This window comes from Pholis gunnellus (assembly GCF_910591455.1).
Source record: "Pholis gunnellus genome assembly, chromosome: 6".
NCBI classification, from domain to species: Eukaryota; Metazoa; Chordata; class Actinopteri; order Perciformes; family Pholidae; genus Pholis; species Pholis gunnellus.
The window spans coordinates 2,861,485-2,973,741 of NC_136532.1; the positions used below are offsets into that span (position 1 = coordinate 2,861,485).

The 112,257-nt window shown below is 42.2% G+C and overlaps 1 protein-coding gene and 1 long non-coding RNA gene across 3 annotated transcripts; one reads left to right on the forward strand and one right to left on the reverse strand.

Moving 5' to 3' along the window:
* Nucleotides 1-30,154: 30,154 nt before the first annotated feature.
* nr6a1a (nuclear receptor subfamily 6, group A, member 1a) lies at nucleotides 30,155-110,666 on the reverse strand (the record flags this gene model as incomplete). Of its 2 annotated transcripts, XM_079161626.1 has the most annotated exons (11): nucleotides 30,155-30,291; nucleotides 32,046-32,198; nucleotides 32,294-32,415; nucleotides 34,109-34,363; nucleotides 35,138-35,368; nucleotides 36,151-36,311; nucleotides 37,009-37,064; nucleotides 38,228-38,458; nucleotides 65,696-65,719; nucleotides 92,450-92,497; nucleotides 110,600-110,666. In XM_079161626.1, 11 exons carry the CDS (start codon nucleotides 110,664-110,666, stop codon nucleotides 30,161-30,163), a joined length of 1,479 nt encoding a protein of 492 aa, XP_079017752.1. In that variant the 3' UTR covers nucleotides 30,155-30,160. The 2 variants fall into 2 exon arrangements, with proteins under 2 accessions (XP_079017752.1, XP_079017753.1); XM_079161627.1 differs by lacking the exon at nucleotides 65,696-65,719.
* On the forward strand, nucleotides 45,903-47,372 carry LOC306697621. The gene is made up of 3 exons (XR_013767130.1): nucleotides 45,903-45,960; nucleotides 47,042-47,152; nucleotides 47,239-47,372. It is a non-coding gene; the product is annotated as an uncharacterized lncRNA (long non-coding RNA).
* Nucleotides 110,667-112,257: the final 1,591 nt, after the last annotated feature.

Genomic DNA, 112,257 nt, shown 5'->3' on the forward strand with positions numbered 1-112,257 from the left:
TCAGTGCCTATAAGACGCAGTCAATAAATGCTCTCAATCTCTATTGTACCTTTAATTACTCACCCTCGTAATTGTGGACGTAACTTCTTGATATGACATTAAATTACATTACAGTCACATTACGCTTTTATCCAAAGCGACTTACAATAAGTATATTCAACACAGGTATTCAAGAGAACTAGGAGTCACCAGAAGTCATAAGTGCATCTCCTTTGTTAAACAAGCATCTAAGAGCATAAACCAGAGCAAACGTACAGTGCAGAAACAAACCAATACAATAAGTGCAACGAACTAATACGAATACAATAAGTGCTAAGTGGAAGGCTCAGGGTAGCACTACCTCATATGTACACCTTGAACCTTTCTCCCGTTTGCTGTTGGGTGCAGGTGAAAGTAATAAACAACTATGTGTGTATGTCGTTGATATTTATCAGTGGTAAATCTTGAAGGCATTGCGAAAAACAAAGAAAAATGCCTTTGTTGATAGCCAGACTGAAAGAAGAAGGCTCGCCCTCCTGGCTCTGTGATTGGACAGTGAAACTGAATTCCTGATTGGAAATTATTTGTTAGTCTAAGCATCCCCATTGGATATTCAGAAGGAAGCGTCAAAATAAGGTCAAAAATACAGTATATTCTGGCTGTGGCTCAGAGGAGAGGTTGAATGTGTAATGTTGTAAAAGCTGTATATGTAACTAATGTATCATATATACGAGTATGTTATATGTTCTGTATTTATATGTATACATACATTTAATAATTACGTCAGTCGTCTTAGTATATGTTTGGCAGTTAGTTTACAAAAATCCAATAGGAAGAGCGTCGATCTGATCCCCGATTGCTGAAATAGTGTATGAATGGGTGTGAATGTGAATACGTTGAGTCCTGATGGGCAGGTGGCACCTTACATGGAAGCCCCTGTCATCAGTGTGTGAATGGGTGAACATGTAGTGTTAAAGATTAAATCTTTTTCAGTGGTCGGAACACTAGAAAGGCGCTACGCAAATATAAGTCCATTTACCATTTACCATGGTGTTTTCACAGGAATAGATGCAAGTGCACCAATGCATGTCATCAAAACTGTAACTTTGGAATGTCACCACCAACAGACATCAATAGGAGCGTAATAGATCATTTGTTTTGCTCCATTAGACTCTTACACAATGGTTTCAGATGTTCTTCACGTCCAGTCTGGTTTATTGGACGGAGTAGCAGAGGGGGGCGGGGCTTAGCGAAGCGTCAATTACTACATACATTTTTTCTGCTGTGAGCTGCTCCTTAATTTACTTTGTGCATTGCATTGTGGGAGAAAAGTGTACATCGTCTGGTTTTAGTATACTTGATTTTCTACTTTTTTGTGAACACACTATATATGCGAAACCAGAGGTGTATCAGTGTGGATCTACTGTGATGGGACGCAGAATTCTAGAAACCCTTTGACACAGTTGTGATTTGTTCTATGGTGAGCTCATAATGAAAAAGATTAGCATATTCTGTGCTCAGTTAAACACATTTCAGAATCCTAAACACTTAAGACTCCCACAAGTTACAAGTGTTGGTTGGCTCTTTACTAATCCTGTAATAGTAATCGTGTTTACATCTAGTTCAACATTCATATATTGTGATAGTGAGTTCAGAACTGAATGGTAATAACTGAATGGAGAATGGTAATGGAGGAGAGAAGTCATGGGAAAAGCTGCAGTACATGAAGTACTCAGATTCTTTACATGAGTAAAAAGTAGAAACATCACAGGGAAAAAATACTCATGTTCAAAATGTTACTTTCAGTAAAGATAAAGAATAATCAGCTAAATGTACTTTATTGTCAAAAGTAGAAATACTCATTATATTATAGATACTATTTATGTGTTATATCAATAGATCTTTTGTCAGATTATTATTAAAATATCTAATTTGTACACAGCATTTCCAGTTTGTTGCTGGTTGAGGTGGAGTTCATTTTATTTTATGATTTAACATACAAAACATATGATCAGCTTAAAAAACGATTGTTACACTACCCAACAATTTAGTAGTTCAAATCAGCTCCACCTTAAGCAGATGCAACATTTAGATGCTGCTTACATGTAAAGGATTCAGTAATAAGAAAAGTATTATATGATGTAGCCTACATACAAATATCATAAAAACATATAAATAATATGAAAATACTGATTCTATCAGAGTATTGTTTTTACTTTAAATAGTTTAAGTACATGTTGTTAATAATCATTCTGAAATGTTGCAAGTATCTTTACTCGTAAAGGAATATTTTTACATACTTTACTGAAGTAAAGGATCTCAGTATTTCTTTTACCACTGTATATGATAATAATGCAACATATTATGAGATCAACATACTTTATGTGAAAATCTTGAAACTAACTAGTCTAAGATTGTCCCATAAATGAAGTAGACTTGCAGTATGAAGTATAAAATGGAAATTCTGAAGTAAAGAACCCCAAAATGACTTGAGTGGAGTATATTAGTAAACCTGGATTTTTCTCATTTATAGAAAGTAACAGGAGCAGCACAGAGACCAGTGATGCAAAATTGCCAGGACGTGTTACACCTGTGTCTGGCAGTAGATCCTCAGCAGCGTTCCTCTCTGGCTCACATAAGACCCTCTGGACCCCCTTGTACCACCCAAAACCTCTCTCCCCACACCACCAACCCAAATCACCCCTGGTGACTGGGCCGTCAGTCAGAGAACATGTGTTTACAGTACGTTGTTTCGGAAGCCATATTTTGTTGCTTAATGTTTTTATTTTGTATTTAAACAGGCAGCATAATTTAAAATGATACGAGTTAAGTATATAAATAAATTACTCATCAAATACATTGATTCAAAGAAGGTAGACAGATCTAGCCCTATTTTTAGGCCTCTACTCGATAATTGCATACCCATACTAAAAAGAGTGTATTTCTCTAACTACAAGTTCTATTTTAATAATTTTGAGTTTTGTTCAGATGTGTAAATATCAGTGTATATGTTACTGGTTAAGAGTAAATGAAGATCGCACGAAGATGGAATGATGCATCTGCAAGTCTAAAACCTCTCCCAAATCATAGCACCTGTCAACAGTCTCTCTGCAAATTTTGACTTTGATAAAGTGAAGCAGAACAAAATTAGAGAGGTTTTAGTACAGAGGTCAGACGAGGTCACCAAAATGGTGATTTTGGAACCAGCTGTTCCATTGTAATTTTATATACTATATAACTATATATTTCACTTATTTTATCACTAATAGTGTTCAATCTATCCAAATACAGCAGTTTGGCTTCATTTTGAGAGCCTGAATTCTCTCTGAGCCCTGTTTATGTCTGTGATCCATGGAGCTTTCTCGTCTGCCTGCAGTTTCTCTGTGTCTATGTAGACGTAAGTCAGCAGCCCATTGGTCGTATTCAGTGAATGAATCCTCCTTCGTCGCGTTAGAGCCTATAGAATTGAGCTGGGATAACGTGGGAAAGATTGACAGCATCGCTAGCCAGTCAGAATCAAAACCGCGCTGTCTCTCGTGAAGCGTAAAATCTGATACACCGAAAGTAAAATCCCTACCCCCAGCTCCCCCGGGCTCAAAATCAACCCCTGTCCTCACGGAAGCAGATTCTACATCCGTAGAACAGATATTTGCAACAATACCCGCGGATTTTATCCTTTGTCTGCACGAAAACAGCGAAAAGGTGAGCTGCGTTTGTGATTATTATCGCTAAAGCGGTTTGTGGTTCTGGTGCTTGTTGGCTGTATCTCTGTAATGGTTTCACGAAGAGACATATTGAAGATATCTTTGGAATCTGTGTCGAATTCTCTTGCTGGCTTGGTAGCTTTGTCCGGAGTGCGTAGCCGGCGGTCTCATGGCGAAAAATACATGATATTGTGGTAATTCTTTTAGTTGGTTGTTTTAGTTGTGTAGAATTGTGTTTGGAGTGTGTAAAAATGGCTTACATGATCTTGTAGCCCAGACTTCATTCTTTAACTGGGTATATAATATGTGTGTAATATTTCATTCCTTAAAAGTGCATTATACGACACTGTACGCTAAACTTTCTTGATGAAACTCCAAATGGTCCGCGGTCGGGTTAAAGGATTTATTTAGATAAGCAGAGGTACATATATGAATACAAAAGTAATCACACCAGCAAATGAATAAATAATACGATACTTCTTTAGTTTTATTATATGCAATGGTTTAATACAATTTCTACAGTAAAATTTTTAGGCAGAGATTTCACTATAATTTGAATGTGATGTATTTATCTGGGAGGAATTCACAAACCTAAAAATAGCCAGTCTTTTATAAATTGATTATGAACAGCATTTTAAAAGGTATTTTTCAATATTCTGTGAAAAAGTCATTATCAGGACAGAAAATGCAAATTGAATAACACAAAGCAAAAAACATCATCTTAGCAGGGCACTTGTAAGAACTGCACAGCATTGAAGCAGAGGGTGGGGGCTGGGGTACATAACAAATCACCACCGCTTCTTGTCCTTGACAAGGTTCCTGATTTTGAACATTCTATTCTCGACAGCGCTCCTCTTATAACTTGCCTTTTGTGTTTCGTTTAACAATAGGACAACATTGTTAGTTAAGGCTAAACTTAATTGCAGCCTTGCTCGCTCTCAAATATATCTCCTGTGTCGTAATCCATCACAGTGGGCAGCAGCTCTTGAATGAACCCCTCGGTTTGCATAAATTCACGTGTTCTTGCTTAAAAGACATATGGATTATACATTAACTAATGACTAAATTAATGTACTCTTATTGACTAGAATCTTCAATTCTTTAACTCGGTGTTAATGCAGAGCTGTTTTTCACTAAACCCTGCTTATTTGTTGCAGCAGAGGCAGATAAACAACATAGGTTTCAAAACATTTTAAAACAGACTTACAATGAATTAGATCTAATACAGAAATAACTAACATTCACAAAGCACATCAGTTTGAGGAGCCGTACAAGACATTATTCAAAATTACCTTGCACGTTGTTGTTGAACAAGCAGTCAAGGCACAAGGAAACAGGCTTTAAATTCAAAAGTGTGTTTATTTTCCCAAAAGTTATTCAATAACAATCAGCTACAAATGAATTCATTAACAGAGTTATAGGGCCCCTATAAAAGAAGTCAACGAAACATAACTCTATTAAAGAATAAGGTTAACAAAACAAGACGTTAACTCCATTGACAAAAACCCTCTAGAATGAAACTGAGGGAAACCTATTTACTGGCTGACAAAACCAACAAAAGCATAAAGGGGAGGACAAGCGAGAGTGGTAATCTGCTGTGCAGTTGTCCTTTCCTGGCGGATAATGAACCGGAATGGCTGCAATGCCAGGTACCATCGGAGAGCCACTGGAGAGTCTTGTGGTCTCTCTCCAGGGTGAACTCGCATCCCAGGAGGTAGTATTTGAAAGAGTCCAGACCCACTTGATTGCTAGTGCCTTCTCTACCGTTGAGTACCGGACCTCCCTCTGGAACAGCTTGTGGCTTATAAAGGCCACTGGGTGTCGTCCCTCTGCAGGTCCCTGTAGGAGAACAGCCCCAAGACCCCTCTCCGAAGCATCAGTTTGAAGGATGAACTGTTTTTGAAAGTCGGGAATGTACAAGACTGGCCTGTTACCAAGTGACTGTTGGATGTCCTGAAAGGCTGCCTCTGCCACCTGTTTCCACTGGACCTGGTTTGGACATCTGGATCTAGTCAAATCAGGTGAGCTGCATTCTTACCGATGGTAAATTCCTGCCATGCCCAGAAAGGACCGGAGTTGCTTCCTTGTCTCTGGCAGTGGACAGGACTCGATGGCATGGATTTTATTCACCTGTGATTTTATCACGCCATTCCCTATAACAAAACCTGGGTACTCTGTTTCAGCCTTGGCAAAGACACATTTTGATGAATTAATGGTCAGCACGGCAGACTGGAGACACTCCAGCACCCTCCCCAGATGTTTAAGATGCTCCACCCAGGTGGTGCTGTAAATGACAATGTCATCAAGGTATGCTGCAGCAAAGTCTGACAGGTCACACAGTACTTGATCCATCAGCCTCTGGAACGTTGCTGGAGCACCATGCAGTCCGAAGAGCAGAACTGTGAATTGGAACAAACCCCATGTTGTCTGGAAGGGTGTCAGCTCTCTGGAGCGTTGACTGAGTGGTACCTGCCAATAGCCTTTGCAAAGATCTATGGCGGTTAGATACCTTGCCTTTCCCAGGTGCTCGATCAGGTCATCAATCCAGTGAATAGGATATGAATCAAATTGTGAGATGGAATTTAGATACTTGAAGTCAATACAAAACTGTATGCTGCCATTTTTTGGAACCAAGAACACTGGGTTGCACCACTCACTCTTTGATGACTCAATGATCCCCAGAGACAGCATCAGGTGGACTTCCCCCTTCAGCAAGGTCAGCAGACATTCAGGTATTCTGTAACTCAAGCGTCTCACACTCCCTCTTTCAACACAATGTCATGCTTAACATGGTTTGTCCTTCCAGGAAGTTCTCACCTGGAGTTGCTTTCTTCAGGGAGGTGGCCATGATCCAAGGTCTACGGAAAAAGCTTTGGACAAGTACTGCTCCTCCACTTCTTCATCCTCTGGAACCCTCTTGATCACCAACACCTCTGCTTTCTTCTCAGGTCTCTCCACCCACTCCTTAAGTAGGTTCACATGTAGTACTCTACTGGAGCTAAGGTTCTGTGTTTTCCAAGATGGCCAGCCCACGGAACAGAGTGCCCCAAAGTCAGCACAGTTTCCCTAGCAGTTCTGGGCACCACCAACTGTATGTCTGATCCCTGCCGACGATAAAGGATACCACTTTTCAAGAAGAAGTCCTCACCACTGCAGGAGTCTTGGTCTGTTCCTTGTCCCTTCTCCCTAGCTCTCTGCAAAAGACGTGCTAATTTGGGGTCATTCTGTTCAATGACATTGTTAGGGTTTCTGAAATCCAAGGGCAGTTCAGGCTCAGGGCTAGAAGGTGGGGTTCCAACAGTATGGTGAAATTTCTCTTGCCTTCTCTCTCGGCGTGACTTACAAGACTTCCCGGGTGCGGTCTCCAGATCTGCATCATAGAAAGTTAGGGCACTGAGTGTCTGAAAGGGATCCTCCACCTTCTTAGCTTGAGTTATGGTCACTGCCACGTTACATCTGTGGCTGGAATTCAATAAATCAAACAACACAGGCCTTTCCTCCATGCTGCCACGTACACATCAGCCAGTTTATCGGCTTCAGCAGCAAAACCTGGGTTACGCTCTTTAATCCAGACCTGCAGCTCAGGAGAAAGCATTCTCAAGTACTGCTCCAAGATTAGGATTTCACCAATTTACTGAACCGTTTTACCTTTTGGGTTAATCCACTCCTTCAACTGTGCATACAACTCATTTGGGTTCTCCTCAGGCCTTATTTAAAGGGAGCGGAATCTCAGCCAATATGTCTCAGGGTTAATATCATATTTATGGAGAATGGCTCTTTTGACTTTATCGTAATCAAGAGAATCATCAATATCCATGTGTACATATGCACCCCTAGCTTTGCCAGAAAGTAATGGTATGAGATGAAAGCCAGTGCAATACGTTCAAAAGTGATTAAGAAATGTTCAACATCATATAGTAAAGCAGTTTAGTGGATTCCTGTTCTATAAACCCATTGTACCTTGTTTAGTTCAGAAGGACTTTCCATAGTGAGCAACAATATCTGTTGCTTGTCATTTTCTCATTTTTGGTCTCACCTGCCAAGTAAGTTTTGTTTTGGATATTTCTTGATTAAAATCCCCATTTATCATCCTTCTGCTCCCCGTGTCTACCTGTATTTGGATCCATCCTCAGTTGTCTTTTTGCCTCACCGTAACAGAATGAACCAACCTAAATATAGATTTAAGATCTGAGTTATCTGAGTTGTCTTTGTGTCTGTATATTTATAAATTGTGTATGTATTTATAAAACTATAAACCTGTTATAAATTAAGCAAAGTTTTCCAAAAAAAAGAAAAGAAATGGAGGTAAAGGACTCTGTAAAGGAGGCGCTAAATGTCACCATAAATTCCTCCATGATAAAAAAAAAGAAGAAGAAATTAGCTCAAAATAGGGAAATTAAAGAGGCTGCTCTGGTAATAAAACACATAGTCACTGACCTCAGAAGGAGAACTCTTGATAAAAACCAGACCCTCCCATGGCATTTACTAAACTTTTGATCCAGGCACACAGCACTTTCATGTATCTGTGTTTGTGTATTATGTCTATATATTTATACAGTAAATTGTGTATGTATTTATAAAACTGTAAACCTGTTGTAAATTAAATAAAGTTTTAAACAAAAAAAAGAAAAGGAGGTAAAGGACTCGGTAGAGGAGGCGCTAAGCGTCACCATAAAGTCCTGAAGATTAAAGAGGCTGCTCCGAGGTTGGCAGGGAGGCATTATCTATGCCATGGCTGTTGAGTTCTTTACCTGACTGGGCTAAAGACGTCTCGGGTCAGTGGTCCGAGCCGACATCTCTCCAGTTTCTGCGTCGGTGGTCCGAGAGGCAACACAGAACTCACAATGAACGAATCAAAGGCCCCCGTATCTGTCAGTATTTTCACCAGTACCTTAACAGCACTCCCTGCCAGGGACATATGGCTGTCAGACAGAAAAGCTGAAATATCTGACTGCTATCCACTCCAGGTTCCACCTGCTCACTGGGAGAAAAAACACAGGGAGAACTGACAGGACTGATTTTTCGGACAGTAACAGCCAGTGTGACAGGTTTGACGTACTCACTGCTGAACCTACTGTTGGCACTGGACTTGACAGGGCATTCAGCCTTCCAATGTCCTCTGCCCTTACAGTCGCCTCAACCTGCTGCTGACTCCATGCAGCCCATTCTGGTCTACCACGGCGAGGACTGTGCCCCACCCCCCACCGTTTACTTGCTGGGCGAAAGTTACTGCCACCCTCCCTGTAGTCAGCATCATCCTGAGACCCGTACTCTCGGCCACCACGGTGCGTCAACACGTCTGCCAGAGTAGCAGCTTCCGACACCGTCCTCACTTTCTGTTAATTTATGTAAGTAGCAATGTGACTGGGAACAGAATTTTTAAACTGCTCTAAGACAATCAAATCATACAGGGCCTCATAAAAATGAATCCCCAATGAAGTACACCAATGACTGAAATGAGTATTTAACTCCCTGGCAAACTCCATGTGTGTCTGCCTACCAGACTTCTCCCAAGACCTGAACCTCTGGCGGTATGCCTCAGGCACCAACTCATAGGCTCTTAAAACTGCAGCCTTGACAGACAAAAAACGTTACTATCAGCCACACTAAGGGTGGCTTACGCTTGCTGTGCCTTACCAGTGAAAATGCAATGCTAGAGTAGTGTGCGGTCAACATCCGACCATTCAAAAAGTGAGAAAAAAGTATCCGGGTCTTGTTCACAAAACGAAGGAACCAATCTCAGATTAATAGCTACATAACAAGCACGTGAGGGCCTAGAACAACCAACAGAGACCTGCCCCAGGCCACCATCACTTAAACGCAACCTGCGCTCTTCCAATTCAAGTCTTTTAATTTCCAAAGAAGGCCAACCAGACTGACACAAAATCACCAGCATAAAAGCTTGGCGACACAAACACAAAATAAATCAGCTTACTTAACAGATTAAAATGTTTCCCAATCAAGCAGATTTCACAAACTGATTCAAAACAAGGCGCACATCCTACCATGCTACACAGCTGCTACTGATATTACAGCTGATCTCTGACGCCAATGCCAACACCGGGTCAACCAGGAATGGACGAGCCCCCATATGTCACAGCCAGGCTCAGAGACTGCCACAAAACAGGAAGCCAAGCAAGCTGGCTGCTAAGAAAAGCATTTTATTTTTCCACAAACAAATGAAACAATACAAAGGGTAGGTATCAGTTGTCATGTATGGATGTGTGTGGCAGATAAACAGAATAGAAACCCAAAAGAACAGTGTAATGCTGGTGGTTGAAAGGGTCTCCTCTACCAGAGAGCCAGGCTGCCAAATGAAGAAGGCCTTCAAGGGGAGAGCCACATCCAGCAGATGACAACCAAAAGACACAGGGACACCTAGTGTATGGGAGAAGGAGGGTCGCCACACATGATTCTTATGGGATGTTCAACTGTTGTTGAAACTTCTCATTTAGTTGTTTGTTGAGTCAATAATATGGACATCTTTAAGAACATTCTTTGTTGTTGGTCGTGTTTTCGAGGACCGTGTAGGTGAACAGGTGGTTATGATATACTATATAACTTGGGGTCAAAAGTCCAGGATCTTTTTTCAATTCCAGTTCTAATTATCGATACTGATGTTGGATATCTGGCAAATACTGACTGCAATAACTGGATCGGATATCAGTGTTGGGAACGAAAAGGAGCGTGTTTGAGTTATCAGCATATAAGAAAATGCTCTAAACGGTTTGTACGCTGGTCGTTTCCCGCCGTAAAACCGGAAGTCCCGCCTCGGCATCCCTGGTCTCGTCCAATGAGAGCAGCGGCACGTTCTCTCAACCAAACTACCTCAGAATTTCACAAGGATGTGTGAAATTGTTTTATTGGGGGTTTGGTCCTTATCAACCCCAAATCAGGCTCCAGGTTGCTCTCCAAAATAGGAAGGCCTGATTCCTTTGTCTCAAAGCACATGGCGAGGCACATGGTCAGATCCCAACATCAGTGACAATCAGGGGGCAATCTATGTAGTTGAATTATTTATATATACTACATATACATTACATACTGGAATTTTAATTCCTTTATAAGTTCTGGTTATTTCATTGTTGCATTAAAAAGGTTTACACTTGAATTGTAATTCCTGCTAATTTTGAAGAATTGTTACCAAGTAACGAGGGCAGAAATACAAATTTGATAACAAATAACAATTTGGTAAATGTCTGTATATTAATTGTTAATATTTTTATACATTTTTTGATGTCAGTAATTTCCTATTCACTGTAGTTTATATGAAGCGTTGCTCAAATGAAAGGTACAAATGTTTGGGACTATTCTGCCGAGGATTCATCTGCAGTTAATCAAGACACTTAACCCCAAACTGGGAATGTTATAGTCTGATGGGCATGTGCTTGCATGGTAGCACATTCCATGAATGGGTGAATGATGACAAGTAGTGTGGTGGTCGGAAAGATTAGAAAAGTGCTATACAAGTACAGTCCATTTACCATTTACCATTTACTGATCTAGTATTTCAGATCTAGTATGTCACCTATTTAGAGCAGCAGGACGGTGGATGTGGGATTGAGTCTGAATCTTGTGTGTGTTCATCGTAATGAAGGAACATGTCACCCAGAGGTACAGTGTGTCTCATCAATGAGTTTTTATTAATTTTTGAATGACAATGGACCTCGAAGGCACAGAGACAGAAGATATATCAGACTTTGAAACACACAATAATTGTTCGTATCATTGATGGTTTTGGTCTTTTCATGGGATTTGTTGTCAATAAGAAAATTACAGAATATCACACAGATTTTTGTAAATTATCAATTGAAATAAGATCTGATATGGGTTCATTGAGAGTTGCACATCAGCAGTAAATCCACTTTATAATAAAGTTTGCAGACATTTTACAGTGCAAATATGGCTATAAACCATGTCAAACACCCTATCTAAATCCCCTTCAAATAATCCTTGACCCACACTCCCCTCTGAGAATTTGGAGAGACATCTTAAAAGTGTTTGCATGCATTTCATAACAACTGAAAATGGGGAAAGTAAACTGACTTCTTTTGGTTTCTTCAAATCTCTTTTCCTCACCAGATGATTGCCGGTCTTATCAATATTGATGTAGAACATGGATTTATTGCATTATGAGCGTGGTGCTGAGAGATTTTATTATCTGAACACCAGATGTTGAAGTGTAGATTCATGCCAGAGTCACATTCACTTTCAAGGCCACAGCAGGCTGGTTGGTAATTAGTTGTCATAAAAGAAAAAAGAAAAAAAAAGACTGAAGAACGAGCAAAAGCACTGAGGAGAGAATTCTGAATGCATATATTTACAAAACACAGCGGCAAAGTGAGAACGAAATCAAAATCAAATGAGTCTGTTTCCTTGCTGTCAGGGGGTATGTTTATTTATTTATTTATTTATTTTTTATTTATTTATACATTTAAAAGAAACCTCATTAGTTGATGCTTAATGACTAATCTTCTACTTTATACAACATCACGTTTGACTTTGAATTAGCCTCAAGAGCCATCATCAGGCACCACGAACACAACATTGTACATGACAAACATTGGATTATTGATAAGATACTTAGGTAATGCCTTCTTAAATGGTATTTGAACAAGGATTTGCTATTGGACTGACATATGTAAAGCTATTCCAATGACTGATGGCACAATACATGACATGGTCTTTTTTAAGGTGTTAGATTTAGGGCGAGCTAACATGAATTGGATCACCTGCTGGTCTAGAGAAATTACATTTGGTCATTTGACTTGACTGTCTTTAAAAAAGCTGTTGCTAACAAATGACTAAACCTCCTTCACAACCTCATTGAGTTTACTCACGCTCATGTGACCGTGGTGTAGTTCCTTCATTGCCTAACGTTTCTTTTTACTTCTGGCAGGCGCATTCAGGCTTAACAAATGTGTGAAGAATATCTTGCTGAACAAAAGTAACAGACATGTTTTAACACAGAGCATATTTTCTGCAATAATCCAAACTCCAATGGAAAAATTCCATTGGATTTGTCGAGAGAACCAAGTCGATGCAGACTTCCTGTTGGCCTACAAAAAAACCTCATCCCTGCAGCACTTTTAGATCCTTTTACAGCCGACGACATCAGAAATAGGCGTGCACATGTTGGCAACAGAAGTGCTGTTGTGCCCTGGCCATCAACACAAGTTAAATAAAAGAATGTAATTAAAACGGTCACCAGCATCAAAACGTCTAATTGTTCTATGTTAGGTTGTCAGAATCAATATTCCAACAGCAGACTCAAGTTGTACAGAATGCTGACAGTAACACCACCATTTCAGAGCTACAGGTGTTTCACTTTAACTGGTGACCGTGTTAACTGGTAACTTTCAGCCGAATGCGTCCGTGTTTGTCGTAGATAAAAAACACAGATGACTGTGTATTTCAAATTGATTGAAGGCTTTTATGAAGACACTTTCATGTTCCGTTTGTGGTTTCAACAGCTGTCGTCGCTACGAGCAACCACGGACACATTCGGCTGAGAGTCACCAGTTAACACGGTCACTCATTACACCGAAGCACCGGCGACGTCAATGGCTGCAGGCTATTAAACGTGTTGACTACCACTGGGCGGGTAAAAATGCTTGTGTTTGTAGCGCCCATTTTAAAACTTTTTATAAAGTCAGACCTTTGAGTTTATGTCATGTTGTTTAATGTTCTGTAAATGAAATCTGTGTTGGAAGCACATTAATGCTGTTTCATAGCTGTACAAGCTATTGCACTCTGCCGTACTTCCGTTGCTTAACTGCATTTGGAAACATTATTGTTTAAAAACTGTAAAAGCTAACACTGAATTAGCACTGAATACTCCTGCGCTCACCTTAGACTGCACAGATAATGTACAAAGCACATTATATTTAGATTCCCAGCTGAATTCAGGGGTTGTTTGAAATCCAAAAGAGAAAGTAGGAATTAAGAGGAATAGGGGTGTTTAAAAAACAAGTGGAAAGAGAAAAATAAAGAACAGATCTATTTCTGAAAAAGAATATATATATATTCATGAGGTAAGATTATTATTTGTTTTTGTTTTACATAAACCGAGTAGTGACTGAGCTGCTGATTAGAATATAACAGTGGCGGGCCGTGCATTTTATACCTGGGCCTTCACTGCTGTTGGCAACACTGGCACCGACTAAACGTGTCCCCAGAGCAACATAGGACGTAACAATGGTTCCTATCGCATACAAAACCAAACAAAAATCCATCTTCATAAAAACAAGTTTTACAAATAATAATATATAAACAGGCATATTAAAGCTACTGCAGATGTAAAAACAAACGCAGTTCACTTACCAGAGCTGCTGTTCACTATTTAAAGACAAAGTCCATCCTGCTTTCTTTGTTAACAAAGAGTTTAATCTCAGTTGTTCAGTACATCCGTGTGTTTTAGTTCCAGTCAGAAGTCCTTCTGGATTCATGGACGCCAGTGAAGACAGTCGAGCCTCCCCAGTTGTATTTCCTGAATACGTTCTAATGCGTTTGAGGCTGAAAATGTCCGCTCCACAGAGGCAGCAGATATTGGGATCGTCACCGCCAAACATGTCACACTAGCTCACTGACCAATCACGTATGGCTAGGCCAGCTAGCAGCTCTGACACGTCAAAGAATACGCCCAACATGTCAAACTAAAGATCTGATTGGTTGAACACTATGACAATCAACAATATCGTCCCCATTCACTTAAACTGCACATGGAGGCACTGGTGAGTCTGCAGGCCTCGGGCCTCTCTTCTACCTAGAGACACAGAGGTGAAATCTGATTGGATAAAAGCTCTACTTAAAACAAGCTGCACTGAAGCAGAGCAACTGAGGAACACAGTAGCTGTGCAATGAGAAAATAAGATAATGGGAAAAATATTTGTATAAACTAATACATGTAGTGTATTTATGAAAAATTATAAAATAGCTATAACTTTGTCATTCTGTCAGGGCCAGCAGAGAAGGCCTTGCTGGCCCTGACGGCCCACCACTGGAATATAATAAGTGAAAGGGTGGGTGTAATAACCTTAAGCTTCAGCCTAAATCTTATTGTTTCAACATTTATTTGTATGTTGTTTAGTCTTTGTTTTTTCCATTTAATTGGATGCCTTGTAGTTATTTATTCTTTATTATGTGCATTATTTTTGGAAAGTTGGACAAAGGACAAAAAATGAATACTACACCTTCTTTGCATCTCCGGCTGCAGGATTCCGTCACTGTGAGACGAGAACACATGGTTGGCAAGTTGCTGCCAAATTTTCCAACAAAAGACCCACGACAAGGCTTTTTGTACCACTTCCAATGACTGTTTCACAAAGTGAAATATTGGTGCAGAAATATCACATTTGCTCTACCTCTGTATTTTTCTGACCCAAATGTAATGCAGAGCCCACCACATTATTTGCCGGGATGTAGAACCTTCTTATACCAAAATAAATCGCTGGTCAAAAAGCAGATGGAGATTCTTAGTGATTAAAATATTAAAAGCTGATCACCATTTTATTTCAACTGGTGATAATTGCACAGTGGTCATTTATTGTCGTGAAATGGTCATTAAATTATAGTGGAAGGAGACATAAAGAGAGAGCACACTCAGGAGCACAGAGGAGCATCAGAGAAATGTGAGGGAACAAGGTTATCCCCCTCTGGAAGTGTGTCAATTGGCGAGGGGTGAGGAATGGGGGGGTTGTTCTCCCTTTATCAGCGTCTAGGTCGCAGTGGATCAGGGTCAAGGGGAACGAGATGAGAGGGCGGAGGGGAGGACTGTGGAGGAAGGAGGACCACACCTGGTGAAGGCACGCTTCAGGAGAGTGGTGGAGCGCACGCTCCGCCAACACGAGCCAGGAGAAGCCAAAGTGGAAGAGTTTTGGCAGCACTGCACAGCCAGTTTTAGCCTTGACATGTGTCCTGTCTGACGTAAATACAGTAGGCCATAACCAAACTAATGTGTGTTTGCAGAATGCGGAGGGGAAGGGGGGGGGGGGGGGGGGGGGGGGGGGTGAGATGAAGTCTTGAAGCATCTTACATTTGATTTTTCTTAAATGTGATAGGGTAATAGCACATACCGGATTCAAACCAAGGAGGACAAAATAAAAGCATTTCACCTACTACACCGCATTTCTTATGCCCATTGGATTTGGGTCTAGCATTGACTGACTGAATCCCATTGTTGAAGCTCATTCTCATTACCAAATTTGATTTATTTGCTGAAGCTTCTGAATGTGGCGAGTGGTTAAAGATAAAAAGGGAGGACTGCTAATCACATTTAACATCTGCAGTACTTTAATCTCTGTAAAAGAAGAATAAAAAAGGTAATACAGTGTAAGCACAATTTTTTAATCTGGTATATTATCCTTGTTGCTGCCTGTTTTACTTCATGTCAACAACTCTCCTTGGACACTTACAGGTTAGGAACTATGTGAAATCTTTCCTCGCAGATGTTGCCACAGCTAAACCTGATGGACTTGATCAGTGTCTTTGATTGAGTAAGAAATCCCATTTCCCACTGTTTCAATGCCTGTCAACATCTAAAAGGATATAGAGAAGGCATGTGAAGAGGTGTCCATGCCACATCTGTTCTATTAATGCCAAACACTTTTAATCCAAGTTAACATGGTACACAGATTGAATTTTTCAAAAGTCAACGTTCAGGAATTCTTTCCAGATATCTCACTCATGTGTGATTCATGTCGGTCTTTCATATAGTTAGCACGCTGCCCCAAACTACCTTTCTGGAGAGATTTATTTGATGTAATCTCAAACATTAATAGGCACTTAGAACCAAAACAAACCCTGATTGTCAATCGGCGGCCACTCAAGGCCTGCCTAAGCTTTCCATCAGGCCCTCAGAATAGTTTAGAGGAGTTTAGAAAATGTGAGGAGAAAAATATGCATTTTTGTATTTAGGATATCTAACATTCTTTTTCTTTTCGAAATTGAAACAACCCCCAAAACAATTGAGATGGAAATAATTTGATTAGGAATGATTTTCCACGATCAGGACACTGCATAACAGCTTCAAAAACAGTTCAAGTTTATTCATATTTTCTGCTCATCAGGACTGCATTCTGCAATGTTTCTGTGATTACAGATTTGAACTATTACTTAATAAGTATCTGGTTATCATTGTGGATTCACATGTTTGTTTAGGTGTCTGTTCACACCTATAGGCTAATGAAAATAACATTCATTTTGTAAGAAAGTATTTCACAACAGAAAATATTTCACAATGATCAGAGTCAAAATACATTATATTTGTATAATTTCTCATGGACTAACTGCAGATAATTACTGCCTCTGGTTTGCAAAATTAATCAATACTGTACATTACATTTGGAAAAAGGATACACAAGGGAGACTTTACTGCAACAATCCCTTTCCTTCTTACTTAAAGTGATATACGTACTCTTTACAGGTATTGTTCGGATGTATTCATTTCTAAGGGGATTTGAGGGTTTTCCTTTGTAATAACACAAGGTGACAAGGGTCATGTATTGTCATTGTACAACAGGGTTGCGCAACAAAATGTATGTATTCCAAATCAAGAGAAACAGACACAAAAAATGAGAAGAATATATCATATGTTTTGTTTTGGTGGAGTTTACCTGGATTTAATGTCCGTCACATACAATATATTGAGATGCTTGTTTTGATGGTTATGCTTGTGCAAACTCATCCCATATGTGTTGACATGCCTCTTTATTGATACATAATGATCATTTTTTATTTAATGCACATGGTCATATAGAACTATATGTACTCAGAAATGTATCTTCAGTTCAACTGGTAGTCCTTCAACATCACACAGTTACACATAACAGCGATGCATGATAGAAGTCATGCACAGGCACACTGTGGTGTATTTCCATCATGCAGTACAAAATATTCCTCAAACAACTCCCCTGGCTAAATCAGCTCTCTGTGTTTTTGGACACAGATTTGATGTCAGAACGGTTCCATTAGTGAGACACAAGTGACGCAGAACATTTCCTTAAGTGAACCAAGGTCATTCATTGAAATAACAAGCAATACTATTGACACAGAACTTCTCAGAATGTATGCTAAGCAGAGATGAAGGAAAACAAAACATTATAATAGAAACGTTAGTTAAACCAGCACATGGCGATGTTTTGCTTCTTTGATACAATGCAGTGATGTCGTGTAAAACCATACTGTACACAGTTATGTAAAGCCGGGATAAATCACACAAAAGACTTCAAATGCTATTTTTATGGAATCTTTAATTAATGTCGTCACAGTTTTTATCATGTCATTTTTAGAATAAAAGTAAATTAAAGCTTGGCTTCCACAGAAGGAAATGGTCTTCAGTTTATCAAAATAAAGGTACTGTTCAAATGAAAATAAATCTTGCACTATTTCAGCACCAACATCATGCACATGAGGCAGCGGCCCCTCTGTGGGAGGAGAAAACACTGCTTCAATCATGATGTAGTATTTGTAATAATTTATCAAACTTAGAAGCTAATAGACTTTACAAAGGAAACACAATGTGTCCATAACACCAAATACATCAGACAAACAAAAATACAGAACATGAAATCAGAAATGATCATCGCTGTCCTGTAGCTCACCTCAGTACTTGTGGTAATACTATAATTCTAAAACATAGGAATATTCATTCATCTCATGTCGGCAACAGCCAGCCAGCTCAGTATTTGCCAGCACTATTTGACCTCTCAACAGGTGCACTGCTGTTAAAGACGGTGAACCTTTGCCTCCTGCTGTCCAAAGTCAATATCCACAGCAGGACTGCTGCAGCGCAGAATGTGAGGGGTTAATGAAACATAACCAACACTCGCTAACATGAAAGAACTATTAAAAATCGTGGTAACACTTTATAATCACTACACACTATGAAGCATTAGTTCAATATGAGTAAACACTTAATTCATCATTTGTAAAGCATTGTTCCTACATTAACACTCATTAGTATACAATTTATAACAACAATTATAAATGTTTTATTCTTTATTAATAAGCTTGTCTATTATTTGTTTCATTATTGTGTTTTCATACTTTATAAATGATGGATTCCCCGTTTGTAAATTAAGTATTATATATATATAACAAACCAATTATTAAGGAGTTGTAGATGATTAATAACATCATTTATAAAGTGTAAGTAAATGATTAAGAACTTATTTAGATGTACGTTATTCATGCATTTTTATATATATATATATATATATATATATATATATATATATAATGATTTAGATATGCACTAATGGTAAGGGACTATGTTAATATATGCTTTATAAACGCGTATTAATACTGCAATTCATGATTCATTCAGTAGTTACTAGTCGTTAGTAAAGTATTTTGTGACCTCATCTAAAGTGAGACTATCGTTGCTTTACAAAGCATTTATAAATGACGTTGAAAGGCCAGCAGTGCCTCACAACCCACAAAAGTCTCAGTTATCTTCTCAACAGAAAAGGCAAAAACAGAAAACACAAAGTGATAAGAACATTCAATATTTATTGCAAGATGCAAACAATATACTTTTAAATGCATACCTCTCAGCCATTCATTCATGTGAAAAAAATAAATAAAACCATTATTGGAGGCCCGTCAGCAGTCATTCTTTCTGGCCCGGGTTCATCTTAAGTCTGAGTTTTCCAGAGCGTAAGTACACTTCTGTCCCAGTTCCTTAGCAAAAAGTTTGTCCCACATTGATGACGTATGAAAGCTGAATCTCTCATTTCGCGGTTGCAAACAATGAGCAGATTCGGCCGGCTGCGATCGGGACATGCAACTGAAGAAAAGTGTGAACAGTGGAGATCGATATGCTCGGTATGAAATTAATAATTAAATAAGTAAATGTAAACTAATATGCAAAGCTCCTGGCTAGCTCCAGTTACAATTGTTTTATATCCAGACAGTTTGTTTTGTTTTTTTACACAAATGAATGGCTGAGAGGTTTGTATTTACGAGTACATTGTTTGCATCTTGTAAAACCTGAATTAATCATGAATTGCAGCATTAATACGCATTTACAAAGCATGTATTAACATAGTCCCTAACATTAGTGCATATCTAAATCATTATATATACAAAATGCATGAATAATGTACATCTAAATAAGTTCTTAATTATTTACTAACACTTTATAAATGATGTTATTAATCATCTACAACTCCTTAATTATTGGTTTGTAATATATATATACTTCATTTACAAATGAGGAATCCATCATTTATAAAGTATGAAAACACAATAATGAAACACATTATAGACGAGCTTATTAATCAAGAATAAAACATGTATAACTGTTATAAATTGTACACTGAGTGTTAATGTAGGAACAATGCTTTACAAATGAGGAATTAAGTGTTTATTCATACTCAACTAATGCTTCATATGATACATACAATACAAATATGGTACAGTAGAAATCTTCAAAAGTGGACCTTGAATTGAGATTATTTTGTCAAACCATTCCTGTGTCAAGAATGAACCTCCCAGCTCAGCTATTAGCTCCAATGGAACGTGAGTCTGGTTGGATGCTGATGTGGTCCTTACGTATTCAGGCTACAGACGTTTCTTTACTTTGTCTCTTGTTCCCTATGGTGTATCCTCAGCACTCGGAGTCTGCAAGCTGCTGTCAACCAATCACATCCACTGACACGTCCCTCCAGCCGACTGAGATAAAAGGAGCATTTCTGATCTATGGAAATGTCAGCTGGGCTGAGCTAATTGATCAAAGTCATTAATACTGATTACAGATTTTATTATTTTTAGTCACATTGCTATTACCAACAACATTACTGCTTTTATTTGAATTATTAATCTATTATATCCACTGCTGCTGTTCAACTGTACTAACAGCAGCAGTGGATATAATAACCAATAACGTAACCAAGCGAATGAGCATCAATAGTCTCGATTGGTTACGTTTTGTAAGCACAATGAATTGCTGATGAATGTGTCAATCATGCTCCACCTGTCCCTCGTCCCGCCCCCAGCTCTCAGGAACCAATGGTAGGCTGGCATACTGACACAAAGTTCAATTGTCTTCGAGAAAAAACAAAACTAATGCAATGTGAGGGTAAGGAAATACTGCAGCATGTCTGAATAAGCCAAATGATATCAATTATCTGAATTGAAAAAGAGGAGACTATTGAAGGGTTGAAAACAGAGGGATTCGTTGTTAAGACACATTGATCCTGGGAGTGCTAGCGGCGCGCCCTTACGTTTGATATAGCCGCTAGCCCCGCACAACTTAACACTGCTAACGTTACTGCTGTCGCTCCAAAAGAGAAGAGGCAGCAGGTCATTTGTATATGGATCAGTAAAATGCCTGCATACTATAATATTCTTGATACTGTGAGCACACTAGCATTGCTATTTGCGTTACGTGTATGGAATGTTGGCGTTTGTGTGCTGCTGGTAGTGTCAGTTGAAAATAGAGCGGCAGAAGTGCATGCAGTGGTCCTGGGTCCAAGTGTGAGTTTGAGGTCCAGCTCTGGTCTTATCACTGCGTGGGACATCTATGTGTTTTATCAAAGAGAAAGAGGATGTTTGGCTTTAGGTACAGATAACACAATCGCGGTGGTTGGCATTTGTGAAGGGCAGCGTCTGATGCTTTGTGCCAAGGTGAGACCAGAAACACCAACACATCAGGCAAATAAACACCCTTCACACTGATACTCATTGCAGGTCCTGCCCTTTTGTATAATCATGTACGAAATCCATCCTCCAAGCCCCCACCCACACGCCGCGCCCTTCAGTGGTGTTGTTGTGCCCAGGGGGATCCGTAGCCTTGACTGGCTCTGATCTGATTCGAGGCTCGTTAGGGGGGTGGAAGGGTTAGGACAGCCTGTCAAAATCCCCTCTGTCAGCCTTGAGGAGATGAAGTGATGCCTCCTGGACCTTTGGCCTGCTCCGCACTCATGATGCAATCAGCAGCCCGCTGACAACCATCACTCACTGACAAGATAATCTGTCTGTACCAGTATGTGAGGGTGTGCAGGGAGGGTGACTGGGTGTTTCGGCTTAATGTATAATGTATATGATGTATAATTTTAGCAATGAACAGGGTGGATATTGACATTATATTGAAAGAACTCTTCAACGTTTTAGGAAACAAGCAACTTTGCTGTCTGCCTGACGAAAAAAAAAAAATGGAAATGGCAGTGGCTCGCTGCGCAACAGTGCTAAAGATGGCAACAGTGCTGACAGTGTTAACCTGGGGAGGACTGGAGGGTCTGCTTCTATGACAAACAGTGTTGCGCTTCTATGACAAACAGAGTTGCGCTTCTATGACAAACAGTTGCGTTATCACCTGTAACTGCCATATGAGCACCGCTGTCCCATGCACACCCAGCCAGGTCAGGCTGATCTCCTCATAGCATTTGTAGCTATACCTACAAAAAATAATCTGCCTTAGTTTGTTCAACCAAAATATTTTGTGTGTTTTACACGTAATCATGAACAAGGAAAGTATGAAGACCGCAAAAGCCAACACAGGGTGGTCTGGAGGTGAGGTGAGGTGGATGGGTCAAACAACCTGCGATCTTTCAGCCAGGAGACCGCTGTTTGTTCCCTGTGGGAAACAAGGAGTCAACGGTGTCACGTAACTTTCATACTTTTTCCCCAGAGTAGTTTGTTACCTAAAGCTTTCCTGTGAAGATGGAAGTTTATTTTGAAAAGACTGCATACGTGTAACCGGCAGAGATTGACAGATTTTGCTGGCTTTTGTAGGAAACGCATGAAAAAAGTTGGAGTGACTTTTTGTAAGAAATTGTACAAACTGTTGTCTGAGGAAACATTGCCCGGGTAGTGCGCAGTGCAGAGCGGCAGTGATTAGCTAGCCAGAGGAACTTGAACACAAAGGGAGGGAGGGGGGCTACAGTTTCAAAGAGAGGGACTCGACCCGGCTTACAAACACTCAGAGGGAGAGGGACTCATTCTCTGCTCAGGTCCACATTAGATCTTTAAATAGCAAATAGGTGTTTGCTGCTACATTAATGCTATGAATGTTGTAAAGAACATTTAATAACAGTCTTTTTAACTTCATTTACTACATTAAAAAGTCTGTTTTGTGATTCGTTATAAAGTCCTAATGTCCTGTAGCTTCACATACCGCACAACACCACAGGGAAACAAAACCTTTACACTAAACAGCTGGCATAGAGCGTCAAAGTGGCTCATTCACAATAATCAGTTCATCTATCTATATTAAGAAATGGTGCTGTGAAAGTCTGACCTTTACAATCCAATTTATTTGCAATAATAGTGTGTGTGTGTGTGCGCGTGCGTGCGTGCAGTGTCTTTAAGTAGGGCCTGAACAGAAGTCTGCACCGGGGCCATCATTACTCTGTCTGTCAAGTGATCTTAGCCCAGAACAGCACAAAAAGTGAAAGCAGGAGGAAACAGCTGGCTCCATTAAAATTGAAGAAATACACCTTTCAACCAAGAGATAGTCGATCGCTTGTCATAAAATGTATAGAAAAAAGAAAATAGATGCGCCCTCTAGTCAGAATAGCGTGAGGCAATTCCTACAAAATTGAGTCTCAATACTTTTGCTGTATTTCAGTTTTGTGTTTAAATATTTCTCGACTCCTATGTTTAATCAAATGATAGTAACCGCAAACTTGGGGTCAGACACAAAAACTGAACCCATTGCACAGAACAGTGAGTTAAAGGAATAGTTTGTCACTGTGGGAAATATGCTTATTGACTTTCCTCCCGAGAGTTAGATAAGGAGGTCGACGCCACCCTTATACATTTATAAATATTAAGCTACAGCGTTAATTCATTTAGCATTAAAGGCTTTTACACACCCAGGGCGTTTTTTGTGCAATAAATCGACATCCTTATCTTTTGGGGGAGTTTTCGAAGCACAAATTAAGGTATCAACCAATCACGTTGTGAGGAACGGACATATTCAATATGTACACCAAAGTTAACAGCAGCTCAGGCTGTACAGCAGTTGAGCTCAGACAGGCTGACAGAAGCTTCTCTGTTTCAATAGGAATCTGCTAGTTAGTCCTCTACCTGCACCGATCTATTGTACCTTTTATTCAATCTTTTATTGAAATAAAGTGCTGCAAATGTCATCAGTTCACTTTTGATGCGTAATACTCGCAGCAGAGTATTTCACATTTCCGTGATGTTTATCACTCCCCCGGTTTGTAAAGGCCTTGAAGTTCACTAATTGAATTAACACATTATATCTCGTTTCATACGACCACAGTGTAAAAATGACTGTGGTTTTACTGAAGGACAGGCAGCTACTTCTTGGACACTGAAAGTCACTGCGTCCAAATCTTGTGTTGAAAGAGTCTCCAATCCATCCAGAATGCATGTGTGCAGTCACTGTGTTGTTGGTCGAGTGATGTCTATTGTCATCATTAGTCACTTTGAATAAATAGTCTAATCTGAACGCAAAGACAGTGATAATAATTGAATCCCGTTTATCTATTGAGTGTCTTTAAAGGTAGCTTTAATATAGCCTTGATCCTGGACTGTGAATGAAAACCATCTGACGCACTGCAGGTTTACTTTCAATCCGCAGTGTTAACACCGCCTGTTTGATACCATTTCTAGATGTTCTGTTCATGTGAGTGATATCTTTCACATCTTTCACCAGTTCTGTTGCATTCAGTGAAATAGTGGAGCTCTATGGCCCAGACGAGGAAGATATATCAGACTTTGAAAAACACGTCCACTGTTAGTTTTGGTCTTTTAATGAGATTTGTTGACGCTATATATGCAGCATAGAATGCATTTTAATAATGTGAATATTTCTTTAGCGACAAGATGGCCCATGAAATTGGAATTTCAAAGGATAAAAATCTAGTAAATTTAGATCAAATTAAGATAGGTTATGGTTAAATATATAGTATCAGGAATATCAGGAAATACTGCAGATTATTTGACGAAAACAGCTCAAGATTCCTTTTCCTGTATTAAATGTGTAATATGTATTTGAGTAATGTTTGCATTTGATGAAATAACAGCAACTGGTTATTCTTGTTGCCACGACAGAGTAAATGAGTTCATTTGGCAGGTTAAAACAGATCACCGGCCAACAGGCGGAAACACACTTTTTGTGTTCATTTTAATGATCTTGAATGCATCTTCCTCATTGGAGTGCCCTGAGAAACAGGTCAGGGACGAACACGTCTAAAGTCCGCTCCACTCAGCTTGAAGCTTGACACCCTCTGCCTGCTTATCCACCAATGAGCTCAGCATCACTGGCTGAATGGACTCATCACATCAGTTTCTATGAGCACCAAATCTCTGTGTAAAAAATGGAGGACGGTCCGTGTACACTTGCATAACGTTCACATTTATTTGGTTTCAAGTCCTAACACATTCTAAACATGCTTTTAACACGCAATGATCACATTCTTCACAGGTAGTTAAACAAGAGCAGACAAGAGATTTCTGAAGAGAAACATTTCAGCATTTCAAGTGTCTGTTCATGGCTGACGGCAGTGAGTAAATCTATTTCTTCCCTGAGATATGTCAAGATTTTTCTACTCTTTTACCTTTTCTCATCTTGTGCTCCTGTACTGCAAGGTTCCATTAATGGTGAATGCATCAGCCAATTTAAAGCTCAAGCTTCTACAGACAGGACAGCTGTGGCAGGATGTGCAGCACACGGTTATAGTAAGAGTGTTTGATTATAAGCATAAACTAAATAGTTGTTGCTCTGTATTACAAGCTCTTTCCATAACTGTGGGCTCCAGTTCTCATCTTTCCAGGGTACTAACAGTGTTACAGTCCTAGGGCTAGACACATATGTTGGTTTGCCTGTACTGGCCTTTTATTGGAGAGATGGATGATGGTTCCTCACAGAATGCAGCTTCACTGCTAAACTTTTAAAATGATGCTTTTTTTACAACCTGGATCTTGTTTTTGCAAGCATGCAAATAAGACCCAGGGAGTTCGTTCAAAGGCAGAGCTGTTTTTAAGATTTCCCCCTATTGTTGGGTGTCATGCCGTTCCATATCAGTAAGTAAGGCTGGCAGCTTCTATTCAAATGCCATCCGAGTCCAACCCCAGTGATAACACTGCAGTAGTCTGTCTGTAGTCGCGTGCCACAGCGTCAGGGTCACATGAGTGAGCAAAAAGCATGTAAACACAAGGAGATGTCACTTTGACCACAATTACATTCTCTGGTTGATAATCGATCACGAGATGCATTGACTGAGTCCGATATGATGAGTTCCACTGTTCCCTTCAACCGATAAACAATCAGGGGCACAACGGATAAAAACAGAGTCATATTATGATGTGGTGAATATAGTGTACACGGCAAACAGCCAGTCACAAGACAACAACACGTACTTCAAAAAGGTCAACACAGGAAAATAAAGCACTGGTTAACTGCAGCAAGAATGCATCATGCGAATGCTTAATCAGTACTCTGTCATTGACATTCTTTCACAGTTGGTATTGGATTCATGATAATGGGGCAGAAGTGAAATAAAAGATGACTAGTTTAACATGAAATGAAGCAAAACAAAAAGGAGATAGAGGATCCTTCGAAGGAGAGAGTAAGGTTGTTCAGTGTGTAACATACTTTACCGCCAGATGTCAGAGAAAATACAAACGGCTGACAGCCGGTGAGTCTGAGGTAGAGAGGATTATGAGGTAACACGTTTACTCCATTTCAAAAAAAGATGAAGAAAACAGGTAAAGTGTATATAAATCTGAGAGGTCACCGAGTGAAATAAGAGACAAAATAACAGAACATTGGTGCAATGAAACCAATAAATAAGACAAAAAAAAAATCATCTATTGAAAGAAAGCAACATGACAAATAAAAAGGTAGTTTCAGTACAGAAATTGCAAATGTTTAACATATCCCTCGTCTGCAAAAGAAATACAAATGCAGAAAATAAAAAACACTTTCTTCAGCATCTGTATCAAAATACGACAGGAAATCGCAGTAAGGATGTATTTTATGTTGATGAGCAGAGGCCCGTATTGATCATCATTTGCTGCTACATTAAAAGAAAAGAAAAACTTCAGATCCTCTTCCACTGTCAGATCTCAGCAGTCTGTGATGTTCAGTGCATTCCTGGAGTTACTTTGAGATGAAGTGACTTTGTTGTTGGCCACCCTGAACCTCTCTCTTCTACTTCTGCTACAGTTCAAAGTATCAGACAGTTTGCATAATCCGATAATTATTTCTGAAAAATCTTCTATGAAACTCAATTGCAGCTGTTCCTCCGCAGTGGTAAAGGATTTTAGGTGTTTTTTTCTTTTTCTTTCAACGATGCATCACATCACTCAGACTTTTGTTGCATAAAAGTACATATCCCTGAGATTATGTGGTTTTAAGCGTGCGTTCTGCAAGATGTCCAAAAAACACATTTTCTCACTTACCTGTAGTTCTGTCTGGCTGCTCGACAGTTGTGGTTTTATCTGCTTAGGTTTTGAGGTCCACCCCAAAACAAGGGTTGCAGGAATATTAAAACCTGGACAAATAAAACCAAAAGCTTAACTGCTTGATAAGTGAGAAACTACTGTATGTTCTTTGTAATTTAGCTGAATTTCCCCTTAAACCTCAGAAGCCTGTGTGATGAATGATGCATACTCTACGAGATGGAGACACACAATATTCTCCCCACATGCATCTTAGCTGCTCTCAGAATCCTGGTGGAAGAAAATGAGAAATTTCATTTGGCTTTGGAACCAGAAATGGCTCCAAAGCATCACATTTGCATTGTAAAATGATTCAAATACATAAAAGGCTCTGAATTGTCAGTATTGTCCATATAAAACGTGGCTGACATCACCTGAATAATACTTTTTTCCATAAAATACGGTGGACAAGGGAATGAGTTAATAAAAATCAAGTCCAAAAAAAAGTCTAGAATTCATTCAAAGCTTAGAGAAATGATCGGGGTCCTCTTCACTCACTCCACCCCACCCCCCCCAAAAAAGACTATGGATACATGAAAAACAACAAAAAACTAAAACATTCACATCATAACTACAAAGGAACATGAAAATGTATAAAAACTCAAAAGCTGAAAAGAGGCCAAGTGAAACATTTGAAAGAAGAACACTGCATTGGACTGGTGGTGTTAAGGCTGCACACAGAGCTGGATGGAACAGGACAGAGAACCGCGACATTCTGAAGATGCCACAGCCTCTCGCTCCGTCTGTCACCAAATGCCAAGAAAAGAATCCACTCTGCATGTCTCATCTTCAAACTACATCCACTTTCACTAAATGAAGGGGGGGGAATAAAGTAGAAAAAGAAAAACACTTCTACAAAGGACCTACAATGTCCTGGAACCTATGTCTACTAATACTACAAGTACATCAGCATGGTCACTGAGGAACTCCTGAATGCAATACATAACACTCACTTTACCCTGTTTAGATTCAGGTCGGTAGGGACCTGAGAGAGGAACACACTGGGTGGGCAGTGGCCGAGGTCTCCGAACCTCACCGTTGTGTGCAAAAGAGAGTCGTTGCGAGGACTGCATTTTCTCTGCATTTCAAATTGTTCGTACATCATGAAACGGCAAAAATCTTGAGGAATCCAAGAAGACACTTCAAGCGGTTTGAAATGATCATCTCATACTTCAAAAATAAAGACCATTTTCTATGGCTTCTTTTAAACAATGTGCATATCTATCATAGAGGGTACACAAACCGGAGGTAAGTCACCTAAATTCTCTATACCTAGCCTGGATTCATTGAGACATGGCCCGGATCAATCACACTGAATCCATCCCTAAAAGTAATAATCCGCAAACTTTCTGAACATTAGCTAGTTCAGAAAAGAAATAATTGTTTGGTCAGTTAAGCCAGAGGACTAGACCTGAACCAAGTCTCAAGTCCACACTTTCTAAAGTCCTTTGGATCTGGAACAGGTCGCACTCAAACTGCTACTGGTCTCGGGTCTGTGCAAAATTTTGATTGGACCTGACAAGACCTGAAAACAGTGTAAATTCCTCTAATACTGGCATGAACTGGCCAATGAAACGTTTGAAAGGGCCAAATGGTTATAATCTGGGGTTTTCCCAAACCGCTTTGAAGCTGGATAAGCTAACAGAAGCTAGCACTTGCTAGCATGGAAGCTAGCACTTGCTAGCTTCTGTTAGCTTATCCAGCTTCAAAGCTGGATAAGCTAACCAATGCTAACCGAAGCTGTCCAGTGAACCGGAGGCAGCAAACACTGAGTGTTGAGCCCCGTTTGTCGATTCAGGTTTATTTGGCTCCTGTTCAGACTTGAATCCGGTTGTGGTCAGTTCCACTTCTATATATCTTTTTGAGCCATTAAAATCTCTCGCACCAGGCAATGTCTTTTTATAGTTCTTGGTTAGTTCTAAATAAATTGAAAAATGCCAGATTTCATGCCTCATCTTAAATTAAACAGACCGTATGGTGGACCTTAAAGTTAGCTGATAGTGTGCTGAGAGTAGGCCAACACTGCATCAAGGTCCTGGCACTGAAGGCGGCAGAGCCCAAACAAACAAGCCATCTGACAAGAAGCAGAGGGAATATCAATCATCACATCTGCTCTATGCATATACGTGTGCACAAGACTGTGTCCATGTTTAGCAGCATTTACAATGAAACCCAGCAACGTACTTGTCTGTCCAGCAGAGGGTACTCCCCTCGGACACAGATTGATTCATTTCTTATCCTGATCCTTCATTAATAAGAAACGTTTTGGGGGGGGGAGCTATCAGCCCCCTACCCATCAATGGGTGTTTGAAAAAAAGCATTGCATAACACTTTGGTCAAAAAAAGAAAAACACTAAAACTAAACACCAAACCTAGCTATTCTCCCCTTCCCCTGCAATAAAGCCTTACATCCCCAGTCTATGATTGTAAAAAATACCCGTAAGCTCCTTTTTTTAATGAAGATCCCACAAATCCAACAACTGTCACCTTAACCCATGGAATGTTAAATTGACAAGACTGCCTCCCATTAGCAGGATGTCTGAGAGTCCATGCCGATAACGTAGCTAAATTTAGCTAATCACCGTTGCATTTTCAGTGCAATAAAACACTGTTTAAATTTTTGATTTTTGAACATTCAGTCTGTGATTGAGGTGCCAAAGCATCCGCAGGGATTTGGTTTTATACTGGGAAACTCTTCATTTAACAGAAAGAAAAGGTACCTGAAAATAGCAACAACATTTTCCTGAGGTAGTCTCAAAACACTCGTCACATGTGTCTATCCGCCAACGTCTGAATAAAATAAACTCTTTTAAAGTCTAGCTCTAACAATAGCAACACTGACACATTGAGCAAACTGGATACACACTTGTAAACTCCAAAGACCAATGCATCTACGAGCATTTGTTTTGTACAGAAGCATGTGCACAGTGTAAATCAGCATACATTCAGCTCTGTCGTGTAATAAATATATAAAGAAAAAAGTTACAAAAAACAAACTAGCTGCTTGTCACATTCACAAGAGGGGAGACCAGTCCCTCGACTCGGGGGGTCGGGGCGGGGGTCTAGTTTCCGGCGGAGGTGGTCACGCATGGTGACGTGCCGGTCCTGTAGCTGGTCAGGCTGGATTTGCAGGAGTGCAAGACTGCTTTGAACAAGAGGGGGAGCTGCTCCAGAGGGACATTCACCAGCTTCCCTGCAAACAAGTTAGGGTTAGCTTAGCTTGGACTCAGGGTTAGCTTAGCTTAGTCTCTCTAAAGGACATTTACACATCGACTCCCTTAGTATTGATGCAGTGATTCATATCATACTCTCTTTTTACCAGAAATACTGTTTTCATTCACTAATTAGTTACAATTGAGGTTTTTTCAGCGTAATGTTAAAGAGTTGAAACTCAATCCTGCAGATATGTAAAATCAAAAGCCAATCAGCACAGGGAGGGATCAAGCCCTTTGAGCTGTTGGAAGGTTTTCAGTGGGAAACATGGAAGTGTTGAGTTTCATAGACAGTAACTTAACAAACCCCCCAAAAAAAGGAATTCGAGGAAGTGAAATGAAGTGAGAGGGTCCTTTAAAGCAGCAAACTCAGAGCGGTGAATGTGAATCAAGGACCCAGGAAGAGCACCAGGCTTTGAAGTACATTTTACATTACAGTCATTTAGCAGACGCTTTTATCCAAAGCGACTTACAATATGGCCAAACGTTGGAATTAGAACTTCCGGGTCCGTCACGGGAAGCCATGGGGCCCATAAAGACTTTCCCCCCATGGACTTCCATAGGGAAGGAGACATCTGTTCATTTGCATTGTATTTTTAATAAAATGTAATTCTGTAATTGTATCCAGTTCTCTTTATACATCCAGGTATGACTCTTATACTGAATTGATCCTGATCACAGGTAAACACGGTGAAAGTATAGCGCTCGCATTAACAGCAAACAACAGCAGCAAATTAAATGGGAAAATAAATGGTCTCATTAATTAATGGACACAAATTATGAACACAAGTTGCAGTAGGTTTTTTCCATTGGTTATTGGCTGACCGATGGAGCCATATAGCCACCATTATTTGATGATGTAACACTGGACAAAAGCCACAAAAAAAGGATGTGGTCGGAGAGGCAGGATTTAGGATGGGTAAAATGCAATCCTATTTAATTTATGTACCTGCATGTATATGACAATTCTAATAACATCAAGGTTGGGTTGCACCAACAAGGATTTATTTTTTAAAGCAAATCATGGTTTCAAATTATCTTAAAGATTGCATTTAAATCTCTTTAAACTTTAGTTTAGTTGTTGCTCTAAACTTACTTTCAATTTGATTCCATTGCACCAAACTTTAAACTGTAATTTTAAATGTGACCCAGTATTAACTTTAAACTTACACTGAAGGAGGTTGAACGTTTAAAATGGACTGAGCAAAGTAATGAAGTTCCTTGAAGAGAGTTTAAGGAAGAACTCATGAAACGGAGTTTTGTGATGCTGCTGCTGAATTTCTCTCCTGATATTATATATTTTTTTTCCTGACTGTGAAAAAGGTGGTTTCCTCACTGCGCTGTTGTTCGGTTTTTATTTTATATTATTTAGCCATATTGCTCCTTTTTTTTTTTTAAAGAAACATGGAGCAGCCCCCCTCTTTTATAGGTACATTTCTTTTAATTTGGGTAAGCAACAATCTCCATATTGAGCTTTCATTTTGATTTAAACTCGGATTTAATAAACAGATTAGTTTTCAATTGTGTAACAGAGCTCTGCTTAATTTAGAATCAGGATTTACTCATTTTTAACGCAGTTTTGCTAAACTAGGATTGGAACTAATCCTAGATTAGATGAATCCTTGTTGAACTGTAGTATTCTTAGAATTCGAACAAGAATACCTTTCTTAAGTTAGCAGCATCATTACACCATGAACTACAGACCATTGGATTATACAGAACTTCCAGATCTTACCTGCGATGCAGCGGATCTCCGGGAGACACATCATGATTTCAGGGAAGCGTTTGGGCTGGTGCGGGTACTTGTACTCAGTGTAGTCCTGACACACATACCAGTAGCGCTTGTTGAGCTGCTCCAGCTGGGAGGTGTTGGACAGTCCTCGGATATCTGCAGAGATACAAATGAAAGTATAGAGACGTGAGGGGAATACGAGAGGGCTGAGAAAGGCTTTAGCTCAGCAATAGCAGAGCTGGAGTTGTTACCTTGGTTGAGGAAGTTGATGGCTTTCATGCAGGCATACTCCTCATTACTGATCTTCAACTGGTGGAACTTGCGAAACAGATATATCAACCGCTCCATAACCTCCATGCCATCCTCGCTGAAGCTGAGGAATCAGACACAGACATGTCAATAATACTGGAAAGATGATGTGGTGAAAACCATATACAATAATATAATGTCTTCAGAGGGTTAGGGTTTATACCATCTGAAGCGTTTGTCCAAATAAAGCAGAGTTTTAGTAGGTTTACTGTCCACATGTTCACATCGAAATCCACTGTCAAAAAAGAAAAAGAAACCTCTAGCCCCATTATCTTAAGCTGCTACGCTTCAATGAACAAGGCAAACATTCAGGAGGGAATACGTCACATCTAAAAAGTGCTCAACAAACGGCTTGCTAATCCCACAGCTTTCTCAAGGAGTTAGAAATATTCACACATTTTAATTACACTTATCAAAGCTCAATTCCCTTTCTCCCTGGCTCTCACAGTTCCAATCTCTCTCACAAACGTCAGTGCTGTCACTGTAAATCAGACGTTCTCTCCTAAACTACAGGCAAATTGACCGAAGCAGCAGCATACGGCACCGTATATTAGCAGAATGTGTGTCATGAGGTCAGATAATTCCCGTCTGATTTACACAGATCCAAACCCCCACACATCCGTTTCTACAAAGCGTGGGACACGCATGTATTTCACATGCCAGACGGTGCTAGCCACAGTGCTGTCCTGAGGAGTCCTCCTGTTCACGGACCGCTTCACTGGCCCTCATCCAACAACAATACTTTCACTGCTGCTGCGAGGAAAACTATCAAACTCACAAAGTTTAACGTCTCGTACTTCCAGAGGATTGTTGTTGCAGTGAGGAACATTTAACTCCTGATATCAAGGAATCATATATTGGCGAGGCTCCCCGAGCCAAATCTTGCATTTAGTATCTTGTGGATGTTAATGGTACGAAAAAAGGGATCGGAGGCAATATGAGTCACTGTAGGTGAGATACTACCAACACATGAATGAGGGTCCTCTCTTCAGTCCTGCTTCCAAAATGCAAATGCAGGTGTCAGACATAACTATGTGGCTAGCTACCACAGTGTTGTGCTAATGTCTGGTGGATTATGTTTGTCCGCTCACAAACATCTCGTTTAAAGCAGTATTCACTTTTTTTCCTGATCAGACAGAAAATTGTTTTCAATGAGCAACTTGCGTCTTTCCTTTCTATGCACCTTATGTTTGTTTTTTTATTATTTTAAAAGAGCAAATTAGCATTAGTTTGGGTTTAACCTCTATTTTGGCCTCCAGATTTCACCTGAAACATTCGCTTGATAGATACATTTACAACATCATAATACAAAGTTCTTTGAGTATAATTATTGTGACCCTACTTTCACGCTTGTTTTGTTTTATGCATGCATTATATTAAGTTCTCAACATCACCCTGTTTCTCTCGGTCTATTCTTGTGTAGTTTATCTGAGGTTCTATCATTGTTGCATCTTGGGGCAGAAAACCAAACGCTGAGCCGATGATGCTTAAACACTGAGCTGAACTACAGAGATGGTGATCATCTTCTGTGGGTTTCTAAGTACAAGTGACTCCTTTCTCATTTTGTTTGTACCAAATACTGATCAGTGTAGCTAAGTATTAACCTCCAGTAAAGTCATACTGTACCTGTGTTCTTTGTTTGATGATTACAAACTAAATGTCGAGGGTTACGTCTCACAATTTACTTGGGCAATAAAACAACAAACAACAACTCTACTTCCAAACAAACTCTGACCCCCCAAGTCTTTGCCACCTACCCCTGCAGCTCGTCGTCGGACGGCGTGTACTTAGCGGTGACATCAGCCAGGTCTCCGAAAATCTGGGCACTGTAGATGGTGAGGCAGGAGAGGAGGATGAGCTCCTGCCAGGTGGAGCTCAGCAGGCAGGTGTAGTCCTCTATGGAGAGTTCACAGAAGAACGGCAGCTTCTTGATCCACGAGATCTGGCGGAAGAGCAGCTCGTCTGCCAGACGACACAGCAGGGCAAACAGCTCCACCTGTGTCACTTTGTACCTGGGGCACACAGAGAACTCAGGTAAGAAGTGATATATGAGCAGATTATTGGCGTGTCGTGTAAAACCACATGTGGTGTGTTCACTCTGGATCACATCTAACATGATGCAATTTCATTGATTACGTATTCAATGTTGAAGCCGCCATGCCTACATGGTTAGTCCCCCACACTGATACTTAAGGCTTGATATAATACCTGCCAATCAGTCAGATAAGGGTAAAACAAACTGTGACATGATCTCTTGTCATGAGTTCTGTAAGTATTATGAATGTAGGTCCTTTTACAGGAGGAGCAATAGAAAGCATCCTGACTGGAAACATCACAAACTGTTGTGAGATGTGCACGGTCCAGGACAGGAGGCTCTACAGAGGGTGATTACAACCGCCCAGAACATCATCGGTACCATCTACTGAGCATCAGTGATATTGGTGACAAGAGGGGCCTGAGAAGAGCACAAAGGATAATAAAAGACAAAACCTGCTGCTGTCTGGGAAGAGATACAGAAGAATCAGCTGCTGAACCACCAGACTTCAGAGCAGTTTCTTTCCTCTGGCTGAGAGACTCAGTGACTTAATTCATCCACCACCATAACATTCCCGTATGTAGCTAAATGGGACTACATCTGCATTTTAATGAGCAACCCTGTGTTGTACAAGGGCAATAAATGAACTTTAAACCCAATGAAAGGAAAGCCCAAAGCTTCCTAGAAGCATATACTGTATTTACTAGGGAGGTGCACTGTTCTACAGTAGCTAGTGTATGGATTGACTCACCCGTCTTCTATAAGCATCGGGGTTGCCAGGGGGGCCAGGTCTTCAGCAGCCACCAGCTGCAGCACCAGTGGGTGGGACTGTGGGTAGAGGCTGCGGGGCTGGGGGGCCAGCAGGCCAGACTGGGCAGCGTAGCTGAACAGGTGAGGCAGGATCTGGTAGTGTGTGGACATGGAGGTGTTGATGTACTGGTCCCTGAGGGCCGCCGTGTAGCCATTCATTTCCACAGAGCGACTGGAAGAACACAGAGGTCAACGGTTACACAGAGTAGGCCATGAAGGGGCCATTTTTTTTATACTTAATACTTTTTAGAGTAAAATGACTAATCTTGGGACACTTGTTTACCATCTTACCCCCGAGTCAGATGAGAAGATTGATACCTTTCATATCCGCGTGTCCAGTGCAAAGCAAGTAGTTTCCCCCTGCTTCCAGTGTTTGTTCTCAACCACGCTAAACACATCGTAGACCTGCTAAACCCTGTAGTGGACATAGCCTATAGACTATTCCTTTACATGTTCTAACCGTTAACCTTTTGTTGGAGCTCTACTCTATTTAAAATTAACAATATTTGCAATTTTTTTAGTCTAAACTGTGGTTCATTCTGGACCTGCATACCAAAGCCCACGCTGCTCAGGCATCCTGTTATTGCTCAGATTTTATTTGATAAAACAAGAATTCCTCTGAATAGCTATCAGGCTGTGTGGCTGCGGTGATAATGAGACTAAAATAAATAGTCATGCGAGGAGCTAGACAATATTTGTCCTTGATGAGTGCAGATAGACAATGCACTTGTCTCCATAGAAGAACAGCAGATAGCGCAGCGCGTTCTTTGTGTTTGTCATCATCAGCGAGCCTGAGGAGCGGCATATTCATGCATTCTTCTGCTGATGAATACCTTAACTAAAGTCTGGGTGAGATGGGAACGAGGTGTTAGACTGTCAGGGCCGGCTCATTATCTCGATGATGGGGCGAGTGCTGGCGCTTAAGCGGCTGAGCGGATGAGATGAACAACTCACTTGGATGACAGAGTGGAGGCGGGCGACGGCTGGTTGCCCTCCGAGGCGCCGTTGCTTGGAGAGCTGTGGTCGCTGTCGCCGTTGTTGCCCCAGGTGTGCTCCGGGGCGTCCTCCTTGAACTCCTGCCCTGACATGATCCGCTCTATCTCCTCCTCTGTGATCTAAACACACACACACACACACACACACACACACACACACACACACACAGGAAGTGGGCATGTTTTGGAGCTTACAGCACATCCTCATGCGTGTCTCAGTTCAATTGATTAGCATTGACTAGCACCCCACTGCTTTTCACTAAAATGTAGAGGGGCAAGGACGCAATCACACAGTAATGCAGTAATACAGGGAACTAGAAGTGAAAGAAAGAAAGAAGGCAAACAGTTATGTGTGTGGTGTGTGTGTGTGTGTGTGTGTGTGTGTGTGTGTGTGTGTGTGTGTGTATTTAGCAGATATGCACACACCTAAAATAATAGAATCCTTGCTGGTCCGTGAAGTGAGAAAACACAGATAAAAGTCATTTTGAAAAGCATTAGCATGCAAGAAAGTGTGGTGCCTTGTATCTGTGGCTGGGGGTCAATTCACTTTCATTTCCATCAATTCACCACACATACTGAAATAGCAATCCATTCCCTATTAATGACAGAGAGGTCCTCCTTTCATTAGTGTTTAGAAATAAAGCAGTCTTTTAATGGAAGCAGACATTTTCTGAATGCATTCACGGTCAGCGAGCTAACTCTGGAACTGAGCCGTAATAATATGTATAGAGGGGCTCTGAGCTGGCAGAGGGTCGGCAAATGTCACGAAAACAACATTTCTGCTATTCTGGTATTCAACATGTAGTCAGTGATTTACCTGAACAGGCCCGATGCTTTTGTTCCTCCCACCTGGCATGCCATCCTCCCTGATTGCTACATGGCAAAAAAAAAAGAAAGAACAGGAATCTAAATCTACATGTGGTCATAAACACAACATGATTCAGGGTTAGTAGCAGAGCTCTACCTAGCGGCTGAAACACATCAGGTTTTTTCCATGTGAGGATTTTTCTTACTGGTTCCGACAATCTTTCCCGTTTCTGTTGGCAGGCAAAGATGTGTTTTTTCCTATTTCCTGGGAGTAATTTGTTAACATCTCGGAGTTAATTAAATCAACCTGATGTGTAAGGACAGGTTTGCTGTAATCACAGCATTTGGAGATTGTATCAACTAAAATGAGCCCGTCAGGCTGAAGGAGCACTGAGGGGTCATTTACATTGATCCTCCACTGGGAGGCAGCATTGTACTTCACTAACCTGTAGTGCTCACTGAGGTAAATCAGGCCAAAGAAAGCCACTGGTTAGGGTGCAGGAGGCTTCCTGAACAGCAGATAAAGCGTCAGTCTCTGGCATGTGACTTATAGGAAGTCTGACGGGTTAGTAATTGTTTTTCAAAAACTATTACTAACCAACAAAGACAGATTTACTCACAATTTTTCAACATTGACAGAGTTCACTCTGATCACTGAGGCCGGTGGCCCAACGAGTGCTTCAGAAATACAAGCCGGCCAGGTACCACACAGACGAGTCTGATCTGGTTCTACTGGACTGGACTGCATTTTTTGGTGTCGTTTTCTTTGACTGTTTTTTAATTTAGTCATCAGTCAGTATTATATGGAAATAAGTTTGACACATTGCTCTTGTTAAGGGGAAACACAAAACAAACAAAAACATTACTTTTCATGCACTGGTCAATTAAGAGATCTCGGTCTATTGTACTTCATGTCTTCTGTCAGACGAGTGGAAAGAAAACCTCCAAAATGCCCATGTAGGTGTTTATTTCACTAGTTTTTGCTTCTGTAAATTTCAGAAAATGTAAAAGGTGATGGTCTTCATACAGGTAATTAACGGTGATATCTATAACTACATGTATTTGTACCCTACACCTTAAAAGGAGAACATTTCATACAGATGGCTGAAAATATACTTGCTGTAAATAGACGTCTCATAATGAAAAAAGATGTTATTTTTCAGGGTGTAACAATTACAGGGTTGAAATGAGAACAGAAACAATGTCCCTGTGATGTGGCCACACTTCACCTTTGCGGTTCATCCCCATTTGCAGACACTTGAGCAGGCGGCAGTACTGGCAGCGGTTGCGCTGCTTGCGCGACATCTCGCAGTTCTTGTCGCGGCTGCAGCGGTACACGCGCTTGTTGCAGATGCTGCGCTTGAAGAAGCCCTTGCAGCCCTCACAGGAGATGATGCCATAGTGCAGGCCTGTGGCGCGATCTCCACAGATAAGGCAAGTACGCTGGTCAGCCGGATCATCTGCAGAGGGACAGGAACAAATTTGAGAAGGGGGGCATTTAGAACTATTTCCACCCACTTCTTTACACTAACTCATCCATATCGTGGAGAAAAAAAAAGTGGGTGCAAAAACCTTGCTGGAGGCACAAATTTTAATTGAGATCACGGGGGCGGGTGGAGATTAAGCACTAGCCAGGCGCTGGCTAATCCAAAAGGATCCTTAAGCCCCAACTCATTTTGTGAAAGTGGAGGTGTAACAAGCAGCAGGACAGGGAGCGGAGACGTCTTGTTTTATTCAGCAGCTCTGATGAGGAGGCAGCAAGCTAAAACCACACGACTGATTTGTTTACAGTCTCTCCTTTCTCTTCCTCCAACAGCAGCAGTATCACATGAAGAGGCCTCCTCCTGGGAAGACCTCAGACCTTTACTCTGATACAGCATATTTTGACATTTTTAGACAATCCGTTTGTGACGTACAATTCAGGGTGCTTAAATACTGATCTATCAAGCTCCTAAATGTGTCATCTTGTAACTTGATCTCAATGTCGGTGGATCATTTTCTGACCAAGTGCCTTGAAACCCACCAGGCCCAGTCTATAGCAGCCTCTCTGTTCCACAGTCTCAACCATTAGCCTTCGCCTTCTGTTTCCTAAACAAGCACACACTTTCTGTTGATCACCCCAAACTGTGAAAAGTTGGTAGAACAGGAATAAATGAGGGCCGTGATTTGGAACACATGTGAGGGGATATTTAGGGGCTCGAGGTAGGAGGGAGCACCGTGTGGAACGTGATTAAAAGTAGTAGTAGAAAGACACTGGATGTGATGCGGGTTCATTATGCCGACCATGAACGAATGAGTCATTAAGACGGCGACAAAAGAAAAAGAAAAAAAGTCTCAGAAAATGATTCCAAATGACGTTTGGTAGAACAGACGGATGGGACAGAGTGGAGAGAGGATCAAAGAGAGACGGGCCCAGCTGAGGACCTTCTTCTTGAAGCTGCTTTAGTAATCATGAAGGTGCTCTCAAACTGTTAAGACAGAAAACTGAGAAAGCTGCAGAAAATCTTCTCTTAATCCCCCATGGACCTCCAGGCTACGTAATGCACGTAATCAAACTCACTGAGGAAGCTGAGAATTAAGTCGGAGCACATATTCTCTGCTTACCACAGTCTCCAGATCTGGAGCACGCACAAGCGCACACACAGGCACGCACACCCCCGCTCACAGCCGCAGAGAGCAGATGGGTTGGACTCCATGGTTACAGAGAATAGCCTTGCTGTGCAAAGCCTGGCTGCAGCAGGAATGCGGCCTGCTGCTGATCTGTGTCCAGGCCTGACTGGGATGGAACATATCAGGACCAGATAACGGATTAGACTGACGCAACATGTTGATGCTTCTGATAAGATAGGTCTGTTATCAGGGTGAGAGAAGCATGTCTCTGAGCAGACACTGAGGATTTATAATGTTGGCTGCGTGAAATAGGAATTGTAAAAGAAGGAATAGCATCAAATCAGTGCTAAAGGCGGCTTTACAAAGTATCTCTTGGAAACAGCCGTCCCAGTAAAGTGACACGTTTTTCTAATGATAATATCAGCGAGTAGGATTTATTTTTAATTTCTGTTGGTCGATGAAGAGCTACATCTGGGCGATGTGATGCCATAGCTGTGTCACTGGAGGGGTGGGGGGGCTTTGTGGTGCAGGGTTCATTTAACAAAGAGAAGGTTATCAAGGTAGGTACGCGATAGGACACGCAGACTGCTACAGATTCAGATGCTTCAGTTCATTTCTGAAGTTTTTTTTTTTTTATTTAACTTTAGCTTACTTTATCAGTAGCATTTCACAGCCAGATCACTGGCCCATTTTCAAATAAAACAAGGAGAAAACCTTTTGCTTGAACTGGTCACAACACGTGAACATATGCGATGACATGGGGAGCTCAAGTAGACATGGCTGAAGGCTCAGAAGCCACCGATGTCCAGTGTGAGGAAGCTCCGTAACGGCTTCATTTAGAACAGACTCCTCTTCAACAGTCCATCTTAATTTCAACAATATCTCCTCATTACTTCAGATCAGCAAGAAAAGTCACACAATATAGCTTGTAAGCTGCCACATTTTTCCTTGCATAGGAACTAGAATTATTTAAAAGTTTGAGCAGTTTCTTCTCACAGAGCAGCTTTTAAGTTCTTGTGTTTGAGCAGCAGGTAGAATCCTCCTGCAGGACCAGCAGGTCGGTGGATGGAACAATGGAAAGTGAAGCTGTGGTCATGATGAACACTAGAATGCACGTGTGCTTTCATAGAGAGAATGAAGTAGACATAAGAGGCCTGAGGCTGCTGTCCAGCAGGTTAATGCTGCCTGCTGAGCCCGGAGATTAACCTGGACGTCTGCTTAATGTAAGACTCTTGTGTAATGCAACAAACTGCTCCACACACAGGCCGGACCTTTGCCCTGCTACGGGATTCTGTGGTCGGGAAGTCAATAGTGGAGGCAGACAAGCAGCTTTCCTGGTCCAGTGAGTAGAGCAAGGCTGTACGTAGCGGTGCTAACTGACTCCAACCATCAGTGTGAGGTCATTAGTACTACTTCTATATCATGCTGCTTCTCAAACAGTCAATACAAGAAGTTAAAGCTTCAATGAAGGCATTGTATGTGTGTTAGATTGTGGAGCTGCTTGGATGATCTTCATCCATTTGTTGAATATATTATCAGTGGATTTATCATTAACCTAAACAATGTTTGACTACAGTGAAAAATGCTTGGTAGAGCTTTCTTTGCTCAAATACTGACGTTCACAGTCAGCTGTGCTTCACTGGAGTCACTTCGCTGAGGGCAGCATGCACTCAACTCACCCTTGAGAAACCTGTGGCCGGTGTCACAGATGCTACATCCATGCTTGTCCATCTAAGTGTGATTGTGTTACAGAGTGTGTCTGTTGAACCCGTTGAAGTGTGTAGATGAAGCAGCTGAGATGATACCGTTCACCTCACAGGACATGAAGAAACCTGATATCCTGCCTGTGGTCAGTGGTTGACCCAGTCTTCTCTGATTTAAAAGGCACACTGTTTTGACAATAAACAGGCCAAAGTTACATCATCTTGAATATTCAAATGAGCAGGATTAGGGTTTTTGTGTCTGATTTAAAGGGCCAGCTCATCAGAGGCATGTGACTGAGCTAAGAGCTAAGCCTCCCAGAGAGAGGGGGCTTCATACTGGACTGCAGGTTTCATGTACTAAAGGTAATTAGAAGGAGGTGGGGGTGTTCATGGCATAAAGCCTCTCCCAGATCATCAATGGTGAATTGAAGACTTCTAAAGCCCAAAGACAGATTACCATTTAAATAGTGTGAGGTTTAAATGTGCTGCCTGCAGAAGACTGCAGGGCAGCCATAGTGTACAGAGACAATGGGGCGTCACACAGTGAGCCCATCCTGGGATTAGACTTTAACTATTTTGGTGATTAACTCTATACAGCACAGAGGTTACGTACTCTGAGAGGAAGCTCCACCAGTCAGAGACATATCTTTGCTGCTGCTCCTCTTTTTTTTTTTTTTTTAAGAGCACACAGTGTGACCTGAACTAAACGCTTTGCAGAGATAAGTAACGTTCTATCGTTACAAAAGTAATGATATAAGATATAATTAGAGCTACAACTGGATTTTTTTATTACCAATTTATCTGCAGATTATTTTCTTGTTGGGTCTAAAAAGATGGAGATGGCCATCATAATGTTGTAAAACCTTGTTCTATTAACAAGATATAATGATGAAATGATCAGAACAGTGACTGTATAGTCCATCAATCTACAGTATCTAAATAAAAAGAGTTCATCCATGAAGGGGCACAAGATCACAAGAAATATGTGAATTCATAGTCATAGAAGAAGAATTCATCTCCAAAGTGTTTTGATTTTTTAGAAAATCTTAAAGTGTGTTTTTTTACCCTACATTTTAAGGTTTATGGAAAATGTTAAAACCCCACTGGGTCATCTCAGACATGTTTCGTCTGAAAGATGAAAACAAGGATGCTTTTCTTGTCAGACATTTATAATCTTACTTTCCATTATCAGTGAGTGATGACCAGCAGATCTTTGGAGCATGTTGGATCACTTTACTTTTGAAAATCGGTTTATGGCTTTAAAAGATGGTTGTCCTCCAAATAATAAAACAAATGGACCATATTTAATGATACATTTGGCCTTTTTGATCAACCGTTTGACAGCCTGGTAGGTCAGCAACAACTGTACAGTTACTGCTTCAGTTGTTGCTGCTGTGCGGGGCAGCTGGCTCATTCTTACAGCAGGGCTTTCTTTTTGAAAATGACCAAGAAGATAAAAGCGTGAGCTGCTGATTCACCATTTATTGCCGTATATCGCTGGCGAACGTTCGACAGTGCTGTCTAGGGCTGGGTATCATTTTAACATGTTTGATACCTTAAATATGAGGACTCATGTGAGTTCAGTACAGTTATAACAATAACTCTGAAACCATTATTTTTTGTATCAGTGTTTGTAGACCAGCTATGTTCTATTAATGACTACAGCTCATTTCTCTACTACATGGTAAATAGTTTATTATGTAAATATTCAATTCCGTATCAATATGCAAACAGTCTGTCTTTGAGAATGACAAGACATATTAGTTATGGAAAATAACCTCCTTAAACACTTCTACTACCTACCACACATCCAAATCCTGTTCTCAGATTTAACACTTTTAAACTTTCAATATTTATCAGTCACTTTTCAGAATCCACATGTACCACTCAACATCGGACTAAATGAGATCCACGGCACAGCAGGACTTAAAGGCTGGGTTGGTAATGTTGAGAAACTAACAAGAGTACGCTAGATTTAAAAAGGATCCAACCTAAAACCAGCCCAGTGTTGACAACTCCTCTCCAATCAAAGTGGCTAGCAGCACTAGCGCCAACAGTCGCTGAATCGATCAAGAAAGTCGGCATCACTGACCGTCTGTCCCTTGGCTACCGTTAGTACTCACAGCTGTTAATAAAGTAGCAGCTTGTGGAAGATTCTGGTGACGAACAATGAGAGCACAAGCAGAATACGAGCAGGTAGGCAGGCAGCTCGTCCAATCATCCTGCGACAGCCACAGATACCTTACTTCTTTCTTTTATTGCCGTAACATTTGATTGATTGCTGTTAAAATGTAATGAACAGTTCAATAAAAATATAAAAAAATGTTTTACATTTACAGGTTTGCACCTATTTGAAAACGGTACCACCAACGTTATCCTTACTGTGTGTGTGTGTGTGTGTGTGTGTGTGTGTGTGTGTGTGTGTGTGTGTGTGTGTGTGTGTGTGTGTGTGTGTGTGTGTGTGTGTGTGTGTGTGTGTGTGTGTGTGTGTGTGCACTCTCTGAAACACGAGATCAGAGGATATTTTTGATTACGTGAAATGTTAGCAGTGGCAAATAGATCGCATAGAAACATTTCAGATGTTCCTTGCAGGTGAAGGCAGGTCTCATTTCACTGCTTCTAAGGCAAAAGCACAATTACCATAAAGCATCAAGCAGTTACAAATATATGGAGAGGTTGGGGAGTGCCCTGTATTCATTTCCAGGAGTAGTCTATGTGTTAGCTCTGAATGAACTTCAGGCTTGTTTACATCGTCTAAATAAAAGGTTTTCAGCTGCTAAGCTTCAGAGAGACACCTCCATGAAGCCTGAGAAAAAAAGACCCAACCAACTTCTCACCATCCTCCTCTCACAGCTAAAGAGCTCTTTCAGCAGAAAACCCTGCCCTTGCTTCATAGTGATCCCCTCTGCACATGTTACTGTAAGTAGAACTTAGCATGAGGTCATGTAAAGGACCCTGGTATCATAAAACATGAAGATCAAATAAATGACAGTCACATCCTCAGCCAGCCATTTGTCAGCTCATTCAGGGAACACAAAACCATATATTCCACTGGCCACCCTACGTGAAACGCCTGACTTCCTTCATTGTGGAAAAACACAATGGCTATTAGTTGCCTTCACTCAGGCTTATTTGCCAAATCTATCACCCTGTCTTTCAAGTGCATGGCCACCATATAAACGGGCTGATTCACACCTTCACACACTTGATCTCAGATCGTCACGTCCTATAACTCCTCCTCCTCCTGCCTGTAGATGACAATTAAATATTCATGGAATTTACTGAAGGATTTCACTTGTTAAAGCTTCCGTCTGCAGCGTGTTTGACCCGGAGTCTGTTGCAATCTGGTAACAATAACATGTTACCAGACTGCAGCGTGTAAGCTAACCTTTCAGACAAAGCAGCCGGACTTCAATGCAGGGACAGAGATACGAAACATGAATGAAGAAGAAAAAAATGCCTTCAAAAATAAAAGCATGACATAAAAATAGTATTTAAGAGCTGAAATTTAAAACCAACATCACGTAACTTCTTTACAAGGTCAGTTCACCCAAAGCACTGCAAGACACTCACTCACCACATCAGGAAATCAAACTATCAATAATATTATATTATTTATTTGTGGAGTTTGCAAGACGGGGGGTGATTACCATGCAGGAAAGGTCTAATAAAGGACGCATGTATTAGTTGCATTATGGGAAACTGGGACCATTGGATGGAAGATTGGAGCATTCTGTAATTTTGGATTAATCTTTCTCATTTACAGAGAATCTGTAACAAGATAGAGAGTTAAGCAGTGCTTCATCTTGAACTCCACCCTCTGTTGCTCTCTCTAAGCTTTGGGTCAGAAACCCTGATGCTCTCTATCACCCCTCCACACACACGCTCGCTCACCCCCCCCCCCAGGCCCATTAAAGGCTGCATTGTTTCCCAGGGTTCAGCCTGGGTTTCATTCCTAACTTTAACGCAAACCAGGAAATGCAGGTCGAGCATTTTAAGCCCGTCAAAGACAAACTGCATTCTTGTTTCCCACTGCTCCCGATGTGTCCCAACACTGGAGCCCAGCGGATACAAGTGAGATGTGCATCACTTGTCATGTGGAACTGACTTTTTATTTTACACAGAAAAACAGGGGTTGAATGCTCAAGAGCAGCATGATTTTTTTAGGCTGAAATCAGTCTTGTGCTGTGGGAAACAGGGCCCAGGGTCCACCATCTCTTTGACCCCATGTGATCTGCATCATGCTGAGAACAGAGATGTGTCGTGGCAAAATCTCCTTATTGTCCACACCCTGCACACACAAAGGCTGATGTATAGTGTAAAGCAGCCTTTTGAGTGGCTGACAGAGCAACAAGGATTGCTGCTGAAGGGGTTCTCTCTTCAGGTTTTGTCTCAGGCTTTCCATCACAATCATGCCCAGCTGAGACCGGGAGCGGGGGTGGGAGGAATCTGCTGTACTTTTCCGCTGCCGGCAGCCTCCCTCCCTCCCTCTCTCCCTCCCTCCCCCCTCCTCCTCCTCCTCCTCCTCCTCCTCTCTCTGCCTTTCTTCTACGCTTCCCCTCATATCTCTTCTTCTCGTCCCGTCTAACTTATCTCTCCTACCTGCGGGTGGAGGATGGGAGCACCCCCCTCCTCCCGGAGTATGACTGGTATGTACATGGACACCACATATCTAACACATTCACAAAGGGTTACAGGCATCTTAAGACCCTCCATGACTCAGACCCAGCATTCCTGGCAGGCCACACTGTGATGCTAATCTTTAAAGTTACGTGCATGGAGTTGCAGATTGGGCTCATCCACGAGACAATGGCGACCTGTTGACATTGCCGTCTTGATAATATACACCCAGGCTTGGAGGCTAAATCATTAGCATTGAGTCATACCACACCAAAGATAGGCTACATGTTAATGTTATGCTAATATGAGCCACATCTGATGCTACTTTGCTAAATAAAGTAGGAAGGCCTCAACTGTGTGAGTCTGGCTCACTGTCTCAGCTTTATTTGCATTTGAAAAGATTATTTACATCTTTAATATCAAAGACCATATTATTAATAGGGCTGAGCATCTCTTACTAATGTTAACGCAATAATCAGTCTTCATGACCAATACTAATACCCTGTTTTGTACCTCACTTTGAGTAATATATGTTTTTTGTACTTTTTCATTTAACAAAAGAAGCGTCTAGTTAAAATCTCAAAGATCTCCCGATTGTCTTTGTCACCGATGGCAATAAGCATGATGCATGTGTTTTCCTGTGACGCCTTTCTGGGGAATGTAGCCACATCCATCCACTTGGTAATGTTGCTAATGCCAGGGCTCTCAGCAGCAGGCTATAGGCTCAATCACCAGTCTGTTAAGCAGACTGAGATTTTTTCTTAAGTGAATCACAAAAATAATAACATCTTTTGGAATGCTTCATCTTTCCCCGAGAGAAAGGTTACCAAATCTACCGAAAACAGGAACAAGTGTTTTACATCTGTCATTTACAACCTATTTACTCAACAGTAGCAACTAAACTTCATCGCGAGCTGGTGAACAGTTCTCTCAGAAAACGGAGATTGAAATTCAGTTTGGTGCGTTGAACCAGATAAATAATCATGAAAGACTAAACAATTGTTCACCTCAGTTAGAGTTCTACTTTTAACTAGTTTCTTAAGTTCCTCTTGTTTATATTGTGTTGTAACATTTTGTGTAATATGTGTTCTTTTTTCTATACTAACAAAGAAGGAGATACCACTGTTGAAATGACAGTTGCCTCAAAAGACAGCAGAAACAGCTTTTGGCCCTGAGCTTGGTTTTAAAGTCGGTTCAGCAGAAGTGGATATGCACCATGTGGTGAGTTTTACAGCCCAGACTTTGTGATACACACTCAAATAAAAGTACTTTTAATGAATGCATAGTCTCCCCTTCATTATTGGTAGGGGGAATTCCCAGAGGCCTCGGGGCCAGCAGGATAATCTCCCGCTGATATTTCCCATGCAGGACCGACCAAAGTACTGAAACATGTCCAACATTTAAAATGTGGCGCTTGTTGTGCCCAAGCAGACCATCTGAGACAGACCTGTTCTTCCTTGAATAAATAAACAAGAAGAAAGAAAGAAAATCCTATGTGTAAGTGTGAGTGTTTGTGTGCTGGGGGGAGGGGGGAGGGCTAACACACCCTTAAAAGACAAAGATCTGCAACATGATGGACTTCTGTGTGGGGTTTGGTTTGACAAGGCTTTGGCTGGGGAGATGGATATGTTTCAGTGAAATTAGGAAAACGAAGCATGCGTGGCTGGAATGAGTAGCCCGTGTCATTGGCTATTTATAGGCGAGCGTTACAGAGTCACAGGAGTCCCTGACCTCCCCCACTGTTACTATTGATCTTCACACAGCTTCTGTACCCTGCACATACATCCACATACACAACCTCTTTCCTCTGTATTACTAAGCCCTTTCCAAAACGCAGAACAATTTTCAAAACAGAGGCTTCCTGCAAAATGAAGGGGATCTAGTGTTCTAGCAGTACAAGTGTGGAGTTTACCCTCCTTCAGCTGGAGCACAACCAACATGGCTGCTAGCTGAGGGATTAACATGAGGGGGAGGGGGACCAATACAGTAGCATGGTTCCTCCACATGCTACACTGAAGTCCTTGACTGAAAATATCAAATGAAGGAAGTGCTAGCAGAAATTCTTTCATCGTCTTTAAACTCCCTGAGCAGTGATTTCAAGGGGAACTGTAAAATCATATTAAAAGGACATGTAGCAGTGATGAGCAGTCCAGGACACTTTGCTTTGCCATGTGGACTATACACATTCCAAATGACTGCAATACAGTGAGAGGAAGGGGGGTGGTTGGTTTGGTGGGGGCCTGGGCTGGGATATAGTGTGAACACTGGAAGGAAGGTTATTCTATTCTAGCACTTAAGATAATTCATGTTAACCGCAGAATAAAGCTACAAAAGAATTAGGAGCTGAAAGTGATTTGGGGAGAGCATCATCAAAACAGTTCAAGGAAAGATCGCCCACTTAGCAGTCACACAGCCCAAAAGGGATCTTTGTGTGAAACTACATCATGGCTCAAAAGAGCATGAAAGTAAAAAAAAATTAAAAAAAGAAAGAAAGAAAGAAGCAAAGAAAGCAAAACTAGCTAAATGTGAAGGTACTCTGAGTTTTAGGCTAGTGATCTCCCATCACATCAACACTGTACAAACACACAGGCACATACCAAAGATCAATACATATGGAGGCGTACTGTGCAAATCACCACCACACTGGCATACGTCATAGCACACACATAAACAAAGCACTTGAAGGCAGCGTTGCTGTGAAAAGCTAGAATGTGTCTCAGCTCATTATCCTGGCCTGAGAATCATTAACTCCTCTCAGTATAAAGGACTAAACCTTTCAAACAGAGCACAAATCTAAAAGCAATGTCACATTTGTTTGCCCACGACTGCACAGAGGATCTTAAGAGCAGCATATACAGGATCTAAATGGGCTTTTTTAAAATAACTATTGTATTCATTAATAGTAATTCCAAGACATATCCTCAAAAAAACATACTGCAGAAATTGGTTGAATAGGAATCTGTGTTTGACTGTTCGCAACATAATCTAAAATATAGAAAAAGAAACGCCTCCTCAATCTAATCAAAAGGTATACGAAAGAAATGAAGTTACCAGAATACGTTCTCTGCATAATCCCAATCCGTCCTCTTCTTCCATTCACACATAGCCTGATTATGATGAATTAAGTATGGCCTCCCTTACCTTCCCATGTATCCATTTCATGCTTCTCCCAGTCTGCCTGGACCCCATTCAAGCAAGGACTTGGCTGAAATAAAAAGCCACTGGGCCCGGCTGCCTCATGACTCTTCTCTTTCTCTGCCTCTCTGTTCTTTCTCCCAGCAACCTCTTTCCTCGACAGCCTGTCCCTCTCTGACCACAGCCAGAGCCCAGCAACGCCACTGGTCACTTTACTGCCTGGTCACATGACCACAGAGTTCAAGCCCTGGGGTCACGGCTTGGCTTGAGGTCCAATGACAGCTAGGGGTTATCTGAGTGGAACTGATAGTCCTATTTTTGCTGCCGTTCAACAATACTACTCCCCTCCCAGCCCTCACCCAAATTAGCCTCCCCTCCCCTTAACCATGCCTCTGGCACTTCTGAGGCGGACCAAAGTGCATGTCCAAACATAAACACAGGTTCAAGCTGACAAAACACACAGACATTAGCAAATTGAAGCACTTAGTGCAACAGGGACGAATGGTAAAGTTGAAGTTTCAAATCTTGACGGGTTACAAACTGAGCAGAGTGAGCAAAAGGAGCCAAGGGCCAATGAGACGGAGACCAAGTGGGACGCTAAGGTGGGTCCCCTTCCTCGTCTGGTCCAATACATTCCTCATGTGGGACGAACACTGCATTCAAAAGTGGATGTCAGCTGTGGTCAAAATGGCAAACGTCACAACTGCATTGTCCCTGGTTGGATTCCGGCTGGGACGTTCTTTGCATGTCGCCCCTATCCCCCATGTTTTGTGTCAATTTCCTTATTCTAAATAATTAATTTAAGTCTTAAAAAGTCTAATAAATAATGTAAAGAAATGTAATAAATGAAAAGAAGCAATGTTAATTTTTTTATAAGTAAAAATGTCAAACATTTGCTGGATAAGAGTTCTCTGGTGTCAGGATTTGCTGCTTTTTCCCAGTTTTGCATCTCATTACTTTTATTTTTCTACTTTTGAAAATATCACTGTTAAGTGAATTTAAGAAAATGATTGTTAGTTTATCCAATAATGAGAATAAATACTTCTATATACCAAAGATACATTTAGTCACTCCAACACCATATTCTGAACATGGATATAAACAATGAATCAATACTGTTAAAAGTTAAAGAACTAGTAATGAACCCAGGTACTTTGATGCTGACATGTCTATTGCACAGAGTACTGAAGACTGTCAAGTACTGAATGCTAACATTAAATGTTTGGTAAGCTTCATAATGCAGCAGACTTATTCTTTGATCAATCATAATTCACATCCAATCAAGATGTTGCCAATTTTAGACTGGATACTTTCGTGGCTGCGTCCTTTGGCATTTTGTTTGCCTACATTGCCCTGAGTAAGAGAACAAGCTATGGAACAAACTCATCCCAACTCTTACAAACACAAGGTTGTAGAACCCTACTTGTACCTTTGACCTGAATGGCCATCCAATTGAAATTCACCTTGTAGGAAAGCTGAATTTCACATTTTCTGAGATGATTCTGTTCCATATGTTGGTGCCGTGGTAAGCAGCCTTAAAACCTGCGAGAGCTACAGAGGTGTCTTACCATCCAGTGAGTTCTCTTCCTTCATCCCCTCCAGTGGCCTGGTCAGGGGGCCATAGCGAGAAGCATCCAGTGTTTCACCGGTGTGCCTCACTCTAAACTCTACTGCCCAACCTGATGCTGTGTGAACACAGCAGCCTCTTCTCTACCTGATCCTCACACTACAGTGGACAAGCCGGTCTTGATCATCCAGCCAGTCTCCCAGCCCGCCCTCTCCACAGCTCCACCCTACTAATACCACTTGTTCACTCTCACAGCAGCAGCACCCCACCCCAAGCTCTCCGGGACCCAACCCCCCATGAGAATGCTAATGACCCGGCCGCATTAAGTCACATATAAGAAGCTTTTCACATTCAAACGCAACATAGAGAGAGATAGCTCATGTGAATGCATACAGGCTGAGGGAGGATTCACAGAAACAGCAGATGAGCCTTCATGTCAGGCAGGTTGGTAAGCAGGTAGAAATATATGAGGACATGTGGAACCTGTTGGTGTGATCAAAGACAGCCTCGCCGTCTCCCAGGTTACTTTACTCTACATAAGCGTTTACTACCATATGTCACCGTGTCAAAGGCAGGGCGTATAGGACGGACCTGGCTAAGGTGTTGTAATTGGATACGTGTTTACATGCAGATTTGAGCATTAATATACTTTATAGTTCACCAAGAGTTAACGGCTGGGGAGTAAAAGAGAGTAAACCCAACTAAACCTACGATATACATGCAGATTTCAAAATCGTAAACAGAACTTCTCATAGTTTGACCAGGTTTCCTGGTTGAAGATATTTTTCAGAGGTCATTGTGAGATACTTTCTCAAAGAATAATAACCCCAATGTTTGCTCCATACCAACATATATAAGAGTTGTTGACATAATTCCAGTCTGAATGGCATAACCGTGCTTGTTGATGGAAATAGGAAGTCAAACCTGAGCTGTGAAGGGGGGGGGGCTGCCATATGTCACCCTTGACCTTAGCACCTTTCCTCCCATGTGGCGAAGATGAACAGCATAATCAGCCATGTTGCCTTTAACCTTGAAGTCAATTGGAGCTGAGCTTTGCTGGTTATCCGCAGTCGTGTGGCGAGAGGCGCTCCCTGAGACTGGGGGCCCCTCGTCAGGACGCGTAGGATAGCATGCTGCCATACCCATCAGACACAATGCTAAAATACCACATCTTTGGATCTCCACTGACGCACGTTTATACACATATATAGCATGGAATGATGCATGCACATGCAACAATTGAGTGCACGCTATTTAATAGGGTCAGTTAATACAGAATGTATGTGGTTTTTCCAATTTCAAATCTACACCACATTACAACAGTTGGAGTTCAACATGAAATTGACTTTAGAAAGCTGCTTCTGTTAAAAGACCAAATAGTAAAGTTGAGCCGTCTACGCTGCTTTGGACGAACAAAAAAACAAAACTCCATTTGACACTGATATTAAGAGAATAAAAGCATGTTGTTGTATCTCTCAGACGGCCAAAGTGTATTTAAAGTGAAACTGTGATCTTAAATTAGCCTCAGGCAGTCTGAGCATTTCTGATGCTATGTTTGTCCTTGTGTTCTGGGCTTTCCTGCTTCTAACAAACATGTGGCCGTGCCCTTTAAAACAAGCCCAAGTTGTTAGCTAAAATGCTAATTTGATTCAATGTCACTTCGGATGAGCCATTTTGTGTGGCTTGTTTTCGGCATTTCCCTAAACAGAGTAACAAAGGGCATTTCTTTTGTTTAAGCTCCCCTCCCCCTCTGCCACAGAGGCCAAACCTCTCCACTCTTCAAACAAAGAGCTTCAAGAAAAACAGGAACAGGCCCAACGGTTTGTTCCCCTCCAAATATACATACATACATACATACAGATTCACAAAGCCAGTTACAGCATCAATCCATTCCTTTGAGTATCAATATAGAACAACCATTTTCTTGTTGAAAGAGGGATCCGAAGCGTTTCCAAAACACTTCCAGACCTTCACCGACTCTCTGCAAGTGCTGCTGCCTGTACTGAATACACTGTTTATTACAGAGCCAGAAAAACTGAATCCCAATGGACACCTTTTACATTTCAGATAGGAGTTAATAGAGGGCCCTCCTTTTCTGTTTCTTCAGGAGCTTTGGGGTGTCAGTCTGTAGGTCAACCAACTGCCTCATCCTGCCTGAAAGCCAGCCAAACCACTTTCAAGAATTTCTCCGACCTTAAAAGTTGCTCTCAATGATGAGTCCTTAGAAGACCAAAGAGGAGGAGCAAAAGTTCCTCACAAATCCTTTTCTCTGCCAAAACATTTGAAATCCCGTTACTGATAAATAAGACCACATGAAGTGCATGGTTTAGTGGAGGAAGAATTAGATTTATGCATGTGTCACATGTCATTTCTATGGTGTACCCACGGACCAAGTAGAAATGATGCTGCTTTGGTCTTATGCCCTCCTTTCAAAATGACAGAATAGTTCCATTTGCTAATGACTCCTAAAAACCACATAACTGACCATTGAACCAGAGACGGCACACGCTGTGAAACGGTCGCAGTTTTAAACGCATGGTCTAAAACGTGAACGGAAACAAAACCATGTGGTTAGGTTTAGGAAAAGTTTACTCTTTTGGGGAAACATATATACATTTGTTATGCAATGTTGGTAGATAACAGGCAGTCTCCTGGGGGAAAGTCCTGGTTGTTTGACCCAAACATCCATCCCGACCTCATCCTTACAGACTTTGACCCTCAACAAACAAACGGAAATATGGGTCGCAATAAACTGCTTGTAAAAGCGACCTATATGGCTGTTTTGCAGTTGTTTACTTGATGTATTCATAAAAATAAAAACTCTGACAAAAATGTCTGTCAGTAAGGGAAAAAAACATGATGGAGGGATGCTCAATAAAAAGTCAGGGATTACAGTATACAGTTTCTATGCTGCTATTCATTAGGCTTTCTTCAAAGAGGACAATAACTCATTTTCTTAGAAATGTCTCAGAGGGAAATAAACTAATGAAAGAACAGACATATTGGTATTGTTTTTTATTAGTTAGATTTATTTATCAATCCATTTTCTGATCGATTAACTCATTGGTTCCAAACCTGGGCTATTGGACTGCTCAGTTTTATGTCTAATCCTTATAAATAGTGGTTTTACTGCCAGTGGACATTCCCTCTGTAGGCCACGGGCTCCTGTACGTGGTCTGTCATTACACATGAGGTTCAGTTGGTCCCTGTTCTGCTGTCAGGACTCTTTGTGACGCGTCACCTCAGAGGCTGCTGCTTCTGTTTGTTGGAGGTGATCGTAGCTGTGTGGGAGCTGACCTCAGCGTTTCGGTCTTTTCCACTCCTGCAGATTAGATTTACAATGATCCACCTCACATTCCCCGGATGCATTTGCTTTTTGGAACCCAGATGACCAGCAGATCAATGCAGCCGTTCCCTGCCTGAACTTCCAAAGGGCATAAAAAACTGAGGTGACCTGGCCACCATCTTAAGAGTTAATGACCACTAAAACAGCCACTCATATGAGCCATCCTCCACAGCCATTCATCATGCTATTAATTGTCCCGACGGAGGAATTACCAATATATTCTACTCTTCAGTTTCTAATTCTTTGAGTTTATTAAATATAAGGCATTGGTGTTAATGTCTGAAAAGGTGCCTCCATCTGTTCTCACACAATCTACATCAATGATGAAACTTCTGTTAATATTAAAACTGTAATTGCTGACGCTGACCTTTTCTCACTATTATGTAATTATGTATGTATCAATTGTATAATATACAGACTGTATGTGAAGTCGAAACCTTGCTGTTGACCACCTGCTGAGAAATATGCTAATTCCTTTCCGAGGGTTAGAGGGGACTATTTTTTTTCAGTGCACATACATGTGCCTCGCACTGATGGCAAGATAAACATGTTAAATGTATAATGTTGTGCTGCTGTAGCCTTTCCATAATGTGACCGCATTCAATTCTGACATGCGCCGTGACCTTTACGGAAAAGTGACTTGTGAGATTATTCAAACCCGAGAGCGACATAAAAATGGAGTTAAATGATGTCGTGCATGTTTACGAATGTACTGCCGCCGGTAACATCACGAAGACATTCTATGACTTTAACACATGTTGACATGTCACAGTAGGAAGAGCGCAGGTGGAAGGAATAACGATAATAAATAAATCAGAAGAACGATGGCTGAATTCCATGTCGTCGCTTCAGTTTCAGGGTTCTAGTGTTAGCTCTTTGTCACACTATCACAGTCCTGCTGTGACTAAAGGACTGTAGCTCTAAACACCAAGACACACCAAACAGACATCAAAGGACTAGCAGCGATGAAGGCAGACGGTTTCATCGCCTCAAGTTGCCTGTGTCTTGGGCAAAAAATTGCACTTCAAACTTCAGCCAACGACCAACTAGCACATACGTTCTGCACCTGCATGAAAGGACGCAACTCTCCGTACCAGCAGTGGTGCTCTCACCACTTAGCTTCATACCAAATGGCCATGTCGGTGTGAGTTTTCTGTGTGTGGCCTTTTGACTTTACTTGTTTGTTTGCTTCCCTCATTTCTGTTTCTCTTCTCTGGCACTGAATTGCTTAAACTGAACAGTCATTCAGAGAGATTTCTCTCACCGACGGGGGCTCCGCCGACGATAAACCACCGACACAGAGCGACTAGCACTAGATTGTCTGTGTCGGCACACCGCGTAAACTAAGTGGACAGACACTCGCCAACCATCCGCCTGGTGTGTCAGGGCCTGAACATACAGTATTTCCTTCAAGGCGGATGTAAAAGGACACATTTTCTCTAACACTCACCAGACTTTTATGTTCCCTGCACTTATTTTGGCATGAACAGATCTAATTTACTGGTTTTAATACCCACTCTCCCTCAACCTGCTGCATCCAACTGCCGTTTATCCAGGAAGAAAAAAATATATGCCATCCAAAAACTACACATGGATTAGCTGTAACAAAAATTCCTGATTGAAAAACGGACTAATTTTGAGACTTTCTGACAATTTGCATTTGTGGAATTGACCTAACCTGAGTGATTGTGAATCAGTGAGAACAGTGGGCCAAGCAAGGCGGTGGGGTCAAAGGTTAAACCACGCCTTTGTCACAAGGCTGAAGAAAGGAGGGACTTCTCCTGCTTTACAGTTAGTTTTTTACAATGGGTTTCCAGCATTTAGAAACATAAAAATGGCCAATGGCAAACAGCTGATTTTGCCAACGTTTGGTGGATTGGATGATTGAAGTCTGAAGAAAAGACATATTGGCAATTTAACAATGAATTTGTTTAACAAACAAGAGCCTCAGTAGTGTGTGGAAGAAGCATACACAGCCACAACAGCCTGGCTCTTCCTCCTCATGCTGGTCACCTGTCTGCTCTCACACTGCGGTGGGATGGCATCACATTCTTCAAAAAGCATTTGTCGCAAGTCAGCCAACGTGGTTGTGTTGGTCACTCTGGCACGAACAGCACGCCCAAGCTGATCCCACAAGTGTTCAATGGGGTTGAGGTCAGGACATTCCATCCTCTCCACTCCTAAATTCTGGAGGTAGTCTCTGATAAATCGCTCTGTTAGCATTGGCAGAGAAGATTTGGCACATTTTTCATGGGCGCAACCCACATACTGAGCTCTGCTGCTCATCCCACAAATGCATGTTCCTTACAAATGTGGCTCCATTTCAAAGGGAAATAAACAGGCTTTCCAACGGTATAAGATTTATTACCAAGAAGCATCGTTACAACAGAGAAATAATCTACCAAACACAAATTTCCTTACTTTTTGTGCTATGTTTACATACCGACCTCACCGTTTGAGAACTAGCAGCAACATGCTGTTTGACCAAAAGAACAAAATGCAACCGAGCTTTAAAACACTGAAGATGCCTTCAAACTGTATGCCTCCGTCATCAGTTATGTGCTGAAATCTTATAAATATAAGAATTAATTACTTTTACATGCATTACAATTATGTTAACCCAAATGTGTTTACATAAGAAAGTACATCAAATAGTATGTTTAACAGCAGGGCTGCACGAATCACCACGGTTACCAAATGTATTTAGGAATCTGGAGCATGTGAGCACAATACGAACATGAATAATAGAGTCCTTAAAACTAGACTCTTCTTGATCTGGTAATAACCTTCGGGCCCCCTAAGGCTCCGGAGTCAAGGGGAGGTTGCCAACTTTGAATCATGCCACATGTAACAACGGTTGGCACAATGTCAAGATGCGCTGGTTTTAATTGTATAGTTGATTTTTTTTTGGGAGTGTAATATTTCAAATTTTGAAATTGAAGAGAAAATGAAATTATTGAAGACTTCAGTGCAGCCAGAAAACGTAATATTTTCTTATTGTTTAGTTGCATTCAAGGACCGTGGGAGAGAAAGTAGACAAATATTTTCAGCATTCTGAATGACTAAAAAATACCAAATTTAAAGAAGACAATTGTAGAGTCTTCAAGGCTTTAAACAAGTTTGAATTTCAAGCCATCGTTCATAGATTCACTTGTGACAAGGTGTCATGAATGCAGCACCATCACATGTTAGAAGGTGGTGGGGGTTACTCTTCCCCAGCAGAGGGCGGTATCATACAGACATGGAGCCCCGGTGAGCTTCTGTCAGCAGACAAAGAGAGAGAGCAGTCAGCAGCATGAGCTGACTTGGACACTCACGATTACAACGGGCTGATCAAAGAGGAGCAACGTGAGAGTTATAATCTATACATGTGGGCCAGCAGCTTTCATGACGGCTCCTACGCGTCTCATCGGCTGCCAAATAACCAACACCACCTTTGATGTTGTCGGGTTTCTGGTGACTTTCAGTGGTGACCGACTGTTCTGGATCAAGCTGCAGCTTCTGCTCCAACTCCCAAAAAGCTGTATGGCTTGTGTTACAAAACATTCTACGTCCATTTTGAAAACAGGAAATGATGGTCACAGCTCTTGTGACTTTATTTTGGAAGAGAAGTCTAGCTTTGTGCCAACAATTCTTCAAAAACTGCTCAAAAGGGATCAAACAAAATGCAGGCAAGCCCAAACAAAAACCACATCGGTCAGGTTTAAGACCCCAAACCTCATGACCTGAAGCCTCCACACAGCATCTGGTGGAGCTTCGTCAGTGCCCCTCAGTCTCATTGCAAATGAAAGTTAACAGTTATGATAAGTGACCGGTATTAATAGGTGAGATTTAGAAGTTAGTGACAGTTACAATTCTGGAGCCTCAAATTCTGATTGTGGATGAGCCCGGCGGTGATAAAGAAGCTATCGTTTAATACTAGAAATATTCCTCACAGTTGCTAAACGTTTAGCTACAGCTGCTAAATGAAACACTATTGAGCGTCATCTGTATTTTTGCACTACTTAAAAAAAGGCCCAGTGTGGAGCATTCTGGGATTCTTAGCAGGAATGTAATACAATATCCTTAACCATGTTGTCATTATTAATCACGTGAAACTAAGAATCATTGTGTTTTCGTTAGCTTACAGTGAGCCCTTCATATCGACATGGGGAGAGTCCACCGTGATGCACCTCCATGTTTCTACAGTAGCCCAGAATGGACAAACCATCACTGGCTTGAGACAGACTTTCACATTTTTATGTTCCGTGAAGGCCACCGTAGTCGTCCGACACACTTGTGAAACTGTATTAATGAGAGCAGCCACCCTTTGATGTCTGTTGCTCCTTACTAAAGTGGTGTTATTACGGTATGGATGACCTCTGAACGAGACGAACAGCGTTGCACTCAGCGGCTCATTCTATGGATTCTAAAGAAGTTTTGGTTTTAGACATATCCATGTTCATTTTTATACATTTGCACATTTTCATACTTTCCATCTGTTTCGATGTGTTAGAATCAACTGATCTGAGGACAATTTTACCTCCAAGTACCATGAAGCCACAATCAGACAAATCTTGAGTCTCCGAATGTGCGACGTGAAGGAGGACGAGACATCACGACGTGGAATCTCTGTCTTTCTACCACGTCGGTAATGACAGGTTAGGCAGGCAGCAGGGTGTCTGCTACGCCTCCTTCAAGAAGCTGCTGCTGAAGCCCCGAGTTGGACTGGAGCCTGTCAAATTACAGTGAGATCCTACCATACCTCCCACTCCCTCTTCCCTCCATCTGTCTGCCGTCTATCTCTTCACTGCCATTCCTCCTTTGCCATTTTCTGTCTGTCGGTTAGTGTTAAAGTAGCACAACTCATTTCACGACTCGGAGACACACTAAAGGGAAATATTCTTATATCAACATGTCCGGCCCTGCCCGAGCTCCCACAAATCTCAGAGAGACATTGGACAGAAATGTGTCTGATGCTTCGAGAGAATTTCTGGAATTCCCTCAAGGCATATTTTCAAAATGGCGGATGACTTAATCTGTCCCACAGTGCGAACACACAGGGGAGTCTGCATGTGCTGCACTCTGAGAAGTATTTCATAGAATATCTCGGACTAAAAAGACTACCGACCATCAGCGCCTGCTTTAGAGGTGCAGACTTCATTTGCATATTTTGAGAAAACGTTGGACTTTTAATATGACACACTGATAAAAAGCGATGGTTCTCAGAGGCCATTTTCTACAGCGGGTAACAATAGAGGTCCCTACAGTATCGCCGCTTTAGCCCTTCCCCTCCCATATCCCTCATCCCTGCTTTGTCCATATCTAGCTCATCCCCTATTTCTCTCTCATCCAACACCCCCCCTCATATATTCCCACCCCCTCTATCTCTTAACCCCCCCCCCCCACTCTCTTCTCCCTCTCCTTTTCTGTCCAGCCCTCCTCTTCTTGCTCCAGAACTGTCAGATGGCATTAGCTCCGTTCACGCTCATGGCCTGTAGGAATAACAGCCGTGAACCTCGCCGAACAGCGCCATTCTCCTGCTCCAGTTAGCTCTCCACTCAGCACAGGCTGTTGCGCAAATACCAATGTTATTCACGTCGTGCCCCTTCACTTACACAACATGCCCCACTAAAGGGCAAAGTAAGGCAGGCGCAAATCTCAGCGGAGAAGGTCATGGCACTGAGTAAAGATGCGCGTGTATTGTATAACATGGTCACGCTCGCTCATAATTATCAGCTCGTCCCCTCGACTCAAGGATCGACCCACAGCTTTGCTAAGATCTGGCTCACGTGGATCAAAAACGGATCCACTTCTTATCTTCTTATGGAGCCACAGGCCTGAAAATGTGTTAAATATATGGTGCTCAGCTTATTTTCCATGAAGATTCCGCTGCAGGGCAAGTTGTGGTTGGTATTAAAAGCCCACTGTGACCAATAAGCTGTAAAATGAGCAGAACTTTTTATTGTGCGGAGAAACAGGGTAAAATGATTCTCATATGGCATACATACATGTAACTGATGCTTCATACAGGCTGCTGATTTGCATGCCAAAGCCTGACCAGTAGTAACTGTATTCCACTCTGATAAGATGTCACTGTATATTTCAGATTTCATGGGTAGAGCACCACAAAGTAGAACAGCCAGAAGCAGCCAGGCCAGGCCAGCATCCTGAAACTAATCTAACCCAGTCGGAGAGATTTCTCCTTGTAGCTGTTGTCACTGTGTCCAGACTGATTATCTCTACATTGCATCTAATAGTGTTGTGGGTTGAAAATGTGTAGCATGGATAATTACTTTGATTTAGTTTGAAGGTCAGCTTGTAGGGGTGTGAATATTTTGGTGTTTCATGATTTAAATTTCATTTAGATTCTTGGGGTCACGATTCCAAATCAACTCTCGATAATAAGCAGAGTACAGCATCAGGGAAGTTTAAGTTATACAAAAATAAAAATGCTGTTACATGAATACACTTGGTAGCTAGCTGCCTTTTTATTTCTCAGAAAAAAATATTTTTCAAAATATCACACACACACTAATGCTTGACATGCTTTGACTTGGTCTGTAGGATTACCTTCCATCAGAAGCAATATCTAGGTTCAATTTAAAAAACGTTTTTTTTGGAAGTATAGAATCGATTCAGAATCTTAGAAGATAAGATACACGAATGGATTATAACATGCTACCCTTTGACGTGGGACTATGGACCCTTATGAAGGTCCTCACAAATGTAAGAGGTGTAAGCTGTGGTTTGAGAGGAAATAACTCCAATAATTGATTATTACATTGTAATAATACAGACCAGTGTGAAGGAATGTTTGTGTGCGGTTAGAAAAACACTGAAAATATTGTTCTGAGGGGGTGACGCAGTTATCAGCTTGACAAGTAAGCAGAGATAGATTAATACAAATATGAAAAGTATAATTTCTCATCACTCTGTACTCGACAAGCCCAGCATGGAAGGAAGGCTTAGAGGCTAATGATCAAAGCAGATTAGCCCAAGCTCTGATAGATGCTACGCAAGCCTGCTAATCATCAGAGTGATAACCATGAATCATCCAATCGCAGTCAGAAATGAGCAGCGTGTTTCAAATTACAGTTTTGATGGAATGGTCTCTGTATCAGCGACCCATCAAAGTGCCTCTCTTTGGCTTCCATTTGCCTCCTCTAGCCCGTGTAGCAATAATTCCTCCGTGTTAATAGCATGTGTAAGTCGGTGCATATTAAGTGCGGTGAGGAAGGGTGGGTGGAAACACTGGAGCTTCAGAGCACCGGTGTGACTGATCTCCGGCCTGCCTGCACTGTGATTTAGCGTGGAAATGACAGACCTGCCCCTCATTGGGCTTTGGGTGGAGAGCTAATGACATGCTGCGCGGGCTAGCATGACTATTAGCCCACTCTGAGCAGCAGGAACTGACAGGAACACAATTCTGTCATTACGCCCTGAGGAGACCTCTAATCAGGGAGGCAGGGACACCAGGACAGGCCAGTCGCACTGCTTTCAGTGTGGAGACAAAGAGGGAACGGACTAGATTTGTCTTACTTCACCTTTAGCAGAGCATGCTAAACATTTATGATTTAAACCATATAGCTATTTTTAACCACCTCTTTGCTGTTACTGCCTCGCTTGGTCTGGTATGACCAGTAGCTTGAATCTAGATAAATATTGCTGTGTAACTGACATTACCGAGTCAGTTCACTGACTTATGACTCTTCTCTAGTAAGACATAGTCACAGTTGTCTGATGTAGCGCATCACATTATCCTGGAGCAAATAGCGGTGTCCTTAAATGTCTTGTTTTGTCTGACCAAGAGTCCAAAGCTCTAAAATATTCAATTTACTAGATACATAGACTGCATAAAAGCAGTGGATGTAGTCACCATGACGTCACTCATAGCTTTGTAGAATGCCGTTTGGAAGCGTCGAGTAGGGCATTTTGACGGTCGCCATCTTGGTTTTAGGCAGTCACCATCTTGTTTTTTTGCAACTAGAAGTGACACAAGAGAGTCGGGCTAAGTACAACCCAGCGCTGAATACACATTTTAAGACTGGCAAAATGACAATTAACTCATGTACGGAAAACACACTGTGAAAGAATTATAGTTCTAAGACTCCCAGACTGAACAACGCCATAGTCAACCTGTCAATCACTGTGTAGCCCCGCCCTAAAGCATCCCCTGCTTTATGGTCTGTTTGACTCTAAATGGACCATCGTCTACTAAATGAACCTCATGCTGTATTGAAGAAGACTTGAAACTAGAGATTGAGACCATAAACTCATGTTTACTTCTCTCTTGATTTATTACCTCAGTAAACATTGTAGAGTCATTTTCTCAGACTTCTTTACAATCGAAGCAGTGAAGCGGTGAAGGGTCACATTTAGGAACCTGAAGGCATGAAATGGTTCTCAAATGGATTGTTATTTCGTGAAAAACTATCAATTATCAAAATAGTTTCCAATAATCTTTTTTCAATATAAAATTAATGAATAATTGACAAATTCAACTAACCACCACTTTGCATTGTCTTTGTGAGACTGGTGTATTGCTACTCACAATCAGATTGCCAAGTTGTGTATTACTAAGTGTCCTGCTGGCCTTGTGTGATGCTTCTTCTTACAATGCTCCCTCTTAAGATGTAAATACTACATGCTGTACCGGCTGCTTTAAAGGTCCTGCCTGCTCCACATTGTATAATGTTTGATACCATGTTCAGTTTAACTTGCAATGACGTCACACCCGTTTTGACCGTGTTCCAGTACAACTAGTCAGAAAACTTAATGGTTGTTCCATGATAGCCATTGACAACACCACAAGTTGATAATGCATTACTCTGGTACTTTTCACACACAAACACTGTTGCAACATGTCCACAGATGGAAGTTGGACAGTGCCGTGTGTACAACGTAATGCAAATAAACTGTTTATTACTAGAGCAGCTTTTATTGTTGATGCACATCTAGGATTTTTAGATAGTTTGTGAGGTTTTTCTGAGTTGGAAATCCAACTTCTGGTGTTGTTCCAGCTGAAATGATCTGTTCAAAGGTTACAACTTCCAACATCTGTGGATTTGCTTCACTTGGCTCACATTTATGGTAAAAATGTATATTTAACAACAAAACTAAAAGTGTTCCGAGCTAGTTATATGGCGTTCTAAGAAAAACCAATATGGTTTGTAGCAATAGCCGAATGAAAGTATCAAATTAAAGGTTTACTAACAAATATGTGAAAACCATTACTCTCCAACTGATTTATGAGCATCAACACAATTTCACCACATACCTGACACTGTGTGGAATTTCCTGATTGCTGTTAACTTCACTTATCACATACTTCAAGAGGATTAAAGCAAACACTGGGAAACATGAGGACACAGTGCTGAAACAGGTTTGTCTACGAACATAACTTCCTACGGGTGGAACGCAGGAATGTGACAAGACCCCATTTTGTAACCCACAGCCTAGTCAGTACAGGCACATGCCTATCTATTTGGGTACTAGGTTGTGACCATATAGAAGGAGCCTGAGAAATGACCTGGATTTCACTCATGTAAACCACAACTCTCTGCTCAGACCCGAGCCTGAAGCGTTCCAAATCAAACCAGACACAGGGTACAGACAAAGTAGGGCTGCAACTAACAATTATTTTAATAATCGATTAATCTGTCGATTAACCCGGGCAGCAGTATTTTAGCCACCTCAAAGAAACATTACATTTAGAATATTTTCTCTGCTTCACCTTGCCATCAGATAACCCTTTCCGACTGGGAACTGAAGCAGTTATATTGCTGTCTTTAAAGCCACCAGACTGCATTCACAAAAACAGTAGTTTTACCTTGCAGAAGAGTTGCTGGTCTACCGCTGCATTGATCGGTTAGGTGGTTTATGTTATTGTCACTATTGGATCCGAACTTAGTACACAGTACAAATCCACAGTACATGGCTTAGCTTCCATGCCAGTGCTCCTGTCTGCTTCTCCAAACTGGGAGCATGCCCACCGCCATGTCAGTGACACACAGACTAAGGACAAGGACATATGGATGTATGTATGCATGTATATGTAGCAACATCATCATGCAGAAAACTAAAACATACTTCGGTCAAAATTTGAAAATAAAGGAACACCACTGGGAAGTAACAGGAGTATTTAAAAAAAATGTCCTTTAGTTTAATAATGAGTTATCGGCCCTTGGCTAAGCCCCGCCCCAGCTGCTACTCTGTCAAGCTGTTAGAGCTACGATGGAGCCACACTTAGTGCACTCCCTGCAAAGATATTGTAAAATTAATAAAAAATAAAGCTGTTTCAGAGAGAGGCAGACCTGTATCACAGATAAATGGCAAATAAGCCCGCCAGCAAGCAGTGAAAAATCCATAGAGATGGCGGGTGCATCAGCAGTCTGAACCAAGCTAATGTCACAACGTGTCACCATGACCAACTGAGTTACGGAGGACAAGGAGCATGATCTGGTTAATGTGTCACTGGGCAGGTCACAATGCCAAAGGGTGGAACTGAGTGTACTACACATTTTGACAACTTTCTTGGATTTTTTTCTGCTCCACATATCTGGAACAAAGTCCCAGAAAGCTGCAGGTCTGCTGAGTCCCTCAGCTCCTTTAAATCAAGACTTTTCTGTTTGCTGCTGCCTTTAATTGAACCAGATTCAAGGATATTAATCAATTTCCTGCATTTCACTACTGTATTTATTTCTTACATTGCTTTTTTGTGTTTTAATGAATGTTTTTAATGTTTCAAAGAATGTTCTTAATTGTTTTTTAAATCTCCTTTTCTTTTGCCTTACGTTTTGATGCTTTTAATGGTTTTATGTGAAGCACTTTGAATTACCTTGTTGAAATGTGCTATACAAATAAACTTGCCTTGCCTAAATATTATTCAGGATATCTGCAAGGTTCTTAATCATGTATGCTCTATAATTAGAAGGGAAACTAGGACCAATTAGGTCATTTAAAAGAAGGCAACAAAGACTGAAAGCGATACGCTCACAAACGGTTTACCCACTACTAGACTAGCCCACTAGTATTAGCAGTTATAGCTGCAGTAGCATTAAAGCTTAGTTTATACTCACCGTAGTGAAGCCAGCACCAGAAAATGACACAATCATGAGTGGTTGCGGCGCTTGGTCGTGCATCTCTGAATTTGTGTGTCTTGGCGTGCGATCATGTGACACAAATAGTTCCCTGATAAAAGCACTATCTACATGTCTTGGGATTATACAAAGAAGGCCGATTCGCTTTTAAATGCTTTATAATTAGGTCTTAAAAATCTACATTTGAGTAAATATTTTAGATATTCAAGCTTTAAAATGCCTGGAACACTTGACTTCTTTCTTTACAGGGCTCTACAGTAGTCCATGAATAGGAGATACGAGTTTACAGAGAACTACAACCCCTCCTCGGCATTGTGGAGGTTGCTTTATGGCGTTTTTGACAGTCTATGGGTCACACTTGTTGTCTTTTGGATTTTTCATTTTGTTTGTACGCCCTCTGGTGTTTGGGAGAATAATGCAGCGCACAGCACAGAGTAGAAACGCCTCCGTACACACTCGCCCGTCTGCGGAGGCTCGTGCTACGGCGCCAAGCGAGAGTATAAACTAAGCTGAACGCTGGACGTCGTAGTAAAAAAAAAAACCATCAAACTACAGCATTTCAATCTAGTGACCATTTAGTTGTTCTCTTGAAAGATAACCTTCATTAAACAGAACTGTATCAGTATTCCACTTACCTAGATTACTTTCATTGATTGCAACTGTGAAAACCGAAAACAGAGCCCTTATCAATACACATGATCAACAGAGATGGAATGTCAGGACACATCTTCACTGCTAATGTTGTGTGTGTGTGCTATGTCGAGGCACTCGGCCTGACTTGCTGAGGCTTGTCCTGCAGGGAGGAACAAGTAGTGGTGTGAGGAGATCTGTCAGGCAAGTGCTTCTAGTGTAACAATGTTCAGAGTTAATTTACAACATTCTGAAATATTTGTACAACTATCAGGTTTTTGTCTTGTCTGGAGAGTGACCATGTACTAATTCACAACTAACAAGATTCAGTTCAGCTGAGTTTCTGGGAGTAGATTAGTGTGGATGGATGAGACACGTCTACTGATGCTCTCAACCACATTTCAGTCTTCCTCAGTGATGGCCTTAACTAGGAAAAAGAACTTTTTGCTTTCCTTTTTTTTGATGACAAACATGTTTGATGTACCATGGTTTTGATTTTATGCGTCCAAGTGCTCATAGCATTAAAATGTGCGTTCAAAAAGTCAAAAGCATAATTTCCCCCCAAAAAGGTCCCAGTTACTCAGAACAACCTACACACTGTCAACAGCTTTCATATTTCTTGATGAAAACACATTAAGCAGGCAACTAAAACCAGATACCACTGAGGGAAGTGAGAAAACGTGTCTTTGTAACATTTTAGAATCGGTTATAATAGACAAGGTGAAGACAACGAGGGGCAATAGTAATTATTCTGCAATAGAGACAATGTAGTACTACCCCACCCCCAAAAGATCACCATACAACGCTCGTTAAAATATTATTCATTATGTAAAAAAGTCATGTCAAATACAACAACAGGGCGTGTATGAATATTTAACACTGGTTAATAGAGGTCTTGAAAACTGCACATAACAGCCTCGGTTGACTTATCAGATTATTCTGAAGGCTACACAACCCCTGCCCTCCTCATCAGCAGCTTAGCGAAATGCTCCTGACATCCTCACACCGAGTGCCCAGAGCGAGGCAGCCTTACGAGGCAGAAATGGTGACATCACCCGAAAAACAGCTAAACAAAATAGGCCACAGCTGTTGGGTTCTTTAGGCTACAAATTAGACTCAATATGTCACACAGCATCAGATCACACGGACTGCAGTAGAAATAAGCACCGAGCTGTCTCCATTGGACTGAGCTGCTGCTATCTCTCTGGTTGCTTACTTTCTCTGTTCTCAGACATACAGACACAGCGCTCATGCTAATTTGCACTAGATGAGGAATGAGCAACGGAGGGTGTATTGGTGGGGAATAGATGAATTATAGAAGGATTTAAATAATAAATAGGCCCTCTTCAACCAGACGAGAGACTTGAAAGAGGGGGGTATTCTGGGAGGTAGTGGGACACTTTGTGAAAGCCATCGACTCTCGACAGAGATCTGGGGCATATGAATTATACCTTACTAGCTCCATTATTGCTTATCAAAGCATCATATGAATTATTCTGTGCGGCCCTTGAGAGTGTGCATACAGCGCTGCTGTAGTTCCACTTCAACAAGAAAACAGAAGGATGGAGCAATGCTTCCATATGCACATAAGGAAGCCGAGAGAGAGAAACACCTGGGAGGAATCCGTTAGCGGTCAGCATGAAGACATTAAACCGTCCAGTTCACGAAGCATTCAATGATGCACACACTGTATTTTGGCCACATGACTGAGGAAGCAAAAAACATAATTCTTATATGTATCCTCTGAGAACGTTGAGCAATCCTTGAAGGGATCGGACGAGCCAACCCGGATGAGAGAAATGGGGAGAAGGGAAAGGGTGGAGGACCAGTAGTGAACAGGGAGTGTCCCCCCCACCATACGTGTGGTTTCTCAGACCTCCACTTTGAGACTGTAGTCTAAAAATATGCCAGCCAAGCTCTGTGGGAAGGCTTCCCCAAAAACCAACTCAATATTTCACCAGCAGCATGTTGGGAGTATCCGACCGAAGAACCAATGAGCGAGTCACTGACAGCCTCCTGCTACACTAGGCAGACCAATATACAAAGTCTCCTCATAAAATCCAATTATGTTGAAGGCCACTGCTGAATGCCACTCAAAACACAAACAATAGAGTGTTCAGGTGACCAGTTCACCAAGGAACTATATTATCTGAAAGCATCGTTTGGCCCTGCTCACTCTTCTGTTGGTTTGAGTTCTGAGAGACAGCGGTTCCACTTGGTGTGTCATTGTACTGTAGATTTATTCTCAGCAACATGTTTCTTCAGAAATTCTGTTCACATGTGTTCACTGCTGCTACAAGGTAAGGAGGAACAATTTAATTCTCAGTACGTCTGCTGGAGAGTCAACATTCACAAAACTGACCAAATTGTTGGTTGAATTTCTTATTTGCTCAAACAACATTTGACATAAAATCTCTAGACAGAGGTTACAGGATTTCACCAGCAAGACTACCGTTGTCTGGTTGTTATAGTTCAGGTTCAAGTTGATGCTAATCAGAGTTCTTTTGGGTTCCACTACTTTCTGAATCCATCCGGCACAGAGGGCCGATGGCTCTTTAAACAGTATTCAACAGTGAAAGAGACTGCTAGCAATCCTCACTGAGCTACAGAAATATTACAATTATAAACAGTGACCATAGCTAATGGAACCTATATTTTCTAAGCAGGTAATGTTTTTCATACTGGCCCTTTATTTACAGTACATATAGGGCCCTATGAAATAGCGTCCCCCCCCCCCCCCCCCCCCCCCGAGTCTGTCATTTCTATTCCTCATAAAGGATGGTAGTGATCCGAGGGTATCTGAGCCTCTCGTGCTGGTCTGGTGTATCCAGTACCTTCTTCTCCAACAGGGAGAAAAGGTCGTTGTCTGGGTGGTTGGGATGTTTAAGGATTGTACCAGCCTTATTCTAGCAGCGCTTGCTGTAAGAAAGGTATTCTTCCCTTAAGATGGGCTTAAAAATGAGAAAGTCAGCCCGGACAAACATCTCTCACCAACAAAGATGGACGTTGACGTTTGTTCAATTAATTGATGAAGTACCAACTTAAATGGGCTTCATTTATTTAGCGAATGCAAAATCCTTGAGTCAGGCAGTTGTCTCCTGTAAGGAGACAACGTCCCACTGTTCGTCCTACTTTAGTCTTTAGAGAGCAACAACTTCACTGATGACTTCCATTATATGGGCAGTAAATAGTTAATGGCATGCTAAGCATGCACTGAACTGTTTTTATCAATGGCATGATTTGTCTCACCATTACAGGAATGGAAATTGATGATTAGTTCAAAACATCTAGGTGCCAATATGATATCAACACTTTCCTTTTTTGATGCAGACAGCAAACCAGTTTCTAGGATATAAATATTTGGAATACAAAGATGCAGTCCATCTACACGGCTGTCAAAGCACTACTTCATTCACATGCACCCAAACAAGCCTCATAAGAAGTCAAACAGACATCTGGCCAGGATATGAGCTGAAATCTAGCTGTGTTGCAAATGCTTTACTAACAGAAAGGTTGTTCCTTTTTTACACCGATATTTTAAAAAAAATCCATTTACTGCAGAAAGCACATAAGTGTGTGAATGTAGTCGGTGTAGCTTTTTTCTGAGCTAACCTACAGATTTAAAGCTACTACATCGTAATTACAAATACAAAGAACAATAAGACAAAGTGGACCAACTGCAGAAGCAGTATGTGTCACACAGTGTGTTGAGACCCCTCCAGCAGGTCTGCACGGTTTGTGTTGGGTCTGATGCTGCAACAGGATCTGTGGCCCAGGATGTCACTCCTCAGCTGGGTCCCTTGGGATGTCCTCCCACCCTGCAGCTCACCAGCCCATGAGGAGTCCAGAGGAGGGGGCTGGGAGTGGTGGGGTCATTTCAGTGACATTCCTGCTCACCCTCACATTACCCATTTTGGCCCCGTCCTGACACCCAACCCGAGGAGCCACAGCACTCAAAGTGAAGGTCAAAGAGCTGAGGAGGACTCGGCGAGACGGCCTGATCAAAGACCAGTAGCACCTTTGTGTCTGCTTGGGAAATCTGATTCCTAATAATGTTTTCAACTCAATTCTCTGGAAAAGAAAACCCTGTGTCTTCCAGGTCAAACCTAAGTTGTTAATGATTTCTATGGATAAGATTCTGAGAAAGAGAAAAGTCTCAAACAATGGAAAGCATTTGATTCAGAGCTGAATTAAATGATGTTGATTGGGAGAATAAATGTGAAAAGCAGAGAAATTGGCTGTGAATCCTGTATTCAAAAGGTCAATACCCCATTCATTACATCAAGTACAATGCATATTCCTGATATTTTGACATATTTATCTAAGCCAACAAATGCACCTTGTTATTTTAGTATTTGTGTCTTTTCCACAACACGTTTGTGAATGACAGTGCTGAAATGAGGGGAAATATTTTTCATTTAGCTGGAGTTTGGGAGTGTTTCATCTTCGTGCTCAAATGAAGGCTTTTAATGCCGCAGCATTCATAACCCGTGCTTCTTATCACGGCTCCCTCCAACACTTGATGGAATTTGCCATCACACAATGGTTGGAAAATCACTTCAAAGGCAAGACGCATCTAATCTCCTCCACTCTGCACATTGCAAATTTGCTGTGATAATAAGATCCTGCCATCCCAAGCGTTCTTAGGGATCTGAACCAAGGATGAAAATTTCATCTCTCTCTTCCTATCTCGCTCTCTCCCAGTGTGGCATCGTGAGGAGGAGGGGGGGGTGGTTTGCTGCAGTTTCAGAGAATCTTTGCAACAGCAATACTGCATATCTGAAGCCATCCCATCCTTATGTAAAAGCCCTATTTTACACTTTTATTCTGCACTGACACACACAAGAAGAGAGAGACACGACTGACAGCACAGCACAGTGACCTAGTTTCCATGTGGCCCAGAAAGATCAAGCACGACTCCATCAGAACTGCTTTGGGCACAAAAACCTGGTTCAGTGCATTCAGTTAGGCCAGTGCACATCGGCGAGCAGCCAACCTACCAATCACGCTGTAACCGAGAGCCGTCGCTGCTCCAACTACAGCTCGCAATGCGCAGACGTACCGCCGAGATCCCAAAACCGCTAGGCATCCATTGCAAAAGTCACAAGACAAGTGGAAGTGCAACAGGGAAGGCAGGCAGGAAGCCCTGCAGGTAAAGCTGTGTGTTGTGTTTAGTCTGGCGGAGGGCAGGTTGAGGACAGGCTTGTCGTCGCAGGCACAGCTGCAGGACATGCTGCAACAACCCCCACTACCCGACTCCCAGCGCCCTACATACACCACTCCACCCCCTCCAGGTTATCTGTACACATGGAGAAGGTTATGGATGGAGATGCTATCACAGAGAGCACATTAGCACAACAAAGAGGTGTTTCAGAGAAAGGCCCGCCAGGAGAATTAGCTGATACCTTACCAAGATGCCGTGTTCGACACAGAACAACATGCTAATTTGAAGACATAGTGTTGTGTTGAGGGAGGAGATGCAATTTGAGCCATGGCCATACAGAAAAAAAGAAAATCACTGTGAAATTGTGGCTTTCATCAACTTACTCAACTTTAAATCTTGTATTCCTTAAAGGAGCAGTCCAACATTTAAGGAACCCTTTAGCTCTGTAAAGCAGAAGCAGGTGAGGAGATCTCAGTGTCCAGCATATAGATAGGATGTTTTTAGCCTGACCGAGCTGAGCACAAAGACTGGATGCTGGGGTAAACTGTGGCTTTCAGGTTAGCTTTTGTATTTTTACAGACTGAATGAAGGGCGTAGGTCTGTAAAGAGAAAATCTAACTATTATCATTCCATTTCATTTAAGGCATTAAATGAAACCTTAATCTATTGCATCAAAAACCCTTGAAACATCCAGACACTTTAATCAGCTGTTACACAATATACTCCAGATTGAATTGCGCGAAGGCTCAAGCCATGTGCATTTCTTCTAACTTGTTTTGCTATGCCTCATATAGCACAACAAAACCCAACTGACTTATGCAGGAAGGGCTAATTAGCAAAAATACATACAAAATAGATAATTATGGAGTTGTTGAAAGTGTATTTGTTGTATTTTATGGAGAGTTAGTTCGTTAGTTATCCCCTGTGTGGCCTTGACCTATCGCTGTAATGGACAGACAAATAAATCAATCTTATAATTTATGTAAAATCATTGGCTGCTTCTTTTTCAACATTTCTTACCAGGAATGCACACATTATATTTCAATATTTGACATATTTAGCATGCATAATACTTACACCCTAAAAACTCTTGCATAAATATGAAAGCAGTTAGTAGTACCAGACATGAAGGGATACGCTAACACACAGCCCCTCATGTCATCAAGACAACCACTCAAAAATAAGCATTCCATTAACAACCTTTTCTGTTATAAAACACAAAAACAAGGACAAGCCCAAAATATGTAGAAATCCAGCTGGAGTCTGACTTCAACAATTCTGCACCATTTTTTCATCACAGTTGTCTACAAATACAATGCATCCATGCTTCGTGTCCGACAGCAGAAAAAGAAAGATATGCTGGCATCAACAACTCTGCAATTTGTGATTGGCTGTACAAAAATAAGTCCGACACAAGATTGAGTCTCTAACTTTGCTGACACAGTGGAGAACACATCCGTATGGCTCTACGTGTAGCGGTGACAGGATTCAGGTGAGTAAACCACATATAAGTTGATGGCGATGGATGTGATTAGGTGCAGCGACTGTCGTCCTGACATCCGCCAAGGTATCTGCTTTAACATGGCCTCAGTGATGCTGGGAGCAGCCACACAAAAGGCTTGTGTGGCAGCGTGTTGCCGAGCGCTGCGTGTTATCCAGGTCAGAGTGATCTAATCAGGTGTGAATGAAAGCACTTGGCAGCGCTCCAGGCCTCGCTATGCCGTCATCACTCAGGAGGAACACACACACACACACACACACACACACACACACACACACACACACACACACACACACACACACACGAAAAATGTATCCCATAACACTGTAGCAACATGCCATGCTTTTGACTGGCCCTTAAGAGATCTCTAGCGCTCATGTCATGCTAACACTAATTCTGTGGTTCCACTTGTCTTTTCAAAGCGACTTTTGTCGTCCCATCAGTGCAATACGCATCAACTGTCAAGTCTGTACACTCCGAAACCGGATCTTGCTCTCATTGGGATCCGATCAGCCAGACCACATGCAGAGGTGGCCTGGCTCACATCGAGTTCAGATCTCAGTGAGGTGTGGATAGCATGTGGGCACAATCCAGATCACAATCCAGTTTATCAAATGTAGGTCTCCATCATCGTCCCCCCACACAGGAGATCCTGAGACCTGCTGTCTGAGTCCTGTTACTGCTGATGAAACAACATTCCAGGATTTAGCTGTTTTCAAATAAATGGTTTTAATGAACAGAAAAAAATGGGGAATTCTATAGCAAAGAATTCATAACAAGTCTACTTATCCTGTAGGTAGGAAGAGTAAGCCGCAAAATAATGTGGGACTGAGCAGCAACATTATGCACTGAAACCTGAATTTGCAGATTTCATATGAAACTAATAGACTTAAAACTGTGTAGCTACATAAGCACAATATGGCAAAGGGTAAAGTAAAAGATGTTAACATATGTGATTTTTATGTATATATTATTGCTGTTCTAGAATGATTTGTCCAGGCTAAGCCTTGGTTTAGTTCACACTGTGCGAAGCTTGAAACAAAATAAAACTAGAAACAAAAATATTTGGATTTAAAGATCTCCCTCAGACATGTTTTAGGACACATGAATACAAATTCAATTGCATAGTAAACATTCTTTAAGTCATATTTTCCTTCTCAGTCATTAATAAATCAAGAATCTATGAATCTGCAAATATGTTTTGATTAATATGGACGTTTTGAGGTGAACATAGAGACACTTTAACCTTCAACAGCTGTGCGTGAAAACAGCCTTCTAGAGTCAAACTAACTGAGTTTTGAATCGGTTCAGATTGAGGTTCACCTCAGAGCTGGTCCAGGACTCTTCGGTAGGGTGAAACACATTACTGCTATGAAACTATTTTAAGAAGGTGGAACCAATGACATTGACGGCATGACGGCATTTTTGCTTGATAAAAGACTTAAATGAATAATCAATTAAATTAGTTCAGATTTCCTGTCAGTTGATTTCTCAGTCCTAATCTGATCTAATCTTTTCAGATTCATCCAAGATTCACGAGTGAATTATAGACCCGATACTATTACGGCAATGTATTTATTATTTCTTCTCTTTCATATTACGCCTTCAAATCACTGGTTTCAGCAAACGCGATACGTGTATACACTATACTGTCCAACCACAGCAGCTCAAACTTAAAGGCGCAAAACTCTCAGGATGATGTTTTTCTCTTAGCAGCGTCACCCAAACTCCACCCAGAGCGGCAGCCATTCGATGGAAAAGCCTTCTACTTTCAATGGCCTGAGCTCAGACCAATCACAGCGCCCCTGCCCCCCCCCCTTGGCTCCCAGGCCTTCAGCCAATCACAGCAGCCCCCCTCCACACATGACTCTATGCGCTGCTGTCCATCAACTGCCTCATATAAAGTGCATGCATGGAAATGTGGAGCAGTTCAATAACCTGCGTCGTAGCCAGGCTCGTGTGTGTGTGTGTGTATGTGTGTGGGGGGGGGTAGGGTGGGGAGGGGGGGGTTGCATGCATGTGGGAATGTGTGTGCTTGTTTACCTATGTAGAAGCATGGAAGGAGAGGGGAGGGAGGGAGGGAGGGCGAGAGAGATTTGTAAGGCACTTGTATTTGCAAACTCTTGGCTGAGTTCCCACTAGAGGCAGAGCGATCAGACAGAGTGAGCAGAGAGACGGAGAGGGGAACCGTTTCTGCAGCAACTTTCCAGCCCGTCCACATGAGCTTTCCCCCCCGAATATGGAGGCTTTTTACTCTCGTGTTCGATTTCTTTTCCTACCATCCAGTCACCACAGATTCACGCTGCCGAACTTGTAGGTAAGTATTTGAACTGCTTCCCTCCCTGAGCCTTTTCATTTCCAGCTTCACTGATTATTAAACACTTGCCTTTGCCACTTTTCCACCGGTTCTGATTTAGTTTCATAGTAATGCATGAATCGTTTAAAAAGCTGCTACATTCAACAATTTCTACATTCAACAATTTCATTGAAAACACTATATTTCTACAAAGCTAATGTAAAAATAAAAATTTTATTTTCACTTATAGCACAGACATTTGTATTTGTTCCCGGTGTGTGTGAGAGTGTTTATGCTTGGTACAGTTTGTCTGAAACAGTGTTATTTGTGTGTATGTGTCAAACCAGACAGGGGCTCTGTGTGTGTGGGAGAGTTTTGAAAAGGATGCATGTGCGAGAGAAAGAGACGGAGATATTGTGCGCGCCGGACAAAGTGTGCCAAGTGTGAAAAGTGCGCGCGTGTTCCTGTGACCGTCTGTGTGTGTCTTTTTTTCTGAAGCTTGCTCTGTGGGAATGCGGAATGAGGACTGCGGTAGCCAGTAGCGATGTTTGACTGAGAGGAACTGAGCCAGACAGTAGACAAAAGCGAGTAGGGCCGTCCAGACAGGGCAGGTCAGCCATTAGAGGCTGCAGCGGAGGGACAGGTCAGCCAGCTGCTGCTCCGCTCCACGAGGGGAGGGGACACCCCGCCTCCAGCGTTCGGGTGAGGTTAGGGGTGACCATGCTTCACTGCCTCTCAAAGTGCTCACCTTGCACCCCGCCCTTTCCCACTTTGAGAAAGCCCGCCGTGCTTTGCAGGTCGAAAATCCCAACTTGAGGAATCCGTTGAATGTGCTGCGTGTAATTATACTTGCATCATTGTGAAAATCGTTCAGCACTGGCTTGTGTTGAAATCTGGCCAGGGCCTTTTTTTTTTTTTTTTTAAAGCAGCGATGGTTCCGAATCAAAAATTCAAAAAGCTGCCGTCAATGACTTGCTCGAGTTAACAAAAAACACTAAGGTGAAGGGAGGAAAATGCAGCAAAGGAAGCGTAGATGTAGGAGGTGGTTAAATATAGACGGCGCTTAAAGAGGAAGAATAGGAGAGACTGTAATTTTCACAGGGGATGTTTTTTTCTGTTCCCTTTTTGGTTGGTTTTCCCCGCCGGCTTGCGTGGGGGTCGCTGGGTTTTTAGTGACAGGAAATACTCACCGCCCCTATATTTTTTTTGTCCCAGTCTGCTTTTGTCCAAAGCTCTTAATCCACCGCAAAAGCCGAGTGCGTGAAGGAGTAGCAACAACCAAGAAAAACATCACAGATGTACACCACGGCTGCTGCTGCTGGAGTCAGGAAAACACATTCACAGACAGCACAAAGGCTCAACGTCGGAACAAACACACACAAATAAGTCTGGATTGATATTTGAGTGATGACGAAGTTACATGCAGCTGCTAGAGGAAGTGAAAAACAAGAGTCATCTCTTAAGGTAAAAAAATTCAGATTAAAACCAAACAAAAACAACCGTCCTGACGGCGGTCCGGGAAACATTCATTTAAAAACCCTCTGAGGCTCTCCGACTGAAAGCAGAGTACTAGTCATTCTCTGAGATGCCTGTACATGTTGAGTCTTGTTACCCAGATACACATCTCAGCCCTCATCAAGTCATACACTCCATAACCCCAATCAGCAGAGCCTTTGTGTGAAGTCACTGAAACAATCAAGTCTCCAGCCGGCATACAGCCATTAATACAAATGTTAAAAAAACTAAAAAAAAATGTTATTAGAAAATGAATGACAGCACAGGTTTTACCAATTGCTCAAGGATTACAGGCAGCCAAAGTCCTTTGTTGACTAAACGATACCACTTGGACTGTGGAGTTGAACTTGAGGGTTTTTTGGTCCCTATAGTGTTTACGCAGCATGTTGGAAACCTTGACGGTTTTGCATGGTGCAGTCTTACTTGTTGATCAGCTAGTAACGTCTGGGTTCAGAGAAGGCAGCAGTTGTGTAAGTGGCTCCTGTGACCCCGCACCTCGGCGGACTTTGATACCAGGCTTGGAGCTCTATAAGCCCCTCTGCACCCCTTGCTCCCTCCCAGGCCTGTGTGTACCTGGATTTGAATAGAAACCAGACAGCGATGCACCCCCCCCCCCCCCCCCTCCCTCCTCCTCCTCCTCTGTCACCACTCCCTCGCGGGACAATGAGGATTTGTTAGTGCTCAGCCGCAAGCCTGCTGACACAAAGCGTATAGCCTCCCAGTCCCTGGCCCTGGAGTGTAGCAAGCCGAAGCACAGGCGGGCAGGACACCAGCAGGGGGGCCCAGAGTGGGGGTAGGGGGAGTGGGGGCAGTTTGCAGGGGTGGGATTAGCAGACAAGAGCTCTGGGTTGGGGGATGGGGGTCTGAAATGAACAGGAAATTACTGCCTTTGATGAGGCAGAGGCAGATTCGCACAGGCTGAACTCCTCCGGGCCTCTTCCCCCGGCCGTAAAAAACCTGTTTGAGCAGAAAATGTCAAAACACTTCAAGGCCCCCCATGTGTCACTTCCCTCTGGCTACGAATGGAGTTGTTAAGTCCATACGCAGGTGCTAAGCAAACACTCGCAAAAGTTTGCGCTTTTCCCCCCTCCACCACCCTCTCGAGCCTTTCCCGACCGCTTCCTCAGCCCCCGACCATGTCATGGGAATCCTATTAAGCTATGCATCCATCCGGCCCATTTTCACAGCTCACCCTAGATCACACTGCAGGGAAACTGCATACACGGGCATTTATATTTAGCCTTCTGTATAAATATTTTTAAAATCATGAGGGTGTCGAAAACATTGTAAATATGCTGGGCATTACATCAAAGGTAGAGCAGCAGAGATGGGGAGATAAACAGATAAGTCTGGATTTTTTTTATGCTTTCAACAAAGTGTGATTTGCTTTGGTTAAGAAGAAAAAAAAGGACTTACACAACATGATATCTGCTGGGGCTTTCAGCCACATTTGAATCAAGCAGCAAGAGAAAAGGGAACAATGTGCTCGTCCCGCTCTTTTACAAGCGCGTTCCAAACCTTTACAATCACATAATGATTTAACGTCTTTCTACCGACACCCATTCCATTTAAATCTCTTAAATGTCTCAGAGAACTTCCTTCGTGCCGTGTGTGCGCTCCCGAGCGTGAAGAGAGATGGTAATGTGTGTTCAGTGAATATCAGGGTCGATTAGAGAGTCTCGTCTGGTCGGGCTACAGCAGATTAGACAGGCGGAGCAGATACAGGCCGCAGGCTGGTCATCTGGCGCTCTGACCCACATTGCTGTGATGTGCACGTCACTTCCCATTACACTGACAATTTGACACCACATCAGCTGACAGCGCCGTGATGCGCGTACCCTCCCCGCGGGCGAGGTCCTGCTCACCGTAACCTCGTGCTGTCATACTCCATCCCTGGCCATCCCAGCGCCTGGCCACAGGAAGTGTTGGATGAGTCACGACGAGGCATCGCCGTCACAGCTCTCGGTCCAAACTGTGTGGGTTGTAGATTTGGCACGCTAGCAGAATGTTGACCTTGATGCTAATATGCTAAAATCTAAGCTTCAGGATGTCAAGTCAAATAAAATTAACTTGTGACAGCAACTTCGCTGAGCTTTATTTTTAGCCAAAAGCAGCATGTATTCAAATGAATATCAGTTCTCCGCATTAAGGCCAGGACAAGTATTCACATCAACAGCTTAAACATTTGTCAGAAGCATTTGTCATCACGACTCACACAGCATTTTCATCTCAGTGACTTATCATTGTCGTCCCCTCTGTGAGTGAAGTAAGGACATGGCTGGCTGCAGTTTGTCGAGCAGATTCTTAAACCAACACACGTGTCCTGCCCTCTGCAGCTGATGCTGAGTGCAGAACATACAAGAACGCAATAACCCATTTGATCTCCCAATCTGACATTTCAACAAGCACTTGGACCAAAAATACATGTACCCAGGCCGCCCGTCATTGGTGCGTCTGTGGAAGCATAGAAAGAGTAAGAGGCCTCGTGGCACTTCTGCAGCTGGCTGACAGAGACAGGTCTGTTTGCTGGCTGCCGGAGAGATAATTGGCAGCTATGCAGTAAAAAGCGGGCTCAGCTACAGATAAGGGCCGTGTGGAAAGCTCCATAATCATCAGGGATTAGCAAATGATAACTCATGGGTTCACACAAGTATGCTGTCACTGCTGGAGAGAGAGGTAGGAGAGAGCGGATATGGAGAGATATAGATAGAGAGCATGAGAGAAAGAGTGAATAGTAGTGAAGATGTGGATGTTTTTGCTGTAATTCCAAACGAAACACAATAATACCATCTAGCAGGTCAGCAGGAGAGGCAGGCTGAGAGGGGGAAATGAAAAGAGGAGAAATTAAAAGCTCTGCCAACACTCCGGCTAATACAATCTTCTGCCTGTCAGATTACCTTCTTTAATCCAGAAAGGTTTAACGCCTCTTAGAAATCTGAAAGGAGACATGAATTCAGCAGAGATTTTCCTCTGCTAGCGAGGAGGAAGGTGCCGGGGAGGAGGGTTAAGTCTCTGAGCAACTCTCCAAAGCACTAGCCTCAACAACTCTGCTGCACAGTCCACAAACTGCTGTGCAGAGGATCAGCCAATTCCAACCACCGCAATGTTCGACTCAAGCGTCCCCGACTTATGCCGCAGTGTTCATCCACCTCTGGCAGTCGAGCATTTATGAATCTCTAAAAAATATCATACACGAGCTCTGTGCGTTTGATCCACTGTGGCGTGAACGGTCGCCTGTCTTTCATCCATACAGTAGGACAAAAAGATGAGCTTAACTTTGGCTTAAGCGGAGCTGATTAGGTCAACAGAGCACAAAGCACAGTGCAGCACATTAAGGACACAGTGTCCCTGCTGGTGCAACGCGGCGACACGCTCCCCTACTGGGACGGGGCGCGATGCTTTGTAATATTTGTCACACAAAAAAAATACAAATAAAAATGGGGCTTTATGGGAATAAAATGGCGGCGTATAAAAAAAACAGGGAAGATGATGACCATGTTTGGTCTCGTAGGTGTAGCACGGTGCTAAAAGTGGCAGTAATAGGGGCTCTGATTTGAACAAATTGAAAATCAAGCAATTTAAGGCGTTACATTTTGCGCATCTCCCATGATCTTATGAGTGTATGTTGCTGCATTGGTGGCTGTGGAATAACTATTTTTTTAGAGTGCACCTGAATTGAAACTGAAATTAGAGGTTTTGCAGCTTCCAACAAACCTACTGGTATTACTTCTATTTCACTCACTTATTGTAGGTGAACCCACCCTGACCGTGCTTTAGATTGACCAGGTCTGTCTGGCCGTGAGGTGGCTCAGGCAGCATCTCGGCACAATAAAGGCCCATCAGTATCCAGGTCAATCCCGTGCTGGCTCACCGTGCTGGCTCCCACTGATAACAGAAATGTGAAATCAGTATTGCCGCCTGTGATTTTCACTCGCCAGCTCTGTGCCATTTCTAAATCTGGCAGTGTGAGGCTTCCCTGCTTTGTGGATGGGGAGGGTGTTTTAAGATGACAATGAACACGGCGATGGCCTGGTTCGCTGCTCCCTGCTGCTTATTACTGTATTGCGAGGTGCAGCGAGTTCGAGCGGCGGGCCGACAAGGAAAACGTTGATCCCCGCGTTTGCCGACAAACCCACCACTGCACTGCGTCGACGGATTAATAACATGGATTATGTGCTATAAGTGAGCGTTATATAACCTTTTGTTTGGGTATGGCAACATATTTCTGCCGTGTTTTAATGACTCAATTAAGGCCCACAGATTCAAACAGACGAGTTCCCAAATAACGAACTGTGATAGAGCAAGGATTTTGGGGGTGGGCTTTGACAATGCCAGATTTCAAAGGGCGCCGCGAGCCTGACCTGCGGATAAAGTCTGTTGAAGATAAAAAAAAAGTGGCAGCAAGCCCCAGAGAAATGTCACGGTTAAATCCAGAAGACAACCACAAAGGGCTCTCTCATCCCGCTTTGTTAGAGATTCTCAAAACTGCCGCGAAAAGAGCCCGGGATACATATTCATCAGCCTCTGCACTCATGACTGAAATGAGCCGACAAAGCTTTGGAGAAGAGAGAGGAGTGTAACATACTGTGCAGTTCTCTCAGGCATGCTGCTGGAGTGGAGAAGTCAACTAGAGCCAGACTGACGTGATCAAGTGCATCAAAAGGTGCACAGCAGAGAGAGAAAAGACAGATGCAGAGCAAAACCAGACAGACGGGCACGTCAATCAGCGCCGTACAGGTGAGGATACTAGCTGCTGCAAGGAGGAACTGAGGAGAAGCAGTGAGAGCGGTGTTTAAGAGAAAACAGTGTGCCAGCATCAGGACAGAGTCCCGGTTTAATGCTGAGGGAGTAGCTGGCAGCAGAGATACGAGCTGGCTCGACCACGGTTAAGGTTGCGAATGAAACCCCTGGAGCCTTGGCAGGATGATCCATGGCACGTGGAGGGTTTCTGGAAAGACTTGGCGCTCCACCTGATGGGGTCCCTACACTGGAGCAGGGCCGGCCTGGACACTGCTGCCCGTACCCAGGTTCAGCCAGTATGGCTGATCAATGGTCATATATCGCTTACGCCCCTCAAGATCCAAAGAAATGCACTAAGGCTCGTCAAACTATGCTGGACCGAAAAGTTCTGTTAATATTCTGATGCTTTTTCCACAGGCAGGGTTCATTTCATTTCGGGGCTTAATTAAAGCTGTTGGGAGCTGATATTGCGTGCCAGTATTTGGTATCGTTGAAGATGATGAGGGAGGTTCTAGCACATTGAAACGTATACAGGAACCGCTACAACCCCAGTTAGAGCCCAGCGACCGTTGTCGCATGTCACTTCCTTTTCCCTAAGCATGACTTCTTACACTGCCAAGGAATGGCTAACACATGCCAGAAAAGTTATTTGAAAAACCTGATCATTTGCAGTTTTCCGTCTCAAGAATTGGACTCGTCACTAAAACTACAATATATCATTTTCATCTGTGCCAAGACCAACATTAATGAAAACATAATACAACCTATTCATTTAAATGAGGGTTGCACAGAACTAAATGTTTCACTAGGTTACCAGCCATAGCATTCTATATAGGGAAACAAGGAAATGACATCATACTTCATACTTAGCTGATCATATGTGGTGAATATTACTGCAAGGCCGTAACTGGTCTCTTCCATTTATCTAACCGAGATTAATGTATTGACTCACAGACCAATCCACTTTACAAATGTGTGACAGTTAAATGTGATACTTCAGAAACCAGTGCACCAGTAAATCTGATTATAAACTTCAAACCAGCAGATATTAAAATGTCAATCCAACTTAAAGACGATTTTGTGACCGACACCTCAATTAAGGCATATTTGTTGAATTTGATTGAGTTTTGAGTTTGAGGAGGATCACTCATGGCGCGAGTGATTTCAGTGATTTACTCCTCATGCACTTCCATTAGATGTCTTGCAGTGTCAGTGGATTGTACAATAATAATAATTGTCAAGAGGCATGATGGGATGGGAAAGTGTTTGAGAGCATTAGCTGGCAGCCTCCCAGCCAGAGTATTTTTGAACAGGCATCTGAGCCCAGCTGAGAGTGTCAGGTTAACTGTGGCTACACATACGCATCAGAGGATTAGACTGATGAGGAAATAAGTTGCAGCCATTCCCACCATTAGAAAACAGATTGCGTCTCTGTGCCGGTCTCACCATAGCCTGGGAGACTCTGAAGTGAAAAGTGGAAGAGAGAAATGATCCAATGGAAGTGGTTAGGCAATGACAGGAACCAGTGGGTGGTTTTGTTCTGCAACTGGTGGATTGTCAGGATGTGAACATATTCATCTTCCAATCCAGGGACTCTCGGATCAGTTCCTGAAGATTTTTCATATTTTAACAAGAAACTTAAAGCTACTATGAGGAACTTTATTTTATGTTGATTTTGGCGGTCCAGTAGACCTTTAAAAAAAAAAAAAAAAACTTCTTGTTTCACTGCAGCAGTGTCCGACAGTCTGGTTCTGGTTCTCCCATGCCTTCCTTCCTTCCTTCCAGCAGGGCCAGCAATACGGTCTGGGTCTCTAGCAGCGTCTGTGTTGGCTCACAGTGGGGACCGCAGGAGCAGAGAGGAGAAGCTCTGCTCTTGGCCACAGGAGGCAGTGTTTGCTTATGTAGTTCATCTAAAAAGGCATCAATATTAAATTGAGACAGTTTCATAAGCAGTGTAAAATTCCTTGGAGTAACTTTAACCAAACCTAGCCTCAACTCCAACAGTACGTCTGTTCCTAGCGCACAAACTAAACTCCCCTGGGGTTCTAGTCAGACTGGATTCCCACATGGAGCACATCTTGATGTTTTAGTCAACATTTAGGTCCTGTATCCTATCCAATGATCACCACAGCACCATGGTTACATTGAAAACTCTGCATGTGACGATGTACTTTTTAGCGATGTATAATCTTATCCCTGACCTCAAGTTCACCTTTAACACAAGAAAGCATGCAGTCCTAACATAACAGACATGTACGATACACTGACTTTAAAAATTGGCGCTGCTTTTGCTGAACTTTGCATGTGTGCTGCATTGGCCTTGTTTCAGGCGGCACGGAGTCCTGGCTGCAGACCAGCCAGCTATGCAGGCAACGCGACAGAGTACACTGTGTGCTTCTCATTGTCCAACCCCTGGAATGTGCTGACGATGCAGGGTTCACTCTAGTTCAGTCACACTGTAGCACTTTTCACTTTGGCCCCGTCTCATGCAAGCCCAGCTTTTTTTTTTTTTTTTTTTTTTAAAACATACTTTTGCAAGTTTGTCAGTTATGCAAAGCCTCTGGGGACCACACCAGCAGCAGTACTATCAAGAACCCCGATACAAAAGCACAGCCACGCCTCAAACCAACGAATAAATTCTCCCAAGAGCAGGGAGAGCAGAAGTGAAGTCAAATGAAAAAAAAAGGAGGGGATATTTGAGAATGAAAAAGCCTCTGTGTGTCTCGGCATGCAGCCAGACTGTGCAAGTGCCAAAGAGGGAAACCATTGAAGCCCGAGCCAGAGGGACTGAAAAAAAACAATGGATTCCCACCTTGTCTGTGAGTGGAAACAGAGAAATTAGGAAACTGTGGAAGAATTTAATGAAAAGAAAAGGAGACAAGGGGGCATATAGACATATTGAATATAAAAAGACTAATGTCTGGCATTAACTTGTGTATTGAAATAGGAATATCAATGCAACACAGAAGCTATTAAAAAAAAATGATTATACCAATTATTTATCCATTTGCTCAAAAAGCCTTTGTACAACATTCTGGTGGTTATTATGATTCAAGGTGACAATGATTTTCAAGGCAGTGCTAGATGGAAACAATGAAAATAATTCATGGAAAACAAATGTTTAGTATCATATTGTGGGAATAATGAGGTCTCTAAGGTCAGTGAACTGTGTCAAAGCTGCAGAAAGAGAATTGTGCCTCTCTCACCAAAGTGATCATTCATTATGCAGAGAGCAGGAGAGAGTGGCTCCTTCCTGAAAGCCTGTGAAACACACAGAACATCTGTAGATCCAATTCTCTCATTTTCCATCAGATTGATCTAACCAGAGCACAAATCCTGCAGAACTGCAACAAATCTCTCTACAATGAGTTCCATCATATATTCGCTACCTCCCTAACAGGTTTCAGTTTGTCTTCAAATCAAAAGCACAACATGCATGAAATGCCACAATGCCACGTGAAAAGATTCAGAAAAAAACAAATAGTGTTCCAAATCTTTTCTTCTGTGTCGAGGGAAACAGGCAAAACAGAGGAGAGAGAGCACAGACAGACAGAGAGAGCATTAATAAAACATGACTGCATGATTTTCCAACCTCAAAGAGGCGAACACAGGAAGGCACACTCCCAGAGCAGAAGCTGAGGTTCAGCGCAGGGTGAAGGGAACAGTAATCTCTAACTAGCTCAACACTGCAGTGCACTAGAAACTCCGGGGCACAGCGGCGTTCTCTGATCACACTTCGCCTTCCTCCACGAGCCTGACTGACCTCGTCTTCTGTCCTTTTATTCATGCCATTTCTGATCACCCCCCTCTCATTCTTTTTTTGTTCCACTTCTCACTGCAGACTGAAGGTGGAAGAAGCACAGGGTAGGCAGAGAAAGTGGAGTTTCATTAGTAGTTCAGCAAGAGTTGAGGACGATGACAACGGCAGTGGAGTTCATCACGTCTGCGGGTTGTTTAAGGAAACCCAAACCTTTGCATCACCGCCTCTCCTCACTAGACGCTATTTGAACCTCCACGCTGACATGGGCGGTAACACGCCTTGGCATGGTGTCACTCCACACAGGCCAAGACACACACACACACACACACACTCACACACACACACACACACACACACACACACACACACACACACACGATAGTCAGCACGCAGCTATATCTAGCATGTCTTTTTTGGTGACAGCATTACAAAGTTCCCATTTTCCATTGTTTTAACCAAATGTTGAGAGCTGAGGTCTGACATCATAGCAGGCTTACAAAAAAACAAAATACATGTTTCGATTTGAATTGCAGACATTTTGAAATGATGTGGTTTGGATAGGAACCCGCCAGCGAGGGACAGGCCACTGGGATTTTCCACTTTGTCTGAGTACAACTACAGTGACAGACAAATGAAGAAAATATTAGAAATAGCTGCCATCAATCAAACAAACCGCAGCGAGACCAGCGGTCCTTTCTGGTTTCTGGTGCCCACGGTGAACATTCAACGCTGTCGGTGAGTTTGAGCTCTGACCAAAACCATCGACCGTTGACTGTACCCTGAGGGCCGCCGCCCGCCCCCCCCCCCCGCTGGAAAGCATACATTGTGAGATGTTTCAGTTCTGCTCTCATGCAGAGCAAACTGAGACCCACAGTCTGTGGACTACGAGTCAATGCTTCGACCTTCAGTTCACTGGAATCCCCGGGACACATTCCACCAAGCACCAAATCAGCTGTGACGCAGGAGGAGTCACTTCTAAGGCTGCAATAAACATTCATTGCTGTCGGTGGGTTTACATGAAAACAACTCACTGATCAATGAATGCAGACTGCGGTTCAAACACCTCAGTAACCAGTTGGCCATGGGCTTCAACGAGAGCACAGACCTGATACCATGCCATTAGTAATGGGACTAATGAAGGTAATGTTTTTCAAGGCCTCTGGCCGAGGCTGGTGAGCACATTGCTTGCAGTGTACTAATGTCACCATACAGGATTTCTTAGCATTGAAGTTCAGATGTCCTTCCAACATTTACAGTGATGCTTTGGTTTTTAAGGGTCAGTTCACCCAAATGATACATATTTTCTGACTTACCACGAGTGCTATGTAGAAATGTGCTTGTTTTTTCCTCCAGGTTTCGAGAGATTTGATTCCGTCTCCCTTAAAAGGTCATTATCCGATGCTGAGAGGATCACAAACGAGATTCCATTAACCTCCATTGTATTAGGATGGAGGCAGATGTCTGACGACTCAAAATCTGGATAAATGAAACGAACCATCTGCATGACTATATCCCACTAATGGTTGATGATAATTTTGTACCTTATGACAACCAGGGTTTAGTGTCCGGTCTATCCTTGTGTCCTATAAGATTTCAATGCTTCAGACAAATGGGAGAAATCTCGGTCAAATATGATCCGTGTTCATTAAGGTAAAAAACGATTGAAAGCCAGGTTAGATAAGGAATGAAGCCGGCCCGCCAGGCCAGAGCATCTGATTTAGGATTATTCTTTTTGAAATAGGATTTTTTCAACTAAATGTGATATATGTTATACAAATGTTATAGAAATAGCAAACTCCTACAAGTAACCACTAGCATGGTTGTGTCGGTAACGTTAGCGAGTGTCCAGTCGAGAGACCGAGCGCTCTGTCTTGCTTGCCAACAGCGGATTTAAGTGAAGGGGGTTAGCCATGAAATTAGCAACAACTACAGACCAGGCTTACTGAAGGTGTATTCTCATTTCAGGTGGATTTTCAAACTATGAAATTGAATGGAAACCAATGGCTGCCTGAAATGTGGTCAAGACCTACAAAACTGTTCATTGTTCTCAAATGTTAAATGTTTAAACACAAGCAGCTGTGGATGAACTTTGCCTAAATAAAATTGGAAATACTTGGTAACATTTCTTATTTAAAGATGCTTTATACAGGGCGCATTTCTATTGCCTCTCAATGGCTACACACAGCCAGCGCATCCAACAGCGCAAACAACGGGAGCAGTGCTGACAGAGCCAACGGTGCTTACCTGAAGTGCTACTCTTTCATGAAGCTTTGTTCATACTTGCACCACGCCTCTGCAAAAGGCGCGCAAGCTCCGAGCACGCAGAAAGGCGTTTGTATGTTGCATTATTCTCCGAAAGGCTAGAGGGTGTACAAAAGAAATGTGAAGCAGCAAGAAGACAAGAGTGTAACCGGAAAAACGCCATAAAACAACCTCACAATAATTACCACATTTTCTTTTGCGTGCACCTCGCGCCGGCTTCACTACGGCGAGTATGGAAGGCCATTATCAGCTGTAACCACTGTATGAGAGCAGTGTAGAGCGGCGGCCGTGAACTAGCCAATGGGACACGCTCACATGCACTAACTTACATTAAAAAGCATGGGCCGGCCGGCTATGTGAACAAAGAGGAGAAGCTCTGATAACAACACACAGAGGGAGAGAGACTTCATTCCGTGCTCTGCTAGACATTACTCATCTATATCTTTACATAGACATCAGCTGTTTGCTGCTTTAAAAATGCTCCAAATATCGAATTTTAGGACCTTTATATCAGAAAATATTTGATCATAAGAAAAGACAAATCTGACTAAACAACGCCAACCGTCATTTCTTGAACTTTGAGTTATAGGCACCTCTCAGATGGTTCAAAATTAAACTAGAGGAACCCAGCCCTAAATGTAATGCATGTTTGTGTGTGGTCAATGAGATTGAACCTAAAAAACAGCTGCCTTCAGGAATGCATTGTTCTCAATGTACATATATTTATTAGCCCAGTCATCATTTATTCAGAGTAGTGCTGGGCGGTATACCGGTTTTAATTTCCCGTAAGATATGAATTTTTCACACACCATCATACCGGTGCATAGCCGAAACAACTGCTGTCAATCGTCAACAAGCAGCTAAATATATTCTTCGCCTCTAGAAGCGCTACGGTTGGAGCTAGTGTATTGAGAGGGACCCTAGTCATGGTTATAACTATTAATAACCCACAACTAACGCTCTTTAACAGGGCAAAACACCACGACACAACAGTTTGTGACAAATAAACACTTTGTAACGCTAATAATTGTACATTTATAAAATGTCTTCGTTGAACGGCATGCTGGGTACAGCTCCCTAGCTAGCCCAACAGTCTGTTAACAGCTGGGAGAGGCTCCGTCGTTACAGTAACGTTACATTAAAGAACAGAAAGGAGCGATGCAGGATGAACAACGACAGACCGGAGATGTACCGATAGAGTCTGTGCCCAAGAGAGGAGCTGTGTCTGCTGTTTGGAAGCATTTTTGTTTTTAAAAATCCGACGTTTTGAGAGTTTGTCGAGTCACTGTTGTTGCCGCTGGTGGTAACACGAGCAACTTTCTCCATCACCTCAGCAGAAAACATGTGTTGGAATACCAAGAGTGATAACGGCCGTCGAATTCGAGGCAGTCAAACGGTAACGTTAGCGCGAGTGAAACGGTGAAGCCGAAGGGTCAGACATCGCTTGAAGAGGCTTTTGCTGGAGGCAGCATATGACAAGAAAAGCAAGCGGTGGAGCGACATTACGAACGCAATAACGATCCAGCGATGCAAGGACATGGTCCCGCTACAGACAGTCGAGAGAAACTCAGAGCAATGATTAAAACACTGGATTCAAGGTACGTCTTACCGGGGAGACAATACTTACTATACTTATACTTACTGTTATCCCAACATTATACGAACAGAATAAACCTATATAAAAACAGTCAAGGAAAAAAAGAAATACCGTGAAACCGGCAAAACCTTAAAAAATAACGTTTTTTGTCATACTGCCCAGCACTAATTCAGAGCATCATGTGAAGTCAGAATCTCAATATCTGTATCAATTCAACAAAAGTATTAAACATTATAATAAGCATAATATCCATAAAATGTGGGTTTCTCACCACATTCTGTGGAATGTGGGCTGGGTGCAGGCATAATCAGCTGACAGGCGAAGGGGTTCAGCATGTTGCCTAAAGCGCGATGTTCAATTCCATGACTTTTCTCTGATTTTCCATTATTAAGTGTGACCGCTTCCATAACCTCAAAATGCTATTCTGTTCTGTGCATTGACCTTTAACTAAAATATACATAAACTCGGTCATGGACTCTGGGACTATTGTAATTACAAGAGAGTCACCCAAGTGTACAGTAACTAGATTTAACAAAAGGGAAGGAACCGAGAAACAAACTAAGTTCAAATCGACCCACATATTCTTTTATAAAATGTAACAATCTGTGCCTGCGATTCTTGGAGAGTTTACCAGCCTTGTAACCCTATTTCACTATGTCATCTGAGGAGGAATAGGCAGATGGAAATAATCTGTCAGTAATTGCCCTGTTAGGTTATGTTAACATGCAGGGACATTTCAAACTGATGTTTTCCAGCCATAACAGACCCAAGACACATTGTTTTACAGTGGAAACGTGTTGGAGCGGACAATGAGAGGCAGCCGGTATTTCAGCAGTCTTAATAAAAAGTAAAGCAACAGTCTTTTTTTCTAATCATTAACAGTGCATTTATATAAAGGCATCACTTTGATATCTTCAGGGTAAATCATTGGAAAAGAGCACATTTTTGTAATTTAAGCTAACAGCAAACAGCTGCTATTTCTTTTAATGAATTCTCTTATTCAGCGTTTGTCATAGAATTGTATTCTTGTCACAGTGACAACCTCTACAATTACATAGAATTCTAGAAAACAAAGCCCCTTAAAGTCTGCAGAACTGTAGATACATTACTGACTTTAAATGAGTTAATCTACAAAAAAAATAAGTGAATGACTTCATAAAATGTCAGAGCGGCTGCAGCTTTGAGTAGAGCCATACAGAGGCCTGCTGGGGCTGATGGATATGTTTGCCACATATATTAGGGCCACACCAAAGTCTGCTTGTTTATCCCTGTGGAGTTGGGCTTTGTCATCACACACTGAAGTTATAGGCAGTGACACTGGGAACAGCGTGACCCACTTCTCCCTGACCTGGAAACACTCTGCAGGCTGACCCCGAGCCTAACGCCAACACGAGTTGCATCAACAGAGGGAAAAAAAAATAAAATGGACGGTGAATCAAATCTAGGCTAATCATGAATTAATAAAATGATAAGAAGCACGGAGGTCAGCAGCTCCTGAACACTCTGCAGCACTCATGCCATGTTCCCAGCCGCTAACGGCTGCGGTAGCCATAGGAGGAGAAAGAAAACGGCTACTAGTGGCCGCTTATCTATACATTCGTTTGAGTGAAACACAGTGAAATCCACTTTAAAAAAAAAAGGAGAAAAAAAAAACACCACAAAAGAACAAAGGGGGATCTGAAGTGGTGTCAAGTGTTTGACTGCTCTGCTGTGTAGCACGCAGGAAAATGAAAACCTGGTGATCTGAAGTGACTTTTGGACACGAGCGTATGAAGTTAGCCCGGTTATGTGAGGACAAAGGAAAAGCATGTGCTGGGCTCCGGCCAAGTAGTTCCATATGGGTGATGAGTTCACTGGGTCCAGGTGGCACGTGGCAGCATATGTAACATGTAGGTCCTGTATGGATCTACTGCCCCCTTATGGCCTGGAACGTGCAGTGCTGCAGGCGGCCTGGCTGCTTGTGCTGATTTATGGGGGGGGGGGGGGGGGGGGGGGAGTCATGATGGAAGACCAATGAAACTAAATATTCTAGATATCATTTATAGAAAATGATTTCCTGATGTATCTTATGCTTCTTCTAACTTGATACCACTGTCAACATTCATGATCCAGTTGGACATGGAATACTAGAATCGGAGTTGAACATTTTGTATTTCACCTATATTTCCATGTCTGCTGTGTACATCTCCCAAGAGATGCTTGTTAAAGTTTACTGCAATGAACTGCTAATTGCGTGTAGATCTAGTCAGTGAAACCACTCTGGGGCAAAGTTGAGGAGAGAAAGTTCCGTCCCCAGCTGGTAATGATTAACCAGTGAACAGAGGTAGTTACCAAAGAATCCTTCTAATCCCACTGGCGACCTGCTCGGCAGCCATTGGTCCATACTGATTCACATTCAGGATGAGAAATTGGAAACGTAAATACTTATGATCCAAATAGGTGTTAGTTATGATCCAAATAAGTGTGCAGCTACAGCTTTTATGGACTCCTGCATTTTACCACCATCCTAAAGAGCAACATTGTTGCCACGGACACTGCTCTCTCATAGGCTTATAACCCTATGAACCACAAATCAATCCTGAATAAATGACCATCTGCAGGTCCATGAAGATGGAAATGGATGCTCCGAGTATGGAGAGAAGGATTCAGAAGAAGGGTCTAATGGGGAAAAAAAAGAAACTATCATTTGAGATACCTAAATTGACGTTGTGTTGAAAACAGCTGTTGCTAACTCAACTATTTGGCCCCTGACCTGGGTTTTTTGGTGACTGAATGGGGGTCTCTGAATTCCCACCCCTGTCAGAGCATTTACAAGCCCGAGCCCTGCCTCAGCCCCCCTTGACCCTAACATCACCCTTGCCCAGTGCATGCACCGAGGCATCCTGGGAGGAGAATAGGGCCAACAGAGAGAGCGAGTGGCCGCGGCCGCGAAGCCCACCTCGTCAAGTTTACAACCCAATCAGGCTCAGCCTCATAAATCCACGCCCCCTCCTGCAGCATGCAACAATGCCAGCCATTCACTGTGTGTGCAGGTTTAATAGTTCTTCTCCGGCTTCTTTGCCTCCCCCTCCTCCTTTCTCCTCTTGCAAGTTTATAGCGGGAGCAATGAGAAAGCCCAGGCCGGAGGAGAACTGCACACAATTAGGTCAGCACAGAGTCATGGCGAGGTCAGCATCTTCTGAACTGTGTCCGACCTCTGACCCCCACCATGGTGCCAACTGGCGCTGCGATGGCAGCCAAGGGAGTCCTGAGTGAACTTCGCCTGAACCTGGAACTTAACATTGGACCATTGCCTCACCCCCTGGCCCTTTGCTGACAGTTCCTTTGGACCAAGAGTCACACCCGAATATTTGTCACATCTCCAGTTTAGGTTTGCATTGAAACCATGATGCAGAGCCGCTTCTGACAGTGGCATGGACATTGTAGCCTTTCACTACGAGGTTATGATATCTGACCACTCACATCTACACAGACTAAGGCTATTCATCCAATGGAGCAGATATAGAACACAGAAAAGACATTTCCTTTTTACCATCTTGTTTTTATTTCTCACACACTGTGCTTCACTTTTACTGCTTAAGAGCCAGCTGATTAATGCTGGTGGAAGCAGCTTCTTCGACATTATTGAGTTTACTCCCCTCTTGTGGATTTGACAGGGAATTATAAGCCATTCAATAAATGTACAGCCCTCCACTTTACCACTAGATGGAGCTACTATCATGATTTTATGCAATACCAGCGAGTTAAACTGACCCAGACTGTAGTATGAACAGAGACAGATGTCTGACATGTCCGACTGTAATCTAGTGAAAAGTCAGTGATATGAAGAAGAAGTGAAGTCAATTGAAATGTACTGTGCTTAAAAAAATAGCCCTACTAAGCTCCATCTTTACTTCCTGTCTGAGAATAAACGTGTGAACTCACCCATGCTGTCGTTCTTTTCAGACTCCAGTGGAAGGTCACTGTAGAAGCCTGGAAAAAACAGGGACACCGGTCAGCTGTTGGATGTTTTCACAGCCAGAGAACACTGCAGACAATATTTCAGAAGTCTAAAATGTACATTACATGGGCCCTGAGGAGCAGTGCAACCACATAAGAAAGGGGTTTATTTTTATTTAATTAGAATTAAACAACGCATACATCTGTCTTAGACTTTGAATCAGGAACATATTAAGAAGCAATGTAACTCTATAATGCAAGTATAAAAGCCCTTTTGAATTTTCCACCACATCTGAAGATAGTGAAGATTAGGCACAGATGAAGGAGTTTGTTAGTTCTCTGCATCTACTGATGTTTCAGTGGTTGTAATGAAAAAGAACAGAGAAATGCACCGAAGGAGACATTCACAGGTCCGAGTCATACTGAACCCGGGGCTTAAATACATGTCGGGCTTTGTGCAGACCACTCATGGAAAGAGGATTTTAGTATCCAGAAATAGAAATCAAACTCCGATTCTGCAACTTTTCCAACTTGGGTTTAGTACCTCACACAGCAGATGTTGCCTCCGCTGCTGCTTGTTTGAGCAGAACATGGGCTAATTCTGTCCAACACTTATAATAAATGCGTACCCACATTAGCTACAAAGTAAATGGTAAATGGAATGTACTTTTATAGCGCTTTTCTAGTCTTCCAACCACTCAAAGCACTTTAACACTACATGTCATTATTCACACATTCACACCCATTAATACACCACAGCTACAAGAGCAATCTGGCTGAAGAGTCTTGCCACAGTTGCCCCTATGACGGCACAAAAGTGGCCGTCCTGAGTAATAAGTAACGGTGCTCAGTTGGACAGAAATGGAATGTGCCTTACTGGTGTGTACTGACTAATTGAAGCACTAACTTGGACTACTTTTGACCAAAGTAAGAACTAAAATTCCTGGTAAAAGTTTAAATTGACCCTTTACTAAGTCCCGCCCCTGAAACGCAGACTGGCCAATCACAGCGTAGCATCGGCCCGCTCTGACTAGGGTCCAACAACTATCCAGCTCTGCTCCATGGACTCAATGGTTTCAGATGGTCTTCATGTTCAGGCTGCTTTAGTGGATCTGGAGCTCGTCGTGGTTCAACACCGACATCTTGCAGTAACTTTATGAAAGTTTATTTAACCAAATCTTAACCATAGTTGCAGTTAAGATAAGTTGAAGTAAAGCAACAAGCACACTTCCAAAAGTGTTCCTTTAAATGTGATCACTTCTATGTCAAACAACATACAAGTAGGGGCTATCAACCTCTGCCTATGGGAAGCCATTAACCGAAAGTAATTCTCATGGCAATCTGTGGAATATTTATCAACTGTACAGTAAAAACTGAATCAAAGTGCATCACAAAGAATAGCGGTGGACCACACCGACTGAACCAAATTACATTTTAAATATAAGGCCTGATATCATCCGACTACCACACGGGTCTGAGCATAACCCCAGCACAATCTGTTTGCTTCATATTGGTTACTCTGACTATGTTTTGTACCCTCTTTTCCCCATCTCGCCTCCATCAGCAGCCTGGCCATCTGTGCGGCCAGCGTCTGGAGACACGGCGTCTACTTCTCACTTACATGGCGCCCGGCCAGCTCCATCACTCATATCCAGACGGGTGCAGAGTGTGGGCTGTCGGTGCATCAGATCCCCCTATCTGTGTCAATGTACCACCCTGCTATCAACAGCTGTAGACCCCTGACCCGACACGCGCCAGCTGCCCCCCCCCCCCCCCACCCACCCACCACACACACACACACACACACACACACACACACACACACACATCCACCCCTGCCCCAGTCAACACCAGCATATGTTCTCCCTGGAGCATACACCGACACACAGGCTCTGTTCCAACACACACACACACAGCCATTAAATAGCCATGCTAACATCAGTAGCGACTGCAGTTTGATTTTATTCACTTGAGCCAGGTTTCCAAAAAAATGGCAGCCGTACAGGCCGCTGCACAAATCATTGTGCAGACATTTCTCTGTTTGGTTACGAAAGAATTCAGAGAGTGTCCCACAGAAGATGATTTCACAGAAGTTTCACATGGTCGTTGCTACAGCAATCAGCTGACAATTCCGCCCACACTGAGGTTGTACCGTCTGCTGTGGAAAACCAATAGAGAAGAGGACCATGCAGTGGAAGAGGACGCAGCGGTCTGTAGCGACACTAGCTAGTCTGTGAGACTGTACTTGTGCACTAAATGCTAACATGCTGCCATTTAGCATAATGAAAAAAGGAGTGCTTAAAAATAAAGTGTGGTACCTGCAAGCTTTAGGTTTAAAGTTGTTGTGTTTTCTGTGCTTTCAGGCTTACATTTTTTACATTTCGGTTTCCAAGTCGGTTTTGCGGGTTTGTGCATTCAGTTTGTTAAATTCCACCTTCGGTGCACTTTTGATCTCATGTGTTCTAAGGGTACACATTTATAGATTACAGGTTGAAGTGTTCTTAAGGGATTGATCGGGTAATTTTTACTTGGTTCCTTAAAGCCATTAGTGAGTCACTGATATATACTGACATGTACATGTCTAGGGATTTTACAAAGAAGGTCATTTCACACTTTAGAAACCGGAGGTTTAAACAATCTAAATGTGAGTAGTTCTTTACAGGGCTCGTACAAAGGCAGTAAAGTAGTCCATGAATAGGAGTTTACAGATAATTACATTATCTTCTCGTCATTGTGGAGGTTGGTTTATGGTGTTTTGCCAGTTACACTGGTTGTTTTCTTACTTCTTCACATTTTGGCATTTCGAAGAATAATGCAACAAATAAGAAATCTGTCGCGTGTCCTCGTAGCTTGCGCACCATCTGCTGAGGCTCACACTATTGCGCCATGACGGACTATGAACAAAGCTTTAGTTTTCACATTCAATCAATCAACAACACAAAACATTTAGTTTTACAGGTACTTGGAAATATCAAGGGATCTCCAAAGGTCATCCATTAGCTGTTGAGAGATTTCAGTCTGCACCAAAGTGGTGTGCTGCTGACCAACCGACCAACATTGCCATCCCTAGCAACACGTTCTCACTCCCAACTCATCACATTGATGCTTGGCCACTGGCCTATACGCTTCAATAAGCCCATACGCGTCACTGTGGTTTGATTAGTACGGACCCTTTAAATGTTAAAAAGGTTCTCTCCTGTCTTGTGTGTGAGAACCATTTGTAAAGACTTAAAACTAGCTCGACATAATTCATCACAGTGAACATCATGTCTGCGTCTACTTTTGTCAAAGATATGTTGGTGTTGTGTGTTAATGCTCGAATGGTTCCTCTCACTACAAGACAATGTTCATAGTAATTGGAAACACTACAGCATGCTTTGGAAAACGGTCAGCTTTCCATTGAAATGATCTTACAACAGAAAGCTGATGTCTGTCCAAGGACACTCTGAGGTTATTGGTCAGTCAGTCCTCCCACATATCATTTTACAATTTTCTCTCCGCTGTTTTCTGGTCAGCTCTTAATCGAGGCATTTCTGGGATCAGGATTAGGCCTCGTTTCAGCCCATACACCAAGGCTGCAATGCTCACTGACAATGGAGCAGCACTAGAGAAGAATGGAGCTCTCCAATGTGTGGTCTCTGTTGCTAATCCTCATGACAGTTTATTGACCATTATAGCCTGAGGCCGGGAAGACTTCCAGCAGCGGCCAATACAGCCGGAGCCTGCTCTGCTGTGGCCCATTGTGTGTTGACAAAGAAAGGCTGCATCTTTAACCTTTCACCTCTAAAACCTCTGCAACCAGCTCCTCATCAAAACAACATCCCGACTCTTGCCCCCTCCGACTCCGTGGATAGAAACATGCTATGCGTGCCCAATATGGTATTTAGCAGTACAGTACTGTAGGTAGCAAATATCAGTCAGATTAACTGTTTCAGCTCTAGACCCCAAACCTACTTTTAGTAAGTAAGACCGTAAGAAAATCGACACACTTACTGTATTGATTTTCAAAAACACTATTGATTTTGAATTTGTAGTTTGCATAGATTGGTGGCATACAGAGACTCAGATTGCACAACAAGTTGTTCTATGATGTTGGATGTTACAGGGACTGTGATGAATGCAAATACAATCCCACCGTTCTGACTGCATAAGAAGTTTGGTTTTATTCAGATTCTATGCATATGCTAGTATTTTCTTTATACCGTCAGATTTCCTCAAATCAGTTTTCAAAAATATCGCAATACACTGAATTGTAATCCGTGCATCATGATGCAGTCCGACAGGAACAACATGACTCAACTATTTTGAGAATCACTTCATTTCGTTCAGTTTTAAAGCCAATTCCAATAACCTTCTGCTTCGTAAATGTGAGGATTTGATGCTTTTCTTTGTCATACACAATAATAAACTGAATATCTTTATACTTTTGGTTAGAAAGAACAAATGTTTCCGAGGACGTATTTGGAACATGTTTGCTGATTAACAGTTGTGTCAGGGTATCACTGTAAGCTTTGACAGACAAGTCAAGAAGTATCGATTACTTTCATTATCAATTTAGCCATTAATTATGTTTTGGTTTTTAATTATTGATGTAGTACAAAGTCACAATTTTGTTCCCGAAGCCTTTTCAGACTTGACAGCATGTTCTATCTTTAGACCATCAATTTGGAATAAATACCCACGAAAAAAAGAAAATCTAAATATTTTCACAGGAAAAATAGAAAAAGAATGGTGGCTGCAGTTAATAATCTGCAACTGCGTGTGTGTATGTATATAGTCAGTGTTTTGTATTAAATAAATAAATACATTGAAAAATGGCATTTTTCATCATTTCTAAAGACGAAATAATTAATTAAGAGTCAACTAAATCTAAAATTTAAAACGTAAATTAACAAACTGACACCTGATATCGCAGGCAGCATGAGCAGCTTTTCTACTGTGAAACGCAGAAGACAAAATTAAATATCCCTAAACTTTTACACATACTGGAAATATCTCTAAAATTTCTTGAAATACATTCTACAATAGTGTGGTTCAAAATAATTTTGCTCCGACACAGTTGTGGTGGAGTCTCTACTTAACGCTGGTAGCCACATTCCTTACTAGAAACACAATGTATTGTAGAGGCTTCATCGGTTATGTACATGCAACAGATACTGAAGTCCCCCAACCTCTGAAACCCTCAACCTGAAGCCATCAGCACTGCCTCGGAATCCCTCCCCAACATTCATGCAGCCCCTATATCAGCCCATCACTGTCCCGCTCTTCTGTCCCAGATGGCTGGGGTTCCGCATGGCCAGCGGAGGGCAACGCCAGCCTGTTATCTGAGTAGGTTGGCCTCTACCTGCCAGGCTGGCCGGCCCTGGGCCAGCCCTGCTCTTATCTCAGCACTACAAACCACACGGCCACCATCTATCACATGTCTCACTGCAGGCCGGGCTCCAAACAGCGGACGGGATACAGAGGGGAAATGATGACGGAGTTGCCAGAGGAGTCAGTGAGTAACCTGGCTATTGGCCACTAAAGCATTAGTGAGGTCAAACTGGTTCTTTGAACCTCCAATACCCCCACTGAGTCTCCCCGTCTCCGTGAATAAACCCATTAATGGGATATTGTGTCACACTTGGACTGAGCTGTAGGAGCTAATAGAGACAAGAAAGAAACTTTCCCCAATCGCTGTTTTTTTTTTTTTTTTTTTAAATCAAAGTGAGTTTTCATGCATTAAGAATTCATTAAATTCAATTGTTTAGTCTGTTCAAAACTTGGCAGCGTGACCTTTAACTAGAATCCTCATTTGTAACATTCTGAACACATACAAGGAACTTCATGGCAGAGCCGCACCAGTACTATGAACCTCCTCATTTTAATAGTGTTTTCCTGGTTTTTTTTAATAAATAAATATATATAAATAATGTAGTTTGTCATGTATATTGTCAGTTTTTTTTATAATCTATATCTTCTGTTTTTTTAATATATATTGTCCATTTGTTTTTTAAATAATGTGTATTGTCCAGGTTATTCTAATAATCCAGTTGGTCCAGGTTTTGACATCTGTGTCTGAGGTTTCTGCCTCCACCTCAATGGAAGTGAATACAATGATGATTGAGTTTCAAGAGACAGTGTTTTGGAAGTTTTGTTCGATTGTGTCTTGATTAGCAGAAACTTCAAAGATAAATGTCTCAAAAACCTTAGTGGTCGGAAGACTAGAAAAGCGCTACAACATTTTGTTCTGGATTCCTCATCTAAGGTGTTATTGTCCTTCGTCACTGAATAGGTCACTTCCCAAAGCACAGTGGATACAATGCAGTAATCAGCGATACTTTAACAGACCTATCCCAGATTACATCACATGACATGAACAAACTTGAAATGTTTGCCCTACAGAAGCTCTGTGTAGGTAACTAGCATGAACAATGAAGATCCAAGACTGAACATGTGCCAATCTTCTCTCACTACACTTCCTGCCTGTGAAAGCAGAATGACTGAGGAAAGCACAGTTCAGAAATGTTCTGTAAGATTACAGTTGTGCGTTATGCAACGTCAATTTTTCACCCACTTGATCACTCAATCAATCAGCCCTCCCGACTGTGAGATGGATGAGAGGAAGCAGCAGCCACAGATAGATCATTGTTTTCACTCGGTGGCTCTGAGAGGTCAGAGCAGAGAGGGCTGCGTTACCCTTTGGGCACCACTCGATCCATCCCCCCCCTCCAGCGGAGACACCCATGCATGACAGTAAGGAGTTTCAGTTTGCCTCAGACAGCCTTGAAGGAGCAGATGGGTGTATAACCAAGTGGAGACATTGCTGCTGCTGCTGCTACAGGACCACCTGGCTTTAGGGAGCTGTTGCTGCTGGATCACTCGATCTAGCTGGCTGCTATCAAGGCCTTATTGTGCCTTTATGGGGTCAATGTTGCTTCCAGTGGGTGTGAATGGCCTGCTGAATGTGAGAGGGGTGCTACCTCCCACTGCCTCTACAGGTAAACCTTAAATACAACCACTTCTATGAGCCCCCTCCTCACCACAACAAGACTGGGTCCTGATTGACAGTCTGTCTTTGGCTCAGAGCCTCTCAGCTCCCCGTGGTGGATAGGGCCTTATGACGATGTAAAAAATGTCTTCTCATCCTTTTGATATTGACGTCGTGAAGCCAGCTGTCGGATTGCGTTAGAGCAACATTCACATCAGCTGGACGCGGCTTTACGTTCTGAGCCGTGCATGTGGGAGCGCAGCTGGAGCAAACCGCTGTTTTGCTTTGAGAGGGCACAACATGCAGAAACATTCTCAGACTCAGCTCCACCACAACAAGAGGAGCTACTAGGAAAGTCCCCCTACAGGCATAATGGATGTCATCACCTGAAACAGACTACAGTCTACGGTACACACAAACGTGTTAACAGGGTTTTGTTTGTGGCTGCTCATGTAGAAACCGTATCTCTGATGTACCACATACAACGGTTAACAGATAATTAAATGTACACGACTGTTTGATGCCATCACACTACATGACCATGGCAATGACCCCGAATGTAAACACGGCAGGTCTAAAACTACTCGACAGCTAACCCAACTTATTATAACCAGTGAGAGAATAATCAGTGATGTTATGAATGCTCCATACACCTAGATTCAGAAATTCAAAAAATGATTGTGGACCTTAATGTCTACTACCTGTCCTGTGAAATGCATTTATTAGTTGTTAAAATAGAAAGAAACTGTGGTTATTTCCTATAGAATATGTATTTATTGAATTACCTAAACACACGTCACGAGGGTTAATGACCTGTATCGTGTTAGAAGACGTCGGCCGATGGCCCAGCCCTAATGGTGGATATTGCGTATGACAGCTTGTGAAGGAACTTGAGTGTCGGCTTCACAAGCTGCTCCGCGGTCGTCCCTCTGACCTCTACATCTGACCCTTGACCTCTGTGTGTAACACAGCGCAGCACAATGTCTGCTCTGTCCTCCCCGCTGTTTCAGGCCTGAGGTGCTGCCTCGCAGCGCCGCTCAAGTTCACAGATCTCCAGCTCACATTTTGACCAGCAGCTTTACACCGTGTGATCACCTGGAAGTGATGGGAGACTGAGCCACGGATGACTGAGGAGGGTTTCAAACTCACCAGTAGCATTCAGACATATCAGCACTTGTGAGGAGTTTTAAAACTGAATTTAAGACACTCACATTTAATATATTTATGGTGAGTGATAATATCAATTCAGATATTTTAACGCTTTTCTTAAGACTCGGAAGCGCCCTGCGTTTTACTGTCTTTTTAATCTTTTCGGAGGTATATAACTAAAATAAACCCCCGAAACGTGTGCACATATTTTATATGCAGAACAGAGTTAACCAGTATTTCAGCCTGATTGAAACTGTATGCTATAAGATACGTAGACTAACACATGTCATTTAAACCTTTGAGCTGCTAAATCCACCATCACACACACACACACACACGTTGCTCAGAGGTTTTTGAATTCACAGAACGTTATCTCTAAAACTATACTATACTTCATTTTGGGAACAAACAACTCATCTGCTTTCTTGTGAGTGTGAGGGTCTATGGGTAATGTAGAGAGCTGGAGGAGCTGGAGCCCGGCTCGGACTCAGCACCTCACTAATGAACACGGTTCTTCATCCTTACACACAGACATTTAGCCATGTGTGCTTTTAAAAAGGACTTGTGTTGTGCCACTATTTCTAGACGAACACCCACCGGGCGTAGTCTTGTTATCAGCGAGGTTGCCAGCACTGTGCCTGTAAAGAGACCAAAACAGTTAACTGGCAACCCCACACTGGAGAGGCTGTGTAGAAACGCTCAGTAGATGGATGATCTCCCCCTGGAACCTCAAATTGTTCTTTCGACATGTCTGTCCGTGAACAGGTTTAACGAACGTGTTGGGAGGATTTTCTCACGTTGGACAGAGCCAGACATGACGTTTATAGCTCATTCGTCTCGTCTCACTCTCAAAGAGAAAGCCAATATGTGCATTTTCCAAAATGTTGAAGATTTCCTTCACGGATTCCAACGATAAGTCAAACTCAGCTTTGAAGATAAAAGAAAGATGAAGAAATCCAAAAAGTTAGTAACCGATATAAAATAATATTTGACTTCATTGTTTTGTACTTAGAGATCTATGATAAATAAGCCACCATGGGCCACATTACAATCATCCAGTGGCAGTAAGGAGACTCCACTAGATACTGGGGAAATGCATAGAAAATAATGCCCATGAGTTTTTTGTTTCTTTATCTTATTTTAAAGCATAAATGTCTCTTACTGAAAATATGACTAATCATTGATGGATATCTGAGGGTTATAGTTCAGTCCTCTTTTTATTTAATGCTACATTGACGGCCATAATGCTGCCTTCAGGATCAAACAATGGGCTGAAGGCCTCACACTTTCTCATAGTGCAGTCATCAGTGAATGTCGTGTTAAGCTAATGAATGTATGTCTTTATCCGTGCTAATCCGGGCGGCCGGTCGGGCTGAGGGTCGCGCTGTGGTCAGAGGGGTGGGGGCTCCGTCACCGCCACTTGACACGCTCAAAGGAGCAACTTCCCTTTCATCATACCAGGGGTCAGAGTTTTACTACCTCACAGAGCGAGCCAGCGCACGGCGCAGACTGAGGCGTAAAGCAGCCATCTGATAATAATCATCTTACAAAAACCAACCGAAGACAAAAGAACAAACCAGGGGTCACCATGCTGCGATCAGTCAGCTGCAGCTCACTTCTTGTTCATCAAGAGGGCCACGTCAGGGAGACACTCTGAAGTCAAATCTGGGTGAATTTAGTCCAAAAGTTGGTGGATTGACTCCAGGTTGACTCCAGGTTTCCCTATTAACGCTTAAAGTCATCTGTAATATATATCGAGTAACTATGGGTCACTTTTAAATTCAATCTATACCTGTAACTTTTAAACAATTGTTGCAAACTCAAAGTCTCATTTTCCTGTTATTCAGCAGCTCAGAAGCCCTCCCTCCCTGTGGATAATGAGACCACAGTAAATGTCACCAGTTACTATAAAGGCACAAGGTTCAATGGATTTACTCCTCTGGTCACACTCTACATGAATCATCCTACGATGTCATTTCACTTTTGTGAACAGAATTCTCTTTCAGTGTGTGAGCAGAAATCATGAACTTCACTATGTGGCAATGAAATAATATCAAACATTTGCTGATCAACTTCTAACTACAATGTAGCACACACACACACACACTTACAGCTGTGCATCTGGGAGAGGCTCCTCCCCTTCTGCTTGGCACTAAAGTGTCAGCAGCATTCTCAATTGAACTGGTCTGAGAGTTATGTAAATAGAGTTCAGTTATTATGCACAAATGCAGTGTAGTGTTGAGGAAATGATCTCAAATGAACAGGGCTCAACACGTACATGCTCCTGCTACACTAAACATCAGTAGAGCAGCTGTAATGTTCCTCACAGAGCCCTCGGAAATGAATCCAGCAAGTCACTGGCTGCTTGTTCATCCATTCAAAAGGTTGGTTTTCTGGACCTTTGCACTGATTCCCAGCACAGATCCATTAAACCTTCCGCATTGAAGTCTTGGATTGTGGGTCCATCAGCTCTACTTTCAGAGATGACTTCCAGTCGGTCCTGATTCTGGGAAATAATCTGGGAATGTTTTCTGTCCCTATTTTCTTTACATGTTAAAGACCAACCAAAAAATGTGTTTGCCTATTTCTCAAAATGGTTGCCAATGGCCATCTGGAAACTCTTCCTGTCAAGCCCTGCTTAAACCATTAGTCATTTCATCAATTGCCAGAAAATCCACACATTTAAGTGACGCTTCTCTTGTGTGGGGATTTGCTGCGTCACTCTAGTTTAGATCATTGTAAAATGAATGTCATATCGACAAGTATTTTACTAACATTTTACAGACCAAACAATAAATCAACCAGTGGAACTAATAGTTAGATGCAAAGACTCCGCCCATAGGCCGTTCACAACGGAGGTGCACAGCCCTTAAAAGCATTACCTCAAGTGAGCAATCAGGAAATGTTTGCTCATAACCGTGTGTGTTTAGGTAATGACAACAGTAACTGTTTAGCAGATTCCTGTTGAAATTGCCATTGTGCACAGCTCTGTGTGTCTTTTCTGTTGACTGCCAAATGACTGTGGTGCCTGGCTTCGTCCATAAATCAGTGAGGATGACTGCGCTACATCTTCAACAGATTCCAATCTTCCCAGCATGGAAGGACCTTTGCATCGATACACCAGTCAAGTCACCTGTGTGCGCTGAAGTGAGTTCCTTCAAATAATAATAGAACTGACACCTAATAGTTAAGGCTGCTAACAGAAGACCCCCGTTTCCTGCTCTACATACCAAGTTCAGTGTTTTACAGCTGCCTGTAAACTCATCCTCATCCTCCACCCAAATACAAACTCAAATTGAAGACGTTTATGGCCTCTGGCTACGCTATGTGTTAAATATCACAGAGGCGTGATAATTTGCCAGTGTCACTGTACCCATACTTACTGTCATGTATTCCCCTTCAAAATATGCTTTATGGCCGCTCCTCCCCCCCCCCCCCTCCCTGCAGCTCATTAGCAGCTGCTCGATCCTCAGGTTGTGCCAGGATCCAGCTAGTGAACAAGTCAGAGAGCAGCTCACTGCCACCCTGGCCTGTAGCTCATGGATCAAGTGGAGGCTGTAAATACTTTGCTGGGTTACATGGAGGTCAGCTGAGAGCGGGCCATTAATGCTTCAAGAGCAACATCCCACTGACCCTGGTCACCGTTCCCATAGCGCTCACTGCCACCTCCCCCACGTGTCCGTCACAGTCCATACAACAACAACATCACAAGCTCAGCCTCGGGGGAAGAGCTCTGAGCTCAGTGGGAGGATGGACATTGAGTTTGTCAAAGGATTTTTTTTTTTTTTAACAAATATCAACAGAGATCTTTTTATGGCTTTGATGAATTGTAAAAAAAAAAAAAAGGAACAGCTTCCATGCATAACGTCAAAAGTCATAAACCCAAAGGGATCAACGCTGACCCTGGGCGTGTCCAATCACTCACTACATACAGTCAGTATAGCCGCCATTTTGTAGTGCTGTCCGAATGTATAGTGAGAATTATTAAACCCTATAAAGTGGATTCACAGTATCCCACAATGCATCGTGAAAAGTAAGGTACAACCCATGGTCACTAACTTAGCACTATAGAGCCTTTAACAGATTATTAACAAAGATGACGTATGAAAGTTTGCAAACAGTTTAGCACCAAAAACAGCAGAGTACAACAGCATTAACCACCAGAGATGGTGACGGCAACCTAAACAAACTGTCTTTCCAGATCCGTGTGCTTTTAGTGAGCGGATAGAAAACATTAGCAAGTGGCCTATTATTTAGTTTCAGATGTACATGATTTGGTTGAGAAACCTAGCGTGTAACGTTACACCAGCGGGACTTTACGAGCAACAAGTCACCAGACGATCCAACTACATGTTCTGAGTTAATCTACGCCATGACACAGACTCAGGGGTTGGACTTTATTAACTGGGTGTTACAAACAGGAGAAGTTTTGATCAGTCCAGTGGTAGACAACACATTTAAGAGACACCGCCGGTGTTTCGGTTTCACAAGTGATCGTGTTAATTGGATTAATTAAAGATACAGGCCATAAAATGTTGAAAGATTTCTCATAACTAGCGCTGGGTAATGAACCTCTATACTTTTCTAATACTAACAAAAATGCGATTCTAACCCCAAGTATCAAAAACTTTAAAATTTTGCCAATTTTAGGCCATTTCATTAGTGCAAAGTTCTAGTGTTTAAACAACAATTAACGATGTATTAATTAAAAAAAATGTTTTTGTATTTCTCAAAGAATGGCAGTCAGCATCTTGAAACGACAGAACAAAGCAGGGCACAGCACTCGTGTTGGACCAAGGTCAGCTTGGTATGAGAGTATGAGAACGCAGGAGAGTGACATTTCATACAGTGGTCAACAGCAAAGCGCCCAAACTGTCCGGTCTCTGTGCACGTCGGTGTGATGGGCCGGTTTGAATGTTGTCCTGATAAGATAAGACGAGACAGGAGGAGGATCTGAAACTGATCTGAACCGGTTTGTGGTTGCATCACCTGACCCTCTTGATTCAGACCACACACGCATGCTGCCTGGAAACCGCGGCTTCAGGATGAAGGACATTCAGCCTCTAGACCCCTCAGAGACGAGGATCTTCTGTGTAAACTACCAGCGTGAACATGAGGAATGCCATCTGTGAGTAAATGAGCGCACATTCATGAATATTGTAAGTCGTCATAGTCCCAATAATAGCATATAGGGCTACGCATGATGCCCACATATAGAGGTCCTGTTTTCAGAGACTCATAAAGTAAAGTCCTTCAGTTTTAAACAGTCTCAGCAGCAGAATTAAGAGACCTGCTAAAGACAAAGAAGGATGGAAATAACAGAGCTGTTAATGCTGTTCACCAGAGGGTCCAACTGTCACTGAAATAAAGAAGAAATGATTCCATATGAACAACATCTCACCACAGCACAATGATTGATGGCTGAGACAAGAGGTCAAAACATTTAACAAGCTCGTATTAGTATTGGAGCACAATAGCATCAATAGCCAATTTAAGTTAATGGTGATATCTTTAGGCTCTATCAATACATTTAGAATTATATTAGCCTAAACGTCAAACATCATTTCATACTCAAAAATACTAATGAAATATACATATTACAATACTATTTTCTTATCTTACAAATGGCAAATTTCTATAAATAAATAGCCTGAACACGATCAACAATGACCGAGAACAACGACAACAACCGATGACATGAGGAACTCTCAACCAGCCTCAGTTTAGTCCTGACCTCCTAACGGTCATATAGGATCACAACAGTGTTTCATGCCTGTGTGCATTTGAAAGGTCAATTATATTTAGAGGAAACAAACCATTTCTGGCCAAATGTATACAAACAGTCCAGTAAAATATTCTCAAATATTTTTTAAAACTAGTTTTCTTATTAAGCAAATTCATTATTTGACTTTTTTTTAATTTGTAAGCACTTCAAAAATTTTCGTTTTCCATTTTTTAACATATGTAATCTAACTTAAAAATAGGTTATATTCATGAATCGCTCCTCTTGATTAAAACAAATCAAAGTGTATTTTATGGCCTGTAACTTTGAATGTGTTCGGCCGGCAGTAAGAAAAGAAATAATGCGTCACGTCAGTGTTTTTCTTTATGCATCATTATACTGAAACCTGGATAATCAATACAAATTAAAGAAGTAAATCCAATCTATAGCAGGGCCAAATGATTAGTGTGAAGCTTCCAGCTCGTCTTCACTGCCGTCTCATTGTTCCAGCACATACAGGATAGCACACACTTCAGAATCCTCTCATTCATCAAAACGGAGTCTTAAATGGTGAAACCATCTGCTGCGGAGCGTGCTGTGAGATAAATCACTTTGTTTGAAATGCTAATCAGCCCGGGTGAGGAATAGGTGGAGTCCTAACATTCAAACCCTTGTTTCACTCTGAAACTAGTAAAAAAATCCTGATTATTTCTTTCAGTTTGATTTTATTGAGAAAAGAAATGAGTGAAAGATGAGGCCGGATCACTATCTGATTCTCCCCGTTTCAAGACAGTGTCACTTGATCCAAGACAGAGAGATTCTGCATCGGGAAAATAGAAAGCATTGCCAAATTACTTTAGGAAATGTAACATTAACATTTAGTTTTATTGAACTAAATCAGTTGTAGAGATATTCTGCAGCGTGTCAGAGAGCACACAAAAGGAGACTGCAGGATTTACTTTGAAAGACAGAATCCTTCAGACTTTCAAACATCCTTTTCTTATTTCCACAACTTCCATTTCATCTAAAAATGGGAATCAAAATACTTGATGACAATGACTGAAAATACCTGTTAAATGTGTCTGTTGAAGAATAAAACCATCAAACCTAAGAAAAGACTAACAAAGATAGAACCATAGTTTGCTGTAGAGACTCCAGATCATTTTGTTCCAGCTATTTAGAATACAGTCATCTGCTGTGTGTTTGTGAGGGGGGGGGGGGGGGGGGGGGGGGGCTGCTGTCACTGTGCTGATGTTGACACAGATCTAGTGATAGCGGAGGAGTCAAGTTAAGAAGAAGAAGAAGAAAACACAACATGATGGATCACATCTGCCCTCCCCCCCCCCTCCAGCAGCCCCTCCTTCCTTACTGTACTCCTCCAGGCTCATCATTCAAGCTTCACAGCAGCGGGGGGGGGGGGGGGGGGGGTTGCATCCTGTCCCTGCCCCACCCACCGCCAGCCGTCCCCGAGGGGGAGGACAGACCCCCGGCCGGAGCAGGGGGCTGACAAAGCACTTTCTTTCAGCCTGTCGGCCCTGCCGGGCTGCTAACCCCCGAGGCCCAAAACATGGATCCACACAAATACGGGACTCCTCCACCCAACCTGTCTCCCGCTTTCTTTCTGCTCCTTCCACCGAATTTGATTATATTAAAACAAGCACACTTCAGTGAGCAGAGTGGCAGGTGGGGTGGGGTGGGAGGGGGTCCTGGTCAATTCAAAGATCAATCGAAATTGAGTACTTCAAATGTGGTTATGTGGAGAACTGGAGCTGTAGGAGGGTTTGGTTGATTTCTATGCAACAATGTGAGCAGAGGATTTAACAGTCAACACTTCTCCGTCAGTGATGGGTTAACCAGCTGCATTTAACATCTGTAACATCTTTCCTTCCTCCGCGGCTGCAACTAACGCTGATATTCTTCATCGATTAATTGTCAGACTATTTCTAATGTGTATGTGATTTTTTTTGCCTCTGTAAAGAACTTGAATTGTCTCGTTTGAAATGTGCAAAGAGCTGCCGTGTCTTTTCTTTATGAATTGAATCATTTGGTAAAGTGTCAGGAAAATAAAGAGAAATGCTGATGAGCTGCAAGATGAATCAAGCAGCTTTGCACAATTAAATTAATACACAATGACTCTGATAATCAATTTGATTCTTTTTTAAGTTCCAGTTTCTTTACTCCCGTGTGACACCAAAAATAAATGTCTGAGGTGTCCGTTTGGGCTCTGGGAGACATTTCAGACCAAAAAACTAATCGATTAAATCGAGAAAATTACTAAAATAAGCATTAAAATGATTGTTAGCCGCCTTTTTTTTGGAGCAGTTTACGTCTGACGTCAAGGACAAAACTTCATGTGATGAAAACAGCTCACCTGAAAAGAGAATTTTTTTCTTTACAAAATTACTTAAATCGATGAGAAAAGTTTATATTAATATACTTATGACTCCATACTTCAGCTCTACACGATGTAAAAGGCCTTCCTCCTCTTACAATTACATTTAGAACATAAAAAGGGGGCACTTTTCTATCAAAAGAATTGTATTCATGGCGATGTTTAGATTAACAGAGCTCTTAATTTGGTGAATCTTCTTTGGACAAAAGAAAAGAAAAATGCTGAGTTTGCAAATTACTCAAACTGACTGAAATAATTAAATCCCATCAAATGGTTGATACAACATGTTGAAAACACATTCTGCTTTCTTTGGTTCATTCCATTTGTGTATTCTTTTACATTCTGCAATGACAGAAATAATAGAGAATTATTTCTTTAAAAATATATATATTTAAGGTTAGCAGGGCGGCAACAATTATTTGAATTATTGATTAATCTGTTATTTGATATAGTCATTGTTTATTTTTTTTAAATTCAGAAAATAGTCAAAGAAAATGTCTGTTACAATTTCCTAAAGCCCAAGTTGACGAAATGAATTTAAAAAAAGTAATTAAATTAATCAAAATTGGTGGTTTATTTTCTGTGCATGGACAAATCGTTTGAGTAATAAATGGTACTGTGCCTAAACATATGTAATAATGTATTCAAATAATAAACAATACTCCTTGTCCCTCTTTTTGTAATTATTAGAATTCTCTTTTCAAAAACCAAAATGACGGAGAAAAGGAAGCCATCACATGTCGGTGCAGGCTTTGAGTCTCTTTATAATTACGCTCATTAAGTCGCCATCATAGTGCGATCAGAGCACGCAGAGTTAAAGGAATTTCAATCTTGGAAAGGTCAATAAATCTTCAGCCCCCCGCATCGGGGGCTCGATACGGGACTGGCGCCTGGGACAGACACTGCTGCAACGCATTGTGGGGCTTAGTTTGGGCAATATATAGAACATGTGAAGACAATCAATTGGAAGCCAACAGAACGGGAAGAAAAAAAAAAACTTTCGTACAGTGCAATCTGAAATGCACTCTGAACCCATCTGACCCACGTATCGCCTCTCCTTCAAACCCATCTTTTCCATCCTGTGAAGCACATGCAACACCGGATTTTGGGGACTAAAAAGCTCATGGCTCCAGGGCGTTCTCCAAGTTCAAAAGTTCACATTTTACGATCTCCCCGAGCCTGGCTGGCCACCTCCAAATAAAAACATTCCGACCTCTGTTCCCATTGAGCCCAAGTCTCTCTCAAACACGCGCACACACACACAGAGACACACACACACAGAGACACACACACAGAGACACACACACAGAGACACACACACACACACACACACACACACACACACACACACAGAGACACACACAGAGACACACACAGAGACACACACACACACACACACACACACACACACACACACACACACACACACACACACACACACACCTCAAGAAGCAAGCCAACAAGTCGGTCCCTTCCATGATGCAAAGCACGGGACCAAACCAAAGCACGTACATTTTGGACCACATCTCTCTCACCCCTGGTCACAGGACACTCACTGCATTCACTCCACTTGTTGAGATACATGTAGCGTGTCGAGCCCTAAACTTCATTTCAGCAGATGAAGCAGCAGCAGGACCAGGAGCCCACTGAGCTCACGCTCCAGCTGTCCCGTGTGTTCAGGTTCCGCTCACGCGTCACGGTACAGTTCGGAGAGGTACCTCTTGAGAGGTGGCTGCAGAATGCTCGTGCAGCTGATAGGGCTGATCAGAAACAGTGCAGCCATGCCTGCCGCTCTCTGTGGAGGTGAGGGAAGGTGTGCTTCCGTCACGGCCCGCAGCAGCGTGTTGTATGGGGGTGTGCGTGTGGACATGCACGATCATGCTCAGGGTCGCGTTTGCCTACCGTTAACGGACTTAGCGTTGTTTCTCTCCGGGAAGTCGAACCCAGTCGTCCTCTTCTCTATCTCCATCCTCCTGCATGGGCTGATCCCGAGTCAGCCCGACGTCGCCTCTCGCCGCCACGCAAAGACCTGCACACTGTTGATGTGGCGCTGCCAGCTGTGGTGATGGCGATAATGTAGTGTGAAGTGAATCAAGCTGGCTCTGCTTTGTCCCTGTCCTCAGGGCTCACTGCTCGGACCGCCGTCCCATGATTTAGCCTACTGATTCCAGTCAGCGGGGAATAACTGATCCACACCCCCAGGGGTGGTGCGTTCAAGAACCGTGAAAGGGGTGGAGGATAGTGCTTTCAGCCGAGCAGAAGAAGTAGCCTGATTCAACAATAATAATAATACAGTTTATTTGTACAGCGCTTTTAAAGGTACTCAAAGGCCCTTTATATGGTAAAAATAGAAACAATAAAAGCAATGACAAAATAAAAAAGGCAGATGACATTATAACAGCAATAAACAAAACAAAAACATACAAAACTAGCATCACAGGTTAAAAGCAGATTTAAATCATGTTCTAATGTTTAATCAACTATGATTGTGTAACTTCTGAATTAAGAAATGACACAACCATAGAGGTCACAATCTGTGTCTTGCAAATGTAAAGTTTAATTCCTTAGCAATTAATAGGGCCATACAATAATCTACTATCTACCCCCGCTTTCCTTGAATTGGGAGTGTAAAAAGACGGAGCCTATTCTATATAAAAGCAACTATTAGATCATTTCTGTTCATTACTCATTTGACGTGTTATCGAATAACAGTAGAAAGTTGCATTTCTCCCACATGACCTGAAGGCAGCACATACACAGCCAGTTGGAGGAAATGCACAGGTGTTACTAATAACACTGGCGATGTGACGTGTGCCAGTGAGCAGCATGCACCATACCAGGAACCTGGAATCAGCTAAAGGGAACTCAGCCGTCATTAGTTGTATTATTTACACCTGTGCTTTTCCTACTGCGACAAGTCCGTGAATAGGCCTTGTGCCGCAGGCATTATGGGATATGGAGTCCAGTTCTGAATCTGAACAGCATGTCAGCTTTTTACCAAGTCAAGCCAAAAGCTAGCAGGCCAATGCTAATACTATCATTAGCTTCTGATAGGTATTAGCAGCCAGTTACATTTATATTCAAGAGAAGAGTTTTCAGAAAGAAACGAGTTGATTTGAGTCTTTGCACTAATTGTTGGCTATGGTTTATTTTATTGTTTTGTTTATTGTTTTTGTCATTTTATATGTACACCTTTAGTCTAGTTATGTGGCTACCTGTGTGGCCTAGTTAAATAGCCCAGTCTGAGGCTACAGTATCCCAGCTGAACTGTCTGGCTATAGTAAACATAATCAGAAGACTCCACACACACACACTGCAGTTTCCTTAAACCACATCTATTTCATCCTGTTGTTTTATTGGTACTCAACGTTTACACCACCTATAAAGACTTGATGTGTAGATATCTTACACATACAGACAATTCTTTTGGATCAAAGAGCAGTTAGGCTTAAAGGTCCAGTGTGCAGGTTTAGTGGCATCTAGTGGTGAGGTTGCAGATTTCTATCAAAACGCTAATATGAAAATGTGACACCTGAAACACAGAGGACTCCTCATGAACA